Source organism: Pipistrellus hanaki (assembly GCF_964339955.1).
Source record: "Pipistrellus hanaki genome assembly, chromosome: 1".
Lineage (NCBI taxonomy): Eukaryota > Metazoa > Chordata > Mammalia > Chiroptera > Vespertilionidae > Pipistrellus > Pipistrellus hanaki.
The window spans coordinates 86,355,510-86,499,688 of NC_140503.1; the positions used below are offsets into that span (position 1 = coordinate 86,355,510).

At 42.6% G+C, this 144,179-nt stretch overlaps 1 protein-coding gene and 1 long non-coding RNA gene across 9 annotated transcripts; one reads left to right on the forward strand and one right to left on the reverse strand.

Moving 5' to 3' along the window:
* The first annotated feature begins 27,450 nt into the window (after positions 1 to 27,450).
* BEND7 (BEN domain containing 7) lies at positions 27,451 to 109,903 on the forward strand. Of its 8 annotated transcripts, none has more exons than XM_084876193.1 (9): positions 27,452 to 28,052; positions 30,285 to 30,368; positions 53,192 to 53,494; positions 57,391 to 57,513; positions 61,597 to 61,862; positions 71,767 to 71,992; positions 94,574 to 94,693; positions 104,038 to 104,091; positions 105,541 to 105,687. In XM_084876193.1, the coding sequence occupies exons 1-9, from the start codon at positions 27,992 to 27,994 to the stop codon at positions 105,588 to 105,590; spliced, it is 1,287 nt and encodes a 428-aa protein (XP_084732319.1). In that variant the 5' UTR covers positions 27,452 to 27,991; the 3' UTR covers positions 105,591 to 105,687. The 8 variants fall into 8 exon arrangements, with proteins under 8 accessions (XP_084732323.1, XP_084732319.1, XP_084732320.1 ...); XM_084876194.1 differs by having other exon boundaries at positions 104,041 to 104,091; XM_084876195.1 differs by lacking the exon at positions 105,541 to 105,687 and adding an exon at positions 105,696 to 109,903 and having other exon boundaries at positions 27,453 to 28,052.
* A 19,565-nt stretch (positions 109,904 to 129,468) lies between these two features.
* LOC311633174 lies at positions 129,469 to 132,572 on the reverse strand. The gene is made up of 3 exons (XR_014796908.1): positions 132,505 to 132,572; positions 131,238 to 131,331; positions 129,469 to 129,568 (listed from the first exon to the last, which is right to left on the reverse strand). It is a non-coding gene; the product is annotated as an uncharacterized lncRNA (long non-coding RNA).
* Positions 132,573 to 144,179: the final 11,607 nt, after the last annotated feature.

A 144,179-nucleotide genomic window follows, 5' to 3' on the forward strand; every position in this document is an offset into this window, starting at 1 on the left:
GTGAGGAGGACCCCAAGGAGAGGAGGTGATGATCACAGCCAGGGTTCCTGCCCATCAGCTTGGGGTTTGCAGCAGGAGCAGCTGCTCATCCCGGTCAGCCAAGCAGAGCTCCCATGGTGGTAGCACACTGACCATTAGGGGATAGCTCCTATATTGAGTATATTCCCCCCAGTGGTCAATGCATGTCAAAGCAACTAGTTGACTGGTCATTCTGGTAGTTTTGCCATTTGGTCACTGGGCTTTAATTATATAGGATTGGGATTGCAGTGAATCTATAGATCAAATTGGGAAAAACTGGCATCTTGACAATATTGAGTCTTCCTACCCATATACATAGAATCTCTGTCCATTTATTTACAATAGATCAGGAGTAGAAAACCTTTTTTCTGCCAAGGGCCATTTGGATATTTATAACATCATTCACGGGCCATATAAAATTATCAACTTAAAAATTATGCCTGACCAGTGTGGCTCAGTAGTTGAGCATCAGTCCATGACCCAGAAGTCAGCAGTTTAATTATTCAGGGCACATGCCCAGGTTGTGGGCTCAATTTCCAGTAGGGGGTGTGCAGGAAGCAGTCAATCGATGATGTTTCTCTCCCATGGATGCTTCTATTTCTCTCTGTATCTCTTCCTTCCTCTCTCTAAAAATCAATAAAAACAAATTTTTTAAAAATTAGCCTCCTATATTTTGTCAAACATTTATTTAATTCAACCCTAATGCATTGGCAAGGTCAGACCAAATGATTTTTCGGTCCCTACATGGTTCAAAGGCCAGATGTTCCCCACCCCTGATTTAGATCTTTGATGTCTTTCACCAGAATTTGTCATTTTCCTTGTATCAATCTTATACATATTTCCTTACACTTATATTGACTAGTATTTTATTTTTTTGTGTTGTGGATGTAAATGGTACTATGTTATTAATTTCAAATTTTACTGTTTGTTGTTATATAAGAAAGAAATTGATTTTTTATATTAATCTAGTATCCTGCAACTTTGCTATAATCATTTATCAGTTCCAGTTTTTTTGTTGTTGTTATTTCCTTGGGATTTTTTTACATAGGTGTCATCTGGAAGCAAAGACAGTTTTATTTCTTCTTCATCAACCTACATTCCTATTTTTCCTTTTTCTTATCTTATTACATTTGCTAGGACTTTTAGATGATCTTGGATAGGAATGGTGAGAGTGGACATCTTTAACTTATTCTCAATCAAATAGGGAAAAAAATCTAGTTTCTTGCCATTAAGTATGATGTTATATGTAGATTTTTTTTTTTAATATTTCCCCCTTATCCATGGAGGATATGTTCAAGACTCTCCATGATACCTGAAACCGTGTATAGTACCAAACCCTCTATGCTATGTTCTTTCCAATACATACATATCTAAGATAAAGTTTAATTTATAAATTAGGTGTAGTAAAAGATGGACAATAACTAATAAGATAGAATTATAACATACACTTTAATAAAAGTTATTAGGGCCATTATTAGGTAAAATAAAGGTCACTTAAACACAAGCACTACATTACTGCAACAGACAAATAATTGAAACAGCTACTAAGTGACTGACAGTTGGGTATTATAAATAGTACTAGAGGGCCTCACAGGCCCAGCTTCGTCCGGAAGGATATTACGCTCTTCTTATTATAGATAGAGATGCTGGACAAAGGGATGATTCATGTCCTGGATGAGATGGAGTGGGGAGGTGAAGATTTCATCACACACTCAGAATAGCGCCCAATTGAAAACTTACTAATTATTTATTTCTGGAATTTTCCATTTAATACTTCCATACCATGGTTGAACACAGGTAACTGGAACCAAAAAAAGGAACATTGTGGAAAGAAACCACAAATAAGATGAAGGGAACTTCTCTATTCTTTATCAAGTTAAGGAAATTCCCCTCTATTCCTACTTTGTTGAGAGATTTTATCATAAATGAGCACTAAATTTTCTAAAAATCTTTTTCTGCATCTATTCATAGGATCATATGACTTTTCTTCTTTAGCCTACTGAGGTGATGGATTACATTAATTGATTTCAAATGTTGAATCAGCCTTGCATAGTTGCAAATAAATCTTATTTGGTTGTGTTATATAATTTTTATACATTATTGGATTTGATTTGCTAATATTTTGTTGAGGAGAAGTAGATTTTTAAGCAATGCTAAAACAAATATTATTTTACAATAATCTACTTGGATTCATGCAAAAAAATTATTTCTTTTTAAGTGTTCTTTGCATAGGAGAATTATTAAGCAGGCATGTTAACTGGGGCTATATATTTAAAAATATAAAGTAAATAGATTGTGTTTAAATTATATCTATCTGGCGGAGCTTGAAGATGGTGACCGAACAGATGGACTTGTTCTGACCCCGGTCCCAAAACAGATAGAAGCAACATCTGAGTCGCTCAGGGAATGTTGATTAGCAGCTAAGGGGCAGCGGATCACTCTAGGAAGGTAAGGAAGTGTCCGCTGGACAATTTTTCCTGACCAAGCGGCCAGCACTCCCGACTTCTCCCGGAGCTCCGGGCTCGGCGCAAAGGCGGCGCCACCCTACCAGGAAGGGAGCAGCTTCTCTGAGGCCTGGAAAACCCACAGCCGAGGAGTCCATCGAGCACCTGTGGCGCCCCGATCGGAGCAAGCGCGTGGATTCAAGGAAGCTCTTCAACCACCCACAGAAAGGTCAGAGTTTGCGTGGCTAGCCTGCGAGTTCAGGCTACGATAGCCCCATTGCTCCTGCGAGGCCCCGCCCCCAGAGCGGCCCTGAGCGCCACGGCCCGGAGCGCCGCGAGGCCCCGCCCCCAGTGCAGCCCTGAGAGCCACGGCCCCACCTATTGATATATTGTAGCACCAAAGCGCCGTGAGGCCCCGCCCCCAGTGCGGCCGCGGCCCCGCCTATATTGTAGCCCAGGAGAGCTGCGAGGGCCCACCCCCAGAGAGAAAGAAGGCCAGAGCAACCAAAGTCTGGGAGGTCAAACCAGTAACACTGACACCTAAGGGCTGAACTACAAACTGCCTTTTTTTTTTTTCTTTTTTCTTTTTTCTTTTTTCTTTTTCTTTTTCTTTTAATTAATCAAAAATAAATGGACACAAATAACTAAGATATAGCCTACCTAAAATTAAGGACTACCTTACAAAACTGAGGTGCAGTGGAAAGCTGGGAACTGCAAGACTCTCTGATCCAAGAACCAGGCATACCAAATACAATAACAGAGGAAGTGATTGAACTCTACTGGACAATTTTATGCTAATTATACTATTCTTTATTTTATTTTCATTTTTTACATTTTTTATTTAATTTTCATTTTTTACATCTTTTACTTCAGAAACGATTTTTTTTCTTTTTTCCTTACTTGATTTTACCTTTTCAATTATTACATTTCTCAATCTCTATCTTCACTATTACTACTGCTATTTTGCAATTTTTTTTTTCTTTTTCTTTTCCTCCCCAGTACCATTTTACTTCGTCTTTATTTTACATTGGGAGTAACCTTCATTCTATTTTAATCTCTACTATAGTATCATTCAACCCTATCTCAATTCGACCTTTACCCCATCACTCTCTTACTAAACTTTAACCTTTTAGTCTCCAGTTTATCCTATCCCTTTCCGGCTTTAGTTTTTCCTCTATTCTTTCTGTATACCCCCTGCTAAAGCTCTCACTATACTCATAGACCTAAGTTCCAACCCCTGATACAAGTGTATAAATATCACTCTCTGCACTATATTAACTAGTTAAAAAAAAAAAAAAAAAAAAAAACACAAAAAAAAACGGTTCTACTTTCTATCCGTTTCTCATTGTTTGAGTGAAGGTTGATTATTGTGAATATTTGTGCTTTTCAGTGAAATTGTTATGCTTATTCCAGTGTTGTTATTGTTGCTTTGTATTTTTTTTTAAATCCTCTGTTTTTGTTTGTTTCTTTGACTTCTGTATATCATAACCTTACTTAATAATAGTGGATATTGTATTGTAGTTTGTATTAATCTCCAAGTATTGTTACCGGCATTGGCTGGGCTCAGTGGTTGATCTATGGCAATTTTCTCCACATATATATAGTTTGTTTCCCATTTTTTTAGTTTGCTTCTTCTCTCTCTCTCTCTCTCTCTCTCTCTCTCTCTCTCTCTCACTCTCTCTTCTTTTTCTCCCTGTTTTCTAACTTCATTTTGTCATTACTTTATTTCTTCTTTGACTTTTTTTTTTTTTAATTTTTCTTTATTTTATTTTTACCTTCCTTCCTTCCTTCTCTCCTATACCCTAATTTGCCTATCGCTAGGGGTTACCTTTATTAGAGGTTATTAATATTGTAAATACATTCCTGTTAAGTGCCTCTCGTGTTGTACCTGGTAGTGTTGTATTTTGCACCTATAAATTAACGCAAGAGAAAGAACACCACATAACCAGACATCCTGAAAAGAGATACCATGGGAAGACAAAGAAACACCCCACAAATGAAAGAAAAGCAGGCATCACCAGAAAAGGAAGTAAACGAGCCAGAGGCAAGCAGCCTACCAGAGCAAGAGTTCAGAATAATGATTATTGGTTGGCTAAAAAGAATGGAAGAGAAATTTGACAATAACCAAGAAGAAATGAGGAAGAACCATCAGGAATTGAGGAAGAACCAAGAAGAAATGAAAAATGACATCGCTACCATGAAGAACTCAATAGAAAGCATCAAGAGTAGACTAGATGAAGCGGAAGACCGCATCAGTGAGCTAGAAGACAAGATGGAAAAAAATACCCAATTAGAGCAGCTTCTAGAAAAAAAGATTAAAAAGCAGGAGGAGAGCCTACGGGAGCTTTGGGACATTACAAAACAAAATAATATTCGAATAATAGGGGTTCCAGAAGGAAAGGAAACTGAGGTAGACGTGGAAAAAGTATTTCAAGAAATAATGACAGAAAACTTTCCTGAGATAGAGAAGAAAAAACCCACACAAATCCAAGATGCTCGCAGAGTCCCAAGCAAAATGAATCCCAGAAGACAGACGCCAAGGCACATTATAATTAAAGTGGCAAACAACAACGACAAAGTAAGAATCTTAAAAGCAGCCAGAGAGAGACAGAAAGTTACTTACAAAGGAACCCCCATCAGACTAGCAACTGATTTCTCAACAGAAACATATCAGGCCAGAAGGGAATGGGATGAAATATACAAAGTCATGCAAAGGAAGGGTTTGAATCCAAGAATACTGTACCCAGCAAGACTATCAATCAAAATTGAAGGGGAAATCAGGAGCTTCACAGACAAAAAAAGACTGAAGGAATTTATCTCCACCAAACCAGCAATGCAAGAAATGCTAAAGGGTCTACTGTAAAAATAAAGAAATAGGAATTGAAGAAGGAACATGGGTATAGAATAAAAATGCCATCAAATGAGTACCTATCAATAATAACCTTAAATGTAAATGGATTAAATGCTCCAATCAAAAGACATAGGGTGTCAGATTGGATAAGAAAACAAGACCCTTACATCTGTTGCCTACAAGAAACCCACCTCAGAAAAAAAGATGCACACAGACTGAGGGTGAAGGGATGGAAAAAAGTTTTCCAGGCAAATGGAAAGGAAAGAAAAGCTGGGGTAGCAATACTTATATCTGACAAATTAGATCTCAGAGTGAAGGACATAACAAGAGATAATGAAGGCCACTTCATAATACTAAAGGGTACAATCCAACAAGAAGAAATAACCCTGGTAAATATATATGCACCCAATACAGGAGCACCCAAATACATAAAAAAACTGCTGGAGGACATTAAGGGAGAGATTAATAGCAATACAATCATAGTAGGAGATTTTAATACCCCACTGTCACCCTTCGACAAATCATCTAAACAAAAAATCAGCAAAGAAATATCAATCCTAAACGACTCACTAGACCAGATGGAATTAATTGACATCTTTAGAACATTCCACCCCAAAGCCACAGAATATACATTCTTCTCAAGTGCACATGGGACATTCTCAAAGATAGACCACATTTTGGGACATAGGCAAAGTCTCTTCAAATTCAAGAAGATAGAAATCATATCAAGCATCTTCTCAGACCATAGTGGCATAAAACTGGAAATTAATTACAATAAAAATAATCCAAAGAAATCAAATACATGGAGACTAAACAACATGCTATTAAACAAGGACTGGGTTACCAGAGAAATCAAGGAAGAAATTAAAAACATCCTGGCAACAAATGACAATGAAAACACAACAATCCAAAATCTATGGGACACAGCAAAAGCAGTTTTGAGAGGGAAGTTCATATCCTTACAAGCCTATTGCAAAAAACTAGAAAAAATGGTAACAGATGAACTAACTCTACAACTCAAAGAGTTAGAAAAAGAGCAACAAGAAAAGCCCAGTGTAAGCAGAAGGAAGGAAATAACAAAAATCAGAGCACAGATAAATGACATAGAGACCAAAGAAACAATACATAAGATCAACAAAACCAAGAGCTGGTTCTTCGAAAGGATAAACAAGATTGATGGACCTCTAGCCAGGCTAACCAAGAAACAAAGAGAGAGGACCCAAATAAACAAAATCAGAAATGAAAGAGGTGAAATAACAACAGACCCCACCGAAATACAACAGATTGTTACAAAATACTACGAACAACTCTATTCCAACAAACTAAACAACCTGGAGGAAATGGACATATTCCTAGAAAAATACAAACTGCCAAAACTCAATCAGGAAGAATCTAAAAATCTTAATAGACCAGTGACGTGGGAAGAAATTGAAACCGTCATCAAAAAGCTTCCAGCAAACAAAAGCCCAGGGCCAGATGGCTTCACAGGAGAGTTTTACCAAACATTCAAGGAAGAACTAAAACCTATCCTCCTCAGACTATTCCAAAAAATCCAAGAGGAAGGAACACTTCCGAACTCCTTCTATGAAGCCAACATCACCCTAATACCAAAACCAGATAAAGACAACTCAATGAAAGAGAATTACAGGCCAATATCCCTCATGAACATAGATGCCAAAATCCTCAACAAAATTCTAGCAAATCGACTCCAGAAGAACATCACAAAGATCATACACCATGACCAAGTAGGATTTATTCCAGGAATGCAAGGATGGTACAATATCCGCAAATCAATAAACGTGATACATCACATAAACAAATTGAAAGATAGAAATCATATAGTCATATCAATTGACGCAGAAAAAGCATTTGACAAAATCCAACACCCTTTCCTGTTAAAAACTCTTAAAAAGGTGGGAGTACAAGGATCATACCTCAACATAATAAAAGCTATATATGATAAACCCACAGCCAACATTATACTCAATGGGCAAAAACTAAAACCATTCCCTCTAAGAACAGGAACAAGACAGGGATGCCCACTCTCGCCACTCCTGTTTGACATAGTTCTGGAAGTACTAGCCATTGCAATTAGACAAGAGGAGGAAATAAAAGGCATCCAAATTGGAAAAGAAGAAGTAAAGTTATCCTTATTTGCAGATGACATGATATTGTACATAAAAAACCCAAAAGACTCCATTAAAAAACTAATTGACTTAATAAATGAATTTGGCAACGTAGCAGGATATAAAATTAATGCCAAGAAATCCATGGCATTTCTATACACCAACAGTGAAACTACAGAAACAGAGGCTAAAAAAGCAATTCCATTCACCATCGCACCAAAAAAATTAAGATACCTAGGAATAAATTTAACTAAAGAAATAAAGGACCTATTTGCGGAAAACTACACGACACTGAAAAAAGAGATAGAGGAAGATGTAAGGAGATGGAAGAACATACCATGTTCATGGATTGGTAGAATCAACATCATCAAAATGTCCATACTTCCTAAAGCAATCTATAGGTTCAATGCACTCCCCATTAAAATACCAACGACATATTTCACTGACCTAGAAAGAACTCTCCAAAAGTTCATTTGGAACAATAAAAGACCCCGAATAGCCACAGCAATTCTGAGAAAGAAGAGTAAAGTAGGAGGGATCTCAATACCAGACTTCAAACTATACTACAAAGCCACTGTTCTCAAAACAGCCTGGTACTGGCACAAGAACAGACAAATAGATCAATGGAATAGAATTGAGAACCCAGATATCAACCCAAATCACTATGCTCAATTAATATTTGACAAAGGAGGCACGAATATACAATGGAGTCAAGACAGTCTCTTCAATAAATGGTGTTGGGAAAATTGGACAGACACATGCAAAAGAATGAAACTAGATCACCAACTTACACCATTCACAAGGATAAACTCAAAATGGATACAGGACTTAAACATCAGACGGGAAACCATAAAAATACTAGAAGCATCCACAGGTAGCAAAATCTCAGACGTATGCCAAAATAACTTCTTCACTGATACTGCCCCTAGGGCAATGGAAGCTAAAGAGAAAATAAACAAATGGGACTACTTCAAAATAAAAAGCTTTTTTACAGCAAAAGAAACCATCAATAAAACAACAAGAAAGCCCACGGTGTGGGAGATCATATTTGCAAATATTACCACTGATAAAGGTTTAATCTCCAACATTTACAGACAGCTTATACAACTAAATAAAAGGAAGATGAATGATCCAATTAAAAAATGGGCAATCGACCTAAACAGAATATTTTCAAAAGAAGACAGAAGGAAGGCCAAAAGGCACATGAAAACATGCTCAAAGTCACTAATTATCCGAGAGGTGCAAATCAAAACAACAATGCAGTACCATCTCACACCTGTCAGAATGGCCAACATCAACAAATCAACAAACGACAAGTGTTGGCGAGGTTGCGGAGAAAAAGGAACCCTCGTGCACTGCTGGTGGGAATGCAGACTGGTGCAACCACTGTGGAGAACAGTGTGGAGTTTCCTCAAAAAACTGGAAATGGAACTCCCATTTGACCCAGTAATCCCACTTCTAGGAATATATCCCAAGAAACTAGAAACACCAATCAGAAAGGATATATGCACCCCTATGTTCATAGCAGCACAATCTACAATAGCCAGAATTTGGAAACAGCCTAGGTGCCCGTCAGCAGATGATTGGATCCAAAAACTATGGTACATCTACACAATGGAATACTATGCTGCCATAAAGAAGAAGGAATTCTCATCATTTGCAGCAACCTGGATGGAATTGGAGAGCATCATGCTGAGTGAAATAAGCCAATCAACGAAAGAGAAACACCACATGACCTCACACATCGGTGGATGATAAAGATCTTTATAAACTGATGAACCAAGAGACAGATATAGAGAAAGTAAAGCAACAGGCAGACTGTCAAATTACAGTGGGGAGGGTAGGGATATCAGGGGGAGATAATAGATCAACCGAAGGACTTGTATAAATGCATATAAGTACAACCAATGGACATAAAACTATGGGGAGGGAGGGGATGTGTGGGAGGGAGGGAGGGGGGCAATAAAAAAAAATCAAGAAAATATGTAAAAAATAAATAAATTAATTAATTAATTAATTTAAAAAAATAAAAAAATAAAAAAATAAAATTCTTAAGTGGGGAAAAAAATAAATAAATAAAAATAAATTATATCTATCTATCTATCTATCTATCTATATATTTATATTGTATTTCCTCCTCCCCCTCCCCCCCGGCCTATCTTCACCTAGAGCTTGTCTCTCCATGAGCTATAACTGAAATCCCTACTCAGTTCTTTCAGTTTCTAGTTGCCACTTTTCCACCGGGCACTTTGTGGTCTCCCACACTGATGCAAACTTCAGTGGTAAAACCAGAATATGAGCAGGGTTTACACATACTTGGAGACTCACCACCTCCACAGCTCCCTTCCTTCTAGGATCCCTCCTTGCTTCCCAGCTGCTCTTCTAGTTCTGACCTCTGTATTCTTGATACCACCATCCAGTAAAGCTGAAACTTCATCCTGAGCTACCTAGTGGGTTGGTGAGCATCTCTGAGCAAAAACTGCAAACTAAAAAAATCACCATAGTGCAGTTCCAATCTTTTAAGTGTAGATTCATCTCCGATTTCTGCCTGCTTTTTATCTCTGATCAATGTGTTTAAAAAGTCGATCTGCAATATTTTTATACATACTTTACCATTATTTTCTATGGGAGGGTTAGTCCAACTAAGTTATACCACCATTACCAAAAGCCAGATTTCCCAGCATCACTATTTTGCTCCATTCTAAAATCACACTCCGGTATCCACCCATTTTTGTTGGTGGTGGTGTTGGTAGTGGCAGAACAAGAATTTTGTTCAGATGTCCATCCTCCTCCCACATACCTGATTAATAAATCCTGATTAATCTGTGTCAGTGCTGTAACTCATTTCCCTTGCATCAATGATATGCTTAGGAAGGGTCATCAGTCAGGCAACCAGAAACTACTCTTTACATAAAGGGTTTTTAAATAGGAAATTGGTGGCTTATCCAGAGAAAGGGCCTAAGGGAGCAATGGTCAGAAAAATCACCGCTGACCTTCTCAACTGGAAGCGCTCAAGCAGGCTGTTCTCAAGACTCACCTTGAAGTTCCTAGGAGTGTCACATCCACTTATGATTCTGGCTCCAATTAACTAGAGAATAATGATCTCTCCAGCAGACTGGCTCAAGGGTGTCTCCCATCAACACACTCTAGCCTAAAAACACACGACAAAGGGAATTCTGGCAAAAGCTCCGCACTTTTCCTCTTCAAAGCAAAGGAGACCTTAGAAGGGGTAGTGGTGATGCCAACTCAACACTGATAATCTGACACAGGGCATGTGACCCAAATTAGCCAAGGGCACAGGAGGGGAAACAGCCGGAGAGCCTCTGAAGATTTATTTGCTGATAAACTAAATGAAACAAAGACTCACAAGAACAGCCGCTCTTCTTCCACTGGATTTTTCTTCCATGTGACTCTTGGAACTAAATCGTGAATCTTGTGATCGTGAGAGGAGCCCGCTGAGATGGAGGCAAACACAGTCTGAAGCCTGTCCAATCTGAACTTATTATGTGAGAATAATACTTAAGTCATTTTCAATAGGTTTTTTTTTTTCAAGTACAGCATATTATTTAGATCATGAAGGTAAATCTCAGAATAAATCATTTAAAGGAGTGAAAGTATGTTCTATTATGTTTAAAAATTAAAATTAAAATTAAAGGAATGAAAGTAGGACCCTTTAAGAAGAAAGAGTGGGGATAATGAGATGTGGTGTTTATTCGCCTTTCGCTATTTTACATTGTCAAGATATATACACTACTCAAATAAAAAATTAAATTAGAAAAGAGGCAATCTGACAGCTCAGTACCATCCCCACAGCATGCTTTTCTTGATTCACTCTGACTTAGAGTACAAAAAGAAATGGCAGCTAAATGCAGCAATTCTTCCTCACTCTTATTTCAGACCATCATCAATTCTAGCTGCCTCCTGAGGAGTTCCTAAGTAAAGCCCATCCTCTTCCCCTTGATCTACTGCCTGTCATCAAAATAATCATCCCAAAAGGGCAAATACGATTGCATCCTCTTCTGCTTAAAACACTGACTCAACGGTCTCTATAAGACGCAATCCAAATTCCATAGGATGGTATCCAAGGTTCTTTGTGATCTGGCTCCTGATGCTCTTTCATGTATATATTCCAGATGTTCGGAAACTCTTGTTTTTCTCCGTATACCACACTCCTTCGCACACACGGTTTCTTTGGTTTAGAATGTCCTTCCTCACTAATCCCTTTTTAGTTACCTCTTCTGTGAAGATTTCTTACTCCCATAGTCCTTCTACTGTCTTTCCAGATACGTATCGGGTACCTAAAGCCTCCATCAGCACAAATTATATTACATATCAAAAATCACTTACTGGAGTCTGAAAAATATATGAAAACTAAAATATTTTTGGTAACTCATTTGATGGCAAAAACAGAATTGAAGCATTTAGATTTGTAATTTGAATTTATTCTACTTTGTGTGAATGTTCATTAATTTTGTTGCATAAATATTAATGGATTTCATTCAGAATGAAGCCTCAGACCCATAGGTGGTATTATGTAAATGTAGCATATGCACCTGTGGTCCATTCCAAAAATGGCTACTGCAGTGTTTCTCATCCCAGAAATTCTAGAACTTTCACTACTCATCAAGTGAGGTCTATACATCCTTGAAACTGGGAGTGATTTTATAACTTCCCAGATGAACAAAACTATATTTCTTATGCTGTACATTACATTTCCATGACTTTCTTTTGGCATGGTGGGGGGTGGGGGGACAGGGGGAAGAGAAGCACTTTGATGCTTACCCTCACCCCTCTTTAAGTTTTCCAGTGTAGTGCCCTTTAATTTTGGCACATGGTGAGGCCTCATGTAGGTGTTCTGGCCCACATCCCCGCTAAGGTCTCAACCACCAGCCATCAACCGCCAACCAGCATCAACCACCTGATGTGCAGCTAAGTGATGCTTTAGGTGATGCCTGTGCTCAGCATTAAGGAGCCCCAATTGCTGTCTGAGTAGAGCAAAGACAAGCTGGTGCAAGCAAGCTCTGCCCCAAATGCAGATTTATTAGAAAAATTATTGTTTTATTGTCTTAAGGCAATAAGTTTTGGGATCTACTGCCATAGAAACCTAAAATTTCATCATGTAACCTTGCAAAAAATGTGAACTGTCATTAGAATGTAATGCACAGCATAAGAAATATATACACTAATAAAAGTGTAAGATGTAAATTGTCCAATCAAGAAGGAATATGCAAATTAACTCAACAAAGATGGTGGGTTAATTTGCATACATAGGCACTGAGCGGCATGCGAAAGGGGTGGGGGGTGGCAGGATGCTTGTGTTGTTGCCATGGCGATGACCCAGGTGTTCTGCACCACCCTAGGCACTCTGGACCTCTGGGCAGTGTGGGAAGGCAGAAAGGTGGCTCAGACCAGAGTCAAAGGCAGTGTGGCAGCCAGGAGAAGTAAGGTCCATTCTTGCATGAATCTTTGTGCATTAGACCGCTAGTAGTCAATAACATTGTAATAACTATGTATGGTGACAGATGGTTACTAGACTTATCATGGTAATCACTTTGTAAGATATAGAAATGTCTAATCACTTTCTTGTACACCTGATAGTGATTAGACATTTCTATACCTTAGAAATATATTATATGTCAACTATAACTAGTATTATATGTCATCTATAACTCTAAAATAAATTAGTTTGTTTAAAAAAAAAACCTCATAAGGGGGAGGATCCAAGATGGCTGCTCAGGTGGACACCTAACCGCAGCAGCACACAACAATTTCAATGGAATACAACTAAAATGTAGAGTGGACATTGCCCAGAGCTACAGGTAGTCGACTGAAAATTCTACAACAAGAAGGAAAGAGAAAACCAGAAGGAAAATCAGAGGAGCTGAAAAAGACTAAGGTACAGAGACATGCTGCACGCACGCACGAGCGTGGAGAGGACGCAGACGGAGAGGAGGAGAAGGCTGGGTGCCTGCCTGGCGTTCCCTAGCAGGAAGGAAATAAAAGCCCCGGCCTGGGCTGAACCCCAGAACCAGCAGCGCTGAGCCCCAGTTATGGGCCAGACCCTGGAGACCCAGGCTCGGGCAGGGGGAGATGGGGCTGTGAGGCGGAATCCCAGGGGAGCGGCGAAAAGCAGAGCCCCCGGAGTCGAGCACATTGTGCGCAGAGGACAGAATGTTGACTCTGATGCTGGATTGCCCTAGTGGGAAGAAACAAAGCCTCCAGCGGTGCTGAGCCCCAGTCCCGACTGCTCTGAACCCCAGTTCTAGGCCAATCCCTGGGGACCCAGGCTCAAGCAGAGGGAGACAGGGCTGTGAGGTGGAGTCCTGGGGGAGCGGCGAAAAGCGGAGCCCCTGGAGTCGTGCACATTGCGTGCAGAGGACAGTCTGTTGACTCTGATGCTAGACTCCCCTAGCGGGAAGAAGAAAAAAAGCTCCAGATTGGACACCAGCCAGCTGGGCGCCAGCAAGGAGCCAGGCGACAGGGCCCCCGGGGCGGGGGGTGGGGGTGCCCCTGGGCCTTCAACCACTGAGCGCGGCCACGGAGCCTGGGGGCTGCTTCCTGGGCGGTGCCGACCCTGGCAACAGGCTGAAGCAGCACAGGAGCCCGCGGAGAACAAAGGGGTGCCACAGGCCAACCTGCTGAGCTTCCAGGGCAAGGAGGAAGAAACCGAAGAAGTTTCCAAGGTGAAGAAATCAAGTGAGAGCAAAAGATAGTAAAATTACTTAAGAAAGAATACAAAGAAGATCTTGAAAAATCAAGACTAAGTCAGAACTCAACTCAGCAGCCAACATTGCAACATAAATGCGTTTTTTTTTTGTTTTTTTTTTAAAAAAAGGACAGAATGTTGGAACAGCGGCGGCCAGGCCTAGAGTGGCCAGGCACAAGGCAATGGCAGCCGGGCCTCGAGCAGCAACAGCCAGGCCCCAGAGCAGCCGCAGCCAGAACCAGCAACAGCCAGGCCTGGAGCAGCCAGACCTGGGGCAGTGGCAGCCAGGCCTGAGGCAGAGGCGGCCAAGCCCAGGGTGGCCAGTCCAGGAACACCCAGGCCCGGAGTGGCCGGGCCGGGAGAAGCCGGGCCCAGAGCAGCCAGGTCGGGAGCAGCCAGACCCAGAACAGCAGCAGCCAAGCCCGGAGCATCCAGGCCGGGAGCTGCCAGGCTCGGAGAGGCTGGGCCCGGGGCAGCCTGGCCCAGAGCAGCTAGGTTGGGAGCAGCCAGGCACAGAGCAGCAGCAACCATGCTTGGAGCAGCCAGGTCTGGAGCGGCCAGGCCTGGAGCGGCTGGGCCGGGAGCAGCCGGGTCGGGAGCGGCCGGGCCCGGAGCAGCCGGGCCCAGAGCAGCTGTGTCGGGTGCGGCCAGGCCCGGAGTAGCAGCAGCCACACCCGGAGCAGCCAGGTCGGGAGCGGCAGTGGCCAGACCCGGAGCAGCTGGTTGTGGAACGGACCAGAGCACCAGAGGCCAGGCCCGGAGCAACCAGGCCCGGAACAACTCGCTCCTCGCCGCCTCCGCCCCAAGGCTGCCTCTCAGACATGGCTGGAAACTTGTGGGAACTTGAGAGTCTGCTGAATCAATGCAAACAGCTACTGACTCAGTCTATAGACTCCAACAGAGGGAGCAGAAACGAAAAAAGATTTATAATGACCATTTAATAGCTAGTGAAAACCACCATATAATCCAGTGGGAAGACTTCATGAAAGAACAACACAACAAACAGGCTGAAGTGGATGAAGAGCACAGAAAAGCTGTGGAGAGGCTTAAAGAACAATATGCTGAGATGGAGAAGGACCTTGGAAAATTTTCAACCTTTTAAGAACCTGAACCACAACAATGTGAAAGCATTGACTTCCCCCAAAGAACCAACTATTCTCATCAAACCATTTAGCCTCTGCTTCAAGCTTAGCAATATATTTAATGGCACTCCTATAAGGAGAAAGGAACTTCTACTGGAGTACTAATTGTTTAGTGGAAAAGAGTGCTATATCTTTCCTGTTTAAGTGCCTATATATGATTATTTGAGCAAGAGTATGAAGAAAAATTGGATAAATTTACTTTTTTGTTAATCAGAAAAAAAAACAAAACTCATAATTCTTTTTCTTAAAAAACACTAATACATATTGAGTGAAAAAAGTGAAAATCTGAAGTGCTAAATGCAGTTTAATCTAGCTAATTCTCACTTTCTTACCTTCAATTCTGATCATTTTCATAAAAAAAGAAAAATAGGAATCTCACCCTAATTCTTAAGAGATGGAAACAATTGTAGTATCGTGTAACTTCATATGACTAAATCATTATTCTAAAAGACAATGTGGAATATATTTACATTTTATTTGTTATGTAACTATAAAACGTATCAGTTATATTAATAAAAATTGTTAAAAGTACATAAATGGTTTGGATCGATTTCTGGGTTCTCTATTCTATCCCATTGGTCTATAAGTCTGTTCTTGTGCCAATACCAGGCAGTTTTGAGAACAGTGCTTTGTAATACAACTTTATATCTGGTATTGAGATCCCTCCTACTTTGTTCTTCTTTCTCAAGATTGCTGCAGCTATTTGGGGTCTTTTTTTATTCCAGATAAATTTTTGGAGAGTTTGTTCTAGGTCTGTGAAATATGCCGTTGGTATTTTAATGGGGGTTGCATTGAACCTATAGATTGTTTGGGGTAGTATGGGCATTTTATGGGTTTTTTTTTTTAATCTTTATTGTTTAGATTATTATAGTTGTTTCTCTTTCCCCCCCCCCATAGCTCCCCTCCACCTGGTTCCCACCTTACCCCATGCCCTTACCGCGCCCCCCAATGTCCTTATCCATAGGTGTATGATTTTTATCCAGTCTCTTCCTGCAGCCCCCACACCCTTTTCACCCCAAGAATTGTCAGTACACTCCCTTTCTATGTCCCTGATTCTATTATATTCACCAGATTATTCTGTTCCTCAGATTTTTTATTCACTTGATTTTTAGATTCACTTGTTGATAGATATGTATTTGTTGTTCACAATTGTTATTTTTACCTTTTTCTTCTTCTTCCTCTTCTTAAAGAATACCTTTCAGCATTTCATATAATACTGGTTTGGTGGTAATGAACTCCTTTAGCTTCTTATTATCTGTGAAGCTCTTTATCTGCCCTTCAATTCTGAATGATAGCTTTGCTGGGTAATCTTGGTTGTAGGTTCTTGCTATACATCACTTTGAATATTTCTTGCCACTTCCTTCTGGCCTACATAGATTCTGTTGATAAATCAGCTGACAGTCATACGGGTGCTCCCTTGTAGGTAACTGTTTTTCTCTTGCTGCTTGTAAAATTCTCTCTTTGGCTTTTGCTCTTGGCATTTTAATTATGATGTGTCTTGGTGTGGTCCTCTTTGGATTCCTTTTGTTTGGGGTTCTGTGCACTTCCTGGACTTGTAAGTCTATTTCTTTCACCAGATGGGGGAAGTTTTCTATCATTATTTCTTCAAATAGGTTTTCAGTATCTTGCTCTCTCTCTTCTTCTGGCAGCCCCTCCTCCCCCTTCCCCTACATTCAGATGTTGGTATGCTTGAAGTTGTCCCAGAGGCTCCTTACACTATCTTCATATTTTTTATTCTTTTTTTTTTCTTTTTTTCTTTTCCGGTTGGGTATTTTTTGCTTCTTTGTATTTCAAATTTTTGACTTGATTCTTGTGATCCTCTAGTCTGCTGTTGAATCTCTGTATATTATTTTTTATTTCAGTCTATGTGTTTTTAATTTCTAGTTGATCCTTTTTCATATCCTCGAGGGTCTCACTAAATTTATTGGCCTTTTCTAGAAAATTCTTGAAAAACCTTAAAACCATGGTTTTGAAATCTCTACCTGGTAGTTTTCTTTCCTCCTTTTCTTTCTTTTGTGACTATTTTTGCTGCTTCCCTGAGTTGATAGAATGGCTTTGTGTGCTAGGTGTCCCAAAGGGCCCAATGGCTCAGCCTCCCCAGTTACCTGAGGTGGACACTCTTGATGCACACCTTTGTGGGCTGTGTGCACAGTCTTGTTATAGTTAAGTCTTGATTGTTGTTGGTATCACTGGGAGGAATTGACCTCCAGGCCAATTGGCTGTGAGGATCAGCTGTGTCTATGATGGGAGAACTTCTATGCTGGAGACACCCTTATGAGGCAAGACTTGCTTCAATGGGACTTTGGTGCTCACTGAGTCTGTCCCCTGAGTGTATCCCCTATGGATCTGAGGAGTTGTAATCTGGATGGTCCCACTCTGACCACTGGGTACACTGGCTCTTGGATCTCCAAGGAGGTGCTAATTTAGCCTCTGCCTGAGGCTATCCAGCAGGAGCTATGGAAAGATCTGCAGATTCCTCTTCTTTGTTTGGATTTTGGAGGTGCCAGATGAGGCCCAGCTGTGAAGCAATGCAAGCTGCTGCAGGGCCTTGGGCCTTCTTTTGGATATTCTGACTCAGCTGCAGTTTGTTAGGTAAGTTTAGATTTCAAAGGACCAAGCCATTCATATGCAAAAGCTTCTGTGCACAGTTTCAGGGCAGAGCAAACAGCAATGGCTTCCCATCAAGCCCAGCCCTAAGAGGCCCCCGGGTCTCAATGTCCCTTGGTAATCACTGCAAGCACCTCTGAGAGAAAGCCACCCTCGAATACTGCCTGCTGCCAGACAGTCCAGTTTCTCCCCGTATGATTCTGGGTTCCCAGAGTCTTATCCGGAAATGGAGTTCAGAGTAGTTGGGAGCTTGTGTCTCCCTGCGGATTAAAAAAGCCAGCCGCGTACTCAGCTGCCAGCCCACTCCACACACACCTCCGTACCTCTGCACTTGACTTCCTCACCTCCTCAGAGTCTCAGTGTGCTTTTCTCTTCCCTTCTGGTTGTAGAATTTCCACCTAGCCAACTTTCCTGTGGTTCTGGATGATGACTGTTTTGTCTTTTAGTTGTAGTTTTAATGTGGTTGTGTGAGGCAGCAAGTTCAGGTGTTTATCTATGCTGTCATCTTGGTTTCTCTCTAGTATAGAGATTTTAATGATGTTGATTCTACCAATCCATGAACAGGGTATGTTCTTCCATCTGTTTATGTTTTCCTCTATCTCTTTTTTCAGTGTCCTGTAATTTTCTGAGTACAGATATTTTGCCTCCTTAGTTAAGTTTATTCCTAGGTATCTTAATTTTTTTGATGCGCTGGTAAATGGGATTGTTTTTTAAAATCTCTCTTTCTGTAAGTTCACTATTGGTGTATAAAAATGCCATTGATTTCTTGGCACTAATTTTGTATCCTGCTATATTGCCAAATTCATTTATTAAGTCTAATAATTTTTTGATGGAGTCTTTAGAGTTTTCTATGTACAGTATCATGTTATCTGCAAATAATAACAGTTTTATGTCTCCTTTTCCAATTTGTCTACCTTTTATTTTTTCTTCTTGTCTAATTGCTATGGCTAGCATTTCCAGGATCCAGACTGGCGCAGCCACTGTGGAAAACAGTATGGAGTTTCCTCAAAATAGTAATAATGGAACTCCCATTTGACCCAGTGATCCCACTTCTAGGAATATATCCCAAGAAATTAGAAACACCAATCAGAAAGGATATATGTACCCCTATGTTCATAGCAGCACAATTTACAGTAGTTAAGATTTGGAAACAGCCTAAGTGCCCATTAGCAGATGAGTGGTTTTAAAAACGGTGATACAGCTACACAATGGAATACTACACTGTGGTAAAAAAAAAAAAAAAAAAAAAAAAAAAAAAAAAAGAAAAGAAAAGAAAGAAAGAAATTCTTACCATTTGCAGCAGCATGGATGGAACTGAAGAGCATTATGCTAAGTGAAATGAGCCAGTCAAAGAAAGATAAATATCACATGATCTCACTCATTTGTGGAATTTAATGAATAACATAAGCTGATGAACAAAAACAGATCTAGAGACAGTTAAGCATCGATTATACTGTCAAACCTCAGAGGGCAGGTAGGGAGGGTGGGGATAAGGGGGAGAGATCAACCAAAGGACTTGTATGCATGCATATAAGCCTAACCAATGGACACAGACACCAGGGGAGTGAGGGCCTGAGTGAGGAGGGTTGAGGGTAATGGGGAGGATAAGGATACATATATAATATCATAATCAATAAAGAGAGAGAAAAAGCACATAAATGTATCTATATAGATTATTAATTACTAATAATCAAATTTTAAAAAAACAGATAAATCACTACATCACCCAAGTTTCATGGCAGATATCAATTTATTTATTTTTCCTTTGCTGTTTTTTAAACACTGCATTATCCCCATAAGATACAGGGCCCATCGAAGCATTCTTGAGCAAAGGTTCTACTACAAAGGATCCTGCAGATGAGATGAGATGAGATGAGATGAGATGAGATGAGATGAGATGAGATGAGATGAGATGAGATGAGATGAGCAGGGCATGTGCTGCTCAGAGGCAGCAGCCTCCATGGAGGATGATGAGTACCTAGCTGCCTCCTTGCTCACAGCTATTTCCTGTTGCCCCGGAGCTTGGGGATTCCGGTGGAGGCTGGGTCAATGATGAGATTCAGCCTGAGCAAAAGCAAAGCTCTGAGAAGAGCAGAGAAACAAGGAGATGCACTTAGAGCGTGTCAGAAGAATGGGATGGGGCAAGGCTTTGGAGTAAAGCCCCAGGCAGCCACTGATAAGACTGTCCTGCTTATACCCCTCTGAACAAATCCAAAAGTTGTTTCCCACTTCAAATTCTATATTTGAAAGGAATGCTATTCTGCTAAAATGTGATATCACAGTTGTGATGGTTAAATGTTATGTGTCCCTTATTATTTCTTGTTAATCCCTTATTATTTCTTGTTGATCTCTTATTATTTCTAATTGAACCCTTTTCATATCCTCTTAGGTCTCATTTATTTTATTGGCCTTTTCTAGGAAATTCTTGAAAAATCTTGTAAGTGTGGCTTTGAACTCTATATCCAGTAGCTTTTTGTCCTCCGTTTCTTTCGTTTGTGATCTGTTTCCTTGTCTCGGCATTTTTGCAGCTTCCCTGAGTTGGTAGCCTTAAAAGTCTCTGTGCTCAGCTTGGATGGGGCGGAGTTTCAGGGTGGAGCCTACAGCCTTGGCTTCCGTCAGCCCCGCCCTATGAAGCTACTAAGTCTCAGTGTTCCTCAGGGTAACTTCGGTACTCACTACAAGCACCTCTAAGAGAAAGGTGCCCTTGAGTTTCACCCACTACCAAACAGTCTAGGCTCTCCCCCAATGAGCCCAGAACTGGGGTTCAGTTCAGTTGGAAGTGGAGTTGGAGGTGGAGTTCAGAGCAGTCTGGAGCTTTTGTCTCCTTCCCGCCAGGGCAATCAGCAGCACAGCCAACCATCCCTTCTCTGCGCGTAATGTGCGCGCCTCTGGGACTTCCTTTCTTCCTTCCTTCCTTTTCTATAGGTCATTTGATCTTTATCACAAACCTTCTTTGACATTTAAATATATGTTTTTATTGATTTTAGAGAAAGTTAGGAGTATCAATATATATATATATATATTGTATGTCTACTTGACTGGCCCTGGGACACCCAGATTAAATGTTATTTCAGATGCTGTTTACAGATGAAATTAGCAGTTGGATTAGTGGACTTGGCAGATGGCCCTCCCCAGTATGGGTTGGCATCATCCAACCCGCTGTGGGCCAGAATAGAACAAAAAGGTAGGGGAAGGAGAAATTCACTGCCTTTGCTTCTTCCTGCCTGCTTGAGCTGAGACATCAGTCTTCTGCCCTTGGACTAGGACCAACACCATCCTCTTCTTGGTTCTCAGGCCATTTGACTCAGACTGGATAATACTAGCAGCTCTCCTGGGACTCCACTTCACAGACATAGGTTGTGGTACTTCTCAGACTCACATGAGAAAATTCCTCAAATGAATCTCTTTATATATATCTGTCTTTACCTATGTCCATCTCTATATTTACATTTCTCCTATTGGTTCTGTTCTCTGGAAACTTTATCCAAGACTAAAAACAAGTCCATTGAACATCGTAGATGGAAATAAACTTATACTCACCCAACCTGGCAATCTCCTCCTGCACACACCCTCTCCCCAATACCCACATACCTATCTGAATTCCATTTCCCACTTTTCATTTATTATTTAGAAGTGATGACCCATATGAAGACAATAGCTCTTTCTCATTTTAGCAACTAACTAACTGTACAGTCACTGAAGACAGGAGTAGTATCTCAGAGATCTGTATTTCCTATAGGGCCTAAAACCCAGAAGCAAGTGCTCTGCACATAGGTAGGAGTTTCAGCTAACTAATGAATTCAATTTTCAAATTAAATATTAATATTTAAGAACACTAATTAGTATTGCACTATTAAACTCAAAATCAAAGAAAACTGAATGACATAGAGACTGCCCTGCCTTTACAGTTCTCACCCAGAATCCTTTTGAATGAGACTGAAGTACAAGTCAGGGAAGTAGAGAACAGAATGCAGTCTTCAGGTCATCGATTTGGCCCCCTTCACCAGCATTAAATTAGCTGTGATAAAATGAATGGAAGTCCTGTCAGCATGTTACACACATTGGCAAAAAGAACAAATGAAATAACTTTTTATAAAAATACTCACCAGAGAGCATGTTTGTTTGTTTTTTAATTTTTATTTTAGAGATAGAAGGAAAAGAGAGAACACTGATGTGAGAAACATTGATTGGTTGCTTCCCACCTCAACCAGGGATCTACCCCCCAACCTAGGAATCAAACTGCAACCTTTGGTATACGGAGGACCCTCCAACCGAGCCACCTGGCCAGAGACCAATAAATAATTTTGACAAAAGTCTGTCTCTCTTTTCTATAGGTCATTTGATCTTTATCACAAACCTTCTTTGACATGATAAACCAAAGATTGAAAACTGAAGATATGAGATACACACAAACTTAGATTATATAGTCCACATTTAGTCCACATGTTCTAGAATGTGTTCCCTATAGAAATATTTTCTATAAATTTGTCTAATCCTTTTCCAGTAAACTTCCTCTAAATGTTTTATAGTCTTTTCTAAAGAGCTTAATCCAGTTAGACACATCTTAGATAACTGACAGTTTTTCTGAAACTTCTGTTTCAACTTGTCTTATTTAAATTTTGTCTCATTACTCCTGCTCAACCTCTTTTCCTGTCACTCTATTGTAGATAATGTTCACATTCCTTCGTAGGCATAATTTAACCACGCTTCACACATTAACTTGAGCAGACAGTATATGTTATAAATTACAGAAAACAGAGATGTACAAAGACATTTGTGGTGAATAAATTAAAGCATTAATTTCAGACATATCAAACTAACACTTTTTAAAATTGTGGTTCCTATAATTTTCAGGCCTGTTTCTAAAGTTTGTGAAATGGGGGAATTAAATGAAAGATTAGTTTAAAACTACTTTTATTTCATAGGTTGAAGATCAGCCAGTGCCATGAATATTTAAAAGAGGAAACAAATTTAAAAGAGAATTTAACACAGAGGCCTGCCTCAGACTTAAGATGCTGACATTTAGACATACAGGTGGGGGGAAAAAAACTGGCTTTAAAGCTCATCAGGCATAATCACACCAATCTGGAACTTAAAAGAGTATTAAACTGCTGCTCTTGGGAAAGAACTTTATTACCCCCTGAGTAATATGCCAGCGTGGTACCATAAACCTGAACTGACTGACGAAGTGAAGATGTTTATACTGGAAAGGGAAGATTTAAAACAGGAAAACCTAACTCAAATTTAACACAAATCTCTATGTGGAAAGGGAAACATTCCCATCACAGGCTCTCCTGGGATCCTGGGTTTCTGATTTCCACAAGAATACACATGGAATTGGCATCAAAATACACATACATACACACACAAAATGCTCTTTTTTAAAGTAGTAAGACAAGAAGAAGAATCAAATTTATCCTCATTCTCAGTTTTGTTTATTGCCTATCTCCCCCAGCTACCCGCCTAGAATCCAAGTTCCATGAGGACAAAAATGTTTTGTCTTGTTCACTTGTATCCCAGGGCCTAGAACACTGACTCACAGTAGGCAATTAATACACACTGAAGGAATTAACTTACTTGGCACTGACTTATCTATTTAAAGACTCAAACGAAAGGTATCATAAATATTTTATATAAAAAGAGCTAACCCCCCCCCCCTCCAAATTGTTATACTATTGAAGTCTTTACATCTCTAAAGGTAGGTTTTGAGATAGTATTGACCCTTCAAATATAACCCATGGGGCATCTCAAATCTGACCATCTAATTAAAGGTGCTAAAGATGACGCTTCATGAGGGTGGGGGCAGTGACCTGATTTCCTATCGAGATCAGCTGTGACACAGGCCTGTGAGGGGCAACAAATAAGAGACAATTGAAAAAGCTGACTGTGCTAGCCACTTACATCTAAGCACTTAATATGCATTCATTAACACGTTTACTTTTTATAATCATTCTGATGAGGAAAATTAGACTTTTTGGGGGGAGCAAAGGGGGCATAAAGAACATAAGGGAATAAATAACTGTTAGTTGTCAATGTATTACCTCTCAGCTCCAAACCCACCCCTCTTTGCCCTTTGTACTCTGGAGCAGGCGGGATGTTAGGCTCTGTCAGAGAGCACCAGAGGGACACTGCAAGGCTGCATCCCCAGGAAGACCCTCCCTTACAGGTTCTGACCCCCCAAGGTCTTTATTTAATGTGGGAGCCCAGATGCCAGCTTGGGGGAGTCCCAGCTACACCTTTGGCCACCTTCTCCTCACTGGTTACTGCTTCTGCAGAGCAACTCTGGCCCCATTTCTTAAAAGTCTTTTGCTACCAGCAGGTTACATGTCCTTCTAGTAGCCAAAGCTTCTCTGAAAAGGACTGAATCCCAGCCTTGGGATGGGGGTGGACCGTCCTTAGTTCCTTTATTATTCCTTCTCCCTCAGACAAAAGTAGAGACTATACTCTGTACCCCTTAGACACCTTTACGCCTTTAGCACTAACCCCCTTTGTATTAGTTAACAATTCTATTAATCGTCCCTGGATATAGTGCTGGGAGGGTAACTCATTTATATCAGTCCTTGAATTGCCCAAGATTGTGCCAGTAGGAAGCAATCATGCTGGGTTTCAAACCCAGGAAGTCTGATACCAGAGGACACTTTCCAAACTACGATGCTACACTGTCTTAAACATTTGGGATAAAATCCAGGCTAACTTCCCCTATGCCCTGGATACCTCTAATGTCACAGGAAGTATTCACCTACCTAGGAATTTCATTCATTGGCAAAAATGTGAACTTTGATAGCTAGGTAAGATACTCAATTTCATCTTCTCAAGTATGGCATGGAGTAATATCACATGACCCTAAATTTTAATTTTAATATTTCAAATCGCTTTTACATGAAGGATTCCACCGAAAGAACTTTGTAGAATTGATAAGACATGTTATTATTTTTACAGATAAACAGAGACCCACAGATATTAAAATTTTTGACCGAGTAGTTGCACTCATTTCCAAATTCCCAGCCAGAATTTGTCTATAATGTAACTATCTTGCCTTAATCATTTAGTTAATCTGGAGGCAATCTGACTAAGAGACTTAAACATGGATCTCCAAAAACACCCACATCCTAATCCTTAGAGGCTGTGATATAACCTCAAAAGGAAAATGATCATTGTAGAAGTGATTGAATTAAGGATCTTGAGATGGGGAGATTATTCTGGATAATCAAGTGGGCCTTAAATGCCATTGTAAGAGTTCTTACGAGAGAGGCACAGGGAGACTTCACTCGCATAGAGGAGGGGTATTGTGAAGAAAGAGGCAGAGATTGGAGTGATGTGGCCACAAGCCAAGGAATGCCTGCAGCCTCCAGAAGCTAAGTGAAGCAAGGCACAGAAAGAGGCAAGGAACGAATTCTTCTCCAGAGCCTCTGGAGATAGCACAGTTCTGCTACCACCTTGATTTTGGCCCAGTGACAGTGATCTCTGACTTCTAGAACTGTGAGAGAATACATTTCTATTGTTTTAAACCGCCAAGTTTGTGGTAATTTGTTATAGAAGCCTTAGGATACTACTACACTGACAAATTCAAGTTTGCAGGCCCTGGTCAGATAGCTTAGTTAGAGTGTCATCCTGATACATCAAGTTTTTGGGTTCCATCCCCAGTCAGGGCACATATAAGAATCAACCAAGGAATGCATAAGTAAATGGAACCAAAGATCAATGCTTTCTCTCTTTTCTCTCTCTCTCTTCTCTCTTCCACTCTCCCTCCCTCCTTTCTTTCTCTCTTTAAAAAAAAAAATTAGCCAAAACCGGTTTGGCTCAGTGGATAGAGTAGGGGTGTCGAACTCAATCAGAGAAGGGGCCAAAATCTAAAATCCAGCCTAAATCGCGGGCCGAATGGTTTACTGAACAGTCATAAACTGACAATGTCATAAACTGACAGCGGAGTGCAGTGATGACAGCGCAGTGCGGGCCACATTGCAAGGCCTGGCGGGCTGGATTTGGCCCGCGGGCCTTGTGTTTGACACATGTGGGATAGAGCATCGGCCTGCGGCCTGCGGATTGAAAGGTCCCAGGTTCGATTCCAGTCAAGGATGTACCTTGGTTGCGGGCATATCACCGGTAGGTGGTGTGCAGGAGGCAGCTGGTCAATGTTTCTCATTGATGTTTCTAGCTCTCTATCCCTCTCCCTTCCTCTCATAAAAAATCAATATATTTTTAAAACCTCCTGTTTAAGGGTTTGCTTTAAGGAACTGAAAGAACAGCTCTTCCGGCACCTAGCAGCATAGCACCTAAGATCTCAGGATGCAGACCAGGCCCTGCTTCTGCTCCTTGGTTGCCTACCTAGTTCCTTAGTTTTGTTTCCCAGTTTGTGTATGTTTGGCTAGTTGCCTTCAACTTCCCCTTTCTCCCAGTTGTCCTACTCACCAACATGGACCCTGAGTGGCTGTCTCATTTCAGTGAGACTCACAGTAGCATCTACCACATTTATCAATATACCCTTTCCCCTTATTCCTCTTTACTCTTTGGGGGCCACCTGAATTTGCCACAGTGGTGGATGTGTTTGTTGTCCATTTCTTCATTCTCTGTATTTGGGTCTAGACATGATCAGTGTGGCCGGGTACTTTTAATGATCACTTTGTTTTGTTTTTTGAAAATATATTTTATTGATTTTTTTTTTTTTTTTTACAGAGAAGAAGAGAGACTAGAGAGAGTTAGAAACATCAGAGAGAAACATCGATCAGCTGCCTCCTGCACAACCCCTACTGGGGATGTGCCCGCATCCAAGGTACATGCCCTTGACGGGAATCGAACCTGGGACCTTTCAGTCAGCAGGCCGACGTTCTATCTACTGAGCCAAACCGGTTTCGGCTAATGATCACTTTGGCTTGTTGTATCCCGTTCTGCCATTCCCAGGTGGTGTGACATTCTTTCCCATCCCCACCTTAAAGCTATTAGCCCCCCAGAAAAGAATATTATATAAAACTGCCAAAGCATTCTGTTTATGTCAATGAATGTGGCACTATCCCATCAAGTGCCAGCGTCCCATGCACCTGCCTTGCCGGTCTCTTCCCTAAGAGACAGTAGGGCGATCATGTACCCACACACTTTGCACCTGACCCTTCCACCCGCTCCAGGTTCTCTTCTTGAATATAACTCTGGATCTTCCCGCATCCCTCTTTGCATTGGGGTAAAGAATTGAAGCTCACTCCTTCTACACTCTTCTCACCAATCAATTCTAAAATCTCTTCGTTTCCTTGCAGAGCGCAGATGGGTAAGTTTCCGGTACCTGTTTTTCCCTAAAACTTGCCTAAAACCAGCGAGTCTCGCCCTTGGACATCCTGGATCTGCAGGCGGAGGGGCCGGCCAGAAAGGTCCCCGACACCCAGGACTGTTTATAACCAAATCCACCCCCGGGAGCGGCAGCCACAGGCCGGCGAGCCGCAGCGCCGGGGCTCCCCGCGCCCCTCCCCACCCGCGCGGGCTCAGGCCCCGGGTGCCGGCGGAGCCGGGCCGAGGGCGCCGCGGCCTCCGGCTCCGCCGCGGGGCGCGCGCGGCCAGGTGGGCGGGAGGCGGCGGCCGGGCCCGGGGATGGCCGCGGCCGCGCTCCGCCAGCAGGTGGCCCCGGGGTCCCCGCGGCGCCGCCCCCTCCCGGCGCCCCTCCTCCCGCGGGGGCGGTCAGCGCCCCGACCCGGCTCGCACCCGCCGCCGCCGCCGCCTCCGGCCCGCCCGCCGCGTCCCCGGGGCCGCGCTCGCCGCCGCCGCCGCCCCCGCCGCGCCCCGAGCTGCGCCCAGGCCGGCCCGCGGCGACACCCGGGGCGCCCGCCGCCCCCGCCCCGGCGCGCTCCCCGCGGAAAGTTGGGCTCCGGCCGCGTTATCCCGGAGCCGGGAAGGGAGCCGGGAAGGGCGCCGGGGCCGGGGGCGTGCGGCGGGGCCCGGGCGGCGGCCGGGAGGGGCAACTTCTGCCGGGAAAGCGCTTCCCGCCGAGCCCCGCGCGCCGCGGCCCCCGCGCGGCTCCAGGCGGCTCTTCCCCGCGCCGGCCTCCCCCGCGGAGCCGGGGCCGGACCTTGGTCCCGGCGCCCCCGCCGCGGTGACCCGCCGCCGGCCGCCGCGCCATGGAGTTCTCGGAGAGGAAGCGGAGCAGGAAATCCCAGAGCTTCAAACTGCCCAGCCGAGGTGAGCGCCGCGGCCGGACGTGGCGCCGCGTCCGCAGCCCCGCGCGGCCCGCCCCCCCTCTCGCCCGGACCCCCGGCCCCCGCTCCCTCCGCTCCCTCCGCGGCCGGCTCCCGGGGGCGGGCAAAGTTGTCCGGGGGCGGCGGGCGGCGGTGGTTCCAGGTAAACAAGTCGGAGGCCACTGAGGAAATTAGCAAACAATGACACTTGGGGAGCCGGAGCCCTCTTTGGTATTCCGCTCCCGTGGCCGGGCGGGGGCCGGGGGCGAACCGCCTCTCCCCGGGCCGTGCGGACCCCATCCGACTGGGGATCGTGGGCTTGGGGTTTGTTTGGGATTTTCACCCCCGAAGAGAAAGGAAGAGGGTGGAGGTGATTCTTTTTAAGAACGAGAAAGAAGCTCATGTGCCGTACAAACCCTTATAAGAATGGTCCATTTCCGAAGCCGTTTCTAGGGACGTTATTGGAGTTGCAAAGATATCTTAGGATAGATCACCTATCAGTCAGATAAGTATCATTTTTTAAAAAGAAAAAAAAAGAAAAAAAAAAAACCCAGTCAGTTCCTGATGATTTAACAGGTGTGCACCGCAGTGTCTGGGCTGGGGCTGATTGTATCAGGGGAGGGGAAAGTTGAATCCTGTCATCACTGAACAGTGTGTTCTGTTACTTGTTAGAGTCTTTATTTTCCTGTTTCGACCTTTTTTTATAAAAAAAAATGATCAGAACTTAAGAACAGATGTAAAACATGTCTATGGAAATGCATCGTGTCTCTTTAAATGAGAGGCAGGTGCCTTTTTTTTTTTTTTTTTTTTTTAATGGCAATAAAAAGTCCTAATACTGAGTTTAGAACCACTCGGTTTAAATATCTTTGAATCAACTTGAGGCCAAAACCAAACCACAGAACCTGTCCGTTTTTCCTGGGTTGCTCTGTCTAACTTTGGTATCAGAGTAGAGAGCAAGGCAATTGTTTTAACAATCTGGGGGAGTCACGGATAAGCTGGTGAAAATTATAGGGCAATTGCAAGCTAACCTAACTATCATGTAATAAAGGCAATAAAGCTTGCTTTCAGTTGGTCTGAAAATGGTTTTCTTGCAGATTTTGAAGATCTACTTGTATCTGTTTCCCCTGCTTTAGTTTGACACGTCTTAATGAAAGAGGTCTGAAATAGTTTTATGAATTCAAAATATTTGGCTCTGTCCTCTTTCTGTGTACATTTTTCTCCTAGCGGTGCTGATTGCTCAGTCATTTGTACTTTAAAAATCTCCCCATGTATGATTGGCCTATTTGTCTGATTCATTCAGGAATGTAGGCTGCCTACTTATTTATGACCTCAGGGAACTTACTACTTTATCTTAAAAGTGAGAGTACTTCTGTAGACCTTGCCCTGTGAGGTTCAAGGCCATGAAAATAGCTGTTAAGAAGGAACAGCTCTTTGCTTACCTAGTTGATCCTACTTTTTAAGAAATGGATTGTGAAAGAACAGTAGCCTCTATAAAGAAACCTGTAAAAATTGTATTTTAAAGTTGACTGACATAGCAAGTTTTTCTTCCTTTTTTTTTTTTTTTCTTTTTCCCCCTAAATTATGGGTCTGATTCTTTTCTCTGCAGGTGCTTTTTAGAAAATAAACTATTGCATATTAAAGCACAGTAGCTGAATGCAGAAGACTCACTTGTGTGAAAGATGTAAATCTTGCTTTCTTATTCCAATTATACTATATTTGAAATAACGCGTCAGTATTTTCCCAGTGTGATTGCCGCTAAGCTGCTTAAAGGTGGGGATTTTTCTGGGTAAACTGAGAGTGCCATGGAATTAAAGCATATTGCTATTCACATGCTCATGAAAATGGGTTGTGGAGATCAATTTGGAACCCTCCCCTGGCCTATGCGTGGGCATGGTTTTCTTTTCCCTATAAACACCCTTGTCGTTTGAAAGAGAAGAAGTCTCGTAATTGGCATCTGTGGGCCACATTTACTCTGAAAACCGTGTGGTCAAGCGAAGCTGTTTTCTGAAGTCAAAGTAACATTTCAACTTGGTGTACTTCAGAGTAAGCAAAATTTTTAGATTATTACTAGCAACTACAAATTCTGTGATGGACCGAGTTCTGGAAAATTATACTTGTAAAATAAAAGTATAGATTACCCATACTTATATATACAGAATGAGATTCTAGTCTATATTGTTTGTTCATATTGTGTAGGTCATTAGAATTCTAATTTTTGGTTGTTTTCTCATCCCAGATTACCACCATGAGGTGTATAAGATGTCAGAATTCAACAGTGATGTCAATGGGGAGGCCAAAGAGACCCAGCCCATTTTCTTAGGTAGGTTCTTCAGTCAGTGAATTCCGCAGTAAAACAAGGCGGCCATTTCCAATTAGCAGGGGGGAAAGGGGTTGTGCCCGAATGGGAAATGTCTGTCATTGCTTAATGTATGACATTCTTTTCCAGACCTTTTATTTCGCAGATTGCCAATATATCCCTTATTAACATGGGTAAAAGTTGTAATTTCAGACATAAATGTTTATTAGTGTCTGCACACAGTGCTAATTATCACTCACTCGCAGAGCCAGATGCTGACGGTGCAGTTTTGTCGCTCTGTGCTCACCCCATTTACATTGCATATTCGCTGGCACGCTTCGCTGGCAATAGTTTGTGTAATTGGGGTATTACATCTTTGACATCTGGATAACAGAAATTCAATTTCCAGGAAGCCGCTATTTGTTTGGTTTTGCTTCTGCCTTGGGTGGGATAGAGGATTAATATGCTGTCTTATTATTGTGTCCCTTTGCCTTTGTGTCCTGGTTGCTAATCCTGCCATGACAAAATTAAATTAAATCTATAGTCAAAGAGCGCAAGGAAAATAAAAGTGTGATTGGCCGCCTAACCCCCTCTTGATAGTGCGAGTTATCATTGCGCAGCTCCTCATTTTCCTGGCTTTGTGTTCTTTTCATGACAACGTTTGGGGTCAGAGACTGGCCCTGCTTTGCTTTCACTGCCCTCATCCCTGCCTCAGCTCAGGGACAGAGAGCAAAAGCAGCACCTCTGAGACCTTTTGACAAGTGTGGCTGCATGATGAATGAGTAGGTAGCCCAAAATGTTGCCACTCTTTCCATGTGCAGCTTTGGGTACCTGGCTTGTGCAGTTCCTTATCTGCAGAGCTGAAGCCCCAAATTAGGATTTTGCCTCTAGGAGTGAAGGAGCCATAACATCAGAGTGGAGAGTAAATGGTGGCATTTGGCTGTGACCTTGCCCATCCTGGACGCCTCACAGCCGCTGGTAGGGGGAGGACTGGATGCTGCACAGTAAGGAAGCAGAGAATGGGGGAAAGTGTGGGCTAGAGTGATTAAAAGCAAAGGTCAGAACGGGGGAGAGTTGACGGAGTTTAAGGAAGCAGATTGCTGCTCAGAACTCGGGTGAGTAGTACTAGGAATTAAAACAGTGTGAAAGCCAGGTGGCATAGTGGTCTGTCACCAGGATCTCTCTTTTTTGCTTTGAGGAAGAGAAAGGGTGAGTAACAAAGGACGGAGAAATCGAACAGACACTTAATAGAGGTGAAATAGGAGGGACATAGCATTTCTTACACGAGTGGTCATTGAAGGCACATGGATCTTTCCATCGAGGGGGAGAATATTACTGAGGCCAGCATTGCTCTCGGCACCTGTGTACTCTTAAGAGAACTAAAAACCAGAAGGTTAATAGTCAAGTGAAATGCTATGACCCAGAAAGAGAATATTCTGGAATTGTACTCTTGCCAGTTTCTTAAACTTAATAGTATGGAATTCTGTATTTTCATTTCCCTAAACTTGATTGGTTGGAATATTATATCTCGATACCACCCGATTTATCCATTTGAAATAAAGAATTTGCCTATTAATAAAACATTTACATTTATCATGGAAAATGGAGCAGCATGACGGGTTTAGCATGCTCCAGTGAAGCAGGCCCCCCCCCCCCCCCCCCAGTCTGCTGTGTACTTGGAAAATAGTAAGGAAACTTTATAGTAGGTTAATTCTGGGTATGAGAGAGTGGAGGATGAAGAACAAGAAGATACTAGTGCTCAAAATTCAGTAAATGTACACTCTTGAAGGGGGAGTAATTGCTGTTTTCATTTTTCCTACCTTGAGTCTAGGAAGCTGAGAGAACACCAGCGACAGACCAGGGTTGGGATAAACTTTCCAGATTGGGCAGGAAGCCCTCAGACATCAGGAGACGAAAGACAGAACAGCATGAAAATGTGCCTGGGTTACTTTTCAATCTTTCATTCAATCTGGGCAAGAATTGATATGGTTCCTAAAGAACATTTTTATTTTACCTCCAGGTCAGTTTTTTAAGTGGAAAAGCAAACGTAATTTCTAGGGCAGTTGGGAATAGTTGTGGATAGCAAATAAAATTAAGAATTTTGTTGACGTTGCTATAAAATGGACTTTTTTTTAAATATAGTTTGTAATTACTCTTCTGAAAACATAGAGTTAAATCATGTTTGTTTGGTAAGTCACCAGCATCTATCCATAATATTACACGGTATAGAGATCGGTGGGAGGTTTATGACATCCAAGGAAGTTTGTTAGCAAAACACCAGAAGAACTGTTTCACCCTTATTGCAGCCCTAAAACATGACCCTCAGGTTGCTGTTCAGCATTTTCTGTGTTCACACGTGTGTCACCCATGATGCTATCTACACTTAAAAGATTAAAGGTCATGTCTTGTGAAAAGAGAATGCTCCAGAATTTTTCAGAGGTCCCCACAGGAAATCTATTTCTCTGCAATATTTCTAGGCTGTTGACTGGTGTCTGACATGGGAGGACAGCTGAGCAGTGGGAATAGCTGGGCTGTGTGCTTTGGGTATCACACATTTTAGTGTGACAATAGGGCTAGCATGAGTAAGTTACTTTATCCTGAGCGCGTTGACTTTGTCAAGCTGGCTGTGATGGACTATTGTAAAGATTTGAACACTGTTTAGAGAACAACTTAATTCACTTTACTCAATTCAACAGGTGTTTGTAGGGAAAAACTATGAACTGAGCACTTTTCTGAAAAGGAAGTGGGTTTGGGGGTAACCAAGTTAATGGATAGGACAGGGTCCCTGTTCTCAAGGATAAAAATCCAGTTGGGGAGATTAGACAAATTCAGGACACAGTGAAAGAACAAGATTCAGTAGTCATAACACCTACAGTTGTTTGAGCACTTACTGTGTGCACAGCCTTGAGTTGAGTGCTTTATGGGAATAATGTCATTTCCTCTTAGAGCAAATCTGTGAGAGTCATTGTCGTCCGGTTTTGTAGATGAGACTTAGAGATGCTAGGGAGGCACAAGAGGTTTCAAACAGCAAATGCTATAGCCTCGATCCCCTGCAGGTCCGCCTGAGCTACAAGCACCCCACTGTGCTACCTTTCTGTGTGACGGAGAATTAAATGACAGTTGTGAACCATTACGGCAGCGGGCAAAAGCAGAGTTGGAAGGGAAGGACCCAGTTCCGGTTCTGGTGGAGAGTTACTGAGAAGCTAGACCTTGAACTATGGGGAGATTTGGATGATGGGGATTTGGCTGACAAGACTGCAGGTGGGAGGGGTGATGTGAGCCACAGCAGGAGATAAGGGTCATTATACCCAGACTTTCAGTGTGGGCTGCACTTTGCAGTTCAGATCCTGCTTTCATATCTGTCATCTCCTGATTTTTACAGAGCTCTTGCAAAGTAGTTAGGGTGGGTGTTATCAGTCCTGCTACCCAGCAGAGGAAACAAGCTCAGAGTTAAAGTGAGTTGCTCATAAACAGCAGAACCTGGAGCAAACCCAAATCTCCTGTCCAAAGATCTGTTTCCTCCAGCAAGTTGAGCCAGGCAAGTTCAAGGATCATCGAAGAAACCTTAGCTGGTAGCAAGGCACTTTTAAAAGGCAGTTAATGAACTTATTATTCAGAACGATAACAGAAACACTTAATAAAATCTCTTTGTTGACAATGAATGTTGGTTTTTTATTACTGTAGTATATAAATTTGAACCTTATATTTTTCAAGGGTTCAATGTCAGCCATTTATTCACTTAACAAATATTTTTGTTGTTGTTGATCCTCACCCAAGGATATTTTTCCATTGATTTTTAGAAAGAGTGGAAGAGAAGGGGAGAGACAGAGAGATAATATCGATGTGAGAGAGAAACGCACACACACACACACACACACACACACACACACACACACATCCATTGGTTCCCTCCAGGGCCGGGGATCAATTGAACCTGGAATCCTTCCCTTTAGTCAATGGGACAACACTCCACTGATCTGAACTGGCGAGGGCGGCCTGTTCTTTTTAATATTTGGTTCAGCTATACACCTTTCAGAAAATAAAAGTACAGGTGTAGTAGCCATACCCAGCGACCAGGGTTGAGATCTCTGAACTTTTTAAAAAAATACTTTTATTGGTTTCAGAGAGGAAGGGAGATAGAGAAAAATATTAGTGAGGTAGAATCATTGATGGGCCACCTCCTTCACGTGCCCCCCACACTGGGGATCGATGCCCTGACCAGGAATCGAACCATGAACTCTGGTTCATAGGTGGATGCTCAAACACTGTGCCACACCTGGCCAGGCTAGATCTCTGAACTTTTGAGTCTGCTTTCAGTGGCTTTCCTGAGGACAGCTCAAGGGTCCCCAGAGTCTCCTCAAAAATGACACACTTGAAAAATTCCTTCCCACTTTTCCAAGTGAGAGAGTTAGGCCCCAATCACAGTGTGATTCTCCTTCCTGAGAAGTGGATGGGTCCATGATTGATGGGAAGCTCTCCCCTTAGAGACCACATGCCTGGGTACCTTCCTGTTCCTGTTTGGCATCAAAGGGCTTGGGAGCTGGGCCTCCTTCCAAGCTCTAATGTTTCCACTGCTCTGTGGCTGGAGTTCTCAGAGTGGGAAGAAGCCTCAAATAAAATAGAGGTCCAAGCCTTAGCTGGGTTGCTTAGTCAGTTAGAACATCATCCTGTATACCAAAGGATTGCAGGCTCCATCCCCAGTTGGAGTTTCTCTCTCTCTCTCCCTCTCTCTCTCTCTCTCTCTCTCTCTCTCTCTCTCTCTCCAGCAAAAAACATGCTTTGGAGAGGATTAAAAAAAAAAAAAAAAAAAAGGAAGGTCCAGTAGAGAGGAAAAGAAACACACACACACACACACACACACACACACACACACACGTACACACACACACACACACACACCACACCCACAAAAAAGCTCATCATTTGGAAATAAGAGTGTTTCTTCTCTGCTTCTCTCTAAAGCTCCACGCTCAGCACCATGGCCCACTTTGTCCCCATGTCCCTGACCCTTTCGTGTCAGTTCTCACCTTTTTTGGTGGTGGAGTGAAGGAGACAGTACAGTGAGAGTGGCTCTTGAGGTTAGGAATGTGGCCAATAATAGTAGGTGTCATTTATGGAGAGCTAGCTGTGTGTCAGGCACTATGTTCCCAACTTCCTGTGTGTGGTCCCATTAATTGTCCCAAGAAAGTTATTGTCACTTGCCATTTATGGATGAGGAATTTGAGGAGTTCACCCAGTTACTCAGTGACAGAACCAGGATAAAACCAGGGTGTGTCTGTCTCCAGAATCATGCCCTTAACCCCAAGAAATGCTTTGTTTAATGCACTCCCCTGTGGGACCCCCGATGTGTCTAACAGATAAGAGAGGGTGGGGCTGCTTGAAGCAGGTCGGGGAGACCCAGAGCACCTGGTGCCATGTCCCACATTCCCCTGCCTCCCCATCCCTGCGGGCCTCTACAGAACTTCTAGGGTGCCCTCACCACAATTTTAAAACCTCCATCTAGATTGTTTCCAAAGTTTCCTGCAGCGCTAAAAGTATATCTGGTTGTACTACGGATCCAAAACGTGGCTTCAAAACTATTCTAGGGTTAGCATACATTTTCTCCTTTCAAAAAAGGATGTAAGTCTTAATTTTTATGCCATCTGTTAACTTACTAGCTAGTTACCTCGTAAATGAGAAGTCATGATAGCTCTCCATGTTTAGTTTTGCTTTATTACTTTAGTTGTTTAAAAGGCATTTAGAGCTTCAAGAGTGATATTTATATACGATGTTGTTTTAAAGTTTGATTAATCTCATAAAATCGCAGTACTCTTCATTATAAGACAACCTGAAAGTCCATGGGATGTTGTTCAACACACAGACAGGCTGGCTTTGGTCCCTTTTCACTTTGCCTATTTTTAAGAATAGGACCTATTGTTTTGGATTACTACCTGAGAATTTAATGAATTCACTCCTGGATGCAGGAGATCAGAAAACATTTGATTCATAACTTATATTAACCAATGTAGTAAATAAATAAATAAATCTCTCCCCACACCCCCCAGGAAGGAGTGATGAGAGACCAGCTGGGCAAAGGCAAATGTTTTTTAGTAAGGAGGACACACACACACACACACACACACACACACACTGATTGCAAGCAAAGAGAAAGATGAGCCTCTTAAGGAAACTTCAGCACTAATGGCATCTTTGAACATACTAGTAAGTGCACAGATTAACGTGTTTCTGTAGTTACAGATGCAGACTTAGTCATTCTTAGATACTACCTACTGCCCAGAGTTTGGGAGGCATTTGCAGTTAGGCCTGTCTTACTACCACTTAGTTAATATCACAACTACATCATAAGGTCTGAGTTATATCTGTTACACAAATGGGTAGCTGAGCTCAGAGATGGAAGTGATTTGCCCATGGTCACACAGTAATTAGTGGTTGCATCCAGTTCTTCACTCCTCACTATGTCAGAGCTGCCTGCAGTCCTGACCCCTCCCCTTCTAACCAAGCGGACTGATCTTAGTCATAACCCCTCATCCTCTCCTCCACAGAATGGGACTTCAGATGTGAAGGGGAACCATAGATAGAGGGATAAGGGGGGACATGAGACAGCCCCAGGACCCATCTGGGAAGAGAAAAACTGAGGTTTGTTTAACATCTGTTGTATGCTGGGCACTTCCCATTCTGTATCTTATTTACCCTTTGCACCAATTCTGAAAAGATATTGTTATGACCATCTTCAGATGAAATGTCAGTTTGCCTAAGGTCAGATAGCTCGGAGATAAGAGCCTGGATTTGGATTTGGCTTGCCACATTTCTTTATACTTGGCCATACAGCCTTTGAGGAAGTGAAGTCCCACTCATCTCCCTCCTTTGCTGTTAGCTATTGCTAACCTTCTAGCCTTATTTCCCTCCTCCTCCTTACTAAAAAAACATTTGCTTTTGCCCAACTGGTCTCTCATCACTCCTTCCTGAAGCATCTTCCTGTTCTCACCTTGTTCCTCTCACCATCTAAGTTTCTCCATAGCAGTCTCCTCCCATGTCTTACCTCAGTCTGCACTTCATCTTTTCAAACCTGTCTCTCCTATCAGTCTTTAAAGCCCAGTTCAAACATTACCCAGGAGCCTTTTCCAGTTATAAAGCATAGTAGAGAGAAGTAAGGTTTAAAGTCAGAAAACCTTGGTTGGGATCTCAGGTGAACAGGTAATAACACCTTGTATTAAACTCTTGAAGGTTTTATCTTCTGTGATAGTAACATTGGCCCTACCAGGTTTCCTTTACAGCATATAGGAAATCCTATATGGTAAGACACTTTTTCAAAATAGAAAATGCTATCTTCTTGCTATTATCCCCTTCTCTTTCTTCTGAATAGAAAGGTACGTATCAAGAAAAAGTTCAAATCTTCGTTACCTAAATGCATGAATATATTGGACTTTGTTGTACAGCATTCTGAAGATTTGTTTCAAAATATACTGTTATGTTGAGACTTTAATGACATTTAGTGAGCCAAACTAAAATGTGCTGAATTTAACTGGAAGAAGCTTTTTAAAGATACTCAACTAACATAGAAATTTTGGGTTTCTGATGTTGATTTGTGAGATTTAACTTGAAATATTTTTGAAAGTCAGCTACATGTTGAAAAGCAAAACTGAAAAATAGCATATGCTCTGTCAGTTCGGAATTCTCTATAATATTAAGGTGCTTAACATAATATTGGCCTGTTTATAACTTGATTTTGGCATTGTCTAGTTCTCTGGCCCATAGGAGGCAAGCATTTCTTAATTTAAGAAAACAAAGCCATGCATTAGCCAAGACAACTTGGCGGAAGTCACATTTGTGTGGGAACTGTCCCTGCATACAGCTGCTCCGAGGGGGGCCTGCTCCCTAAGGCAGTGTCTTGAGGGAAAGCTGTGGCCTTCTGTCTCTCACAAAGGCTGGTGTGGTTTAGCCCCACCCCAAGATTGATCCGTGTGATATATTGTGATAGTTTGCTTTTCCTCCCCTAATCTTGATCAAAGCATTAAAAAAATCTCCAAGAAGGACAGACTCTAAGGAGATATGTTAACAATTTAGCTTTCCTGGTTCCCATGGGAATATGGATTTTTACTTTTGGAAGAGAATAACATATAAGATAAAATAAAGATGTGGGAGCAGTGTGTTTTGCATCTTAAGGTTAAAAATAGACCTAGGAGTTTACATGGCAAGTCTGTTATTCTTATAAGTCAGCAGATGATTAGAGAGAACATTCCTTGGACAGGTGTGTAGCAGCAGTGGCCGGGGTGGGCTGTGGGTGGGGAGAGGAGTAAGCGGAACCTGCAGCGGTTTATCTGGTTGCCTTTAGCTCCTGGTGCACGTGCATGACTCTGAGGTTGCTCTCCTGCCTGAGCGTCTTGGTCGTCTGTAGCTTTCAGATTAGGACCTGGGCTCGCAGGCATAACCAATAAGACCGAGCTTGCACTGCCACCTGTCTGCTTGGAGCTTTCCTGTGACACGTCCTTTCTGCCTCCTGGGCTTCAGCCGCACTTAACCTCTTTTCTTGCCTGCAGTGGCCCTACTTCCTCTCTCTAGGCCAGTCACTTTCTCACCTCAGTGGCTGCACATGCCACCTCCTCTGTTTGGATACCACTTCCTCCCTCTCCTTGGCCCTCTGTTAATCCCTAAAGTCTCCAAGTTGAGGTAATCTCCAGGTAGTCTTCTCTGATTCCCTCTCCTCTGCCCTTCCACAGCCTCCTGAGCACGTCTCTCACAAAGCTTATTACATACCTCTGCCACTGGGTTGGAAACTCCATAGATCATCTCAGTGTCCACACTGCCCAGCGCCATGTTGGTCACATAACAAACATCCATAGATGCTCAGTGAGTGAGTGAGGAGTCCAACTTCCAATTTAAAATGAAGTGGCCAAGTCATCCATTTTTAAACTTTATCATCCAACGCTTATCTCTAAGCTCCCACCCTGGCTTTCAAGGTGAAAATTTATACATCCTCTTACTAGCTTACTGGACCTCACAAATCAAGGAGTAAAATACGTCAACACTGACAAGGGAATGTTTATTTTTCATCACGTATTTTTTTCTTTTTCATTTGGTTAATGGCAGACCCTTTCTAAACGTGAGCTCTAAAATGGGATGCACCAGTGCTCCCCTGTGTGCCAGCCCCTCCAGGGCCTTGCAGAGTCACTGCGCGAAGCGAAGGTGCCTCTGGGCTGTCGCAGTGCTGTGACCCTGGCATCTGCTCTGCTGGTCTCTCCTAAGGACTCTTCATACCCCTCAGGGCTTAGCTTGAATTCCTGTAGGATAAGACCTTGAGTTTACTGTATTCTTAGTGCACAATACTTGGCACAGAGTAGGCTCTGAATAAGTAATCTTGAATAAATTAATGAGTACCATTTAAAACATGTTAAAATTGCCCTGGCTGGTGTGGCTTGGTTTAACGGTTTATTTCTATGGAAGAAGTTGATGCAACATAATAACCTATGACGTTGCTTGTATGGCTTGGTTGGTTGACTATTGTCTCAAGCACCAAAAGGTTGCCAGTTTGATTCTCCGTCAGGGCACATACTCAGGTTTCGGCTCAATCCCCAGTAGAGAGTGTATAGGAGGCAGTCAATCCATGTTCAGCTCTCACATCAATGTTTCTCTTTCTCTCTCCATCTCCCTTCTTCTATTAAAAAAAAAAAAAAAAAAAAAAAAAAATCAGCCAAAATAATTTTTTAAAACATATTAAAATGTAATTTGCCACCAGTAAGCTGATCTGAGTGGGATGGTCTGTTCAGTTGGGATAGTCCTGTGCAGGACTGTCACACACTGCAGAAGGTCTTAATTCCAGCCTCTGAGTATTGGCAGTACACACACACACACACACACACACACACACACAAATGTTGGGAGCACCCATCTAGTCATTGTGACAATCAAAAACACCCCTACATATGTGAGCTAGAGCGTGGTTCTTAGCAAGCCGAGGTTGTAGAGTCATTTAGCTTTGAATACAAAAAAAACAACAACAAAAAAAAACAATTGCATTGCCATAGACCTGAGACCCTTCACTCATGTGTTGTGTCTCAGATGCCCATATGACTGGGGAACAAAGGAGAGATTGTGATGGATCAGTTGAACCCATCACCATACCCAAAAGAGAGAGATCAAAGGGCACATTCCATTCATGGTCAGGTTATTATGCCTCGTTTCTATACAAGGACAGCTTATTACATGCACATTTTATTATATATTATAAAATCATTAAGAAGTTTAGATAGATTTTATTTCAGATTTCCAGATAATCAGTATCCTTATATATAATAATCCATAAAATTATTTTTTTAGTATTGCCTATTTTTCCAAATGTGTACAAATATACTGTGCTATTTGAATTCCAAGGGTTTTACAATGTTTTTTTTTACTTGGAAATCAAATTTTATATCTGAAAGGTTAATGGAGAAAACTAATTATGTTATCTGGTAACCAAATGTGTGATGAGACATTTGTCTCTGTAATTAACAGCAAGGAACTTTTATAGTTTCATAAAATTGAATGCTACATAGGATATTCTGTGAGCATTTGTTTGGACGAGGTGTCCAAAACAGAGATGTTTATGGGTGATATAAAGTTGAACCGAAATGTAATGCAGGTGTCTGTGCATCTCCCAGCATTTCTCATTGTTGAAATGGAAACCAGAAGATTAATAACTTTGGTTTGTCATGATAAAATAAGTAATGTGTTCTTGGAACAGTGGTACAGCACATAAGTTACTCAGTAATTCCAAGAATTTATTCTGTTCCAGGAATAATATCTTTAACAATTTATTTCTATGGAAGAAGTTGATGCAACATAATAGCCTATGCAGTTGCTTGTATGGCTAATGGAATTATATCTCAAATACGACTTTATACCTACATATAAAATGTAAAGAACCCCTAAAAAAAGCAAGGTCAAGGTACAACATAAAAGTAAAAAGTCAGAAGATGCAAAAGTTAAAGTTCTTCTGTTAACATTAATTCATCCTCATTGCACATATATAATTTTTCAATTACTAGCAAGACTTTAATGGGCACCTTAATAAGTACTGCATGAAATACGGTTCAGAAAAAGTTGCTACAGGAATGTTAGCTTCAGCATTCTGTAAGTCTGCTGCTCCACTGTTTGCTCTGGAAGAGAGAACATGATGCCTGAAGCAGCAGCAGGTGTGTGGCCAGATCTGATGTCTTTCTCTGGTTTATGTTGGTCACTTTGGGCAAGCAACTTAGTCTCCTCATTTGTCAAATGGGTGAAACCACTTTCTATCTAGCCTCTTTGATGAACTAAGAAGACAATGATGAGACATGTACCTTTGGGAAAGCTTTCATGAGAAGACATGATGAATATGGGTACCACGTGGCCTCTGTTAGTCACCACCACACAATCCCATAGAAATGGGAAATTCTTTCAGAGGTGTCACGGGTGTTGGTTTATGTCTTGCGCATCATTGGTTTTTTGCACATAGTTGTTGTTTTTTTTCTTTAGCTTCCCTCAACTGTGGCTTCCTGTCATATCTGATACTAGAATTAACTCATTCTTGTATTAATTTTGTAGTTATTTATTGAGTAGCCATTAGTGGCAGGCTAGGATGATTTAAAGGCTACTAGGTTGTCATAAGAGAAAATTAAGGATTCTCAGGAACATGGAATGGGGGCCTCCCAAGGTCATATCTCATTAATGGATATGACCTTTGAGAACATGACATTTAAGCAGAGTCTTGTAGGATAAGTCTGAGGGGTTGGTGCCAAGGATCCAGGAAGTGGTGTGTGAATCCAGGAAGTAAGACCACTTCTGAGACCTTGCTATATGTAAAGCAGAGCACCCTCTGGCTGTCCATCCTTGTCATTAATTAGATTCTGGTTTAATTGTCATGAAGTGAGGCCTGATTACTGCTATTTTAAAGTTGTCCCCATGAACCATATGTGCCACCAGACCTGAGGGCCACTAATTTAGGATGTGGCCAGAGCCAAGGCTGCAGAAAGTGGTGAGGGAGGCCTGATGTGGAGGGCCACTGGGAAAGTTGGGTGAGGAGCAGGACTCCATCCTGAGTTATTGCATTCTGCTGAGGTGAGTCATGTACTGAGATTTGCATGTTTGAAAGATCACTCTGACTTCAGGGGGAAGCAACACTGCAGGCCTCTGACAGTAGCCCCATTAAGTGATAATGGGAGAGTGGAGAGAAATGGAAGGATTCGAAGTATTTCACAAGCTATAATAAACAGCCCGGTGATTGTCTATGAGAGGGAGAGGAGGAGAGAGGCAAGTCCAATGTTTCTGGCATGGAAAGCAGAGCAGGTGCTATTTATCAAGGATTGTAAATGATTGTTATAAAATAAATTTTGAGCCTTGGCTGGTGTCTCTGTTGGTGGAGTGTCCGTCCTGTCCACCAACAGGTTTGATTCCCAGTCAGAGTACATCCTAGATTATGGGTTCAATCGCTGGAGCACATACAGGAAGCAACCAATCGATGTTTCTCTCTTTCTAAAATCAATACATATATCCTCGCATGAGAATTCTTTTAATAATACATTTTGAACATAATTTTAAGGTTGCTTTTAAATGTCCAAGTGGGCTGTCCAGTAGGCTATTGGATGTACAGGTCTGGAGCCCTGAAGTGGGGTCAGGTCTGGAGTCCACACATGGAGATAGTCACTGGAGCCAGGAGAGAGGACCCAGAAAGTGTGGAGGGCAGAGTCCTGAAAAACTTTGATATTTAAGGCAGTGCTTTTCACAACAGTTGTTGAACAATGTTTGGATTGATCCCAGTGTTTCCATAGTAAAATGATGAATGCAGTAAATATCCTTGTACATATTTCTATAGGATAAATTCCTCCAATAGGATTGCTAAATTTCTCTCCAAAAAAGTTCCCACCAACAACATATGAAAGTGACTATAAGTCTACACTTTCACCATAAATGGGCTTTATGAATCTAGTAGAGGCCCAGTGCACAAAATTCATGCATTGGGGTGCAGGTGTCCCTCAGCCCAGCCTGCACCCTCCCTAATCCAGGACCCCTCGAGGGATGTCCAACTGCCCATTTAGGCCCAATCTCACTAAATGGGCAGTTGGAAATCCCTCTTACAATCCAGGACTGCTGGCTCCCAACTACTCACCTACCTGCTTGCCTTATTGCCCCTAACTGCTTCTGTCTGCCAGCCTGATCGACACTTAACTGCTCCCCTGCCAGCCCGATTGCCCCTAACTGCCCTCCCCTGCAGGCCTGATTGCCTACAACTGCCCTTCCCTGCCAGTCATCCTGCGGTGGCCATCTTGTATCCACATGGGGTGGCCATCTTGTGTGTTGGAGTGATGGTCAATTTGCATATTACCTCTTTATTAGATAGGATGGTCTTTGCCAAATTAATAGACAAAGAATTAATTTTTATTACATTAATAATCAGGGAGGTTAAGAGGTTTAAACTGCTTATCTATACATATAAAGAGGTAATATGCTAATTGTCATTACAGTGTACCCATAATGACCAATTTTCATATTGATGCATGTGAGCAGGGGGGTGGGCAGCTGAAGCCAAGTTCCTGGGGTTCTGAGGAGAGTGCCTGACAGGAGCCTGGACTGCAAAGAAGGAAGAGGAAGCGGCCATGGGGAGCTCTCCCAAACCCCTGCATGGACACCCTACCCCAGCCCCGCACTCCCTGGGGGGACAGACCACCCTCCTACCCCAGCCCCGCACTCCCCGGGGGACCGACCACCACCCTACCCCAGCCCCGCACTCCCTGGGGGACCGACCACCACCCTACCCCAGCCCCGCACTCCCCGGGGAACGGACCACCACCCTACCCCGGCCCCGCACTCCCTGGGGGACGGACACCCTACACCCTACCCCAACCCCTGCACCCCTGGGAGGACGGGGAGGCTGACCAGACGGGGAGAAGACCCAGCCTCAAGGGTAGCTCCAGCCGCATCTCCAACTCCCAATCTCTTCCCCTGCCATCCCCACCAGGGGGGCCCACAACAATAGCACGCCGGTGACCACCTGTCAGCGCCCATGAGGCACCTGGGGCGAGGCATACGTTTCCTCCAGACCCGGGTGGAGGCAGGCCTGAGCGGTCCTCCAGGGTCAGACCCTTCCCCCTGACAGCAGCAGCGCTGAGCTGTCTCCGCAGAGGAAGCGCTCTGAACCTCACTGGGGGCACGGCTAAACCTGCCCTCCTAGCCCACCTGGCTCTGCCCATGCCAGGCCCTCACCCCACTCCAGGAGATTGGAATCCCGACCTGAACAGGTACACCTGCAAAATGGCCACATACAATTTAAAGAATGGCACCAACCAGAAAGGTTTGACAGTTACTCCCTCTTGGGCCTCACCACCCTCCCTCCTAGCGCTTCCCAAACTCCCTGCCACCCCCCCAGTGCCTCCAGGGACGACCACCACCACTACAGGGCTGCGGAACCCTCTGCAAAGCTTCCACAGCTACAGTCCCAGGAAACAATCATGCCCTCCTCCCCTCATCAGCACCTGCTGCCTGCGAGGGTACCAGTGAGCTTAAAAATAACAACCCCTTCCTGTTTAGGCATCACTTATGTGATGAAACATTTCTAGGTTTATTAGCTCAGAACCTCCTCATGACAACCCAGTGAGGCAGGCAGAGAAGAGATTACAATTCCTGTGGTATATGTGTATGTATTCAGAAATGAAGCTCAGAGAGGAAAAGTGTCAAGCCCAGTGGTAACCAAAGGGCAGCACACACTCCAGTAGGTCAATTGGATTTTAAGTGGGGGCAATTCAAGAATGAGTTAACAGTGAATTTTTTTGCATTTTTTATGGTTCTAGGGGGCCTCATCTACAGCATATCCTACATAATAAAAGGCTAATATGCAAATGACCAAATGATGGAATGACCTGTCACTATGATGTGTGCTGACCACCAGGGGGCAGACACTCAACACAGGAGCGGCCCCCTGGTGGTCAGTGTGCTCCCACAGGGGGAGCGCCACTCAGCCAGAAGCCGGGCTCATGGCTGGCAAGCACAGTGGCAGTGATGGGAGCCTCTCCCGCCTCCGTGGCAATGCTAATGATATCCAACTGACGGCTTAGTCAGACATCCGCCAGGGCTCCTGGACTGTTAGAGGGCACAGGCCAGGCTGAGAAGCCCCACCCTCAAGTGCACAAATTCATGCACTGGGCCTCTAGTTTCTCTTATAAATTACATGTTCATGTTCTTTGCCCATTTTTCCATTGTTAGTATTTGTCTTCTTTGATTTATAACACCTCTCTATATCTGGGATTTTAACTTTTTGGCCCTATTATTCCTGAACATTACTTGAAATGGTAGCTTCTGACCTAGTCACTTAATGATGAGTTACATTTGAAAGGAATATTCAGTAGGACAACCATGTTATAGTTATTATAAAATAAAAGTCAGTTGTTCATGTAAGAACATTTGGAGGAGGGATAGTAGATACCCTGAATCAGTTGGGTAGTTCTAGCTGTGTCATACTATTCTCTTATGAAAAATCTTCATTGATATCCTGTTATTTTCAAGATAAAGTAAAATCATCAAAGTCCTTCTGTCTCTGACTTTGCCCATTCAATGCCTTTACTTCAACAAAGCTTATTCACCATCATCCTCTTTGTTTTCCTCTGCCCTCAGTTTAATTCCCTTTTTCCAAAACCACCCATGGAAATGCTGAGCATCTTTTATTGACTAACTCAAATCTTATCAGCTTCCTGAAGCAGGCTTTCATCCTCCCAGTTTAAATGCTCTCTTCCTCTCTGATTTCTGAAACACTCGTAATTTATGCAATGCCCAAGGAATTTATCATACATCCTCTTGGTTTGCCTGTTTCATTATGGGAACAGGCACCTGTGTTCCTAGAACACAGGAAGGACATTTAAAAGCCCTACTTAAAAGCAGCAGCCCTTTGCTGTCTCTGACAGTCCAGCCCACCCTCCCATTGGCCAGTGCATCTTACCTGGCAGGTGTGTAACTGTGGGCCCTGTGTTGTTCATGGGCTATGGGAATCTGCACATCTTGGGGGATAGAGAGCAGGGTATAATATTGACATTAATTTTTAAAGGTAAAACAAAGACATCAAAGAAAATTGTTCTTTATTCCCCTCTCAGGACGTTGCCCCAGACTCTTTCATGGATGTTTATTTTTCTTTAAAGTGTTCTTTGAGGAGCACATTTGAGAAGCAGCTTGACAGCCCATTTCAATCGCTGGTCCTTGATTCACTTCCAGGTATTTATTTCTATGCTCATTTGGCCCTTAATACAGGTCTTAAAGTTTTTTAGCCCCTTTTGCTTTGAAGACCTATTTTCCAGCTAGAATCCATTCCCTCTTGCACCTATCCTGGGCTGCCTTCACCTTCATAGCCTGCTTACAGAGCTCCAGCCTCCCGCCCTGGCAGCAGGCAGCCCATACTGGGTAAGCCTGCCCATGTGTTTGAGGAGAGGCATTGAATTAGAATTATTTGTGCATTCATTTGTCTTCCATGTCGGACTGCAAACCCCTGAAGGGGAGAGCCTGTGTTTCTTTTTCTTTTCTTTTTTGTCATGGTATCTTATATTTAGTAATAGTACAATAAACATTGATTGAATGAATTAAATATTATCTAAATACATTTTTAAGGAATTTGGATGTCCTTTAAATGAAAATGCCATGTATACATTGGCCTACTTAATTATTTCAGTTTAACAGTGCTCTCAAACATGTGGCAATAAATTTGCAGTCTAGATGCTCCTAATCATAGTATTTGATCTAACCAAGTAAATGATTCTTTAGCCACTTTTTTGCCTCTTTCATTCTCAGTGACATTTAGACTGTGTGTGTATCGCACTTGGAATTCTTGAATGTATTGCAAGCACTGATTCAGGAATGTGTGTTCTAGCATGTTCTCTTCAACAGAACGGTGCTCTTCTTCATTTATTGTGATTCTGCTTAATATTGCATTGGAAAAAAAAGGTCTCACCCAGAAACCATTCCCTGTTCTACAAGCTAATGCTTTTCAGACCATTTTTGCTGAGTTAGAATCCCAGTCTTGTCTCTTATAAGCATGGCTGTTGCCCGTGAGGGCGGCCAGGTGGGTCCGTGATAGCATCTGTGTGTCAACATGGGTTTGGAATCAGTGCCAACTCTAGGGCCTCTCATAGCACTGAGTCTTCAAATTTCTTCGCTTGTAGACTCGTCGGCTGAGATTTCTAGGGAAGGCTGTCACACAGGCAAGGACCCTATCTCCTTTCTCCTCCTCCTCCTCTTGCTATCATGCGACAGGTCGTAGTTCGGTTTCTACACCATGGCTCCGTATCAACTTCTAGTATTTGAGAGGAGATATTTGAACCATTTACTACAAGTCCTGATTATCTTAGTATTTCTCACTGATATACCCAACTTCTTATGCTTATTTTAGCATGTCAGTACCTGAGAAATGTAAGGAGTTTTAAAGCTGCTTTTTTTTTTTTTTTTTTTTAAGTGGATTCACAGGTTGTGCAATCATCACCACTATCCGTTTCCAGAACTTTTTCTCATCCCAATCAGAAAAGCATTCTTATTGTCACTCCTGCACATCTTCTCAGGCGCTTCCACACAGTTTCTAGTATTTGTGAACCAGAAGGGTCCAGCTCTTTAAGATCATCTGTTGCCCAGTCTCCTGCCTGGAAGCCACAGTTTCAATCAGTTTTTTCCTTGTTCGTACAGAACAACGTTCTATCCATAATAACCCTTAGTATGCTTGAAGATAACTAAGCCATTCAATAGCTGTTTATTCCTCAATGAAACACCTCATTTCCTTTCATCTTTCCTTGTTCCTATAATCTTTTTGTTGACTTTTTCATTATCTCCTTAAATTTCTCAGCAGCCTCTTTAAAATAATACAGAACCAGACATGATGCTATAATAAAGTTGACCAATACTGAATATAATGGAGGAATTGTCCCTTGGGTTTGTAAGATTCTGTCAGTCCTTCTGTGGAGGTGGGTTACTAAGTATAAGTGCGGCGCCCCTGGGTGAAGGATTGGGTGTCAGGTCAGGAGAGCCCCTGTACTGACTACGGCTTGTCACGGAGATAGGAAGTCGGGGGGGGGTGGGGGGGTTTGACTCTCTTTGCCAGCCTTGAAACAAATGAGGTCACAGCTTTTTAAATATTGAAATGGGGGTATTGAGCTCCTCATGTTGGATTAATAAGAAATCTGTATCTCCATATAAGATGTCTTTTCACCCCCTGAATTGTTAGTGACCCAGAGCCTCTCAGTTCAGAAACTAGCTACTACTGGTAGTAGCAGCAGTAGCAACTACTACTGAGAGTAGTTTTAGAGTGCTACTTCATCGGCAGCTTTAAGTACCACACAACTGTATTTCTAATTGCCTACTCATTACTTAAAGTTTCCTTGTCAAAACTAGGCTCATTCCACCCTGCTCCCCTACAGTCTTCTTTCCTAATTTTTTGACTGGTATTAGTATCCATCAGTCACCTCAGCTAGAAGTGTTGGAGATTAGTAGATTCTTACTCTTCAGCACCCCAACCCCCAGCCCAGATGAAATTTCTTAAGTGTCTCTCTCTCCAGTCCCACCCCCAGCATCCTGGTACAGACCTCACATCACTCATGTAACCTTTAACAACAATGTTCTAACTGGTTTTCTCTCCTACGCCACTTCACCATAGTTTTGCCAGAATTGCTCATCTAAAGGATAGATCTGATTATTTACTATCCATATATTAAAAGAGATCATGAATTTAAAATTACCCGGAGTAATAGCCCAATACCTCCCGTGTAAAATCACTCTTCCTTCGGCTGGCGGGTAAGGCCCTTAATGAGATGGCCCTCCTGTATGTTTCAGCTTCATCACCTGCCACTGCCCTTAAGAATCTTAAACTCCCGCACACAGAGCTGCAGGAGATGGTACAACTCTGTGGCATCGACTTCGACAACTCCGAGCTTGCTCCCGGGGTGGGAAGGACATTTTGGGGAGCAAGCCCCATGGGAGGCGAATAGCTGTCACACAGGGGCTGCCGGAAAGAAGGCTCCTCAGGGCAGGTCTGTCAGCTCTAGCCAGAAAGCAGAGTCCCCTGCAAATAGTCCGCAGTTTGCTCACTGGAGTTCTGGGGGCCGCGGTTAAAAGACGTAGGGATCAGCAGGCTGGGAAAATCAGGCCATTTCTCAGGATTAATATAAATGGATTTAGATAAAAGATGTTGAGAAATTTGGTGCCATTTAATTGTACCAGATGAGCCTTATATCTTAGGGGCTAAGAGGCATTTAATAATTGTTTGTTGAACAATTTATTTCTGCTACTTTTTTACTCCACTCTATGAAGATACTGTTTGTTTATAACCTTAGTATTACATTGAATTCTTCTGTATTTGTTTTAGTTCTGGTCAGCCATTTCTTTTATTACCTTAAGAAAGGTTTACTTCCCTAACCCACTTGGCTCACTTCATTGGCCTGCGGACTGAAGGGTCCCAGGTTCGATTCCAGTCAAGGGCATGTACCTTGGTTGCGAGAACATCCCTGGTGGAGGGTGTGCAAGAGGCAGCTGATGGGTATTTCTCTCTCATCGATGGTTCTAACTCTATACCTTTCCCTTCCTCTCTGAAAAATTCAATAAAAAATATATTTAAAAAAAAAAAGGTTTACTAATGAATACCTACTGTGCATCAACACTAGTTCATTTGTAAGGCAAAGATATGATGGCTGTTCTTCATGAGCCTTCTAAGAAGACTTACGTAGATGGACATATGATCTTTACATTCAACCACTCACTTTTTGTATATTGCCATCTTTTTCTTTTATAATCCCAGACCATGAATAATCAATCATGTTCTGTGTGAATTATCTTTCTCTTCTGGCAAAGTGAAGGGAGATCCTGTCTGATGACTTCTCTGTTACAAAACTCTGTATGTATTTAATGAATTCTTTGTGTGAAGGAAAATGATCTGGTTGAGTCTTGAAATTCAGCTGCAATCTTTTTTAGAACTTGTCCAAAGAGCACAGTTACTAACTCACAACAGGATTTCAGTTAAGGTTGTTAAGGGAGTTACATAGCATAGATCTAGTTTAGTAAGATTTCTTTTTATTTGTTTTTCTAGAAAGATTCCACCTCTTAGAGTTGAGTGTAAGCAAAGACAGAGAGAGGTGTGGAAAGGAATCAGGAAAGTGCATAGATTTCTGTACGGAATCACGCTGCTTTGGATACCCCACGGCCCCTAACAGCATCCTCTCCTGGCACTTATCCCTGGGCGAGAAACTGACTAATTAGAACTGGAAAGACAGCAGAGGGCGGCTAAGGCTTCAAATGTCATTCTCTTACATACCTCGCACCATTTTTTAAAAATCGAAGAACTTGCACTCCCTCGATTGAAAAACAAACACACAACTTGGGCTCCAGTAATACCGAACAGACCTGCCTAGGCCCCACCCAGCATCTGGGGGCCGAACTTCTGCGGGTTCATTTACTAACCTGTGGTCAGGTTATGTGGGTGGACTCGGTTTTCTTCGTCATCCCTGCTTATCATCTTCAGGTCTCCTTTCTGACCCTCTGCTCTTTCGGTCCCAAATACGCAAGGAGACACTGCCAGAGCCCATGTACACCGGCTCCAGGACCTGTCCCCACAGCTGGTATTTTCACAGTTGCTCCCTGCTTCTTTGGCTAACGGTAGGGCAATTCCGTTATCCCAGAGATCATCATACACATCCAGTTGCCCTGAGGGACACCCAGCCTGTCTGCTCTAAGAAGTCCCACCCCCCACCCCAGGAAGCCCTTCTTCCACCTTCCCCACATCTCTTCACTTTTCTCTTTTTTTTCTATTTTCTGCCCTTTATTTTTTTAAATATATTTTATTGATTTTTTTATAGAGAGGAAGAGAGAGGGATAGAAAATTAGAAACATCAATGAGAGAGAATCATTGATCAGCTGCCTCTTGCACACCCCCAACTGGGGATGTGCCCGCAACCAAGGTACATGCCCTTGACCGGAATCGAACCTGGGACCTGTCAGTCTGCAGGTGGATGCTCTATCCATTGAGCCAAACTGGTTTCGGCATATTTTCTGCCTTTAAAAGTCCTCACAGTCAGATAGACTGTGACTCTCTGAGGAGTGCAATCCGTCAGGGGGGCCTTGGCCACTTCTGTCCTTCACAGCACTCTTTCTTCCTCCATGGTGCCCAGGTCCCTATTTGTTGTTTGGTTTTTGTCTTTATTTTGGAAGAAATGTTTTTAAACGTTGCAGAGGGCAGCCCACAGCCAGAATCTCCCTTTTCCACTTTTCCCTTCTTTCCTCCACTCAGCCTGCATCAGGAATCTGGTCTTCCATAAAGTATGCAAAACTCACATTGTATTTTCAGTCTCATGATTTTCAGAGGTATAACTTCTGGAACTAGGAGAGTAAGGTTATGTGCTCAAAAAACAAAGCAGATGTGCTCTTAGAAAGTTCCAGACTCCCCCCCCCCCCCCCCCCCCCCCCCCCCCCCCCGCCTCACAGTGCTTTATCATAGCATCGGTCACCTTTGAAAAGAGAGTGTCCCTTGTGCTGGATGTGCAGGGCTTCGGTGGGGAAGCAGGCTGGCACTGACCCAGCCAGGGAGAGAGTGGCCTCACCATGCAGCTCTTGCCAGGGAACCAGGAGGGCGGAGGCTGGCAATCTCCTGGCAGTGCCAGCGAAGACCAGTGTGCTGCAGCCTTGGTGGGTGCACAACGTCCATGATCTAGAAGATCGAGGACAAGACCCCTGCAGGAAAGGAGCTGCTTCTTGCCCAAACCATGCTGCTAGCCAGCCAGGAAAGTATGTGTTTGGTGCTGGAACTGACCCCATGTTCGCCTGTAGGTTTGTCTGCCAGAATTCCTCCGGGAGCGCCTCCAGACACGCCCTGTTCTAGACATCTTGAAGAGGCTGTAAATTCTGCCGGCTGCGTCATTTCAGTCGTGCTTGGTCATTCTCATAAAGTTTGGAACAGGATTTATTGTCTCTAAACTGTGATCTTTACAGGTGTTTGATATAAAAATGGTTCTGTTACAAACTAAAATACTTATCCTCTCAAGCATGTAGCAGCACATAACAATACTGTAAATTTGGAAATCTGTGTAATGCCTGTATTCACCCATGATAGATATTAAAAGTAGAATTAATATTCATATTGCCATTTTTAAAAAGGAAGGTACTTATTTCCAAACAGAACATAAAAGTTTCCTTAAACCCCTGGGCAGCGCTGGGCCGAGCCCCAGTTCTAGGGGCATCTCCCCTGTGAGTTGGGCCGAGAAAGACAAAGCCTTCCTCCTGTGCCTCGCTGTCTCTCTGCTCCTGCTCTGTCACCTCTGAGGGCGATGTCTCCACCGACTGTGTCCTCCTGGCCCTGCTGCTGTGCCAGCAGCCTCAAAAAGCTCTGCGTCTCAGGCCCTGAGCCAGCGCCACACATTCTCCCTGGTGTCTGCACCCGATGGCCGCTGGTGGGCCGGCTGCCCGCAGGCGTGGCCCCTGCAGGGGGGTGGCTGCAGCAGCTCCCAGGAGGGGATTTCAGGCTGCAGTCCCATCCTCCCTTCTCCCCTCGTCTGCCTCGGCTGCTTCCTTGTGATGCCGTCACCCAGAAAACACTCCCAAGAAGGAATTTTAAGTGTGCCCCAGATGAAATGCACTCAGGAAATCTTTTACCATAAGGAAATTTGTCCAGAAAGAGATGAAGCTGAGATGCATCAGGAATATAATTGGTTTCTTCAGGCCATAGCCAATTTCTTTGCCTTTAATTTTTACGGACTACTTCGTATCTAGAAGCTTGTATCTGGAAGCCGTAATTTTTGCCATTTCCAGAGAAGGGGTGGTGGCATTTTTGATAGTGGACTATTTTTTCTTTTGCTAATTTACAGTGCTCTCTTTTGCCCTGCTCCCATTAGGAGGTGAAAGCATGGAAATTAAAAAACAAATTACAGGAATGAGAAGATTGCTGAATGACAGCACTGGGAGGATCTATCAGCGTGTTGGCAAGGAAGGAGAGAAGTTAAAAGAAGAACCCCAGGATTTGGATTCGGTCTGGCCTCAGCGTTTGAACTCCTCTGCTGAGGCCCCACCGAGCCTCCACCCTTCTTCTCGGGGTGCTTGGAGTGAGTTCCCAGCCCAGAGCGGCCAGTTCTCAGGGCAGCCTGGCCCCCGCTCGAGAACCTTCCAGAGTCAGCCCCACACTGCTGGGAGCTCCAACGGTAGGTATGACTGATAACAGACATTCAGAATGCACTTATGGGGGGCTGTCCGAATGTTGTTTTATTCCTAAATGTTCACTTAAGGTTTTCAGTAGGTTCTTGGAAAGTTTTTAAGCAAAAGAAATGAAATCAGTTTTACTATAGTCTGATATAAACAAGAGATAAGTTCCTATGACCTATTTCTTATCACAAAAGCACCACCAAACTTGCAAGACCCAAAAGACTTCTAATATTAAACATTGAAGTAAATATAAGTTATTCCATACATTTAAGAAAGGTTATTAAAAATAAGTAAGAGCCAAAACCGGTTTGGCTCAGTAGATAGAGTGTCAGCCTGCAGACTGAAGGGTCTCACGTTGGATTCCGGTCAAGGGCACGTACCTTGGTTTTGGGCACATCCCCAGTAGGGGGTGTGCAAGAGGCAGCTGATCAATGGTTCTCTCTCATCAATGTTTCTAACACTCTATCCCTCTCTCTTCCTCTCTGTAAAAAATCAATAAAATATATTATTAAAAAAAAAGAAGAAGAAGAAGAAGAAGAAGGTAAGAGGGTACTTTGCCAACCCCCTGACTACAGATCAGGGTCACCTGTGGCCAGAGCCCTTCTCAGCAGCTCAGGTCACAAAGCAAGGATTAAGGACACCATTAATCCTAGAGCCTCACACAGCCCACTCTCACTCAGACTAGGACAATGTAGACACACCAGTGAACGTCAGGTACTGAACACTTTGAGATGTGGGTGGAAACAAGTCCCTGGAAAAACCCACGCAGATACCAGGAGAACATGCCAACTCCACGCAGATAGTGGCCCAGACCTGGAATCAACTTCTTTCTCACCAACATTATAAGAAAACTAGAGGCCCAGGGCACAAAACGCATGCACTTGGGGGGGTGGTCTATGCTGGCAGCCGGGAGTGGTCTAAGCTGGCTTAGGACTTAGCGCTGCTGTAGAGGTAGGAGAGATTCCCACCACCGCTGCTATGCTAGCCAGCCTTGAGCCAGGCTTTTGGCTGACCAGCGCCCTCCTTATGGGAGCACACTGACCACCAGGGGGCAGCTCCTGCATTGAGCATCTGCCCCCTGGTGGTCAGTGCGCATTATAGTGACCAGTTGTTCCACTGTTCAGTCGATTTGCATATTAGCCTTTTATTATATAAGATAGTCTTTGGTTGATTACCTCCTACCCACCCATGATCAGGGCCAGGGAGGGACCACAGGAGGGATCCAGGGCATGTCTGACCCATCTCACTCAGTCCCAATCGGCTGGACCCCAGCAGCAAGCTAACCTACCAGTCAGAGAGTCTGCCCCCTAGTGATCAATGCACATCATAGTGACTGGTAGACCTGTCCACTGTCTGCCTCCTTGGTCAGTGTACATCATAGTGAGCAGCCTTAGCATATCATTAGCATATTATGCTTTGATTGGTTGAATGGATGACTGGACGACTAGACACTTAGCATATTAGGCTTTTATTATATAGGATGACATTCGTTGAGGATCTGCTGTACATTAAGCCCTCCCTTAATCACCTGCCTTAGCTCTTATTTCAAAAGACAGGGAAGACATAGTGGAAAAGTTGCAGATTATAGGATACCAGTATTGAGAAGCAGGGAAGAATGGGGGTTCTATAGTAAAAGCGGTGATTTCTTAGTAGAGATTTTAGCCCATCATTGTTGATGGATCATTATTGTCACAAAAAACTGAACATTAGGGCAGAAAGAGCTCCCTTTTGTCATTAAAAGAAGCTTCCTGGTCATATGGTGTATTATTCATATATCCTCTTGCTGACATGGTTGCTTTTTTTCATTATCAGAGGAGTCTGATATAGGGAGGACTGATAACCTAAGACCCTAGTACCTTCATTTTAACTTCACAGTCCAGCTACTGAACCAAATCATTCATAGTTCGTAACTTGTTTCATTAGAGTTGAAATCTAGCCCTTTAAAGTAACATTTTCTTAATTTAAAATTTTAATTGTTTACAAAAATCAAATGGGAGTGTTTCAAAGCTTAAGAGAGAAAAATGGGTGATTTTTTTTTTTTTTTTTAGTTATGTTCATTTCTATTCATAGATATTGGGTGTAACTTGTTCTATAAATTATGTATAGATGTGCAGTTCTATAGTTCACACAAAGAAAACAAGAAAAAGTAATGCATTTTTCTTTTCCTTAACAAAGGATTTTTCCTCATCTATTATCCTTCAAGATTAAGAGAACTGTTTTGATTGTTGTTTTTTTAAGCACAGTTTCCAGTAACCAGTTCAGATGCATGAAAAGCCACCCTGAGACAGTGGTGATGAGATAGCAAGGGACCCCACGAGATGTACTGGTGTCTTCTGTTTCCCTCAATATTACATAAGTCAGTATCAGATTCACAGGCTGGCATGCTTCCAGGTTGGAGAGAGGTGACTCTTGAAAGACTCCTCCATAAAAATAAAAAGGCAGTTCTCTTTCAAATTTGAAAATGATTTATAACACACTGAAAAGAGTTGGTTTGTCCTCTAAAAAGGATAAAGACAGTACTTAAAATAGTGACTAGAAATATTCTACAGGCCCTCCTGGTTCTTCAGCCACGAAAGGAACGAAAGAGAAATAAGATGCCCTCAGATGTGGATAGAGTTAGTACACCTCACATTAGTACATTTTGGGCTAACAGAGTTTGGTTTCCAGTACACAACAAGGAAGGTGCATTTTCTTTGGAAAATATGTTAAAAGCTGCAAACATAAATTCCCTCATATTCATTTGAAAATAAAGCTTTTGTGTTTATTTTCATATTATATATAACTGTGACTGGTATGTCATTAAAATTATTTGTAATTTTAAGGTGTTATAACATCTCAGTTTGCTACAACTTTGAATGTGAATAATTGTGCTATTCCAAACATTAAGTTATCTTTAAGTATTTCATAGTTTTGCTGTAGTGAATTTTTCTTTTGTAACCACATGTTATAGAGTTTAGATTATATGTAATGTATAATAAAAGATGTAACTCACCAAAACCTATCTTAGAACTTACTCTTCCAACCATGGAAAAACCCGAAGTGATAGTAGTGTCTTACACAGTCCACTTTGTGGTAGTGGGTTGGATACTGATGCAGCAGGACCACTGAAACAGTGATTTTCCAAACGTTCCATTTTATTCTAAGGAGAATAAAAAATAATTTTTTTTTTTACTTCTAAGGGAAACAGAATAGGGTTGATATTTTAAGGAAATTGTATTAGATTTAAACAGTTAAAATCGTCTAAAATAAGGGAAATCTAAGAAATGGGAATGAAAAAAATATATAGGATCATTACCTTTATTAAGGTGGAGAAAAGCCAGTACAAGTTCACATGTCCTCCCATACTCTGCTCTCCTACTCTTCCCCAACCACACACCACACTCAGAGGGCCTAAAAGTTTTAATGTGTTGACAGTTCTTAATTTTTGAAATAGCATGCTTAACACTAAGACTATTTTATTAATAGTTAGACACTTTAATTCTTAACTGGAACCTGTATAACACATGCAGCTACTGGGTTTTTTGTAAGGTGGTCCTCAGATCTAGATTTTTGTGCAGAATAGCGTGAGCACGTTTCTAGTGAAGTTTTAAGCTATTGTTATCTGAGATGAACTGGTGTGACAAGAGGGAGGCCTGCTGGGACAGCGCATGGTATGCAGATGTTCCTGCGGCTCCACCACCGGTGAAACCGCAGGAACCTTATAACACAGAGGAGCCTGGATAATTAGATAAAGTCAGACCCCCACATTTAAGTTGTGAAAATTATTGGGTACGTGCTCCTTAGGCGCAATCTCATAATTGCACAGGCTTCAAAGTCCTGTCAAGGTACCTTTTTTCTCTCTCTTTATAGTTTTGGTATTGTTTGGAGTATGTCATTCTTTTCTTTCGTGCCTTAGGAGAACTTCCAGTGGTAAATTCATCAGTTGGATCAAACTGCTGCACTTGTAACTGCCAGTCAACATTGCAGGCCATTCTCCAAGAACTCAAGACCATGCGGAAATTAATGCAAATTCAAGCAGGTACAATGATTACACATCAGATCAAGTCCTCTGATTCCTTTTTTTTTTTTTTTTTAATATATTTTATTGATTTTTTACAGAGAGGAAGGGAGAGATAGAGAGCTAGAAACGTCGATGAGAGAAACATCGACCAGCTGCCTCTTGCACACCCCCTACCGGGGATATGCCCGCAATCAAGGTTCATGCCCTTCACCTGAATCAAACCTGGGACCTTTCAGTCGGCAGACCGATGCTCTACTGCTGAGCCAAACCGGTTTCGGCCAAGTCCTCTGATTCTTAATGCATGCCTGACATCTTCAGTTGGGATGTTTTTTATTGTGCTTTTATTGTTGAGTTCTTCCCTCTGCTGTCTTGCTATTATTTTTTAAGTATCCATTTTCTTAGCTTTTCTTCCAACCTATTTTCCTTTTAGAACATCTAACAAAATGTGTATTGCTAAGAATACTAATCCTTTACTTAAGTACATGTGCTCTGCATACCTCAATCCCTGTTCTCTAGCACCTCACGTGTCAGTTCTTTTTTTTTTTTTATTTAGTTCATTATGTTCTGAAACAGTTCTACTTGAAGGGAGCAGAGTTCTTCAGCTCATTGTCCGAATGTGAACGGACAAAGGTTCCAATCAGGAAAGAAAAGGAGCTGCCTTATCTGGCCCCTTGCGGTGCTGTTTGGTGGCTGCCTGCATCTTGACCTCCATTCCTGCACGAGTCCCTTTGGGGCTTGGCATGACAGTGTGGAAGCCACATAGTCCGGTCGGTGTGGAGGAGGCCTTTGGGAAGCATGGACCCTGCTGGTTGGTGGCTTTTCTCCCTAACATTCAGGACATAGGAGCTCAGGCATGGCTTACCTTCTTCATTTACCTGATGCCTTTTTTGTCCTCACTCCTCTGAGGCTGAAGAACTCCTGTGCAACTTCTCTGAGCCTCAGATTTCTCCCCCGTCTCCGGAATACTAACCTCTCACTCTCAGGGCTGTTTTCAAAGGGGAATGAGATAGTAAATGAATTCTGTTAGGCATGGCACAAGTGTAAGCAATTTGTTAGTGTTGTTATAAAGACCACAGAGCATTTTATAGAAGCCTAGATCTTGACGATAGCGGCTCTGTTTTCTAATCTTCACAATTAGGGGGGCAAAACAGAACTTTTTTGTTACAGGTACTAAAAATAATCTATCATTTTATTAACTTTTCCTCTTGTCAGGGAAAACAGTTCCTTGGCCTTGGCCTAAAGCAGGAAACAGTACAGTGATGTGTGACTAGCATTCCCCTCCTTTCATTGTAAAGGTGTTCATGAAGGTCATGGTTCAGAAATTGTACATGGTGCCTTTTAGTGAATTCTAGTAAAACTTTACTTTTTAATGATATGGTTTTGATATTAAAAAGCTTATTACTTAAGACATCTCAGTCACCCAAGATCACATAAAAGTAAGGTGAGTACCCAGCCCAGTGTGGCCCAGTGGTTGAGCATTGGCCCGCACACCTATGGATTGCAGGTTTGATTCCTGTCAAGGGGTTGTATAATACCTCAGTTGCACATTTGATCCCTGGCACTGGTTAGGGCACATGCGGTTAGGGCACATGCGGAGGCAGCCAATGTGTCTCTTTGTCATCGATGTTTCTCGCTCTTCTCCCTCTCTCTCTGGATGCAAGAAACTTTGACTATGTCCAGACTTGCAAAAGGAGAAGAAAACTGATAGTCCCTGTGTTGAAACCAAAAATATGTTCACTTTTAATTTAAAATAGTGAGTCTTCGAGAGGCGTGTGTTCTAGACTATCTTGATAATTGCTTTAATAGTCCACTTGACTTTGGGGAAAATTCAGAGAGAAGAGAGAAAAGTTCTCCACTCTGGCTTGCACATTAGAATTTCTTGAGGAGCTTTAGAAAAATCTCAGTGCATGGGAACCACCCTGAAAATTCTGATTTGATTAGTCTGGGGTAAGGCACTGACATTTTTTTCAAGCTCCAAGGTGATTGTAATGTACAGCCAAGGTAAAAAAAAACAAAAACTGTAAGCTCAAAGAATTACTGCATCGGTGATTAAAAACTTTTCAGTTTATATGCAGTATAAGTAGTTTGCTTCCAACAGTTAAAATTTATTTATAGGCTGGAGATGAAAATATCAAATTTAAAATGTAAATATTGTTTATTTGCAAGCTGATAGGAAATGATCTATATTTACTTGCATTTAAGGATATTCAGTTTTCATTTGACATATTTATAGGTATATTTCTACAAAAAGGCAGGTCACATTTAGTAAGCCATATTAACACATGAAAATTTCATATTTTTCCTTTAACTTTTCCATGAGAGTATTTTTAAATGGTTAAAAGACATTACTTCTCAAAGTGCACCTGAAAAAAAACTATAATTACCATCCTTGTTTCTTTAAGTGTATTTTCAGTATTAGTACTTAGTTCTTGTTCAGTGCTTTTTGTCTTTGGAATGCAAACTATTTCTGGATTTTACTCATTTGCTTGATGAGTGTAGGACTGTATTATTTCTATTTTCAGCCACATAAAACTGAGGTGTGGAGAAGTGGCCAGTCTGAGCCAGCAGTGTAGTGCTGTGGAGATAATTGATGTCTGTGAGGAAGGAGTTACAGGGCCTGACAAGCGACCAGCAGGCTTTGCCCACATGCTTACTAGTACATGCGTACTGGTCGTTCCAGATTATTCATTTGTTCAGACTTTCCCAAGTGATCGTCCTTGTCCAGTCTTTGTCCATTTTAGCGCTAGCAACTGATCAGTTTAACCCCAAATGACAATTAAATATTCCCGAGACTGGTTTCCCAGAAAATATGGATATCTACATTTCAGTTTAAGTTCTGGCGTTCTCATTTATAACAACTAGAGGCCTAGTACACAAAATTTGTGCAGAGGCGGAGGGGCAGTCCCTCAGCCTGGCTGCACCCTCTCTCAATCTGGGACTACTGGCTTCTAACTGCTAGTCTGCCTGCCTGCCTGATAGCCCCTAACCATTCACCTTCCTGCCTCATCGCCCCTAACCACTCACCTGCCTGCCTCATCGCCCCTACTGCTTGCCTGCCTGCCTGATCACCCCTAACCACCTCTGCCTTGGCCCCCACCGCCATGGCTTTGTCCAAAAGGACGTCCGGAATGATGTCCAGAAGGTCATTTGACTATCCGGCCTAATTAGCATATACACTTTTATTATAGACTAGTGGCCCAGGGCACGAAATTTATGCACAGAGGGGGGTTGTCCCTCAGCCCAGCCTGCACCCTCTCTAATCTGGGACCCCTCAGGATCAGGCCTAAACAGGCAGTCAGACATCCCCCTTGCAATCCGGGACCACTGGCTCCTAACTGCTCACCTGCCTACCTGCCTGATCGCCCCTAACCACTCTGCCTGCCAGCCTACTTGCTCCCAACTGCCTGCCCTCACTAGCCTTCTCTCCCCCAACACCCCCCCCCCACCCCTTGCTGGCCTGATTGTCCCTAACTGCCTCCCCCCCCCCCCGCCAGCCTGCTCGCCCCCAATTGTCATTCCCCCCCCCCCCCCGCTGACCTGATCATCTCCAACTGCCCCCCACTGCCAGCCTGCTCACCCCCAACTGGCCCCCCTGCTGGCCTGCTTGCCCCCAACTGCCCCTTCCCCCACCGGCCTGATCATCCCCAAATGCCCTCCCTCCTGGCCTTATCACCCCTAACCTCCTCTGCCTTGGCCCCGCCACCATGGCTTTGTCTGGAAGTACGTACGGAAGGTCTCCCATAAGGTCTCCCAGTCTAATGAGCATATTACCTTTTATTAGTATAGATGCCATGCGAGTGTAAAATCACGCTCAGATGTTTCCTCATAGCTCATCACTGAACCCGGCAGTAGCCATACGATTGATTACTCACCAGCATCTGCAGCAGAGTTCTCTCTTGGGTGTTTTCCTGCCTGTAGAACTGTGAGGTGCTCCAGAGCCTTTATTTGGCAAAGCCAGGTCCTGCGTGCTCTATGTGGTGTGCTCCATCCTTGAGTGAGCCCCATTAAAACCTCAGCCAGTGGACCATGCAGATAGATGGTGATACATTTCCCCAAGTTGGACACAAGTGCCTGTACCATGTTTTTGTTTATTGTTCACAGTTGGAACCCCAAACCGACAACAACCCCCAATTTCCCTTGTATGCTCCCAGCGAACTGCTGTCTCACGCAAGAGAAACAAAAAGAAAAAAATGCCCCCAAAGGCCGCTGAACTTCTTACTGTGAAGCAGAAGCCCAGTGTGGCAGAGACTGCGAAGAAGACAGGGGTGGCCTCAGAGCCGTCGGCCCCCCAGGCAGCTGAGCGCACCTCCTCGGGGGAGAACCACGTCCTAGGGTTTGGCATTGTTCTGGAATCGCCTTCCTCAGATGTAAGTTGATGCTTTCTGGCTGCTGACTCTAATGTGACATAACTGTTAGGAATTTTCTCAAATACTATGCTTCCCCCTTAACTCAGGCTGCCCAGGAAACTGGGAAAAACTTGCAGAATACATGTGGGAAAGAGGGAAGGAAGACGACGAATAATTTCCTTGCCTAGAATTTTCCCTTCGGAAAATTTTATGCCTTATTTAAACTTGTTTTCATTCTGTACCTCTGAAAGAAGGGTGAGGGAGTAATCTACTCACGAATTTCTTTAACATTTTTAATTTTGAAGTGGCCATTTTCAATTTCCTCAGTGTAGAGCTAAAAGAACATAATTAAATCCTTTGTAGATGGGCATAAATGAATCAAACCTTACAGAACAGGTCACACCTTTCTAGAAACACAAACTAATAATAAAAAAGGAGCAGCAGTGCTAATTCTATTTTATAGATGCAAGCAACACTGCTAATTAGGCTGCAGTGCCATGTCATTTACTCTGTGTAATGATAGTTAATGCTCTGCAAAGGTTTTCTATTTTAATATCATAGCCAGAATATTGTTGCAAGTCCAAAATGTTGGATGACATCTGAGATATCTATCTGACTTGCCATTTTATATTCAATGAACATAAACTAATTTTGTTAATAATGTGCTGAATGTGCAATTGCATACTCTCTTTATAATATCTAAGAGCATTGGTATTTCTAACACAACTTACTGGGAGAGTTCTTAAAATAAACAAGAGTGAGTGATCTGTTATTATCAGATTGCATAGAATGAGAATCCTGCTGAGAACTCCCATAGGCATATGTGGGATTGGAGTTTGGATCTACCTTTTAAGTAAGAAATGAATTGCTGTTTTAAAAAAGTGTTCTCTTTCACATTTCACAGGAAGACAGTTTGCTAACATGTATCCGTGTTGGGTCTTAATAAAGGGGGGGCGTGCAACAAAAATCATCTTGTGACTTCTTTAGAGTAGAAAATCATTCGAACTTTTATTCAGTCCTCAGTGTCAAAGGTTTTTTTGTTTTAATTTTTTGTTTATGAACACATGCTATAATTGTTAAGAAATTTTTCTAGACTAAAACTTAATTTTAATATATTTTATTGATTTTTTTTTACAGAGAGGAAGGAGAAAGATAGAGAGCTAGAAACGTCGATGAGAGAGAAACATCGACCAGCTGCCTCTTGCACACCCCCTACTGGGGATGTGCCCACAACCAATGTACATGCCCTTGACCGGAATCGAACCCGGGACCCTTCAGTCCCCAAGCCGACGCTCTATCCATTGAGCCAAACTGGTCCCGGCACCCATGAATCTTTTAAAATTTGGTGGAAGTCCAGAGGAAAAAACCAATTATATAATACTCTTAAAGGAATCTTTCTATAAAACAGATTGGAGAAAATACAATTGGATATATATAAGAGAGTGGGAAATGTGTATTTAAAGATAGACTCTGAAAAGTACACAGCATTGGGAGAAGTAGATCCAGAGTTGTAGGATTGGGCAAGTGGTAGCAGATAATGATGTAAAAGTAGGGCAGGGCCAGATACTGAAGGACATATAATGTCTTGCCATTGCCCGTGGCCTTAATCTTATGGGCACTAGGGAGCTATTGCAGGTTTCAAGTAGAGAAATAATCATGCCTGTGTTTTACAATGGAAAGTGGAACAACCTGTTGTGGATGGAGAGAAGATACTAGACGCAAAGAGACCAGAGGCAGATAATGACAGTCAGCCAGGCAAGAGATTGGGAGGGTCAGTACATAAGCAGTGAGCCTGACGAGAAAACATAAGAGACATTTAGGAGGTACCCGACTAGGAAGTAACCCCCAATTTCTGTCTTGGAAAACTGGGCTGCTTACATGCTTACTAGATGGTCCTGACTTCTTTAATTGAGATAGGAAAAGAAAGCAGCAGCGGCCTTCAGCTCCGGATGGAAAGTAAAAGTTTGGAGGGCAGGAGAAAGATTAGAGCTAGAAGCAATGAAATATGACACATAAAACCTATGCTATGTTACCTTTTTAAGTGTAAAATATTCTGTACATTTTTAAAATTAATAATGTATTTTTTTTATGCTGTGACTTTTAGAGAGACCCAAATATAAATTTGTATCTCTATGCACAAACACAAACCTAAGCACACATGTGGGGCCATAGATGGTTGCAGGTAGAACATTGATAATGATTTCCTGTGTTCAAAGGCAGAAAAAACAGTGAGCTCTAATCACAGCCAACTGCAGTGTCAATGCCTCAGTCTTGGGAACAGGAAATGATGTAGAGTATGTGGGAAAATCCTATTGCTGTGCCTTGCGTATAAAAGGTACTTAGCAAAGGTTACTTAGTCTACATGTGATGAAACACCTGCATTTGCATTAAGCACAATATCTATCTATATAAAAGGCTAATATGCAAAGTGTCCTCTTGGGAGTTTGACTGGGAGCCAAGAGTTTGATCACTTGCTCTGACGTACGCTGACTACCAGGGGTTGACGCTGAATGAAGGAAGGCCCCGGCCGGCCGGCAGCTGGCAGCCAGCAGTCGGGAAAGTAAGGCCCCAGCCAGCAGCTGGAAAGCCCTGGTTAGCCCTGATTGCCAGTCAGACCTAGGGACCCGACCTGTGCACGAATTTCATGCACTGGGCCTTAGTATAAAATAAGCACATGACACTTTGGGTCTAGGACTTGGCTTTAATTTAGAACCTCCCCTCAGTTTAACTCCCATTTTCTCCTCTTTCCTTGTTACTGCCCTCTCCCCAGTCCCCAAGGCACCAGTATAATTTCAACAGTCTTTCCTTCTGGAACTTTCTATATTGGTTTGTAATATTTGTTTACGATCCTTTGCTAAATAATTTCTCACATTTCTTCCTTACTCTGAGGCATGATTATTATAGACAAGGACACCGTGTCATAAAAGACTTAAAGCACAAGTTCACATATCCAGAAGAGTGGAGCTGGTTCTCAAACCCAGGTCTGCAGTGAGCCCTTATCTGAGTGAGGCTCAGGCACCTGCCCTAGCGCATTTCTTATACATACCTAACATTTAGTAGCTGTTCATGGGATGACTGCTACACGAAGGGGAACTGGAAGGTTAGACTACAACTGTGTATTCTCTTTACTTAGGGGTTTCTGGGTAGGAGAATGGTTAAGGGTACAGGCTCTGAGATCAGGCTACCTGGGCTAGAAGCTCAGCTGTGTGACCCTGAGCAAGCACAGCTACCCTCACCTTCCTCAGCTTTCCCTCCATAAAATGGGCATAGTGATAGTGCTGGCCTCACAGAGCTGGCCTGTTGGAAGAATTAAATGAAGTAATCTATGTAAAATTTTTTGAATAGTACCTGGTAAATTTCAAGCTCCCAGTAAATACTGATTATTTTTAAACTTTAGTAGTCCTAGCTAAGTATCTTTAGAGGGATGAGTATAAATATTTGTTAAGTAAATTTATGTTTACATATAAATGAACAAATATACATGAACAAATTGTGTTTTTTTAAATGAGTGGCCAGAAATGTTTCTCTTTGGGGGCAGGATTATGTGACCCAAATTAATTAGCTCATTAAACAAAATTGAAATCTAAATTACACCAACACAAAAGCAGAAACCCCAAACCAAACTTTAGATTTAAGTATAATATTTAATTCTTTTTTGACATATGTAGTACAACCCAATAATCTAGTGGTATTCAGACAAGACAGTTGTGAATTTTTTACAGTTCCTTTTTTGTCTTGCTTAGTTGGATATATTGGTTTGTGTTTTTTAGGGCAGATGTACATGGCTTAGGTTTGTTCCATTGTTGTTGCTTCTTGTTTGGCTTGGTATTTTGGCTTTGGTGAAACACTAGAATCAGTTTTTTTAAAATATTTTTAAATGTTTTTTTAAAACATAAAAAACACTTTTCTATTTTTGTAATAACAATGAATATTTTTCAGTAAATCCTAAATTACACAAAAGTTATCAGAGGATAAATCTAAAGACATTATTAATTTAAGATATTTTTGTTAGTGTTTCTTTTACGTCATTATTAAATAATTTAAAATGCATTGGTGCTTTCAATAGAAGTGACTTCTGAATTTAGAATCCGTTTTCTTCTTCTTAGCACAATAAATAAAGCAATTCACTGGGAACTAGTAAAGTAAATCAACCAGGCAAGCCGTTTTTAAATTTATTCATTGACACATTGAATTAAAGCAATATATGCTTGTTAGTGTAAGTTCCAGCCAAGACTGCCTGGGTTCAAATCCTTATCTCATTACTTATTAGTTGGGTAATTTTTATGTTACCTAATGTCTCCAAACTTTAGTTTTTGCATCTGAAAGTTGGGGATAATAATAGTAGCCACTTTATAGGCTGAGAGTTAAGTTAGGAAACCCATGGAATGTGTGTTACTAGGGCCTAGAATATAGTAAGTAACAAATAGTAAGCCAGTCTAAAACTTGCCTAGCTGGCCTGCCAAGTATGCAAACTCTTATGTCTATTAAAAATCTGGGGCTAGTGCCCACTCTGAATATTTATACATTTATTTTTACTCTTTTAACCTGTGATCACATATAGCTTTTTACATGTCTTACTAAAATTTGGTATTGATAATCCTACCTAATAAAGGGGGAATATGCTAATTGACCATCACACCCTCACAAAGATGGCGGCACCCACAGCCAATAAGGGAATGTGCTAATTGACTGTCACACCTACAAAGATGGTGGTGCCCACAGCCACTAAATGGTGGTGTCCAGTCCCCTCAGCCCTGCTGGGGCGGCAGGCACGCAGCAAACCTGGGCCTGCTCCCAGGCACGTCCAGCCACTCTGTGTGCCTGCCTCCCGAGTCCCCCACCCCCCTCAGCTCCCTAGCCTCCCAGGGCCGGCCTGAGGCACAGGCAAGCCTCTGATGTCGGCTGCCCAGCCACCCAGGGCCACATGAGGCTCAGGTATCCAGGGCCAGCCTAGGCTTGCACTGCTGGCAGTGGCAGCAGCAGAAGTGTGATGGGGGCATTGCCCTCCCCTGATCGCTGGGTTGCCTCCCACCCTTGAGGGCTCCTGGACTGTGAAAGGGAACAGGCCAGGCTGAGGGACCCACCTCCAGTGCATGAATTTTCATGCATTGGGCCTCTAGTACCTTATATAAAAAGCCTGTATCAGAAATGTTCCCTCTGTGATTAACTTGTATCATTTCTTTCAAATTATTTTACATATTTTTCTTTAGATTATACAGGGAAGTCACATGATATTCTCAGAGGGCCTTAAGGAAGAAAAAAATTAATTTATCTGGTCAGAGGATCTCTTATCCACCGTGGGTTTTGACCCAAACTACAGTTGCCAACCCCCCACATAGTAAAACATCCACATGTAACTCTTGACTTCCCCAGAATTTAACTACACAGTTGTTTCTCAGTACCTGAGGGGAACCGGTTCCAGGACCCCCTGTGGATACCAAAACCCACAGATGCTCAAGTCCCCTATGTAAATGGCAGAGAACAATACATGTGATAAGCTCTTCGCATCCTAGATCAAAAACAGTACAGGGATTTATGGGGAGAAAATCCATGTGTAAGTTGACCCGCACAGTTTCAAACCCTGATATTCCAGGGTCAATTTACTTCTAAGCAGAGGGAGACCATAACTGAAATGGAAAGAGAAACAAGATAATTGATGTTCACAAACCTGGGCCCAGGAGCATTTTCAAGAGTCCTTATGACTACATGCCGTTTTCCTCCAGAACTTCACTCAGTGTCAGATGGAATGCCACTGGATAAGGAAAATTCAACATGTGATACGTTACTGTGCTGAGTAGCTGAGGTACATGGGATGCATGAAAATCCAAATTTATAGTGGGAATTCAGACTCTTAGCTCTTAAAATAATGACTGTAAGTGCTATAAATTATGCCCCACACTTTGGATGTCACCATTCAAAGATCTTAAGTACTCAATAGAATATATTGAAACATATTACTTCTGTAATGAATAGAGTCTGAAAATTGGTGTGCTAACTATCTGTCTTCATGGGAGTATCAAATAGTGATTCTGTCCAAGGAAGTCTAGTTTTTAAAAGGATATTCACTTGGAATGCTGGTTTCTGCCATAGCCATGATTAGTAAGCAGAGAGATCTCACTTAAACTAGAGACAATAAACAAAAAAGAGATTCAGAGATACAATTAAAGAGTTTAGCCTGTTTTTAAATATATATACAAAGATGTGGGTCATTAGATAGTAGTAATGTTATATTTATAAAATGGAGAAAATAAAAAGGTTTCATGTGAAAATTTAAGATTATCTTTTCCTCATTATCTCAGAAAGTGAAGCTATTTTTAAGAAATTGGTTTGCATTGTGTTGCATCGTAGATATAATGTTAGTGTTCATTCACCACCAGCTAAGAAATATGCATAAGAGAAAGCACCTGAAAAGCAGGAAGGGGGCAGAGATTTGTGGCTTTTGCTCTGTCTGCTGCTGGAGCTGCCTCAACTAACAAAACTGACTCCCTTATACAGGGTGCATATTGGGGCGAGTTCGTGTTCCTTGATCTGGAAAGAATGCTGCAAAAATACTTTTCTGGCAGTGGAAAGTGGAACAGGAAGCATTAACAACTTCTGTTTGGGGATAGTGTCTCAGAAATCGGAATACTAGTGCCGAATCCGGTTTGGCTCAGTGGATAGAGCGTCGGCCAGTGGACTGAAAGGCCCAGGTTCCATTCCTGTCAAGGGCATGTATTTTGGTTGCGGGCACAACCCCAGTAGGGGGTGTGCAAGAGGCAGCTGATCGATGCTTCTCTCTCATCGGTGTTTCTAACTCTCTATCCCTCTCTCTTCCTCTCTGTAAAAAAATCAATATATATATTTTTTTTTAAAAGAAAGAAAAGAAAAATCTTGTGGGGAAAAAAAAAGAGAAAAAGAAATCAGAATATTATTATGATCTCACAGGGAGTCTCTTGGCTCCACATAAACTTCCTGGTATTTAGATTTAGGACTCACAGCAGATGGCAGAATCAGCAACCGCATCTCTGCCCCCTAAATCCCATATGCAGGGCCTGATGAAATGCTTCCTGTCCCCTCCTATACTCCTTCACTCCTCGCCAGTCAAATGCTGCCTAATGCCTGTACCTCTCTCATACGTAGCATTTACCACTTTCTACTTTGCAGGTTGGTATTTGTGTATGTGACTCATCTGCTGAGTGCGACCTTAAAACTCTCCCTGTGTTAGGAGTGCAAACTCCTTACACACGAAGCGTGCTCAATAAATAGATACTGACTCAGGCAGGTCCGTGTTCTCTGAGTCAGTGCAGGTACTGTTAGGAAAAGACTGGGATACTGAACCACGACTCAGACTTTCAAACCCACTTCTTCATTTGCACAGGGATAAAAAATTGCTAAATACTAGTCACGTTGAATGAATTTCTACATAGCTTTTTGCGTGTCCTAACAAATATCTGTCAGGCCCTCACTGGAGGGTTGGCAGTCCGAATACAGAAGAGTGCACAGTCTGATGAGAAACACAAACTCCCAGCCAGATGGGTGCAGTGTGGAAAGGGCCATAAACATAGCTCGCAGGAAATACTGTAAGTGCGCGGAGAAGGGCGTGGCTGGCTCCGCCTGGTGGCTAGGGAACCAGGCCCTGCAAGGTCCATCGCAGGGGAGGTTCTGGGAGTCCCAGCGGTCAGGTGGCTGAGTGTTCAGAGCTTGTGTGATGGTTTCAGAGTCACGGGAATGAGAGAGGTCGGCATCTTTCCATTCCCTCTTGCAAATGTAAGAGCGTCTGTTTCTCCCTAGACCCTCAAATAGTTGGGAGTAGCTATTTCTACAAAGTAGGCAGGGATTCTTTTTTTCCCCCCATGGCTTTCAGATGATACAGAAGCACTTAGCAAAAACTGCAATCACTTCATTTAAAATTTGCAGCTGTTTATGAACAAAACTTGTTCTGAGATTATGTTCGTAAAATTCTCTCAACCCTAATATTTCTACGTAAATCATTTGACAAATATGCACCACGTGCCTGGGGTGTGCCAGCTTCTGCTCTAGGAGTCTGAGTCCAGCCCCAGCTCCCATCTGCCTCCTCTTCGACCTTTACCAGGAGCAAGGTGCAAAAGTCGGGAAACCGTCTGACAGCACTGTTTTCATAGTGATATTTACCAAGCACTCAGAAACCAAACGTTGAATGGCAGAGTGAAGCTGAGAAATGAGATGTCTTTCTGGACGACGCAGTCGGGAATTCCATTTGGGAGGGGCGGAGCCCAAACTCCTTCCCACATCATCTGAATAATTTAAGGCCTTCTCTGCTCCCTCTTTACTCTGACCATAGTGTGCAGGCCTTTTGAAAAGCAATAGGACAAACAAAAATAACAATTCCAATTTTTCTCTCCAGGAGAAGAAATAATTCCAAATCCTCATGTTTCTAATATGACTTAGAAAAATCTAAAGTAGTGCCAGGTTTGCAAAGTAATAAATATGGTAACTGAGAATAAGCTTTTCTAATACATCTTACTTGAGATTTCCTCTGACCTTTTTTTTTTAAATGAAAGTTTACCAGTTGCATTTCTTCAGATTAAAGTATTATTATTTTCAAGTCATGTTATGACCAACAGATTATGACTAATGAGTTTTTATCCACTGGACAAGAATTTATTGAGTGCTTACTTATGTGCCAAGCCATACGGATACAAAGTCGGAGCTCCAGGCATCAGGAAGGACCACAGTCTAATAAATAATTTTAATACAGTGTAATAAATACAGTTATGAAAGCATGTCAGACAATTAGCGGTGACAAAGAACACACAGCCCCTCAAATAGTTGGGAAGGAAGGAGTTAGGAAAGGTTTTGAAAAAGAATGTTTCCATATTATTGACATCTTAGAATAAAAAAAACTGATAATGCAGAATGTTTCTAGGAGACTTGCAAAAACTGATTATAGTAATAGGGACTTGTGAATCAGTTTTTGTTAAAGCATTCCAATTGTCCTATATAATAAAACCCTAATATGCAAATAAAAAATAAATAAATAAATGATGTGAATGGGTGTGAAGATGAAAGGCGAATTGTAAAGATTCAGGCCGTGGTGGCAGAGAATGTGTTCTTAGACTCCACTGCATATGCTCAGACACTAAGTTGAAAGGCACCATGTAGATTTTCTGGTCCAGTGTCCCAGTCACGAAATCCCTGACAGTGTGACTGATGCATTCGTTTTCCATTGGTGCTCTGGGTACAGCTGTACACTTCTTCCAGAACTAGGGGTCGGGTAGATTTAAACTGCCTGGGGCACCTGTCTATTATTTATGTTTATTTCATATATTAGTTTACATGAGTTTTCATTGGAGAGAAATAACACAGTTCTGTTACTAAAAACTATTGGCCTAGTACAAAGAGCATGGGACATGTGGGAGAGTCTCTTATTGGTGCCCTTAGCAAATAGAATTCAGTTGTTTCATGTAGGAGAAAGTGATCTGTCAGCTGTAAGGCACTAAATATATTTAAATTATTTTTAAGTCATTTGGGCCTGAGTTCCTTCATCTGAAAAATGAGGGTGTTTCACCCAGAAGTCTCAAGTCCCCTGTAGCTCTAGACTTATGTGATTTGTGGTTACCCAGCTTTCCCTTAGCTAAATCTAAAGACAAGAATGCTTTTTCAGTGTATCCCTTCCACCGCTTTTGACAAGACATAACATTGGAATTAAAGCATCTTGTTTCAGTGTATCCCTTCCACCGCTTTTGACAAGACATAACATTGGAATTAAAGCATCTTGTTTTGTGAATTATGACTAGTAATTGTTTTTTGTAAATTGCAAATACACACAAAGCTGAGATGAGACTGTGTGGTTCATAGGCTGTGGACATTGTAATGGCTAGTACGTAATGTTTGTTTGTTGCACATATGCCCAAAGTCACATGCTTCAAATCTTGCTTTTAATAAAATATTTATGTTCTTTTGGTAGCCAGAAGTGCAACTTGCTGAAGGCTTTGATGTGTTTATGCCTAAATCTCAGCTGGACTCTATATTGTCAAACTACACTCGCTCAGGAAGCCTTCTCTTTAGAAAACTGGTGTGTGCGTTTTTTGATGACAAGACTTTGGCTAACTCCTTACCCAATGGGAAGAGGAAAAGAGGACTCAATGACAACCGGAAAGGACTAGACCAAAATATTGTGGGTGCAATAAAAGGTTGGTCTGCATCATTTCATTTTATGGGTTCTTTGTTGAGCTTTGTTTCATTCCATAAAGATGCAGCTGAATGAGTAGAGGTTCATTTAATAGGCCGTTGGCATGGTTTTTGAGTGTGAGCTCCGTAGCTCCCTACTCTAAATACCACAAGAATTTGGTAATGTTCTAGTGATGTTCATCTGTTAAAATAACAATTTAAGAACTAGTGTAATCTGCTGCAGAACTAAAAATTTAAAAAAAGTTGATTCTTAATCGATTTTTAAAATGAAGATATTTTTTCTCTCAGTAATTTCTAACTAAGAACTTCATCAAATTTTACCTTAAATTTTTAATTGTAAATAAGAATAAAGCTATGATGTATTTTTGAAAATAAAGTAAAACTGTTGTCTCTAAAGGTCAGAAGTTGCTTTTAGAAGGTCATTGCTTCCAAAGACATTTTAAATATAAACGAGCCCTCTATGAAACCAAACCCTGTGCATCTCTACACACTCCTGGTCTCCTCTGCTCTCCTGGCTTTGTGACATGGAGTCATGCAGGTACATGCAAAGAAGACCATGAATGTCTTCCCTTCAGCCCCTGTGAACGTGTGTCTGAATTCCACCGCATTACAATAGCCATTCCAGTGCATGTATGAGGATATATAAATATATATAAACGTACTCATTTATATCCAGACCCAGATCCTAGACCTATTTCTTAATTTTAAAATGTTCTTTCTTAGGGCTCTGATAGATGTTATTTTAGGAAATAGAAGTATATGTGTTATTTTTTTTAAAAGGAATGTAAATGAATTCTCAACTATAAATACAACTACCATGAACATGGAATTGTACATCAGGCCTTAATGATGACTGGAATCACTGCCTCAGGTCCTGCATTTTTGGCTTGTGGCCTGGGACGGAATGCAGAGCCCTTTCCTCCCCACCCTGGACCCGTTATTCTGCAAAAGGAGCAAAGTAATTTAATAGTCCTGAAGGGAACTTGGAAACCCACAATGAACCTCACAAAGTAATACGATTTTTAAATGGAGTCAGCAAGTTCCAGACACCTTTTGTTATGGCCGGAAGGACATAAGCCTCATTAACAGAAAATTTTTCATTCTCCAACAGAATTTTTTTCACTTAGAAGCGATAGTTGAGTCGTCTTAAGTAAGAAAAACTATAGAGATATCACAATCGGTGTCATTTCTGAAAAGAATGATTTGGCCTGAAGTGACACTAACAAGATTGCAAGCTTTGGGAATGGTCAGTGGTGAGCAGGACTTGGGGGTGAAGATGTGATGTGGCTATGGGAGACAGGAAAGTCAAGGCTGGTGCTGCTTTTCATTGCTGAAGCTTTGAAACACTGAAATGGAGCCAGGATTTGTTTAATTTTCTTTTTGGGGGGACAGTGTACTAAGATTATAAAACTGTTTGGAAATTGGGGAAACATAAATGACCATGTTCCAATTTAACAATAGAAGAGTTACCCTAATAATAGGTGGTGATGAAATATATCATTACTAATAGACTAATATGGGTTTATACTGCTGTTTTCAAGCTAACTGGACATCACACAGTAGTTTAAAAATGTGTATTATAAACAGAAATAGAGAAGATGCCTTAATTTTCTTCACAGCCCTACTCTTTAGCTAGAAATAAATGTGGCAATGAGGTTTCTGCTCCCTTTGCATAATAAAAGTTATTCAAATCAATGAACTTAAAGTTTCTATACCCTTCTTATGTTATTGAATTAAATTTGCATTAAAAATTATTTTAAAAGAACAAAATAACTATGAAATAGGCAGAAATCTAGCCATAAGCCACCAACAACCTAAGTCAACAAATATATATTCGTTTGTTTTCTTGCAGTGATTATTCATAGACCTTTTTTTTGTTTTTTCCTGATTACAAAAATAATACATTTGTAAAAATTCCAAACCATAAAAAAAGGTATGGAAAGCTGAAAGGCTCCATAATTTCACCCTGCAGAGGTTACTGTGTACTTTTCCTACAATCTTTACTTAAAGTATGGATGCGCTATAGTTTGTCTTTCTTAATAAGAACATTCTCTTTGTACTTACTGGTCAGCTAGCATTCTCACCTGATTGATTCTGATTATTTCTTGTATCTTGAGGACAAGCTTTGTCTTAAATATTTTTTATTACTTGTTGCACTTTACTGAGCTTTGTACAGAGTAGGATTTCTGAAAATACACATCAGGTGAGTGGATAGAAAGGATTTTATTTTTCATCTTGACTTTAGCCTAAATTTATTGACCTATTGGGTCTAGCACTCACCATGAATCCTTTTGTCTTCTCACAACTCATTTGTAATGATCAACATCAAAACATTGTTATGAATTTCTACTGGGTAATAAATTGTCATGAAAGAAAAAAAAATAGAAACCAAAATTGAATATAAATTTTAATACATTTCTCTTAATTCCCTAATACTTTTTTCCTTTGTATATTATACTTTATAAGTTTATTAACCTACATATTGTAATATAAAGTGATTTTGGAAATAGCTATTAATTGAAGATCTTTTAGAATAATTATATTCCATTTTTCTTGCTAATAGTAAAGAGAAAAAGAAAAATTTATTTCCCTAACCCAGGTCTTTTGGACCTGAGCAAACTGGGAAAGTGGTAAAATCATTTCTTTCTACATAATAGTGACAAGGCTACTTGTGTTACTACTGTAGACTTTGAAAAAATTTTGCAAATATTAAATATTCAGTCTTCCTTTCTCTGTCTTTTGAGATAATGCACCAATACTATATTAATGTGAAACATTCTACAACATAGGAATATACAAAGACTGGTAGATTTTATAAAATCTGAGGAATAAAAATAACAGTAGAGCCTGGGTTTTCTTTCAAAGGGATTAGGTTGGCTAAGACAGCAATGGGAAAAGAAGTGAATGGAAACTTCTAAAATGCTTATAAATAGGAACAGAAATGGACTGAAAAAGAAAAGAATTTATTGTGTAATAAATATAGAGCTCTCTGTAGTGATAATTAATATTCCCCATGACAGTATCTTAAAAATAAAATAGAATCCTCTTTGTAGAGATCACACTTGTCACATAGTCTCATCTGTTTTATGGTGGCTTACAGATATTGGTAATTAATTAAAAATTCATTTATAGGTATGACCCAAGGATCCTTAATGAGTAGTACACCTGAACTCTTTGAGTTCAACTGGGAAGAAGCAGCGTATGCTCTTATTAAGTGGAGTCTGAGGTCTTGGTGCTGAGGATAGTTTAGCATCTTTGATTTAATTTGGAGACTGTTTTACAGCCAGACAACAGAGGGGAATTAGTGCCCTGTTATGCTCTACTCACTTCATGCTATACCTGCTGAAGACCATCTGATTCTTGATATCATTTACCAGGAGACCATGAGTTAGAGCCACCTAAATAGTGATGGAATCATTGGATCTCTGAATGCTCTGCAGAAAATATAGTTACCACAAAGCCATTTTTAGAACGTGGGTTATGATTTCTCATAGACATTAGCTGAGAAAGTTTTATTAGTATCAAACTACATTAGATTCTTAAATCCTCTTACATTCCAAGGAAATTACATATGCTTGTCAAGTTAAAGAACTGGTCAGCTGCTCTTTATTTTACTCCAGGCAACACACACCCGCTATACACATGGCTGTTCTCCTGGGGAGTGGTCAGTATGATGGTCTGCCAAGGCACACACCAGGCATCAGAGCAGCCCTGGGAGGGAGCACTCCTTAGATGATGTACTCCAAAACTGACTGTGCTTCTGACAAGATTCAAGGCCCGATGTACAAAACTTGTGCGTGGATAGGGTCCCTAGGCCTGGCTGGCGATCAGGGCCCATCTGGGGCTGCCAGAGGGGCAATCTGGGGACAGCACCAGCCCACTTGCTGGCTAGCCCCGCCCCCCGATCGCCCCGCAGCCATCAGTCGCCTCCCTCTGTGGAGCAGGGCAATCTGGGGGTAGGGGGACCCACTGGCATCCACCTTGGCTGGCCTGAGGCCTGTGGGCTGGGGGCAGCTCCTGCATTGAACATCTTCCCCCTGGTGGTCAGAGTGCTTCATAGCGACTAGTTGTTTAGTTGATTTGCATATTAGGGTTTTATTATATAGGATTATTATTATATAGGATTAAAAAGTACTGGCTACAGTTTACTTCCCCCTCCGTAGGCTCTGCTTAACTGACCACCAAAACTTCTAATTTCATTTCAGCATCTCTCAAGACTTATAGAGCCCCTATTTATCACTTGAGAAAACCTTTCTTTTTTATTTTTACTGCTTATCGTTGTTCATTTCCTTGGATTTAATTTTTTAAAAAAAGTGAGTAGCTTTTTAATATTTTAATCTCACATAGACCTAAATTAATTTGGTTGGGGTATAATTTACATCTCACTTGTTACTTCTTGATAGTAACTTCTAGGTTTTCTCAGAACTCTCTGTGAGAACTAGGCTGAAATATCAGCTTGCATTTGAATATCCTTACAATGTTGATTTTATTTTCACTTACAGGAGAGGAAACTAAGACTATGAGAAATTAAACTTACTTTAATTAACTTAAACAGCTAGTAAGTGGTAGAGCCAGAATTTAACCTCAGGTCTCTCTGACCCTAAAGCCATTGTCATGTGTTTCATTCCTTTTAGAAGTATTTGAAAGGGAAGAAAGGTATCCCAATTTTAAATTTCTATCTTAAAATTTAGCATTTTGAATTCTTTAGAAATTTCACTAGAAGACTGTCATATTACTTACTTAAAACAACCAGTCAGTTGTTGTATATGCAGAGCACACTCAAAGTGATTTGAGGGTAAAGTGTAGCCATGCCTTAACTTAACTTACTCACTAGCTTCCAGAGCAGGTCTTTCCCTGAAGACAATGAGACTCAGGCCCATCATGCAGGGAGGAAAACGGAAGTGTGACCCCTTCCTTCAGGAAGGAGACACTTCTGAGACTCTCCTAGGACACAGAACCACAAAGAAAGAGCTTGGAAGTCACACTGCACCTAAGTAGTCTTTCAAAGGATGTAAATTCTAGTTTAATTGTTTGGCAGTTGGAACCCATTGATGAATGCTTTAATTCAGAAATCGTTTTGGAAGATGAATAATCATTGTCAACTCATCTGCTCAAATTTTCACATATCAGGTCAGCTTCAAACAGGATAGAGCTGCCTAGTATATAACAACAGAATAATATATAACAATGTATATTGACATCAGGCACATAGCTTATCTCTCAGCTCTGTTTATAACTCCTGCCCGATGGTGGTGGTTTTTATCTTCCCGCTTTTCATGTGGCCCAGTGACAGAGAGGTGATGTTGACTCTTGGCCCTTCTATACGAAGAGCATATGTTCAATCCCTTCACAGAAGCTTTCCTATTCTAGTGTGCATCAGCATTACCTGAGGCATTGGTTCAAAATTCAGATTTTTAGGTTGTATCCTTAGAGAGTTATTTCATAGGTAGCCCCAGATATATGACTTGAACATGGGTGTTCAGACCACCCTGGAGAAGCAATGCCACCCCAGCTCCTGATCCCAACAGCCCATCTGGGCCGCATGCGACAGCCCTCCTGTGGAACTCTTCCTTACGCTGTTTTTCAGGGCACCCTATTTTCTGAAGGCCGCCCTACTTCTCTCCTGGATCAAAGGGGAAAATAGCCCTCACCCTTTGAACCTCTGGGGCTTAAAGTGTTGTTTTTTCTGTCATGTCACAAAGGGTCCTGGCCTCAGACTTGCCCGCAGTGCCTCTCCAGGACCTGACTGGGCTGCCTGCCTCACCATGCTGGAAGGAAGGCGTTCCAGACGTCAGCACGACTTGAACGGACAAATCACCAAACAAATGCCATGTAGTTTCTTTATGGCCTTATCATTGCAGCCTTGAAAAAATGTAGTCTCCACTCTAGGCCAGTTCTCCCTGATTACGTATTTGAAACCAAGTTTCTTCAACGAACAGTGTGATACAGAAGATGTGGTTGAGTCATAAAAACACCAAAGTGTTGCAGGACTTTCATTGACCTTGCAAATGTAAAAATCCTCAGCAGGCAGGAAATTTCTGTCACAACACTAATGTGTACTGTCCACTCACTGTGAGGGAGGAACCAGTGGCATAAAGGCAAATAGGACATGGCCCCTGACTTTAAGAAATGTGCATTCTAGACAGTCATCATAACATAGAAGCATACTCCCAGGAAGGAAAATAACATGGCAGGGGCCCAGTATGGAAGGAGAGGAAAGCATAGAGAATGTAAATCTCTCAGGAGAAGACCTCAGGAATGAGTGACATGTAAACTAGATCTTAAAGGGGGAGGAGCAGTGTATCAGATGCAAAGAAAATAGACAAGGCTTAACCATGGAATAAGTTTAATGAAGCTTAAATTAAATAAAACATTGGGTGAAAGCCTTTTGCCCCAGAACTGTTTAAAGTCTGTTCTAGTGATAGAGCTTGAGTCCTCATCAACTGTTTACCTCCAGATATTTAAATTTGTGAATATAAATATCAATGAAATGGATGCAAATACAGTTTATACCCAGTGATTTTTAACCAGAGCTGTGCTGCTTAAAGTTGCTTCTAAAACTTTCCTAAGCCCCATCCCAGACCTAATCAGTCAGACCCATGGAATTAGGGCCACAGCAAGTCAAAAGTTGTCCCTGCTTTGTCACTGGCTTTCCCTAAGCCAAGAAAAGGAATCCCCCCCTCTCCCTCCCCCACCCCCCCGCCGCCCCAAGTTATAGATCTATCTTCTTGGTACATAGGGAATAAATGGAAATGTAGAGAAATATGTTAAGAAAGATGTGTCTTTTCTTGATCTTTCTTTAACCTGACATATTGCAAGGATTTAACTTAATTCCCATTTACTGAATTCTTACAAAACCTGTGTTTTAACATCACTGTCAGAGTTGACAAAAACCACTTTCTGTCAAAAGAGAGATGTTTCTGCCCTGGTGGGTTTGGTCAGTGGTTAGAGTGTCGGCCTCCTCACCGAAGAATCTCAGGTTCAATTCCTGGTCAAGAGTGCATACTTGGGTTGCAGGTTTAATCCCTAGCCCCAGCTTCCCGTTGTTGATATTGTTGGTTTGCAAATTTATTACGATAGTTTTCTGGCACATGCCAGCAAAATGTCCTAAGGAAGGGACACCTTTCTGAATGGCACCATATGGGCTAGCCACATAGAAAGCAGTGTTTTCTGCACAGCCCATCTCCTTCTTCTTTAAATCCCTGAATTGTTTGGCTGATCTGAGATGCTCACCAGCATCTTGAGGTAATGCCACATGTCTCTTATTTTTATTTTATTTATTTATTTATTTATTTATTTATTTATTTTTTTTGCAGGGAAGCAGAACTGTATAGTATGTCTAGAATTGGCCAGATTACATTCTTCATAGCTTTTCTCCTGGACCTATAGTTGGTACCATTAATCTGGCAAATGTTTCCATTCCATGAACAATTATTGACTGTCTCAGACAAGGTATGCTTCAAAAATCTGAGAGACTCAAGAACTGAACTTGGCTTATATTTTTGCCCTAAAGGTGCATATGCAAATGATCAGGGGATGTCTGTAGTCACTGTAGTACTAATGATGAACCCACAAAAAAAAGAAAGAAAAAGGAAGGAAGGAAGGAAGGAAGGAAGGAAGGAAGGAAGGAAGGAAGGAAGGAAAAAAGATATATGTCAGCTTCTGTTAAGGAAATCCCTTAAAAATCCATAGCCCTCCATTTAATATTGAACTGACAGTTGCATCGATTTTGGCTGCCTTTAAGACATCTTTGAATAAGAGCAAGCATGGCTGCATCCGTCAGCTTAAAAACACCTGAAAGAGAGAGGTGCTGCCTCTTAGAATTAGTCGGGTTTTCCCACTGACTGCCCTACAGTCAGGTCTTCTGTTCCATTGACTGCATTTCTAGGTCCTTCCTTGCATCTGGCTCTTGGTTAGATTTTGACACCTCTCCAAGGCCGGCTCCTGGTTTTACTCAGAACCTCAGTTAGCATCCCCTTATCAGCCCTGCCCTTTGGCACACGTAAATCCAGTGTTTGGTTAGTTTAAGTAGATCCTTCCCCACACCTCTTTATCACCACATGCACTATTTTAAATCAGCCTGTTAGGTACAACTAAGTGGGAAATAATCCCAATGAGAAATGTAGACAGAAGCGAGGAGTAAATGAGATGATGACAGTGGGGGCTAAGACATGCAGGGTATTCCGACTTAATCACAGGGCTGGGAGCCTGTCCTGGCCTCTTTCCAAGGAACTGGTGTGGTCCTTCTGACCCACACACAGTGCACCGCCCGGAAGGTGGATGGGGCTCCTGGCACTAACACCTCTTACACCACGTTCTTTTTGACAAAAACATCAACATTCTCCTACTTCGTAACTTGGAAAGCTCAGAATCAGCATCAATGCCTTTTTTTCCTTTACTGTTAATCCTGCTTAATAATGCTGCCCTGTCAGTTCTCTGTGTCCTTCCTTGCTCATTCATTACTCTTCAGCTTCTCTCACACCTCCCTTGTCCCTAAAGTTCTGCAAAACAATTTTTCTTTTTTGAGATCTAATTGACTTATAGCATTACATTAGTTTCAGGTGTATAACATGACTTGGTATTTGTGTATATTGCAAATGATCACCACAGTAGGTCTAATCAACGTCCATGACCATAAAGCACTCTAAATATCCTCCCTGCCTTTCATTTTTTTCCCTTCCAAACCATACTGTGAACTAAGAGCCAAGTAACATTTGTAAAACAAAACTTTGTGACCTTTTTCTACTTAACTCCTCTTTGCCCACTAAGTCAAGCCCAAACTTGGGCCTTTTCCAGACTTCACATAACTGGATTTCTCTCTCCTCGGAATTGCCAGGTGAACCAGCCCAGCGTTGGCACTATTCCTCAAGCATCACATACGCTTTTGAGACTTGGAGTTACACTGTATTCCCAAGGCTACAATGCTAACTTCTCTCTGTAGACAAATCCAACTCATTCTTTATGGTCCAGTCCAAGTCTCATTGCCTCTACCATGAGACTTTCCCCAGTTACCCTAGACTGCACTGATTGTCCCTTTCTCCACATTTATATAGTACCTTACTTGTACATAGTCCAGCAAATAAGTCTTGGTTAAATTGCTTTGCTATTGGTGGCTTATATGGAGGAGGATTATATCATTTGTTTCCCAAACCGGGACACTTTTGAGAGTGAAAATGATGCTGTTAATCACTTCACTAGGAAAATAGGCATTTCCAACTATCCTGAATAAATCACGATATATGGTCATCCTAGTTGTGTTTGGACATCTTGTCTTTCCAACAAGACTGTAAGCTTCTATGGGGCAGAGTCCAAGATCTATATTGCTTATTCCTTGGCACATAAAACAGTGCCACTCACAGAACTAACGATTAAGAAATACAGGAGGCATGCCCAGCCAGTGTTGCTCAGTGGTTGAGCACTGACCTATGAACCAGAGGTCATAGTTGCATTCCCAATCATAGTACTTGCCAGGGTTACAGGCTCAATCCCCAGTAGGAGGTGTGCAGGAGGCAGCCAATAATCAATGATTTGCTCTCATCATTGATGTTTCTCTCTCTCCCTCTCCCTTCCTCTCTCTGAAATCAATAAAAACATTTTAAATAAAAACATGAAGGAGAGATGGGGGAAATCAAGCGATCAATTTACCTTCACTGAAAAAGGTGGTTTCTTAAAAATCAAAAGTCCACTCCACTCCACTGGATATGCAGGACACAAATACCAAGATAGCCACACAACTTCTCCAAACCAAGTTGGAAGGAGGCAGCCAAAATCAAGCAGGCAGAATAGAAGTTTGAAGATTTGAAATCAAGTGATGCACAGCATTTCGGGGTGATATAGATCTCGACAATATCAAGGGGATCCACATACAAACCCAATTTGTATTCAGTGGGGACTCTAAAAGCATTGATTGTTAGTTATAAAAGAGGAACTTACACAATATGCAATTGGAAGTTTATCATGCATTTGTTCAAAAAGTAATCTTCAGAAGGTTAAAGTATAATAATTGCATTGTGAGATTTTTATTTAAACCCAATAATAAAATCATAAGCAGGTTTAATGTGCCATTTCCTGTTTTTTACCATCTCAAGACTTGATACATTGGTGTCCTTATCCATCCTTGTGTTTTTTAAATGTCATCATAGCAACTTTGTGCCTCAAAGAGAGAGTATCAAAAAAATATTTGAGAATTTCTTTATAATCAGCCTAAAATTTTCCTAGAGCTAATCTCAATTAGAAGGGAGTTGTCACCATTAAAAAAGAAACAGAAAACAAAATCCTTCTTGTAAGGCATCAGCCTGTTCCCACCGCTCGGCATCTTCACCCTGATGGTGGCAGGGATGGGATGAGTGTATTGACCCGACAACCGGATTCTCATAGGCAGGACCCCATCTCCACCACTGCTCTCCTGACTCACCGTTCTTATTCTTCCCACCTTGGCCGTCTCTGAATTGGGGTAGTTGTGAGGGACAGGATGGTGCCTGAACTTCCTGACTGTCATAGCTTACTCTGGTACTGTGGCTATTACTTCCAGACTTCTGGCCAGTGGATGAACTCAGTACCTCACGGAATGACTGGTAAAGTTTATATACCAAGAAACTCTAGCTAGAAAAGCTGAGAGGAAAGCCCAGTACTTTCTCGTCCATTTATATAAAGTACCGATAGAAACAGATGTATTCTGATAAGCCGTGCTTTGCAAAGAGGAGCGTTAGTGTACATGTGGTTTTATGCCACTTCCCTAGTAACTATTGGAGTTGATGATTCCCAATCTTTTCAGTTTTATTTCACTTGAACCTCAGTTACTGGTCTGTAAAATAAATGAGTTGTACTGTCCAAGATGCCTTCCAAGTAGAATTTCTATCAATCTCTGAAGCATGTCTCTTTGCCAAAAAAAAAGGGGTAAAGAATAAGGTACCATTACATCAGACCTTGTTGTTGCCCAGATCTTAATATTTAGCAGATATAATTTATGCCCGCGAAATATATGTTGTAACTCATCTGGCCAAAAGAAAGTGCCCATCATGTTCCTAATAGCTGTATTATAAATAAGCTCTCCTGTGGGCTTTCATAAATCGAAGAAAATTAAAATTAACTTTATTTAATTTGAGGAACCACTGAAGGCACTGTTTTAGACAGAGGTGCCATTGTACTAAAAACCGAACAAAGGAAGACAGGGATGTTGTTCTTTCCCTCCAGATGACTCTGGCCTCAAATACTTGAGAATCTCGCTGATTAAACAAGATCATTCAAATCTCAAAGTCCCACTGGTTTGGAGACAGTGAAAGGAGCATTGTAGGATATGGACTTATCCCTGACTCTGCCATTTAAAATCTTGAAACATTACCTTCTCTTGAAAAAAAAAAAAAAAGAAAGAAAGAAAAAAGAAAAGAAAAAGAAAGAAATAAAGGAAATGAAAAGAAATTTAAAAATTTAAAAACACACAGGGTGGCTTGGCTAAATTTTAAAGTCTCTTCCAGTTCGGAGATTCTGTGTTTAATAATTTTTGTCCTGATTCTCAAAAGTAAACCAATAGAATGAAATAAATATGACTAGGAATCAATTGTATGGATCTTTAGGGCCTTTTTCATTACAACAACCAACTGGAAGTGACAGCCCCGTACAAGGATCGGCACTTGTACTCGATGGTCATCATGGTCAGCTTTTACTCAACTTGACCAGCTGACTGCCCTGCAGTCCCTCTGCATACATAATTCAGTAGGGTATTCTAATTTCATCAATAAGTGTACTCTTGTGTGTATTACTGTATTTCCTTTCCTTTTAATTTAAAGATTTCAGTTTAGGTGCATCTGCTAAATCTTATTGTTAAATCAAACCTGAAATGAACTTCAGGGCTCAGTATGTTCAAGACCTATGGCTGTTTACCAAAGAAATTCTTTCTCCCATCCTCTCAAGTCAAGACACAGTAGCGAAAAAGGGTTTCTCGGGTTTATTCTTTCACGAATCACCTCTGTGCCACACCTGTGTGCCAGGCAGGAGCAAGGGAGCGCGAGTCTCTGCCCCTGTTGAGTTTAAGGTTGAGGTGATCAGTAGATGTTATTATTTAAAAACCACTGGTTAACAAACTCAGGGAGACCTTGACTCAGAAGGTCACATTTCAGGTGAGACCTGCAGGATGATGGCCTTGTGTCTTCACCCTTTTTACTCCAGCTCTCTCTTAAAGATAGCTCTTAGTGCTTACCCCAGCAGAGAGTGTATGTAAGACATATACTTGACATCTGGTCAGTGTCGACATTTTCACAGCATTATCCTGCAAGAAATTTCTTGATTTATTCAGACACTGGTTGAAGAATGACACTTGTTCCTGCTAGCAGTCATCTTTAGGTCAGAAGTGGAAATTACATTCCTCTTCATCTTATGTTGGAGACATTTTCCAGGATCCATTTTCTCTCCACCTTACCACTGGGATCTAAGGCAGATGTTACATTTGCTTCATACCTGCCTTCCTTTGTAGATATTGTTTTGGGTAAGAATCAAAATGATCCTGTACCATCTATTCCCTTTCTCCTTGCTCCAGAGTTACCTAAAGTTGATGTGAAACTTTCTCATTTGTATTTTTCTATTTCACTAAATATAAATCACACTTACTATTAGTTTGTGAATTTATGAATCTATATACTAGTACACATCCTCATGCTGTACTTTTGCAACTTGGTGTCCTTTTAATAAAGATTTATTCATACAAATAAAGCAATTTCTTTCTCCAGTCTTCTGTGAAGAGAGTCAGGTTGCCTCTCCTTTTTCACAATTTCCTGTGGCAGCAGTGCAGTCAAACTCGTGTCTGCTGGGCTCAGGTGTTACAGCCTCTGGGGACACACTGGGAGCGGAGCTGAGCCACACGGCACACGCATCTTCAGCCTCAGTAGGCATTGCCAAATGGCTCTCTAAAGTCACCAATATCATTCATCATTTACCAGCAATGTATAAGAAATCCTATTTTTCCTCATTCTTGCCAACATCTGGCATTAACAGACTTTAATTTTTGCCAGTCTAATATCAAATGGCACTTCACTTTTGCTTCCCTGATTATTAATGAAGTTGAGCATTATTTCATATGTATTAGTATTTGGTTAGTTTCCTCTGTGAATTTCCACCCTTTCCCAACTTTTCCATTAGGTTGTTGCTGTCTTATTTATTTATATAAATTATTTTTTCAGTTCTACATGTTGCTAATATCTTTTCTTATTTTTTCAACTTGTGAAAACTTTGCATATGATGTCTGTTTTCCATACCAAAGTTCAGTGTAAAAGTCAGGTTATTTTATGCTTTGCCATATTTATGTGCTTGTTTTAAGAAAGTCTCCCTACCCCAATTATATAATGATGTTCTCTTAAATTTTTCTAACAATTGCAAAGTTGTATCATTTGTTACTTTTGCGTAAACTGTGAGGGGAGGGTTTAATATATGTTTCTCTGTGGGTAGTTGATCATTCTAACACCATCCCTTTTTTTTTTTACATGAATTTTAATTTTACTTCTGTCATATATTGAGCTCCCATTTCACATCTTGACACTTGGTCTGTGACCTAACTCGGCCAATACTACAGTTTTCATGAGACTGGCACTGTAATCATTCCTTGTTTTTTTTTTAATATATTTTATTGATTTTTTACAGAGAGGAAGGGAGAGAGAGAGAGAGATAGAAATGTCAATGAGAGAGAATCATTGACCAGCTGCCTCTTGCACACCCCCCACGGGGGATGTGCCCGCAACCAATGTACATGCCCTTGACCCAAATCGAACCTGGGACCTTTCAGTCCACAGACCGACGCTCTACTGCTGAGCCAAACCGGTTTTGGCTGTAATCATTCTTAATGTCTTATCGTGTCTTCCTTTCTTCTTTCCAGCCTCCAAATGCGTCCTCTGCTCTTGTTGTCTTTTCCCTCGGTACAACCTTAGTAATTACTTCAATGAGGGTCTCTGTGGTATATTCTTTCCATTTTTTCCCTGAAAACTTCTTTATTTCATCCACACTATTGAATGATGTGGAGTTTAGTTAGGTAATTCTAGATGGAGGACTTTTTTCAGAGCAATTTGAAAATATTCCACTGTTTTCTAGATTTCGTTGCTTTTGTGAATCCATTGGTCTGTTATTCTTTGTAGATAATCTGTTTTTTCTTTGTAGTTGCCTTTAAGATTTATCTGCCTTTGGCATTCTCCAGTTTATTTTACCTGTAGATATATCTTCATTTTTATTCATCTGCTTGGTTGTTGTGCTTCTTGAAACCAAGTGTTCCTATTCTGATAATTTTTCATCTATCTCTTCAAATTTTGTCTTTACTCCTTTATTTCACTCCCTTTGAAACATCCATTAGTTAACACATCCATTAGTTAGAGACATTTTTATTCCATCTTTCATGTCTCTTAATTTGATTGTTATATTTCCCATCTCTCCATCTCTTGGTACTACATTCTGGGTAATTCTTCAGATTTCTCTCCCTTTTCTATTCAGTGATATTAACTTATTGACTTTTTAAAGTTCAGTTGCTATATTTTTAATTTCTATAAGTTCTTTTTTAACCCAGCCTCATTGTTTTCTTAATGACCTAAGTTCTTTAATATCTTCCATCATTTTAAACATACTTACTTTGTAATTCCATTGCCTTAAGTTATTGGGGGTTTAATCCTGATTTTCTTGAGTCGACCGACTCTTGCTTATGGCAGATTTTTCTTTATGTATTGCACTATTTTCACATATGAGCTCATCTGCAGCGGGCCTGTGTTTGTTTTGCTTGCCATGAGGAACTGTTGGGGCCCAGTTTGTGGAAGAAGTTCTGCATTTCCTTTTGTCTGGAGCCCAGAGCTATCAGCAGCACTGCTTATGTTCGTTTATGCAGGGTGTATAATTTCAAATTCCAAGCCTATGCGAGGTCCAGGCCAAGCATTAGAATTCTCCAAGGAAACTTCCTCCCTCCAAGGACTAGACAGAGCTCCTTGAAGTGGTGGGTAGATGGTTCCCTTTTCACTGTGGTGCAGCCTTTCCAGGTCTCAGCTCTTGCAGAGGCTTCGGTTCTAACCTCCCCATGCAGGTCCAGGACCTCCTTCTCTCTTCCCTTTCAGGGGCAGGAACCTCAGCTTCCAGCTGTTGAGCCTGCCTCGCTCCGTATCCCTCAGGGCAAGCACACCGTAGAACATCCTCCTTCTCTCCCACTCTTCGTCTAACCTCCCTTCTTCCTTGGGTTTCAGCTCAGCCACCACTTTACTCAGCAGCTTTCCCCACACACCACCCCCACCAGGAGTGGCCCCGTGCCCTGCTCTGTGCGTCCCGTACCCACTTCTGTAAGAGCAGCTTCACTTTGCCCTCCTCTTGACTTCATTTGCCTTCATCCCGCATTTCACTCAAAGTCTTTTGAGGACAAGGGACTGTCTGCTCACTGGTGCCTGGCATAGTCTGCTGGGTGCTGGGTAGATACTTCTCGCATGAATGCATGTTGTTTTTATAATAAAAAAGTAGGGTGCAAGGTGCTGGATGTGAAGCACCCCAGTCTCTGTATGAGGTCAGAAGACATCATCCACTGGCATTGCTCTTAATAAGAACAGCACAAGCAGGTGCGATAAACCCCGCACTGAAGTAACTGCACCTCAACAGATGCTTTGAGGCCTTGTCTCGGGATGTGCCCTGAAGGTCTGTGTGCACAGGGGCCGGCCACAGAAAGGCACAGGGGCCCACTCGGTGCTAGGGGACCGGGCATTGTAGTGGTCACTGACAGGCCATCGATGCTGGAATAAGAATCAAGCTTAAAAAAAATGAATCAGACTATGCTTCATCCCCTGTAAAATGCTCTCAAGAAGCAGGGCGTCACTCAGGTTCTCTTAGGAAACAGGAAGCCTGTGAGGCTGACGTGGAACCCGCAGGCATGGAGGCTACTCACAGGCCTGCCTGTGCTCTGCATCCCTGCCTCTCCCGCCTCGGCCAGTCCCTCCGGCTCCCTACAGCTCTCCGCACATGTGCCTCACCCTCTCCTCTTCAGCTGGCTTCTTCCGCTTTGCTTCTGCCCCCACATAGTCTTGGGTTTGCACAAGGTGTCGGGGCTGCTCACATCCCGCATTTCACTCAAAGTCTTTTGAGGACAAGGGACTGTCTGCTCACCCCGTAGCTCTCCTGCTCATCTCCTCACTGCCTGCTCCTCTGAGGAGGATGCCAGAGGGTCCTCATCCTTGGGGCAGTCTGTGGCCTGGCTGTCCTGAGCTAAGTGCCGGTCTCTGCTGCAGTCAGGCTCTGGCTTGGAGGGCACCGATGTGAAACATTCCTGCCCAGATGGCAGCAGGACCAGGGGTGGGCAGTTTCCCAGAGGCACCCTTGGGCGTGGGCAGCCCCACACCATTCAGCAACCTCTGATTCTCACCGAGCAACCTTCTTCCTTCCAGCACCTCGATTCCAAAAAGTGGGAGAGCTGGATGATGATATCCAATGTTCCAGATGCTAGAAAGATAATCAGCCCCATTCCACATCAGTTAAATGCCATCCTAGTTTATTTGTCAATCTCTTGCAGGTTCAGTTGTGAGCTGGTTTCTAGGCTTGAGCCCCTGCTGCTCTGATTTCTGAACCCGCACAGCTGAGAGCCGGTCCCTAGGTCAGTAACAACTGCACCAAGATATGGAGCACATTAAGGCCTTCCACTGGAGCCAGACTTATTCTGGCTCTTTCCTTTCTCTCCTAGTGCCTGGAGTGCCAGGTTCATTATAATTTTAATAAATTATGAGAATGGGTGGCAAGCCTATAATTTATAGGATTCAGCTCTAACTATGAAATAGGGGAAATGAAGCACCATGATATCATCAAAGAAAATATATACTCTATTGGAACCATATAAAATTGGGACCAGAGTCGTCATCTCAAGCTGGTAATGCCTACACAGCATCCCTCTGGCTTCCCTGCCACAGGCCCCGCCCCGCTCCTCGCCTGCCACGCTCTGTCTCAGGCAGTCGAAAGTCACACCAGTGTTCGCAGCTTTCTTCCACGTGCAAGTATTACCTTAGCTATTGATTTGCTTATATTTAGAATTCAACCATTTTTCTTTTGCTGAATCTGTGTGCTCATTTGCAACGTAAAATGAATGTTTCACTTATATGGAAAATAACCCCTATTAGCTGTGCCCTCTTAGGCCAGTTATGTAACCTGCTCTACCTTGATTTTTTTTTTTTTTTTTATCAGTCCTACAGGATCACAAAACCTTCTCCATCGGGTTCCCGTGAGGATTAAATGAGATAGAAAGTGCTTGGCTTAGGGACCTTTCAAATCACAGCTTTCAGAGTGAAAGGAAAGAGGAAGGTGTGGGAGGGTGCTATTTTCCATGCCCTCCGTGTGAGGAGGTGGAAACCAAGCGCCTGCAGGGAGCCTGGTCCCCTCCTCCGTGTGTGGGCTGGTCCCGGGGTTCCCTCTCCTTCGCTCACCCAGCCACAGGACTCCACTGCAGACAGGTCTTCCTCACTCGTCCCTAGTGCCCCTCAAGCTCTGGGAGTTAGCTGATGTAGTGACGGCCCAGCTGTCAGTTCTGCCTGAACAGCCTGACTTTCACTTGTCCATTTGACCAGAAGTTAAAACTGAGTCATCAGATCGGAAGTTGGGCACTCGCTCTGGCCAGAGTTTTTGCCTTATTAGAGGATTTCACAATGAAATTAAAGCTCTGCTGTGTACTCCTGCCCCTTTAAATGTCTGTATGATCCGATGACTCCCTTTAAAAACCCATCCCATATTCTGCTTTTCCCAGCACAGAGAGCCAGACAAATCTGATAGAGTCCTCAAGGAGCTGTGTGCACACACAGCTGCTGGGGGAACCGGCCAGGCTGCTCTGTTCTCAGCGTGTTGCATTCAGACACACCACCCTCTGCTGTGTTCATTGATGATTATGATATATGCCACATTCCTGGGGATGGGAGGATCTGCTCAGCCACCACTAGCCTGTTCATTATTTATATGCAGTTAAAGAGCATGGCTCAATTGAATGCAAACAGCTGAGAAAAGTCATTATTCATGTACAGATCAAATTGAACATTTGTCATTTCTCCAGTGATTTAACACATTCTTTGTGCCTTGGGACCTCAAATTATATTAAGCAGAGTAGATGCTTTAACTCTTTTTAAATTGTTGGCCTTCATCCATTTGTTCAGATTACTTGGGCTTGTTTGAAATTAGCCCTTGCTTCCCCTTAATATGTAAAATAGGAAAGGAAGAAAATTTCTTTTTAGGACCTATTGCATTCTAAGGATGAATGCAGATTGTTCTGCTATGATTCTGAACGAGCCGCAATTAACATAGTAGGAACCCCAGTACATTAATGCAGTACCTCTTTTCACATCATTACTCCTAATGGAACTGTTACCAGGATAATAGCTTGACCTTTAGCTATAGAATCAGATAGCAAAAATATATTCTGCTTACTCGATACTGCTATTCACGTGGCATATTGAGCGTTTTCAGGTCAATACAATCACAATATTTTGGCCTAAGGCCTCATCTGCACTTGCAACAGAATAGGATTTCTTCTTCAGCAGATGGATTCCAGGTAAAAGTCGCTTTTAAGTATGAATGTGACCCCAGAAATAAAAGGTCAGCAGCAGGCGCAGTGGAACTATTTGTTGTGCAGGTGTTTTCCAAGAAGCCGTATGCTGTGCCTTCAGTGATCTCAGACACAGACGCTGGAGGCAGAGGCTTCCTGGTTTCTTTTTATTGAAGCTGAAAGGGTTTTAACTGAAGAGAAAAAAAGCAGAAATGGTTGCCTTTCTAGGAGTGACCGAATACCTGAGCGCACGATTGGATTCAAAAGATCTATCAGAAGCTCCTCCCCATGTGGGAGCAGCATTTAGGCTCCCGCTGGCTCTCCTAACCCGGTTGTTGGCACACGCAGTGGCTGGGCGTCATTTTGATGTGGGCATAACCCACATCTACTAATGGGTGCTAATTTGGACCCCTGCATCTCACAACCTAAGGGAAGAGGGCTTGCTATGGAAATTAACTAAATAAATAATATTGCAAGGGGGGAGATGTTTATCTGCTAAGACAGTGTATTCACTTCTTTCGGTGGTACACACCTTCAAGTAAACGAATAGGGTGCTAAATACAAATCAAATGTTTATTGTGTTCTTGGTACAAAGTACTGTTGTAGGTGCTGTGGGGGTCTAAGATCAAAGAAGACCCTGAGGTGCCTATAACCCGGTGTGGGAGATTCTAAAGCAAACCTCATCCCCGAGGCATTGTTCCTTCTGTGTATCTCCCATCCCACATCTCATATACTGGGCAGCCTGGGTGGTGTTTCCCCTGATCTTTAATTCTGCTTCCTAACCATCACTCCTCCTCTGCTCAGTGTGTTGGGCTGGGTCCTCTCCTCTAAGGTTTCCACCACAGCTGCATCTCTGCCTCGCACTCCCCCGTCGCCCTGCCATCAAGGAAAACTTCCCCATTCACGTGAAAGGTCCATCTGATGGAGCAGCAGTGTGCCCCCAGCCAGCAGTAGGCCGACCTCACCCCCAGTGACGCTCACCTCGACTGCATTCACCTGACTGCCCTCAGCCCCGCCCGTGAGCACACCTCAGCATTCCCACCCGGGGCTGCTCGCTGCCACACACACTCAGCACCGCACTCCCAACTGCCCTTACTCCAGGGCACCGCCTTGCCAACCCTGCTGGTATTTCCATTCCATGGTCTCTAGATTCTTCGAAGCCTGCGAGCCTTTTCCTGCTTTACTTCGTTCCAGGTTTGTGTGGGAAGGGGGAGTGAGGAAAGCTGAGGTCGTTCATTCCAGGTGGCAGTGCATCTCCAGGTGCTTTGTATCCCTGCGCTTCTGCCAAGACTATCCCGCTAGACTCCAACCCAGGAGCAGCCCTACCATCCGGTGGCTCCGCTCCCGAAGAGGAGCTGCAGAGTGCCCTGGGGGAAACCGCCTGCCCCCACAGGCTGTTGCCAACTCCACAGGCCTGCTTGGTGTCCTCACATCCTCAGTCTGCTGCTTTCCGACTCCTGTTCTGCCCCAGACTTTCCCCACACTCTCCATTCCCCGCACCGGACATGCAAGGTCTTGGGAGTGATGGCTCCAGCTGGTAACCACTTCTCAGCCTGCCCGTCTTCCCTTCCTCTGGGGCCAGAGGAAGAAGCCCCTCCTGCTCGAGGGTGACCCTCCGTTTCTAGCCTGACCCTCCCCTTTGATGGTCCCCTTTTTCCTGGGTCCTGTCTTCCCGCACAACATGGCTGTTTCCGTCAGCCTGATGGCATGCTCAGATTTCCCGGCCCTCAGCCCTCCTCCCCTGGCAGCCCTTCTTCTCTCCCTCCACTGAACCCCATTTTTTGAGTGTGTCCTCTGTGGCCACCCCACCATTCCTTGATGACCCTCAGTGGACACTTTCCAAGCCTCCCTCCCTGGCCCTCCCTCTGCACTTAAACTGTGGGTCCTCCTCTGTCAGCACCACTCGCTGGCTTTACAGGATCCCCTCTGTGTCTCCAGACTCTGGCCCGTCCTGAGGTCCTCCATGGACGCCTGTGCCTTAATCTCCATTCAACCTCTGGTGTTCTCGCTGCTCTGTGCTTGGCCCAGCGCTCTGTTCACTCCATGGGCTCTCCCTGTTAAGGTTTTTTCTCTCATTTCAACTCCCATGTGTATGTTTGTGCCTGTCAAACTGGTACCAGCCTGGACCCTTCCCTGAACTGTAGGCTTCTGTATAGGGACGGGGACCCAAACTGAACATGTCCCAAACCAAGCCTAATACACCTGCCTCTGCCCTCACAAACCTCCCTTTCTTTTATAGTTGCCAGGTCATGTGATTGAGCAGAAATGCCTGTTCCATGTACAGTTCCGGTCACCTGTCCATCTTCACTCACGCGGCCCTAACTGACATGGCAGTAGCTTCCTCAAAGAGATCCATCCTCCTCTCCCTCCCAGATCCATCCTCCCGCTGCCACCCAGGTCCTCCCGCACGACTGGGTTCTTTACATTTGTGTGTGGATGTTTTCCTTCTTTCAGATTATTTCCTTATAAATTTCTAGGAGTAAGATTTCCAATGCAAAAGTCTAACAATTTTATGCCTCTCATTATATATTACTATCTTATTTCCAAAAAGGCTTTGCCAGCTTATGCCAACAGTGATGTTTGACTATGCCAGGCCAGCACAATTTTATCAATATTAAGTATTAGCTTTGTAACATTGTTCTTCTCATTTAGTAGGTATAAAATGTGTTTTTGCAATTTGGGAGCTTACATATTTGTTGAACATTTTTCCTAATGCTAAATACACTGTTGGTTAACTATAGAGACTTTTGAAGTTGCTCTTCTGTTTGAGTGAGCACTTTGTATGGTGGTAGATATTGAACCTTTTCAGTTACGTTTAGCGCAGTTAGCTTTTCTCATTCTAATGTGGTGTTTATTTTCTACTCAATAGAAATTTTATAGTTTTACAGAGTAATTGAATCTATCAACATTTTCCTTTTCATTTCTTTTTAAAAGAAGCCTTTAAAACATTAGAATTACCAACATTTTAAATATGTTTTTATTGATTTCAGAGAGGAAGGGAGAGGGAGAGAGATAGAAACATCAATAATGATGTTTTTGCTCGATTCGGGATTGAGCCCACAACCCAGGCACATGCCTTGACCAGGAATCGAATGGTGACCTCCTAGTTCATAGGTCAACCATGAGCCATGCCAGCCGGGCCACATCTTATAGATACCAAGCGGGCAGTGTACTGTGAGTACATACTTGGTCTTGACCTACAGAGAGGAGAGCACATTGGGAAGCGCTCAGGAATGGCATGCGGAGCAGCAGCGTCCACGCCGGCTCCTGTCTGTGCAGTCACACGCTGGGCGGCTTTAGTAAGATCATGGCTGGCCTCTCTGTCATCCTCCATAGTTTATTTTGTGCTTAATAGATAGCTCTTTCCCAGAAGCCAGTAGAATGTTGCAAGAGTTGACTCGATATACAATTGGAACTTTCATTGAGATACAACTGCATTCTGCCCAGCGGGTGTTGCTCAGTAGGTTGAGCATCTGTCCTTGCGCCAGGAGGTCACAGGCTCTCCCATCGGTGTTTCTATCTCTGCCTCTCCCTCGTCTCTCTGAAATCAATAAAAATTTATCTTAAAAAAAGATACAATTACATTCTACTTATTCTGAGAACTGGTTGAGTTAGTAGAAGTAACCATGAGAAGTAACCATGAATTTTTTGTATAATTTTGCCTAAGGTTTTGAATTAATTAAAAAGTGAAATGTTTTAATACAGTTGTTGAATTTTGTCATGGGGCCAGAGGACCCATAGGAAGCGTTTTCTCTGCTCATAAGACATATACAGGGACATGGAGCACTTTCCATAAGGCACTTTAGAAAAGGCAATTCCCATAAAAAATACTCACTGTGCAGAGCTGGTTTCATTTTGAAGCCCAGTACATTTTATAGTCAGGGCCCTGCCAAGCTCCACCCCCACCACAGGGGTGTAATATGGATAATGAGGCTATCTAGTGCAGAACCCTTGTCTTTAGCAATATATATATGTATTGTATGTTTTTTCTTCTTTTGATATATTTCTATTTCGGATCTGCCTGTTTTACTTATTGAAGCATTTAACAATATTTCACGTTTTCTTTCAGTCTTCACAGAAAAGTACTGTACTGCTAATCATGTGGATAAACTTCCTGGCCCGAGAGACTGGGTACAGATTCTACAGGATCAAATTAAACTGGCCAGAAGAAGGTTAAAAAGAGGCTCAGGTATGGACGCGCTGCGAGAAAACAGTTACAGAAGCCCTGCATTGAGTTCTCAGGCATTGCAAAGTGCAAGCTTTGCTCTCGGGTGCTCGGCTGTCCCTTGGCTTTTGAAGGAGATGTGCTACATAACATGGCGTGGTTTTGTTTTTTAAAGTCTTATTCAAATGAGTTTTGAAACTCACCTGAAGATTAAATAGTGAAAATATATCAGGCCATTCACTCTGAACAGTACAAAGGGAAAAGACTGCTAACCTCATCTGTGGGCTTACATTCTTACAGAGGAAAGGGAGTCTCTGTTGTGATTTGCTTTCCTTGCCTATTGATTTTTGTTTGTTTGAATCTGCCTAACTTTATAAAATGTGCTATTTATTTAAGGTAAAAACATACACTCACACACACACACACGCGCGCACACACACACACACACACACACACACACACACACACTAATCATTCCACCTGAAACACCACATGAAATAGAGATTTTAAGTCAAATATTTATTTTAAAACATTTTTTCATCTGGGCTTGGTGATTCTGGAATTTCTTCCAGGAAAAGTGAACACAAATTGAATTATGACTATTCAGTCATTTGAAGTCTCAACCTCCCAAGTGACAGAGGGCCAGTTTAGCAGTGAGGCGTTCCGTTGATGTCAGTTTTCCGCTATCACATAAAAATAATCACCTCCAGGTGGTCGCAAACCTCTATTTTTCTCTCTGTTTTTAAAATCCTGATCAAACTTAAGTGTCTGCCCTGCTCAGAACCACCTGTGCTCTGCGGCTCAAGTGCAGAGGTGCTGACATGTTACAGGCTTGGGTGGCATGGGATCCATGAGCAAGCAGTACAGTGCATGAGGCCATGTCGCTCACCAGCCCTAAAGTCTGGGGGCTCGCAGTGAGCGGTAGTCACCTTGACCGGCGGTGGAGGAGCACAGCTCTCGGCCTCAGGAGAGTTCCTGGCACGGGCTGGGAAGACCCTGGCAGTATCACTGAGACACATGGGCCTCAGGGACTAAGTGATTTTCAGTATGAAAAACCTTACAGCTCTTTTCTCTGAAAGTCACTACTAGGACTCTAAAATGTTCAGCTATGGGGTCACCTATGTAAGCTCCGCCTGAGCATCCCCTGACCTCCCTGTGATAGAGTCATATAAGCAATTTACAAAGCGTGAGTCCCAAGGTCATGTCTGAAAAAGAAGATATTTAGCTTTGGATGATTTTTTTAAGATAAAAAATCATTTTCTTTTACATTTAATTGATGCTCTTTTTATAAAGAGCAATAGACTAATTTTTTTACCCCTCTGTGCCATTGAGTAACAGCTACCACTGGCACAGTCCCAGGAGAAGGATGCATTCACGGTTTTCTTTCAGCACCAGCTACCAAATCCTGGCCCCGCTGCCTGGGGAGGGCCTGTGAAAGTGCTATGACTACTAATATTTTTAATTGGAAAAAATATGTATTATCATATCAGGTAATAAGTCATAATGGGATCAGAACATTTGGTTTCAAGTGTTACGGATGCTCTTTACCTGCTCTGGGCACATCACCCCATCTTTCTAACCCCCAGTGTCCCTCTCATGAAGTGGACATAAAAACAAAGCCTGCCTCAGAGTTGAGAGGCTCAGACACATGGTGTACACGAATGTCTTTACAAATGAAGCTAGTGTAGCTTCTTTGAGATTACGTCATACACGGCAGTGCCTGGCCGGTGGAGGTTGCTCAGTCATAGCCCATGGTCCTCGCATCCCCGTGGGGACCGGCAGTCTGCATGCCTGGGCAGCTGTGCTGTCCCACTGCTGTCCCAGCATGACTATTAATAAGGCCCCTTTCACTCTCCAAGGTTTCAGACTTGGATAAATGATCTGGTCATCCTCCCCGGTCCCTCAGTGTTCCCTGCCTCCTCTCCTTCATTACTACGCATCACAGAGCATGATAGAGTGGAGAGAACTGGTCTGAAGTCGTAGCCCTGAGCTGCCATTTACAAATTCCTGGAACTTTTGGACAAATTTTTCAACCCCTGGCAGCCCTGCATTCTTCATTTATATAACACGGCTAACAGCTACCTCAGGGATGTTTTCAGAGATAGAATTAGACAATGTAAGTATTGCCAGAAACAGAGAACTGACACGTAATGATACTCAAAAAATGTTCATGACCTTATCTTCCTTCCCGTTGCCAACCAAAGGCAAAACAACTCCTTTATCCTTGCCACTTCTTAAAGCCACTACCTTCTCTTTCTCCCATTATTTTTGGTCAAAATTCTTCCAAATAGATTTGCATCCCTGAGTGGGCTCCCCCATCCCAGTTCACTTTAGAATCCATTGTCCCTTGCCCTCTGACCTCATTTCTATGTGAGCTCTTGTTGCATTCACATCCCAGTGACCAGATTTCACTTTATTTATGTTAACACTCCGACTTAACCTCCATCTTGATTTTTACTCTGTGGAACCTCATCCTTCTTGAAGCTCTCTCCCCTTGGATTCTATGACTTCATTCTCTTTGTTTCTCCTCCACATTTTCTGGCAGTGCCTTCAGTCTCCTTCACTGCCTCTCCTTCACTCATCTCCTAAAGCCAGCATTCCCAAGTTTCTGTCCTTCTTACTTTTCTCACTCTAAATCCTCACTCTTCACTTGAACTGTTCCGGCATTAGTGGCTCTCAGGTGTGCAGCCCCAGACATGGCCATGGCCTGAGACCCTAGACTTCATTCTCTGCCTCAGCTAATGAGATCTGGTCTTACCTGCCCCAACTAAATGCTTCTTCTAGTTTCCTATCCCCCGGAGTAAAATCCCCTTCTACATACCACCCTCTGTCCTCAGTGAAGCAGATAAGGCTCTTCATAGTCACCAGCCTCATCTTCAGACACTCCCTGTTCTGAAATATGATAGGTTTTCCAACACACGCTTTTTTTTTTTTTAACGTATTTTATTGATTTTTTACCGAGAGGAAGGGAGAGAGATAGAGAGAAACATCGTTGAGAGAGAAACATCGATCAGCTGTCTCCTGCACACACCCCACTGGGGATGTGCCCACAACCAAAGTACCGTATTTTCCGACGTATAAGACGACCCCCTAATTTTACAGTTAAAACATAGGTTTAGGCCTATATTCGCTGTATAAGACTATCCCCCACTTCAAAAAAAAAGACTTACTTTGCCATCAAGATCTGCAGGTAATTTTTGTGCAATTTTGGTCTTTTGCCCCCGATTTTCGGTTGACTTTTTTTCATTTCAAAAGTCGCCTTATACGCCGGAAAATGCGTACATGCCCTTGACCGGAATTGAACCTGGGACCCTTCAGTCCGCAAGCTGATGCTCTATCTACCGATCCAAACGGCTAGGGCCCAGCTCATGCCTCCCCTCTGCCTGTCCTAGCAGCAGCTCTCCCTCCTGCGGCCCTCTCGGGCAGTGCAGCACCTCAGTTTTCTGCCACCGGGGGAGGCGCCCACCTGCTTGTTGCAGGGACATGAGAGCCGCAGGAGCACAGATGGCTTCTGAGTCATGTGTCTGTCCCGGACGTGGTGTGGCCCAGCATGGAACCAACAAATGAACCAGCGAATCAATCAGTGGGAAAGAAAAAAAATAGTCCACGGCGAAGTCTTACTGTTTAGCTCATCTAGTTCCTGTGAGATCCTGGAGAACGTTCTTTCATCAGTTCCTTCCTCAAGGTTCAAATACTTACCCCGAAGCCCACGGGGCAGCACCATCCCTGAGCTCTGTTCTCTGGAACAAGATCCTTAGGGCCCCTCAGGAGATGCCTGTGGCCGCTCACATGGTGTCCCAGGGTGCCCTTTCTTCCTCCTCCTCAAGCTCTTTCTCATATTTCCTTCTCTGCGCCCCCAGCTTCATAGTTCCCTCCTAATTTCCTCTCTCCTCCCTTCCTCCACCAAGGTTGAGTCTTGTGTCATGCTGCCTGACCTCACCAGGGGAGGCTAACTGAGTTTTCACTCCTGTCAGCTGGGTCTCTTATGCCTTCTTAGCTAGAGGCCTCCAGCCTCAGCCTTGGCCACCTCACAAAGCCCCTTGTATTACTTTATTTTATTTTTTTAATATATGTATTGATCTCAGAGAGAGGAAGGGTGAGGGGGTGATAGAAACATTAATGAGAGAGAAACTTCAATCGGCTGACTCCCTCATGCTCCCCACTGGGGACTGAGCCTGCAACCCAGGCTTGTGCCCCATTCGGGAATTGAACTGTGACCTTCTGCTTCATAGGTCGGTGCTCAACCACTGAGCTACACCAGCCAGGCTCTTTGTATTCCTTTAGCCCCTTTAGATTTCAGGCTCCAGGAAAGGATTGGGGTGGGGGGGAAAAATAAGTTTTACAGTAAATGACAACTGTTATCAAAGACAATTGCCCAATCATTTTACACAGTAAGCAGTGCTTAAGCACTAATACTATATTGAGTGCTGTGTCTCTTCTGTTTTATATCCTAAATCAGATTTCAAGTATGTAGCCTGAGCGGTGTGGTTGCTAGGATTAAGTTGGTCTTGTGTTGCCTAAATTCTGCCTTGGCGATCTTGACTGCTGGGTATGTAAGAACTTCCATTTGTTTACTGATTTGCAGGCGATGATTATTGATCCCCCTAAAAGGGACACTAACTTTAATTTTGAGGTTTGAGAGAGATCTAAAGTTGTCATAGTGAAGAGACCTAAATTTAATACTCGGCCCAAAGGAAAGGCAAAGGGCCAAAGTAGCAAGAACCAGCTCCCCTTCGGTTCTCCACCCTCCCCCCCCCTCCCACCTGTGCCACCGCCTCCCAGCCTGAGGTGGGCTGGCACATCCCTCCACTCAGGGTCCGCGGAAGCGTGCCGGTCCCTTCCTGTCTCACCTGGGCTGGCGGGGAAATGGGAAGTGGGGAAAGGCTTGGAGCTCCTTGGGGGCTTGCGGGGAAAGAACTCTAAGTCCAGAATGCTGATGTTACTAACCTGGTGCTGCAGAGAAACCCAGAGAGAGGAAGGTGGTGGGCTGTGTGGACAAAACATGTGTCCATGCTGGAGGTGATTACAAGTCCCGGAAGGACTTGAAACACTGAAGACAAATGGTGGGGAGACTTGAGTGTCTGCTGAGTGCATTGGAGAGGCCTCTTCTCAGAGACACAGAAACAGCCTTCCTGGCAGTGGGCCATGTGACTGAAATAGGGAGACCTTTTAAATTCTGTTTCCCCATACTATATATTTTATACATAAACACACCTTTTTTCCTATTTCAGATGCTAAGACAAATTATTATGAGTTCTGGTCTCCATTCCCTTCCTCCCTCCCCCAACAAACACGCATGTACACGGTAGGGACTTTCCCCCCCTTCCTGTTTCTCTGTCCCACACACTGACCAGTGATCACACTGCTCAACCAACTCCGTGTTTGTATTAGTGAGTCACATGACAGGCTCATTTCACACGCCCATGCCCGCTTCTACAGAATGGGTCCCAGACCGTAGACTGTCCCCAGCCCTTTTCTTCCGGGGAGCCTTGCACGTGCCCAGAACATTGTGTGGCCTGCTCCATAGTTCTCGTCACACTTGATTTTGAACATCTTCACTTTGACCGGTGGGTTTGGCATCCAAAAGTGGAAGGTGCCACCTGGCTGGGTGGCTCAGTTGGTTGGAGCATCGTCCTGTTCACCTAAAGATTGCCAGTTTGATTCCTAGTCAGGGCACATACCCAGATTTCTAGTTCAGTCCCCGGTTGGGTTATGTGGGAGGCAACCAACTGATGTTTGCCTCTCTTTTTCTCTCTCCCTTACTCTCTCTGTAAAATCAATTAAAAAAAAAAAAAAAGCATATACTCAGGTGAGGATTTTTTAAAAAAAATGTGGAAGGCATCTACAGAATACAACCCTAACAAACAGACCAGACCTCCCCATCAGCAGTGACCTGCCAAATAAGTTTGTCTCCCCATTTTTTCACATCCTGTGATACTTCTTTCTCCTCGAGCAACACAAAAGTGGGACCCCAGCAAATGGGAACTAGAGCCATGGTCAAGGGCATGTACCTGGGTTGCAGGTTCAATCCCCAGTCGTGGTCAGGGAGCATGAGAGAGGCAACCAGTGTCTCTCCCACATTGGTTTCTCTCTCTCTCCCCCTTCTTTCTCCCTTCCTTCCACTCCCTCTAAAAATCAATGGAAAATTATTCTCTGGTGGGGCTTAACAACAACAAAAAAAGAGGAAGAAGGCTCGACTGCCTCTTGAAAAAGTGCCCCATGCAGATCTGAAAGGTTGTTATATGAATCCAAATAGAAATTCATTTGGGGCTCTCATTACATGTAATAATTTTTTTCTATCACTGGAATGATTCCTTTCGTGGTGTGGATTTTTGTCATTTTCATTAGATCATTTCCTCAGAGCTGAAATTGCAATTTTGTGTGTGTGTTAGATCTAAGAGTAAAACTGTCACTGCTATTGAATTTTTATTGGACTTTCTCAATCTTTTCCAAATTTTACAATTTGACTGTCACCAGGAAAGAAAGATGGTGAGGTCATTGTTGTTGACAGATGCTATAATTAAATTTGAGTAGCACAGTCATGTTCTTCCTCCATGACCCTTGCCCTGTTCATGCAGCTGGCATATACCAACTTGTACATGTTTTTGTTTACATGTATTCTGTTCTTACTAAAGCACACAATTGCATAGGCCTGCTTTTTAAAGTGAGGATAACTTAATTACAAAGGGAAGATCAACTTATACCTAAAACCTATTTTTGTTATAACTAAATGAAAAGAAATTGTACATGGAAAGAAGAGAAAATTACTCAAGTATAAAATGAACTGAAACTTGAAGATTTAAAAATTAACTCATAGTCATATATGCGATATATGTTTGGATGATTAATAGCAAAGAGATTAAGAGTTCAAGTATAAACCTGAGTCAAATCCTTGGCAGTGTCACTTACTAGCTAATGTCACCTTAGGCACATTTTTTTTTTTAATTGATTTTTTTACAGAGAGGAAGAGAGAGGGATAGAGAGCTGGAAACATTCATGAGAGAGAATCATCAATTAGCTGCCTCTTGCATACCCCCTACTGGGGATGTACCCACAACCAAGGTACATGCCCTTGACCGGAATCAAACCTGGGACCTTTCAATCCACAGGCCAACACTCTGTCCACTGATCCAAACCAGTTTCGGCAGGCACATTTCTTAACCTCTCTGTCTCAGTGTTATTTGTTAAAATGGACATAATAACAGACCTGCCTTGTGGAGTTTTCTAAGGGTTAATGACTCAATGAAAGTCAAGTGCTCATTAAATGATGATGGCTAGCATTGCTATTATTATTGCTGGAGAATCATTTAAATCCTAGACAATGAGTCCAGCCAGTGTTGCTCAATGGTTGAGCGTTGACCTATGAACCAGGAGGTCATAGTTCAATTCCTGGTCAGGGCATGTAGAAGCCAGCTAATCAATGACTCTCATCACTAATGTTTCTCTCTCTCTCCCTCTCCCTCTTCCTTTCTGAAATCTATAAAAATATACTTTAAAAAAATTTTAGTCCTAGTCAATGAAAATATTATCATGTAGTTCATCTACCTATCAAATCCAATCAAACTAATTAGAAGAAAACAATATCTTCCAAATATAAAAATAACATGTTTGTTATTTATTTTTTAAATGTACAGAATAATTGTAAAAACCCAAAGAACAAAATTTTAAATACCTATAAGCTTTTCATTCAGAGAAACACTACTAATAGTTTAGTTTATTCTGTATTTTATCTGTAAGTCTATATACAAAATTTTTTTCTTACCATTTGTCTTATTGCTTGACTTGAATGTTTTATTGTTAAATATTCATCTGCAATATAATTTTTAGGGGTTTCTACTCCTTTTTAAAAAAATATATTTTATTGATTTTTTTACAGAGAGGAAGGGAGAGAGATAGCTAGAAACATCAGTGAGAGAGAAACATCGACCAGCTGCCTCTTGCACACCCCCTACTGGGGATGTGCCCACAACCAAGGTACATGCCCTTGACCAGAATCGAACCCGGGGCCTTTCAGTCCGTAGACCGACTCTCTACCACTGAGCCAAACCGGTTTCGGCTCTACTCTTTTTTTAACCAAAATTGGTCTTGATTAGTCTTTCTCTTCTCAGTGTTTTCTCTTTGTGGTGGATTGGGCTGGTCTGCAGACTGTGGGTTACTGAGTCAGTGTGTCTCAGTCTGAGGACAAGATGTGAGAGAGTGGCCGAAACCTGTTTGGCTCAGTGGTAGAGCATTGGTCTGCAGACTGAAATGTCCCAGGTTCGATTCCGATCAGGGCATGTACCTGAGTTGCGGGCACATCCCCAGTAGGGGGTGTGCAAGAGGCAGCTGGTCGATGTTTCTCATCGACGTTTCTATCTCTCTATATCTCTCCCTTCCTCTCTGTAGAAAATCAATAAAATATGTTTAAAAAAAAAAAAAAAAGATGTGAGAGAGTGGACTAGAGTGGAAATCTTTGAACCCTGGTTGTGTTTAAAGCAACAGCAACAAAACACAAGAAACATAGGACTAGCTTGCTTCCCAGCTGAGCATTACCAAGTGTTACAAATGCAGCCCTCATTTGACGAGTCTCATGTGCACACATGCAGGGAACTCCCCCCGGGGCCACTGGCCCTGGGACAAGGAGCACTGCTGCAACTAGGCAGATAGCCATGATGGCATGTGCTGACCTGTCCTGTGGCATGCTGGGGAGACAGACAAGCCCTCCAGTTCTCGGGAGACATATGGGCACCTGTGTTTAGGTGTAGTGGGAGGTTTTCTGTGACTGAAGATCTACCTTTGAAAAATTTGTAAGGAGATTGAAATATATCAGAGATAAGAAAAGATTTGCATTTTAAAACAGAAGTGATGGTTCTTTTAAAGAAGTGCTTATTCCTTCTGATTTTCTTTATGAGACTGAATTGATGCCAACTTAGATTGCCAGCTCTAAGATCTGAATTTCCAGTAATCTCCAAAGAAAGAGTCATTCTCAAGATTTCCTAAGCCCACCCCACAGGATGGTTCTGGAAATGACAAACGAACATCTACCACAAGAATTCACTAACCTCATGCATCATATTTCAACAATTCACCCCCAAATCTGGGTGGATATTTAAGCCAATGTAAATAAGAGAAAAGCACTGAAATCACCATTGATTAAGAATAAGGTCCATAAGCTAAAATATATATTTGATACAGGAAATTGATTTTATTTCATCTTTAAAATATCTTATTTAAATATTTGTACTAAAATCCGTAATGTGAACTGGCTGGAGCTGAAAAGGAAAAGGGAAGGTGAAAACTCCTATGCACACTAGCAGTGGAGATTTTAAATTGTGAAATGGATGTGCTCCCTGAAACTAATGAGATTTGTGTTTTATGTTTGTAACCAGCAGAGGTAGCTGATGGTGATGAAAGACTGGACAGCATCTCTCTACCACCAACAGGTAAAACACATTTACATTTTCATCACCCGCTGGAAAATACAGCACAGGAAAATATTTGCATTGAAAATGTTTTTAACATTAGAGATGCAGGTGCCTGAGCAGAATGCTTCGGTAACAGACCCAGACTGCAATCAGAGGTGCTCAATGCCCTGTGTTCAGACATGTTTGTCACAGTGAATACGAAAAGCTCCAATTTTCCCAGTTTTATATTCTTAAAAACCTCAGAACAGCAAGTCCTAAGAAATTAGTGTCACAAGATTTTGCCTCCCAAAACCTTTGGACATTAAAAAAATACTTTAACATGATATGACATTTCTTTCTAGAACAGGGATCACCAGTTTTAGGATGAAATTCATGTCCATTCTGTCCTCTCCCACCTGCTCCAAAGGGCTTTGAGCGGCGGGCAGTGACAGCTCTTCACACAGCGGGCGCCTCGTGAATGTCGTGTTTTAACTGAGTGACTGAACACGCCGGTGCATCTGGCATGGGTGTCACGTTCCCAATGTTATAACCAGACCGCCCCGATGCAACAGTTCACTGAAACGCCTGCTGCAGTATAGACATGATTCTGGCCACATTATTTAACTCTCAAGTGATATCCTTCTGACCCTGGTCTCCTGCCTCTGCATCAGTTCATACCTGAGAGCTAGAGGGACAGGTGTCTAACCCACAGGCCGTGTGGCCGACGATGTATTCCTCAGTTGGCCTCATGACTCTATTGCCTGCCCTCAAAAGAATGCATGAAGATTTTCTGCCCCCAAAACCTAGCTGCCCCAAAAAACCCTAAGTGGAAAAGCTCACCGCCGTGTTTTCTCCCCTAGATGTGGCTGGTAAGCTTTAAATGGAAATCAGCAGCTAGTCTGTGTAAGCACTCCGCCAGGTCATGTGTTCATTGGTAGCACTTAACCCTGGGGTGACGTCCAAGAGTTCACGGGTGAGGGACAGACGTATGTCAGAGAACATCGGAGTAGCGAGAAAGCTCAACCATGTAAACAACAGTCCTTTCTGCCACTGAGTAGCTAAGCAACAAGTCAATGGGCAAATGACAAAGGACCTGCTTATATCAAGCTTTACCATATAATCATTACATAAAGGGATTTCTCTTCTTGTTTAGCCATGTTTCCACATTTATGAATTAAGAGAATGGAAATGCATGATCTCTACTGTTCCTTCCCATCTGTCCTCCAATATCAGAACAACTCACAATAGCCGTGTGGGTATCACCCCTGGCCCATTCCCAGTAGCCGCACTAATAATAATGAGACTGTGTATTCGGGGAGGCCCCTTGGAGGAATGCCGTGCTGCCCTGGTTGTGCTGTCCAGGCTCCTCCACTCCAGCCCATTGCCATAGGGCATTCGCACTGCCTGTCCTCACTGGCATCGGACACAGTGGGCTTTTAAAAATTGCTATTCTTGAAAACCATTCACTTTGTATTTCCATACCTGAAGATGGAGGCAGAGAGCAGTTTCAGATGAGAAAATTGAACACGGGATGGTAACACCCCTCACGGAACTGAAAAGAATTTCAAGGACCCTGAGAGTGAAGGAACGTTAGAGATCATCTAGTCCCTGCCTCCTTTTTATCCCATCCTTTTATTTTACAGGTAAAACAGCCTGAGGCCCAGAAACACTAAATGGCTTTCTCAAGGTCTCACAGCTGTTGATGGCCTCTCCAGTCATTACACCGCATAGCCTCCTCACACCCAAGACAAAGCCAGCTTTCCTCGGCATGTTTCTTAAAGATCCCGAGTCCATGGATGTGCTAATCCCTTCAGGATTCCCTCTCTCTGTCCCATAGTCTCCACAATTAAAATGCCCATCGTCAGTCCCCCAAAGTCCACTGCAGATTCAAACTCATGGAATTCTTTCTGGAATATTGCCCAGCGCTGTGAGGTTATAAGGAAGACAGGAGTAGAATGGCCCTATAGGTCTTTTCACTAGACTCTTGACAGACATTTAACAAACTACTAAACAGCATGATAAAAAAAGAAATACTGTTTATCATTTAGAAAAGAGAGAAAAGAATTCCCAGATTGGTGCCCAAAATTTGTAGTAATGAAATTAAATAATTTTGATTAGAATAGCCTGTCTCTTGATTGCCACCAAAGTAAAATCCCAGTCTGGTGGCTTCTCTGAATACAAGGCCATTACTAACCTCTCCCTCCCTGCGTGCTCCCCCAGGAGACCCCACCTCACTTGTGCAGGCGCTTCTGCCTGGGGTTTGAGGCTCACTGGCCAGACTTCCTTTAGCTTGTTTATCTGAGCTGTTAAAGATTTAACAATGCTTTTATTAACTTTGGGTCTTTTCCTCTTCCCAATTCATGTATATTGAGGAGGGTAGAGGGGAGTGTAAATGTATGAATCAGAATCTAGCAGATCAGGGTTACAGTCTGGCAGCCAAATGGCATTTGTTTCAATCCATTTCATTTAAGCAAACTTGTGTGTCTAGACTTAACAAAAATGGATAGAGATTTTATAGTGGAGAAACATTTCCTTAATGTCTTTTCCCTCAGCCCTGTCAGTGAGCATGTTGGAGCAGCTTCCAAGAATCAGCTCTGTGTTAGGTTGTGGGGAACAGACACCGCCCTCAGGGCCCCGCCCACTGCGATGGGCAGAGGCCAACCACCTGCAGCCCGGTGTGGAGTGCGCGGGGTGGAGAGTGCGGCTGATGATGGCAAAAACCTTCCAGGACTTGGGGGCAATTTGTGGTGGGAAAAAAGAGCGCAGAGGAAGTAAATTCGTAGCAGTGCTTCCTAAAATGTGATAGGAGGCTTCTGAATTCGAAATAGAGTAGTGCAGAGCACAGCTGGGCCTACCAGTCTTTGTCATCAATTGTCATTCCTTTACATATGTTTTAAACATTAACAAAGAAAAGTGTAAGGGAGAAAATGTATATTAATTTTACCACCCAGAGACAATAATTATTAGGTATTTTCCCACCAGACTTTTCTCTATATTTGATTTGGCCAATGGAGATCAAATATACAAATTTTATTTCCTGAGTTGGATTTTTTTAACCTAATAAGCACTTTTAATTATAATTGAAAAATTACAGTTTTTCATACATGTTACGTATTTGAATAGCTGAATGATCATCTATTTTACAGGTAAATTATATTTTATTTGGCTCTTTTCTGTTACTGGACAACATATGGACATTCTCTAATAGTGACACACATTCAAGGGCTTCCTTGCAAAAATAATCATTAGAAATTTCTAATGGCTAAAATTGTTTATTTAGCATAACTACAGTCTTGGAACACAGACACCTTACCAACACCATTCTTCACGTATACAAACTACCTCCAGCCATGTCATAGGGAAGTGTACAACTGCTTTCAGAGGAGTGCTCCCTTCACTCTCTTTCTCTGTTGTAGGTAACATATTTGACACCAGGAGAGGAAACAAGGAAGACACAGAGCCAGATTTCACTGCCTAGACTTCCATTTAGTGACAATGCTCATTAGCATATGCACCTCTTCCCTTTGAATTTCCTCAGAGATCCACATTAGCATTTCAGAGTACTGCAGAGTGTGAGTGTTCTGTGAAGTTTACCTGTCCTGTTTGAGTAGTTTTGATGTACTATCTTTGTCAACTGTGATAAGCAAGCCTCCAATTTGGTATAAGATTTTAAAAAATCATTCCTGGAGTTGATTTATCACCCTTGAAGTCCAACATCTGATCCAGTTCATTGTCCATTAAAAATAAGCAGCTCTCTCTTCCCTGTTTTTGTCCATAACCTCAATGTGAACATTTGGAGTTTCAAAGAATACAGTATTTATTTTAGCTTAAATTGCTTAGATGCATTATAAAGGAGAATGGCACTTTCCAGTTCTGAAAAGGGAGCAATTGTTAAAATTAACTAGACCTTCATCAGCTTAAAGGATGAAAAAGAAGTTTTGGGAAACAGGATAGCCCTGCTCTGTTAGATGAAATCATTTGTGACGTCAGTTCCCCCAAAATAACCATTTGTAACTGAACTAGAGGCCCGATGCACGGAATTCGTGCAATGGCTCAGTCCTCGCAGCCCTGGCTGCCTGGGCCCTCACAGTCCCAGCTTCATCCGGAAGGTTGTTCTGCTGCTTGGTCTAATCAGCATGTTAGCTCTTTATTATATAGGATAAGGGCAAGTGATACGTGAATTCCTATGAAAGAAAAACCTTTTAGGAGGTGGTATCCACACAGTGACAAAGTTTCTCACATTGAAAGGTGAGAAACTCAAAGCAAGCAGTTATCTATTTGATACCTACCAGCTGTTTTGACAGATGGTTTTGGCTGAGTGAGTGGTTCAGTGTTTTGGCAACCTGCCACACACGTATTTTATTAATGTTACGTATTTTATTTGGTTCCTAGTACACTTACACTCCACTTTATAAAAATCCAACAAATGAAAATCTGGATTCATTTTAGAGATATCATGCCATGTGCATATTTGTTTTACAGAAATATTTACGTCTGGATTCCTTTCTCTCATAAGACGGTGAATTTAAAATACCATTTTATGTAGAAACACTGCATTTACACCTCCTTTATTTCATAAAGCAAATTACCTTGGAACTTTGGCACTTGACCCAAAGGCCAGAACTTGAAAGAAATGTGAACTAGAAACACCAAACCCCAGAGCGGGGGAAATTATCGTGCTACTGTTTAATGCATTTCCCTAGCACTTATTTTATTGAGTCAGAGAGTGTTAGAGCTCAGAGTTCTTGTAGATGCCCCTTACTAGTAGGACTATGGGAGGCAGCTGGGGAGTGAGGTCATGGTTGCCCAGGGCCAGGTAACCCATCAGTCGCCTGGCCAGGCCCAGCACCTAAATGCCTTACTCCCCTCTCCAAGGTACTTGTGCCACATCACACTGAACAGCTAAGCCTGAGCGAGGAGGGCGCTCTGGGAGGAATCTGTTTTCCACTGAATACCAGCTCATTAACCAGCAGTGGCAGGAAGCTGGTGCTAGGTGTGGCTTGTGGCATCCATCCAACTGCTAGACAGCTCATCTCATGTATGTGTGTCTTTTGTTCGTCGTCTTTTCGGAGGTTCAGAGTGGTTGTTTCCATCACACCCTTAGTTAGCCTTTTACATGTGAGGCGAGCTGGTAATCACTCCCCTGAAACCAGCCCCTCTGATCACCGAGGCTGTTGAGATACTGTGAACAGAGCTTTTGTTTTTCTGCAACATATGTTTTCAAACTGGCCTGCTGCCTCTCAGAAGAAAGTATTTCTCAAGGGAATTGCAAGATTAATTAGTGCCCTTTCAGCTCTATTACAACACGATGATGGTGTTGCTAACAGAGGTAGAAACGTTCACCTTCCCGCTGTGGCATCTGCTGAGTGCACACCCCGAGCGTCCAGAGCCCGTCCTTCCAAGACCGGGCGAAGCGTGGAGTGGAGTGTTCACCCCTTGAGGAGGGTGGGGACTGTTCAACTCACGAGTATGTGCAATGGATCCCCAAATTGGAAATACATATCATACAACTGCAAGAGTGAGATCGTATTTTGTAAATTAAAATTGTATTTGTGTTTACTTACTGTGACTACTGTTCAGACGTTATTCAGAAATCCTTTCTATAGGCTTTCTTAGCAAAAACAAATTATTCCATGTCTATGAATAATGTCTCAATCTTCTGTATATATGTTTTATTAATATGTAAATACTTAGATTTTTTAAAATTACTATGTTCTTTAAAAAAGTTCAACACAAGGCTAGTGGTGAGAATGGTGTATGACACTGTGCTGTGATATCAATCCCCAAGACGCCCCTTATGCCCATTCTGGAAGACTACAATAAATTACTTTAATTGAAAGCGCCTGTTTCATGCCTGTGTGCCATTCCTCCCATGGTTATGAAGAGGAGCCGATGCTAGTCATTAATTAAAAGGTATTTATTAATATTCTGGTGATCTTACCCAAGAAGTTTTATCTCCTTCTGAAGGAAATAAATTTTTAAGAATAAACTAAATTGCTACCAGAACGATCATCTTCAAACATGGCGAGCCACGGGCTCTGCCCGGCAGCCAGATCAATTCCTGCAGCAAGTCCCGCAGCAACACTCAAGCATTAAGCACTGATATGCTCGAAGCCTCATTTTACATGACTTAGGTAGCTTTATAATCTTCACTTTAAAGGTAAGCCCTGCTTCTATGGAAACAACACATCAGAAGGACAAGTCAATCTTCTCTCATACAAAGTGGCTGTTAAAACATAAATGGTTTAATGCCCAGCCGGCGCGGCTCAGTGGTTGAACATCGACCTATGAACCGGGAGGTCACGGTTCGATTCCCAGTCAGGGCACATGCCCGGATTCCCGGCTCAATCCCCAGTGTGGGGTGCATAGGAGGCATTCTCTCCCATCATTGATGTTTTTATCTCCCTTTCCCTCACCCTTCCTCTCTGAAATCAATTAAAAATATATATATTTAAAAACAAACAGGCTTTAGTTTTCTTCTCTGAACACAGGAGGGCGCTACTCCTCCCTGGTACCTGCCTCTCCTCCATCCCTTAGGCTTTCCCAGCTCCCCGCCCAGAGCACTCCCAGGTGTGGGCTGCGGGGAGGAACAGCTACCTAAGCGAGCAGCTGGGTTGCAGAAGAGGGTTGCAGTGTGCCTTGCTTGCAAAAATAGAAAATCTAAATAAACTATAGCCAGTCTTTCCCGCCCCTGCACCTGTGGAGGCTGGGAGCCTGGCACCAGCCCGCCACTCCTGCCACAATGTCCCCCGGGCTTCATGTGGCCCCGTGTGCCCGGAAATTGTCTGTAAGGGGCCCACTTCACAGTATGTGACCCAAGGTCCCTGGCTCCCACACGCTGGTGTTCTCTAGTTGCCTGGCTGACAGCCCCGGAGGCTCTGTGATCAGTGTGAGGAGGTGCTGGCGCTGACACACAGGTCTCTGCCGGGGAGCCACGGGGTGTTACTTGGCTAAGACCAGGAACACTGGGCGGAGCAATTTGGAGAGTGGCACACAAGTTCAGATTCGGATGTTATTCCGTTCACTCAGTCAGCAAGCGTTTGAACACTCGGGGCACGCATGGCACTGGTTAGGGGCTGGAACAGCAGGCACGGAGCTCATTCTGACGATCACTCTTGAACGACTATGACCCCGGGAAACACCGTCGTGTAAGGCGCCTTATGTTCCTGAACTAGAGAAGGGAACTTAAACGTGGAAGCTTTGTCCCAAACTAGAGGCGATCACGATTGGAAGCACTTTTCATTCCATATAGTTCAAGTCTCCACTAAATGTCATCATCTCCAAGGGATTTGTGACTATCAGCTCACAAACAACCGCCAGTCTCCACCATCTGGTCACAGTGACCCTCGACACTCTCTGAAATTGTCTTGCTATTTATGTGGTTGTTAGCATCCATTTTTCCTCTGGAATCTAAGCCTCGGGGTGTCAGGGCTCTTATCTGTAAGGCCATTAAGATTTCAGGCCCTGCCGAAACTGGTTTGGTTCAGTGGATAGAGCGTTGGCCTGCAGACTGAAAGGTCCCGGGTTCAATTCCGGTCAAGGGCATGTACCTTGGTTGCAGGCGCATTCCCAGTGGGGGGGGTGCAGGAGCAGCTGATCGATGTCTCTCTCTCATCGATGTTTCTAGCTCTCTATCCCTCTGTCTTCCACTCTGTAAAAACTCAATAAAATATATATAATAATAAATAAATAAATAAATAAATAAATAAATAATAAAAAAAGATGTCAGGCCCTGGTGAAAGCACATTTCAGGACGCCCCTCTCCCTCTGCCCCAGCAAGCATGGCCTGGGACAGGGGGAGCGTTAGTGACTACACAACTCTTTTTTCCTGCCTGGAGTCTTGGGTCACGCGCACTTCCACAGTCCCTACATCACCACTCTTCATAAATGGTGCGAAATTATGTCAGTGCGCGTGGCTGGGTGGCTCCAAGAGAATTGATAACTAATGATTTAAAGCAACCCTTTGAATTGACACCAATCAATGCCTCTGCATTTCATAACCGCAGAAGCATGAAACTGATCATGCCGCCTAAAATATATATATACTGTATATTACATACATATGTATATTTGTTTATTGATGCCCATTTTGTTATCAGTGAAATTAAAAAAGAATGTAAAAGAGTTAACGAAAAGGCCAAAGAGTGACCTAGGAATGAGCCCGGTGGGGAAACCCAGTGTGATGTACTTTGCTCCTACTGATACCCCAGACGCATGGATACTCCAGGGCCTTTTAAATTGGTGCAGGGGCAGCCTTTTTTTTTTTTTTTTTTTAATCTGTTAATGCTGAGAAATTGGATGATATTTTTAACCTAAATTTTGAAGCCAAGTGACTTTAGATGATTCCTTTAAAATACTTTCCAAAATTGAAGCTCATGTGAGTGTGTTAAATGGGGGAGCTGGTCAGAAACCAGCCCTCTCGACTTCCAGGTGCGCCTTCTCTCCACCACGCTGCCCAAACAGATTGAAAATGTGAAGGGCCCTCAATGTGAATATGGAGAGAAAAATCAATTTTACAAAGGAAATCGAGTGACTTAAATTGGTTCAATGAAGTGGGAGACCAATTGCACACCTGGTAGAAAAACTACTTTCTGCTGTACTTTAGCAATGGAGAGAGAACGGGAATCGCTGCCTATCACTGAGTTTAGCATCCTCCAAAAGTGATGTATTTCTAGCCAATGGATAGGGAACGTCAGAAGTGACTCGATTAACAGCCCCACGCTAACCCCACCCCCACCTTCTGATGAGCACAGTGACATTGTCCTCAGGAGGAATGTTTCACTGGGTAAAGCCATGCCACCTTCCTCCACTCCCCCCTGTCTCTGACGCTCCTGTGACATGACCTACAGCTGTGGGTAGCCCTTAAAATTGTGCTTGTTGCCCTAGCCCAGTGGTCGGCAAACTCATTAGTCAACAGAGCCAAATATCAACAGGACAATGATTGAAATTTATTTTGAGAGCCACATTTTTTAAACTTAAATTTCTTCTAATGCCACTTCTTCAAAATGGACTGGCCCAGGCCGTGGTATTTTGTGGAGTGCCACACTCAAGGGACCAAAGAGCCTCACGTGGCTTGTGAGCCTCAGTTTGCCTACCACGGCTCTAGCCTGTGTGGCTTAACGGTTAGAGCATCCGCCAGCACACCAAAGGGTCCCGGGTTTCATTCCTGGTTAAGGGCTCATCATACCTGAGCTGCAGGTTCACTCCCTGGCCCCCGTCAGGGTGTGTGGGAGAGGCAACCAATCAATGTCTCTTACATCAATTTTCTCTCTCTGCACTCTCTCACTGTCTCTAAAAATCAATGGAAAAGGTGTCCTCGGGAGAGGATTAACACAAAAAACGAAGATTGTGTTTGTTTCCATGGTTTAAGTCCAGTGTGTTTGTCCGATCCACCTCCGTTGGGCGTTCCTGGGAGCTGTCTTCCCCTTGCTTTGTCCCAGTGGGACTGGCTCACCAGGTAGGGTGGAGTGCGTGTGTTTTAAATGTCAGATTGTCTCCTGGACACTGGCTGTTGACCATACTAAAGGCAGAAGCCGAGATGCACCTTGATTATGCCTAGGCTTGCATCATAACACACAGCTTTAGAAAATGAACAAACTCTCAAAGACCAAGAAATTACTTTTAATTGGAAAATACCCAATAACTTAGGAGGTGAGAAGGAGGAGGTGGTGGAAGTTGATGAAATTAGTCTGAATTCATTTAAAAAACTGAATGCAGGAGAAAAGCCAGAATATAGAAACAACTTTTACAGTCCAAACACAGAGTCCCTGGCCGGTGTGGCTCAGTTGGTTGGAGCGTCCTCCAGTGTACCAGAAGGTCAAGGTTTGACTACTGGTCAGGGCATATACCAGGTTGTGGGTTTGATTCCCTGTCAGAGTGCATACAAGAGACAACTGATCAATAGATGTATCTCTCTTACCAAACTTTCTCTCTCCCTCTCTCTCTCTCTCTCTCTCTCTCTCTCTCTCTCTCTCTCTGTTCCTATCTAAAATCAATTTTTTAAAAAACACTAAACACACACACACACACACACACACACACACACACACACACACCAATTTAAAAGTGGGTAAGCCCTAGCCGGTATGACTTGGTTGGAATGTCCTATACAACGAAAGTCACAGTTTCAATTCCAAGTCAGGGCACATTCCCTGGTTGCGGGTTTGATCCCTGGGTGCTCAGGGTTCGTACCACAGGCAACCAATCAATGTTTCTCTCTCCTCCTTTGCTCTACTGGTTTGTCTAAAATCAGAGGATTTTTGTTTGTTTGTTCTAAGTAAGATGTGCCCAGCTGGTGTGGCTCAGTGACTGAGTGTAGATCTGTGAACCAGGAGGTCATGGTTCGATTTCCGGTCAGGGCACAGGCCCGGATTGTGAGCTCCATCCTCAGTGTGGGGCATGCAGAAAGCAGCCGATCAGCGAGACTCTCCCATCATTGGTGTTTCTATCTCTCCCTCTCCTCTCCTCTCTGAAATCAATAAAAAGTGTGTTTAAAAAAAAAAAAGCTGCTTTTAAAAAATAAATAAAATTGGGCAAAAGATTGGAACAGCTTTTTCTTCAAAAATATAAAAATGTTCAATAGGCTGAAAAGCATATGAAAAGATAGCATCATAAGTCATTAGGGAAATGCAACTCAAAATCATAATGAGATATCACTTTAACCTACAAAGATGCAATAGTCACAATGCCAGACAATAAGAAGCATTGGTGACAATGTGGAGAAATTGGACCCTCAATATTGCTTTTCCCTTTGGAAAAGATTGGCAGTTCCAGAGTTACCATCTGACCTAGCAATTACACTCCTAGGTATATACCCAAGAGAAGTGAAAACATCTGCACACAAAGAGTTGCACACAAATGTTCAGAGCAGCATTATTCATAATAGCCAAAAAGTAGAAATAACTTGAATACCCATCACTGATGAATGAATAAGCAAATGTGGCATTTCCACACAATGGAACACTATTCAGCAATAAAAATGAAGTACTGATACATGCTAACATGGATGAACCTTGAAAACCTTATGCTAAGTAAAAGAAAGTAGATGCAAAAGTCACATATTCTATTATTGTGTTTCTGTGAAATGTCTGAAATAGGCAAATACATGGAGACAGTAGGTAATTAGTAGTTGCCTAGGGCCAAGAGGGGAAGCAGTAATGAGGAGTGATGGCTAATGGATGCAGGGTTTTTCATTGAAATGATGACAATGTTCTAAAGTTAGATAGTGGTGATGGCTGCACAACTCTGTGAATATATAAAAACTTTAAAGTGATTACTAAATAGCCCTAGCTTGTTTGGCTCAGTGGATAGAGAATTGGCCTGCAAACTGAAGGGTCCTGGATTTGATTTCAGTCAAGGGCACATGCCCAGGTTACAGGCTTAATCCCCTGTGGGGGTCATACAGGAGGTAGCCGATGGATGATTCTCTCTCATCATTGATGTTTCTGTCTGTCCCTCTCCCTTTCTGAAATAAAAAAAACTATATTTTAAAAATAAATAATAAAGTTTTTATTAAATAATAATAATAGCATTAGACCCTTCTACCTTACTCTATATGTGTTAATCAATTCCAGATGTTTAAAGGATTTAAGTAAAACAAGTCATAAAAATACTAGAAATTTAAATTAATATTTATAATAAGCCTGAGGAGATAAAGGATTTCCCAAAAATATTGCCATAGGAAGCAATTATCAAGTAGAAATTAATTCATTTTATTAAATATTTTATTTAATATGAAACATTAAAACTTTTAAATCATACTTCAAAATTTTTACAAAATTAAAAGCAAAAGGAAAAATAAGAAAAGTATTTGTAGAAAAATGGATTTTAAGAAAACATATACTTAATACAAAGTACCTATCCAACTTATAAAACAAATGACCAATAAACATTAAAATACTGAAATTAAATCCAAAATATAAAATATTTGGGTTATTTAATTAGAAAAAATGGGGAAAGAAAAGTATCAGCAGTGTTTCTTCTGATGAACAGTATTGATAGGCATGTTAATGGTATAATATTTCTGAGGGCAGTTTAGCAATACAAATAAAAGTTAACACCTTTGACCCAGCAATTCTATTTGAAGGAATTTATCTTAAAGAAATCTCAAAGATTAAACCAAAGGGTGTTCATCACAACATAGTTTAAATGGTTAAAAAAATTAATGCGTATATACGATAATATTTAAAATTATACTACATCCTTAAAGTGGAATACTATGTAGCCATTTTAAGTAGAGTACATTGAGACCCACAGTCAATTAATTGGAAAAAGCAAGTCACAACAATATGGACTGCAGGATTTTTTTTTCTAATATACATACTCCTAGAAAAGACTCTAAGAGAACACAAACCAAAATGTTTGATGATGGCTACCTCTCAATGGTGAGATTATGGTTACTTTAAAAAAAAATTTTCCTATTTACTTAAATTACTTTTACTGTGATGAACATGTACTGCTTTTGCAATGAAGAAGTTAGTTTTTAATTTTTTAATAATGTAGAAGAATATTTAATGTCATGAAGAAATGTTCATGATATATTTTTTGCAAAATACTAATATGTTCAACCTGATTGGATTTTTTAAATTTCAGAAACACATTTTTATAAAGTTGGATTTAATTGTAATTGTAACTACAAACACTGACAAATTGCAGTCCGAAAAATATATACCAAGAGCCACCAACAGTTCTAAAGAGGTATAGATGATGTATTAAACATCAGCCTGACCAATTTTGTAAAAGAAATATTTGTATGCATGCACAGAGAAAAAGAATATAAAGCTGTTAACAATAGTTATCTCTGACTTTAAAAGATTATTGATGTATGTTTTTTTTAAAATGAACATATGTCATTTCCAAAATAAATAAAGGTAAAGGAAGAAAAAAGGTTTAGTGGTCTACATATTTGCATATATGTAATGCTCCCCTCTTACGTACTCTTAGGAATATCTGACATATCAATGTAAACTCTTATGATACAGGCTTCTGAAATGTCACATTAAGTGCTAGTGAAAACATCATCTTGTTATTCCAGTAACAAATACATCCTCATTACTCCAGTAATGTACCTCCTCGTTGCTCCAATAACATGTAACCCCTTGTTGCTTCACTAATATAATATATACCTTGAACCTATTTACAGGACTCTGGAGGTTAATGCTTTACTTTGAAGGGCAAAACAACCATTCTGAAGCTTGACAGAAAAAGTAGAAAAGGGCTATCTTCTCTGTAGAAAGGAAACTGGGTGCTTCAAAAAAAATTTTAGTTGCAAGACCCAGAAGAAATCCATCTGAGGTATAAGTGCACTTGACACATCAGCTCAAAACAATTCCGTCAGGGCCAAGTGATCTGGAGAGAATGACGGCCCAGGACACATAAAACACCGGGTGGGTTGCTCTAACAAATGAGTGAGGAACCTAAGCAGTCAGGGCGATGGTCTGTCCTCCCGTAGGCTTCTGCACTGGTGCCGTTCTGCACTGACCTCGCAGGTAATGTACTTTGGGAAATTGACCTGTGGCTATCAAGCTCACATGCTGTGACAACTCTGAGAAAACTTGCTAACACGTGGGGGACACATGCATGCCAGACACAGTGCTGACACCTTAACATACAGTTCAACTCATATAATCTTCAAAATATCCTAAGAAGTACATACTATTATCCTCATTAACAGAGGAGAAAAAGAGGCAACTTGTTCCGGCTCACATCATTAAGGAGCAGATTTTAGACAAGATTAGAACTCAGGATGTGTGACCCCTGCTCCCACTTTCCGTGGAGAGAAGTGGTCACAAGAACCCCAATGAGTTTTTGGGGTTACAAGGCTCTTTCTACTTAGTATGCACAGAAGCATTCAACCAGGAATCATAGCACATACTTAGTGAGTGCCTCTAATGAGACAGGAACTGTCCTTGGAATTGTACAGATAGTAATTCAGTGGAACCCCATTATAATCCTGAAAGCACTATGATCAGCCCCACTTACAGATGCAGAGACCAGGTTATAGAGAGCTTACCTTACTTGCCCAAAGTCACACAGCTAATAAGTGCAGAGCCAGGACCCAAACCCAGACACCCCAACCTAGAAGCCGTGCTTCTAATCCCTGTGCCATAGAAGGTCCTTCCGTGCGAATGTGTTGGACACTGTTCTATGTCAGGCCTTGTGTTTACTTGAACCATTTCATTTGAAATATCTCTAGCCAACCACTGCCAGAAAGAGGCTGGGAAGTAGCTGTTATCTTCTATCTGACACTGGTTTTTATTAAAGCATTTCCAAGAGAACATACAGAGTGGATAAAAGATGGCGTTTTGCCATCTGAATGACCAGAGTTTAGATGCTGTCTCTGCCATTTGCTCAGCTCTGGAATCTTTTTATTTCTGATTTCCTCTCACTTTCCATTGTCCACCAGTTCACCAAAAGAATTAGAGGTGATTTAAATGGAAGTCAGGCCATTCCCAGAATAATGAAAACCACTGGGCTCACTGAGAGCCCCCACCTCAGTGTGGAGGTATTCGCTGCAGGTGGTTGGGCTGGAGAAGCTGGAAGGAGGTGATGCCCAAAACAGGGACCCTCAGAGTGTGGGCCTCAGGTTGGCAGCATTAGCACCACGTGGGAACTTGTTACCGATGCCAAATCTCCAGCCCTGCCCTGGACCTGCTGGCCCAGAAGCTCTGGGGTGGGGCCTGGGTCTTTTAAGCTCAGCAGGTTGTCCTGATGCCAATGGAGGTTGGAACTTACAGCCCTTGAACACCTGGGTGATACACGGGACCCCAACCTCAGAGCCCGGAGGTTACTTGTGGCGGATAAGGACAATGTGTGAATTCACTCCTGTTATGCAAAGTGCTGAGGTCCCAGAAAACCTCATTATGTTGTTTGTGGATTCCAAAGAAATAACCTGTAAGACTGGCTATGAAAGACATGGGTTTATTAGGACTTACGTGCACACCAGTGGTGGCCTATGAGTGAGGTTTACCACCGCACCAGCTGCCACCAGTGAAGTTGTTAAGACTCATCTGACCTGCAGAACGGTTGCACTAAGGGTGGTCAATGGGTGCTTTTGTTTTGCAGCCCCCCAGACTTTCCCACCACAAGGTTCTATAGAGTCCAGAAAACAGAGGAAAACAGGGCATGCAGGGAGAGGGAAACGTGCAGGAGATGGAAATGCTAGCTGTCTGCAATCCAGGCTCATTTAGAAGCAGCTTCTCTCTGGCCTGGATTGTAAACAGCCAGGTTCCCAAGGTCTCACAGTCCACTTTAAGATGGCCTTCACTGTCTCCCATGTTCCCACTGACCTTACAACTCCATTCATGAATCAGAGCAGATCCAAAGCTTTGCCTGTGATAGCATCACTTGCCCTTATGTTCTGAGGAGCGAGGACTGGGTGGCGTAACAGAAGAACTGGAAATGCCAGGACCGCAGTGGCCCGAGGAAGAAGGGCGAGTGCGGGAACATGGACAGTTGGTGTTGGCTGTGGGGAAAAGCTGAGGCCCAGCCCCCTTTTTACTGGCTGCTGGGCTGCGGCCCTAGAGGGCAGAGAGGAGTTAGAGGCAGAAACGGAGGCCAGAATATTCTCCCCCATAAGCCCCATAATCAGCCTGTCACTGCCTTCCCCAGATCCTTCTCAGAGGCCGTGTTCTTCCAGGCCTGCCTTTGTACGGTTCCTAGAAGATCACATAACCCACTCAGTGCTTGATCAGCACTCCACCCTCCAGAAGGACCCTGAGGGCCAGGACCATTGTGGCCCAGGAGGTCAGGCAGCACCAGCTGAGGTAGAAATCAAAACCACAAGATCCAAAACATATTAAATATTTACTGGGCACCTACTACACGGAAGGCCTTGTACCAGAACTAAACGAACCTACATATGGCCACTGCTTTCAAGAGGTCGGTGACGAGACAAGACAAAACCCACCACAATGACAGCAGCAATACAAGCTCCAGGAACTCTGTAAAGAGGCCACAAGGCGCCACACGGTATCTGGCCAAAAGATGAACAGACCATAACAAAACTCGGAGTTCAGAGATGGACACACATTGGAAGATTTTGTGGAGGAGGAGAGACCCACACTGAGTCTTGGAGGATGGAGAGGACTTGAATAGATTGAGAAGAGGGTGGGAGTTACTCCTGGAAGTGGCCAGTACCAGGAGAAGGCTGGGTGTGAGAAAGGGCAACACATGCCGATCTCAGGAGTCTGCTATCTCCAAGGGTGGGACGTTTGGCCGGGGTCGTAGGCATGGGAAGAGATGAGGCTTGGAGCCCAGTGCAACCTTTCAGTGCACAGGATGACACCCAGCCAACTGAGCCACACTGCCCAGGGTGTATTATGTCCTTAAAAAGTATACCTTAATTAAAAATATTTTAATATACATAAAAATTATTGAACTATAAAAAATACTTTATTGCTGAAAAGAAAAAACCACTATCACCTGAAACGCCAGTGAGCTGTAACTTTTTTGCTGGTGGAGGGTCTTACCTTTAATTGTAAAAACAGAATATATGTGAAGCACAATAAGACAAGGTATGCTTGTATTTCTTATTGCAGATCACAATATCGCAAGACAAAAGAGTTTGTAATCTCAGAGGTCTTAGACAGTCTGATTGGACATTTCACATGTGTCTTTCCCGTAGGAATTCTTGAGTTGTGACTCTCCAAGTGGCCTGTGTTGTATGCTGTGTTTTCCAAACTCATTTCAAGCAGAACCCCTTCTTTAAGGCTGCACGCCTGGAAAATAAAGCCCCACCATGTCGTCTACACATTTTCCACTGGAAAAATACTATTCTCAAGATGAGCTTTCACAAGCAAGTCAGGTACGATTTATTGTACTCTGTCTGTTAACAAATTCTGAAGATGCAAAGCTGATAGCATATGTATAAATAATTTGACTCAACATTGTAAACATTAATTCAGTGCTTAAAAAAAAAAAAAACCAAAAAAAAAAAACCTTGTTTCTCGGAATTGTTATACTACTTCTCTCCTTCTGGATTTTTTATTGGTTTACTGATGCCGATAGAAATGGGTTCTAAAACTGATTAGCCCTGAGAAAGACTTTGTCATCAAATAAATCTAAAGTTAGGTGTGCTTTCAATTTTGTTTAAAGGTGAGATATTTTTTCCAACTATGCCTTATTTCCCAAAGAAAGCGTGGTGTCTTTTGTTTTCTAAAACATGCCTGCTTCTGTGATTTCAAAGGCCTGCAGAACCAATTCTGTTTGTAACTGACCAATTTCAGCTCCCGAGAAAGACCCAGGGAGGAAGTGGTATGTGAATAAGATCTGAATAGAGCATATTATTAGATCTCAACAAGAATCAATAGAATCTAATGTCGTTTTCCTTGCATTGCATCAATAAAGCAACATTGTTAGGAGGCATTATAATCTTGTCTTCTCTTGGTTTGAAACCTTGTTTTTTTTTGTTGTGGTGATGGTATTGATTTACTTGCTTCGGGGTTGTCTGTCCAAAGACCTAATTTGTTTGGTTTTTTCAATGCATCGTCACTATAACCAGAACTGAAGGCTCCAAACACTTAGGGAGATAAATATGTGTTATTTTTGTGACCTCTGTTTTATCAATAAAATTTAACCTGGAAGGATTACATGGCCTCAGTCATCTGATCAGCCACAATTGGAAGGTTGATACACAGTTCTGTCTTGAGCATTAGAGAGGAATCTGACTCAACCCTTATCTCCATGCTCGTGAACTTGAGGCCAGTTGGGTAAAGAGTTGTTATGGGCTGAATTGTCTGCCCTGCCCTACTTGCCCCAAAATTCACGTTGATGCCCTAACTCCCAGTACCTCAGGATTTGGAGGTATGGTCTTTAAAAAGGTAATGAAGTTAAATGAGCTCAATGGGGTGGGCCCTAATCTAATTACTGTACTTATAAGACAGGGGCTTTGGGCACAGACATGTCCAGGAGGAGGTGTGGAGAGCAGAGTCAGTATAACTAACTCCAGCTTGTGTTTGAACCTTGCGGTCTGTACACATAGACGTCTGGGCCAGCAGCCAAGTCCTGGGCTGCCAGCAAAAGGGAGCCAACGACAGGTCCAAGGGATAACGATGACCAAGTATCTTTGCACACATTGCCAAATATTTTGATTTGGACTTCAAGGGCTAATCTCAGAGACTGCAAGGTAATCTAACAAGTGCAGATGAGGGATAAAGATAAAAGTGAAACGAAGAACAGTGACACTTGCTATTTAGCCTCCTGTGGATGAGCCATGCTGACAGCTCATAAGCCTGGCTCGGAGGCCATTGGTTATTCTGGGGCCATGCCGTCCAGAGCTGGTTCAGCAGCCTTCCTTGCAAAATGTGGACCCCTGGACACTGAGGCTCCTGTGACGCCGAGTGCCCAGGAACCACCGCTCTGCCTGGACCGAGGACATTTGAGGCCCTTGGACTTTTGGTTCGTTAACCCCCAATAGTTGTGTTTAAGTGTTCTGTGTTTGTAATTTGGATGAAACCTGCAAGTAATAAAGCAAGTTGACAGCTCAGTCACTGTGTTGGCTAACTATTGTTATTTGGTGTCAGGAACCTAGAGGACCTCCTAGGGTCCCGGCCTCCATCAGGCACCCCTGATATTACCTGGGGGGTCAGGACATAGCTTGACTCATAGGAAAGACTATACTCACTGCAAGAGTGCTCATGACAGGAAGTTGGTGTGAAAGCACAGGAGAAGATGGCCATTTACAAGCCAAAGAGAGAAACCTGGACAGATCCTTCCTCCATAGCCCTCAGGAGGAACCAACCCTACTCACACCTGGATCTTGGATTTTCAGCCGCTGGAATTGTAAGAAAATACATTTCTGTTGTTGGATCTGCCCAGTCTGTAGGGCTTTGTTTTGGTGGCTGAGCAGATGAATGCAGGGGGCTCCACGCCACTTTATCAACGGTGAGTTGGGGACCCAGTCCAGACACGGTGCTTGTGAAGGTCCCTGTGCTGGAGCCAGAAACGCCAAAGGCAGGGTTTGGTGCTCATAAGCCTCAGGTGCATCTGGGCCGGTTTGGAGGAACCGGGCATCTGAAGTTCAGTTTCTCCTCTGTAGGGGCTGTCTCCCCTGCAAATCTTAATGAGAGATTTGGAATTTGAGCCTCTGGTCAGCTGGTCCAGGCGTGGGTTGACACCCTACTTTTCTCCGCCCAGTTCTCGCTGGGGAAAGTTTCTCCTGGGAAATGTTTTCTCAGGTCCTGATTCCCAGAGGTTGCCCCACCCAGGGCCTCTGCTCGACACCCAGCAGCTTTGTGGAAAAGGCCCCTGTTCTTGTTAAGCTCAATGCCATGCTGCTGTCTGTCCACGAAGCAGTCCTGCCTCTTTCTGGGGGCCCTGGCTCCAGTCTTTTTCTGAGGGAGGAACAGAGAGGAATAAAGCACTGTGCTACATGCTACAGGCCTCACTAAACTTCACAGCCTCCCTGAGGGAAGATAGCATCGCCTCCATGTGCTACATGGAGAAACTGAGGCGTGTGCACAGCTCATAAGGGGGGAGGGGGAATAGAATCCATTATAGTCATCCTCCTTACCCACACTTTCACTTTCTGTGGTTCAGTTACCTGCAGTCAACTGAGATCTGAAAATATTAAATGGAAATTTCCAGAAATAAAAAACCCATAATTTTTTAAAAATATATATTTTTTATTGATTTTTTTACAGAGAGGAAGAGAGAGGGATAGTTAGAAACATCGATGAGAGAGAATCATCTATCATCTATCAGCTGCCTCTTGCACACCTCTTGCAAAATTTTAAATTGTACGGCATGTTGAGTGGTGGAATGAAACCTTGTGCTGTCCTGTCTGTCCCTCCCACGCTGTGAATCATCCCGTGTCCATGCTGTGGACACTCTCCCCTGGTGAGACACTTAGTAGTCACTCGGCTATCAGATCAGTTATAAGAGAGAGCTCATTCATATGACTTTTATTACAGTTATACAGACTTGTATTAAGAAAAAGACCATTTTTACTAGTATATAGTGCAATCCATTTGCTGCTCTTTCAGAAAAAAGTCCAGAAGATTTCAAAGTTGAACAGCCTTCCCAGCTCATCACAATAGCTCTGGCCCTTCCTTCCCAATTATATTGAGAGAAATAGGCCAGAGAGGACAGCAGGCCTCAGAGGCAGGGGGTGTAGTAAGACAGCATGAGCCTGGCCCTGACACTGACTAAGGTGACCTTGGGCAAGTCCATGAACTGCCCTGGCCCTGGCCCCCATAGGGTTTAGAGCTCAGTAAACCCAACTTACTCTTTCTTTCTTTCTTTTTTTTAATGTTTACTTTGGTTATTTTAGAAAGAGAAGACGGGAGAGAGATAGAAACGTCAATAGCAAGAAACATCAATTGCCCCCTACTTGCAATCAAGCCTGCAACCGGGGCATGTGCCCTGACTGGGAATCGAACTGATGGCCTTGTGGTGCATGGGACAGCAGTCAACTACCTAAGCCACACTGGCCAGGTGACCCCACACTTCTTGAGGCAGTCACTTTCAACAGGGCTCCTCCTGTCCCACAGATAACCTGATGGCCTGAAAGGAGGGCGTCCCTTCTCAGCCCCCACTATCTGCCCTGTTCATCCTCCAGGCTGTCCTGTTAAATGGATAAGCCACAGAGAGAAGGAAGAGACCCCATGACAAACAGCCAGCTCCTAGAGAGAACCTTACCACCCCACACTCAGGGTGGGCGAGGTGAGTGCTGGAGTTTGCCAGGAAGCCCTGCAGGCGGGTCCACAGGCTGCACCTGGCCTCCACACGGCCCACTTCTCTTTCCTGCACAACAAGTACTTGTGGTTTCTGCCAGCCTTGTGCCCTTCCTAGAGTGCCCTTCCTCTTCCTCCTTCCTGCCCTGCCCCTCCCCTGGATCCCCGCCTATGCCTCCCCTGATAGCCCCGTTTTCATGCCCCCATCCTGCAATCCACCCTCAAGATTTATATAGCATTTACAGTGGACAAAGCTCGTTCGTTGAATCCTCACAATATTGCTGATATATTGGCTACTGGAAAAGTCACCAGTGCTGGGAGCTGAGTGTACCTTTTGCAGTGTCTTCCCAGTGCCACTGTCATCAGCATGGCCCCTGCAAAGGGGCATAACTAGGGAATATCACATGCTTTACATACATACAGAACCTCCTGTGAGGCTCACCACCCTTGTGAGGCAGTGGTAACTTCCTTTTTATAAACGTGGAAAGCAAGGCTCACTTGGATGCTGGGTACAGACTGGATGCCCTGGTGTGTCAACCAGTCTTAAAAAGGAACAAGCACAGGTGGTCACATGTTGGCAGGCTCAGCCCTGGACCTGTTTGATGCCACAGCCCCTCTCACCCACCACGCCTCCTGCTGTGACCCCCACCCCTTGCCCCAGGTGGTCTGGGCTCTAGGATGCTCCAGCATTAGGGAAGGTGGCACCTGGAATTTTTTGGTGCCCGGTGATGGGGACAGACCAGGAGAACCAGCTCTCCACCCAGGGGCCGCAGAAGGCTTGCTCTGCCCCTAGAGAGCAGACCAGAGTCAGCTGCCAGGCATCTGATTCTGCCCCAAGGAAGTGTGCGGGGCATCAGGTTGGGTTGGCCTGGCCCAGTGGCTTGGGTCTGGAGACAGTTGAGGACTCTGACGAGTCAGTGCTGCCTCAGATGCCAGAGGGCCCCATGAAGCCTCCTTTTGCGTTCGCTCCCTCGCTTGACAGCGGCCCAGAGCACAGCATCCAGAGCTTCTGGGGCCCACTGCTGCTCTCAGGCTGCTGGGGAGCGGCGCATTCAGAAACCCCTGACAGGGCCTCTCTGTGCTCCAGGCTTTTAATCTCCTTAATTGAAATTGATTGGTCTCTTGAGAGGCAGCTCTGCATTGGCCATCAGCATGTGATCAACTTCTGCTTCTTTCTTTTAAAGACCAATTGCCACACCAGGGCATCTAATCTTCTCCCTGAATCCCGGGCCCCTGCCTGACCAGGAGCAAAATCAAAAACAGGCACACTTACAAAAACAACCTAGGAAATAAACACACTGATAAAAATGAGAGGATATTCTAGTCCCTTTGTGGCTTGGCATTATACAAAAGGCCGGTCAAAACCCCATTACCAAGGAAAGATGTAATCAGATGGGGAAGGAGCCCTGGGAAAGGGAGGGGAGTGTGTGCCTTCTGAGGCTCACAGATAAATAGCCCGGGCTGCAGCATATCTAAGAACCAGCTGCAAAAGATAAAAAGGGAAGAAAAGTGAAAGTCCTTCTTAAGTTAAAAGCAAGCCAAACATTGAGAGAATTGTTTGAGCATCCTGATTTGTGTTCATCCACACAGCACAGCAGTCACCCCTAGGTGGCTGAAGCTGGTTTGCAAACCAGTTTGGCAGGTCATATCTCTAGGGTGCTTCTGATAGGGCACCTTACTTAACCTGACTAATCGCAGATCCTGGAAATATCCCTCTGGGGACTCTCCTGTATGTGGGTCATCTCACCAGCTGGGCACTGGGCTTATAAGCACCTCCTGGCTTCCAAGCCTGGACTCTGTCCCTGCACTGGCTGTGCGGGGTGGCGCCAAGACACCGAAGCACCTTAGAGGTAAGCAAGCACAGCACTGACAAGTCAAGTAATCGTTCTGACTGACAGACTCCTTCTAAGGACATCTTGCTGCCTGGCCTACTAAAAGTCAAGTGGAAGGGAATGCATTTGGCATAAGGATTACTTTAAAGTAAAGGCAACAGAGATCAATAAGATGCAAGAAGAGTTTTCTTCCCTCCCCTTTTCGACCTAAAAGTAGGACATGAATTTCCCTTGTGAAAGTCTCCTCTCCTGTACAAGGAAGAGGAAAGAGACTCACCACCAAGATGAGAGTAGTCGCTGAGATGAGTTTGCATAAACAGACCTTACTAAATTAACTTTTATATTCCATTAGTTCCCCATATATATTCTAATTACTTATCCACAATGTATCATCCTTGAAACCCAAACCCCCTTTCCTTTGTTAAACATCCTATGTAATAAAAGGCTAATATGCAAATTTATCGAACAGCAGAACGACCAGTTGCTATGATGTGCACTGACCACCAAGGAGCAGATGCTCAATGCAGGAGCTGCCCCCTGGTGGTCAGTGCACTCCCTCAGGGGAGCACTGCTCAGCCAGAAGCCAAGTGCAGCAACCATGGCAGGAGCCTCTCCCACCTTCTGGGCAGCGCTAAGGATTTCCAACTGATGGCTTAGGCCCGCTCCCTACAGGGACATCCCCCGAGGGCTCCCAGACTGCAAGAGGGCACAGGCCGGGCTGAGGGCCGCCCCCCGCCGCCCCCCATGCACGAATTTTGTAGTATATAAACCCCCAAGTTAAAAGTGGCTCTTAGTCTCCACTTTCCCTAGCAGTAGAATCTGATGTAACAGTGAAGAAGAGGGTGAGCTCCATAAAAATAAAGGCCATCTCTGTCTCAGTCATAAGGTTGTCTAACACGTAATAGGCTCTCAACAAATCGATGGATGGATAGCTGTTGGATAAAATAGGAGTGAAGCAACTGCATGGTGTAAAAGGTACAATTTTAGCTTAGTGAGCACAGACTCCTATAAAATATCACCAAGACACCCTGCTGATAAGACAAAGCTCTTGGCGATGAGAGGTCACTACTTGGCAATCCAAGGGGAGCAGATAAAGTCAGGATATTCATCTGGTTTAAGGTTAAGTGTTTCAGTGTGAGGTGGATTAGGATTTGGTAAGTCTCGTGATACAATCTGTCAAAATTTGGGGTACAGCAAGTTGAGGTAACAGCCATCTAATGCTATCTATTGTATTTACAAGTATTTGTGTGACAATTAAACCACGATGGCAAAGACAGTGGAACAAATCACATAGTGAAGACTGTAGAGTAGTAGTCATGTAAATGCAGACTAAGAAAGCTATGTGCACACATTGTTCCAGTCCTCAGGCTAATGAGACATTAAATGATGTCTCCTTCCACACTATGACATGCACAGGTAAGGAAACCATGTTTGTCCACAGGAGGACGGGAAAGCTAAGTGGGCTCTAGGATAGGTGTGGTGGCTAATCTCTGCTTATTCAGGGCTGATGCATGCTGAGCCATGCAAGGGAGAGGTAATTCGGATGTGCCTGAGCCTTTGATTTTCTCTGACAATAGCCCGAGAGACAGGATTAGCTACATAACTTGCAGAGCCCAGGGCAAAATGAAAATGCAGGACCCCTTGTTCAAGCACTAAGAATCTCAGAGTTTGGCAACACTTCAAAAAGCTAAACATAGAATTACCATGTGACCCAGAAATACAACTCTTAGGGATATGCCCAAAAGAATTGAAAACAGGGACTTGAATAGATATTTGCATACCCATGCTTATTGCAACATTATTCACAATGGCCAAAAGGTGGAAACAGCTTAAGTTTCCTTCAATGGAAGAATGGGTAAACAAAATGTGGTCTATATATACAATGGATTATTACTGATCCATAAAAAGGAATGAAGTTCTGTCACGTGATACAACATGGATGAACTTTGAAAGCATTATGCTAAGAGAAGTAAACCTAACACAAAAGGACAAATTATGATTTCACTTATATTAAATATCTAGAATAGGCAAATGCATGCACAGAAAGTACATTAGAGGTTACCAGGGGCTGAAGGAAGAAGGGAAGAGAGGAATATTACTTAATGGGTTTAGAGTTTATATTTGGGGTGAAGATAAAGTTTTGAAAATAGTGATGATGGTTGTACAATATTGTAAACGGAACTAATGACACTAAATTGTACATTTTTAAATGGCAAACTTTATACTGTGTGTTTCATTTTTAATTATGGTAAAATACTGTCATATATTTTTACCACAATAGAAAAATTATTAAGAAAAATTCAGAATTTCAAGAGTGTTGCAGCAGAGCAGTGACCAAGTACAGGCCCTTCTGAGCACAGGGTTCTGTGTGGTGCCAGCTCTGATGAGAGGACAGAAACCCTCAAGTTTCGATGGCATGCCACATTCTGGAAACCAAGAGTACTACTGGGTCACTGAAGACCTACTGAAAATGCCCAGGATCCAGGATCTACTCGGTGCTCAACAAGAATGGTAGACACCAGAAGTCCTCAGAACTCCTGCTGCCACTAGAGCCCTCCCTGGTCTTCTAAAGGTCAAGTCTAGAATCCAGGTCCAAAGCTCAGGAGACTTCCCAATGTCAGCCCTGGAGGTTTCATTGTGAGTGGGATATGTTTCCTCCTACCCCTTCCCTTGGTGATGTAACTTTAACCCTCTGGCACTGTTTACAGGGCGGAAGGGTGCAGCGGAGCTGGAACCTACACTTGGCTGATAATTAGGAGAGCAGTCTCTACCTGCTTTCCTCACCTGGTATTCATTGTGCGCACTACTCCTCTCCCCCTATGCCTTCTGTTTTGTTTTTTTCCCTGACTGAGCCACCACCACTCTCTAGCATGCTGGGTAAGTGATAGGTAAGTCATGGAGTCCTGCAGGAGGGCACTGGAGGTGAGGGATGTGAAGGTGACAGATACAACTTTGGAGCCCAACCAGTAGCCAAGAAGAATGCCTGGTCTTGTGGTCCAATGCAAGCAGAGTCTACAAACAACATATATAGGGTACCAATGAGAAATGGAAAGGTAACAGAAAGGTGAGCCCTAAGAAACCTAATGAAGTCAGATTGCTTGACACCATTGTCACCCACGCCTTAGGTTATCAACCCTTCATCTGGGGTTTCGTTGCAGAACGAATGCCTTACTTGTGAGAAAAAACAAACACAGGTGGCACAGGAGAGCTTGCTGAACCCTGAGGCCACCTCCTGTTATTCCTGCTCATGGGTGGCCTTAAGCTCTTCTGCCTCTGGAGAGCCATTCAACAGGAGGGTGGGAACTGGGCTCGCTGGCAGAGGATACAGCCCAAACAAGACATCTCTCATTAAAGTCATACATAGTCATCTAGTCCCAACCCTGCCTACAGTTACTGGTAGGATTCCTGAGCCACCCCAAATCCTCTGTCATCATTTTAGGGTCATCTCAGGAAAACATCTCATGGGTACTGGTGAGCCTCTCACAGCGTGTGGCACACACTACTTTCTCCAACTGGAACTCTGGTTCTCCACAAGAATATGTACCGCTCCAACCTCTAAAGACCTGGAGGCCCCAGGAAGGTCCCTCACGCCAGTCCTGTCATCTATTCACGCATGTGCAGCCAAGCAGAGAGTGCTCTGCAGAGCCATGGACATCGACACAGCCCACCCACTTATATGTTATCACTAACGAAGAGAGAAGTGTGAATTACCCCTCAACCCTTGCCAATGTTGGGACATTGAGTAGGTCGCCAAGCACTCCTGAATTCTTTAAGGAATGTCTGGGAGGACAATGGCTGGCCTTGCTATGTTAGAAATTGCACTTCAGGGCCCTCTAGGTACACCTAGATGAGGCCTGAATTCTGGAGATTTAAGTTTGGTCTGTCATGGCTGACATATTAGAAGGATAGGGCCTGGGAGTATCACAGCAGAAAAATACCAGTACATTTTTAGGCCTCCTCTTCCAGCATAACTTCAGAGGAAGGAGCCTGTTTGGGAAGATGAGCATAAAACTTTACCATGTCCAACTACCTTTGTTAGAGGGTTTTAGAGTCAAACCATTCTTTCAATTAGATACTGAACAGACCTGCTTTTTCTAAATATGTTTTAAATCAAAAGACACTATCTTTGGAAAATATGCTGAAATAGCTCCCCCCATGGAGAGGGTCCTCACCACCATCCCCTGCTTTCAAATCCCCACCATTCTCAAGAACCTTTCTGTGCAAAAATGTACCCTTAATAACGAAAGCTAACATTTACTGAACATGGTCCTTGTGTCAGGCATGGCCTCATGATCTCACTTGTTTGTCACAACAACTCTATAAGAGAAGAATTGTTATTCGCTCTGCTTTACAAATGAGGGGCATGTACAGGGAAATTAAATGACTCCCCCAACATCATGGAGCTCCCAACTGCTCTGAACTCCAGTTCCAGGTGAGACTCTGGGGGCCCAGATTCATATGGGAAGAAACTGGACTGCCTGGAATTGGGTGGAACTCGAGGGTGGCTTTCTCTCAGAGGTGCTTGCAGCAATTACCAAGAGACACTGAGACCCAGGGGCCTCTTAAGGCAGGCCTGACAGAAAGCTATTGCTGTTTGCTCCACCCTGAGACTCCACCCCATCCAAGCTGTACGCAGAGGCTTTGCATATGAATGGCCTTGTTCTTTGAAATCTAAACTTACCTCACAAACTGTAGCTGGGTCAGAGAGACCCAGAACATCCAAAAGAAGGATGCAGCAGCTTGCATTGCTTCACAGCTGGGCCTCATCTGGGCACCTCCAAAACACAAACAAAGAAGAGAAATCTGCAGATCTCCCTGTAGCTCCTGCTATGTTGCCTTAGGCACAGGTTAAATTAGCACCTCATTGGAGATCCAAAGGAGCACCCATAAGATTGTTAGCTGATTTCTCAACAGAAACTATGCAGGCCAGAAGGAATGGCAAGAAATACTCACAGTGATGTATAGCAAGGACCTACAATCAAGATTACTCTACCCAGCAAAGCTATCATTCAGAATTGAAGGTCAGATAAAGAGCTTCATAAGATAAGAAAAAGCTAAAGGAGTTAATCACCACCAAACCAGTATTATATGAAATGCTGAAAGGTATTCTTTAAGAAGAGGAAGAAGAAAAAAAAGATAAAGATAAAAATTATGAACAGCAAATACATATCTATCAACAAGTGAATCTAAAAATCAAGTGAATAAAAAAATCTGATGAACAGCCGAAACAAGTTTGGCTCAGTGGATAGAGCCTCAGCCTGCGGACTGAAAGGTCCCAGGTTCAATTCTGGTCAAGGGCATGTACCTTGGTTGTGAGCACATCCCCAGTAAAGGGTGATCAATGATTCTCTCTCATCAATGTTTCCAGGTCTCTATCCCTCTCTTTTCCTCTCTGTAAAAAATCAATAATATATATTTTTTAAAAATCTAATGAACAGAATAAACTGGTGAATTAATAGAATCAGGGGCATAGAAAGGGAGTGAACTGACAATTCTTGGGGGAAAGGTGTATGGGAGGTACAGGAAGAGACTATACAAAAATCGTACACTTATGGATGAGGACTGTGGTGGGGGAGTTATGGGAATAAGGGCAGAGGGTGGGGTGGGAATCGGGTGGAGGGGAGCTATGGGGGGGGGTGGAGAGGAACAATTGTAATAATCTGAACAATAAATATTTATTTAAAAAATAAAAATAGGTAGAGGAGGAAAGGGGGAGAGATCAACCAAAGAAATTATATGCATGCATATAAGCCTAGCCAGTGGTCATGGACAACAGAGGGGTGGGGGAATACATGGGGAGGGGTTTGGGATGGGAATGGGGGGATGAAGACAATTATGTGATACCATAATCAATAAAGAAATTTTTAAAAAATAAAAAATAAATATTTCTATTTGAAACACCTGAATTCTGTTGTTGTTTGTTTTTTGTTTTTTTACCAAATACTTACCGAAGAACCTTTATCAATTTATTTTCCTTGGGGCATTTGTGTCAGTACCCATGTTTGGGTCCCTGTCTTTTGTTCTTATTTTGTTGAGTTCTTCAATCATATCTTCTTGTTCTTAAGTTTTTGCTTGTAGCTCTTTCTTCCCACCAGCCTCTCAACATTTGCAAAATTTTGCTGCTTGCTACTAATTGGGCTCCTCTGTTTTTAGACCACTGTTACAAAAACTGCATGACAGCCTTAAAGCACTGAGCAGGCCCCATCCCTTCCTCTGAGGACACCTCTGGGTACCAATAGGTCATTAACAAACAAACAACAAAAAATCGCCACAGCAGGACTCTGCCCCTGCAGCTGGGAGCTATGCATACCTAATGAAGTGGAAAACTGGTAGTAAAATGGACTGACCAGTCTCAATGTGTTTCTAATAACTTCTATATCTCCCAGTCTTCATTTCCCTACACATCTTCTTTCCTTTCTAAATGATTTCTCCAAACCCTCTGGCCCGCTAACACTTTCAGATCTGTATTCTCTCTTCCTTTCCTCCCCATCACTGTGTTTTGCAGAGGATTCCCCCGTTTCTCAGTCACACTGTACACATTTTAAATACCAGTCGCCTCAGTCTCTAATTGTGAACACAAAGATGTCACAGGTATTCAGCAACCTGGGAGATTAAGAGCAGATTTTATCTTATAATACTGTAAATACCACAAGCTGTAGGTATTAGATCTCTGTTTCCAGATCTCTTCTTGGAAGAATTTATTACCCGCCCAAAGTCAGAGATTGTAGGAGGCAGTCAGACTCTGAACCCAGATCTTTCTGATGCCAAAGCTCCTGCTGGTTCAACCATTCAGAGGCAGAAGCTCTAACAGTGACAAGGGGAGTCCAGGGGCAGAAATGAGTGCAGTAAAAATGAACAAAGCACTGGATTTTAAATTTTTGCAAAAGTTTATCGTTATTCCATCAACATGAGGTCCTCTTGGTGAAAATTTCATTTCAGATGTTTCTCAGCAACTCCAGAAGCATTATCAGAAAGAAGTCAAATTCAGAAGTATCTTCCAGAATCCATTTCTCCCGAATTATATATATACATGGAACACAGTTATGTGAACAAGGAGAGGGGTGTGGCAGGATCTATAAGGAAAAGAAGTGAGAGGAGATTGGAAGTAGGGAGGAGATTAGCTTCACATTTATACACCCATTTTACTTATTACAATAGCGTGTATTTTTTTATAATTTGAAAAGCATCAAATAAAAAAATTAAAAACTTGTGGCAAAGATAATCCTATATGTTCACCAAATCCCATTTTCTTCTTTCTGAATACACAAGAAGCCTAATTTTCCAGACTCCCTTGCACTTAGGTTGGGCTTATGTAACTGGGTACTGACCAAAGAGATTTGGACAAAAGTAATTACACCCCTTCCAAACATGGCCATAGAATTCCTAAGTCATCATCCACACTCTCTCTTCCTCTTGTATGGCAAATTTTTGAGGCCACATGACTAAGATGAAATCATAGCAAGATGGATGGAGCTTCAACCCCTGAATCAATTATTGGAGGAAAGCCACCAAGGTCAATACAAGAGTATTGACTGGCCCATGGCAGATAATGACCATTGTATTAAGCCACTGAGAATATGGGGTTTCTGTGTCATGCACTATGACCCTACCTATCCTGACTAATAAGCTACTCATACATGCCAGGGATTTTCAACTTCCCATAGGAGTTCTAAGAGAGGTTCTTGGATATTCACACATGTAAATGCTAACAGATTTTAAGTTTGTATGAAGACATATTGATGTAGGCAATGGCAGTAGAGATAGAGATGTAAAGAGTTGAGATTTGACAAAGTGAATGTGAAAGGTGAAGGAAAGAGAGAATCAAGGAATAGCTGAAGGGAGAGCCAGCTTCATGGATCTGTGACCAGTGCAAAGCTGTCCTCACCCTAAGTTGGCAGTGACCTCAGTGGGGGGCTCTCAGGCTCCCTGAGTCCAGTACTGAGCACACCCCAGCACAGAGACTGCTGGCCCTTGGGATAGCCTGTCCTCTGTGGGTTGGGGCGATAGACCTGTGGGAGGGGGCATTGCCTTCCCTGATCCTGGCTGGGGCTCCACATCATCATTCTCCCCTGGGTCTGGCAAACTGTGTAGCTGATCCTGCTTGAGTTTGCTAGCTTGAGCAATGAGGTGCTTTGCTAGTGCCATTTCCCAAAGATGAAGAGAAGTAGGCTGCATACACAATTCATTATGGGACATGTTCAACCTCATCAAGTCTGTGAAACATATCTAATTGACAAGACCAAATAGGCAATTGTATACAGTTCTATACAGCTCAAACAGGGCATAGAGCTGTAGGTACAAAGCTGGAATTCATCAGCTTGTACCTAGTGTTTAAAGCCATGAGGATGATGGTACAGCTGCTGTTAAGAACAGTATGATGGTTCTTCAAATATTAAACATAGAATTACCATTACACTTCTGGGTATATACCCAGAAGAAGTGAAAGCAGAAACCTGAACCGATATTTGTACTTTCATGTGCAGAGTAACATTATTGACAGTAGCTGAAACATGGAAACAACCTAAATGTCTATTGACAGATGAATGGATAAACAACACATCCTATATACATACAATGGAATATTATTCAGCTTTAAAAGGCAAAGAAGTTCTGGCACATGCTACAACATGGAAGAACCTTGAGGATATTATGCTATGTGAAGTAAGCCAGTCACAGAAGGACAAGTATCCTATGATTCCACTAATATGAGGAACTTAGAATAGTCAAATTCATAGAATGGTGATTGCTAGAAGCTGAGAGGAGAGGATGATGGAGAGTTATTGCTTTACAGGTATACAGTTCGGGAAATTGAAAAAATTCTGAAGATGGACAGTGGGTATGGTTGCACAACAATGTGAGTATACTTAAGGCCCTGAACTCTACACCTAAATGCTTAAAATTGTAAAAATTTATACTTTAAAATATTAGATGACAACTTTTATGTTATATATATTTTATGACAAAACAGTTGTGATGGTTGTACATTGTAAATATAATTTTAAAAATATACATTTTAAAAAGTAATTAAGTGCCCTGGTGGTTGTTCAATGGTTAGAGCATCAGCCTATGAATCACAGGGTTGAGGGTTTGACTCCCAGTCAAGGGCATGTACCTGGGTTGCAGGTTCAATCCCTGGCCTAGGTTGGGGCAAATGCAGGAGACAACCAATTGATGTGTCTCTCTCATCAATATTTCTCCCTCTCTCTCTTTTCCTCCCTCCCTCCACTCTCTCTCTAAAACTCAGTGGAAAAAATATCATCAGGTGAGGGTTAACAACAACAAAAGTAATTAAGTAACAACTTTTATGTTACATATATTTTAAGATATATTGCCCCTTCTCCACACTCTGGAAGCATCTGGCCTGACCTCTTATCACACTGATCCCCTGAGGGCTGGAACCAGGTCATATTAAGTTTGACAACCATGGCATGGAATTTTGCATTTTCATCCTTATCTCTAATTATGGAATGAAAAGTATCCTATATGATAACCTACTAGGTGTGGAGATAATGTTCTGGAGAGCATACTAAAATTTTTATTCAATACATTGAATAAAAACAGGATGTACCAAGGACATCTGCACATACTAATAAGTGATACCTAGAGATATAATAGTAGTAACTTCTAAGAACCTATGGAACTTGCATATATGTCTCCAGCATCTCTCTCCAACATCTCTCCTAACACCAAGATCTTTATCCCTAGACATATCCAGGAGGTGTTTCTCTAAAAACACCAGCCTACAGTCCCTAAGATTCTCTATGCTGAATCTTAAAGTTGTTTCTTGTTCATTTATCACCCTTACATGACTTTGTTCTATGAACTTGATAACTGCTAATCAAGTTACAGGCAGGTGCAACAGGCTCAGTTACCTGAGCTCCAAGCCAGGGGCTGCAGATGTCCTTCAGGTGGTGAGTAACAGAGGCAGGCACAAGGGCCCTGCTGGCAGGGCCTGTCACCCAGTGGCCATGATAGAGGCAGTGGATTTTCTGACGATCCCAGAGGTTCCCTTTTTACTGTGGTGAGACACAGTAAAAAGGGAACCAAAGATGAGTGGGACTAGGTGAGACCAGAGCTATTATAATACTTAGCACTCTGCCAAATCATTTCTTCCCAAGAACTAGCTGATCGGCCTTTCATTCCTTGCACTTTGCTTACAGGCTAAGGTAAATAAAAAAAAAAAAAAGTGGTAAATCTACCTGCTCTTTTTCCTTCTTATTATCATGCCTTATATACAGTGCATAACTAAACAACAAACCAAAGAGACCTTTGTCAGAAAGGAGGAAAGTAAAAGAAGCCTGATAATCTGTCCTTGCCACTTAATAAAACACCACTCAAAATCACTTTATTTTTTCTAACTACAGAATAAATGTGTATTTATTGGAAATAATTTGGAAAGTAGAGAAAGACACAAAGAAAAAGATATAAATAATCTGTAACACTACCATCTTGAGATAAATATTATCCCTACTCCAGCACACTCTATACTCTTACTCTGCCTTATTTTTGTTTCTAGTTCTGCATTATTATTATTATTATCATCATCATCATTACTTATTGTGTGTTCACCTCAGTAAAACATAATGTCCATGAAGGCAAAATTTATTTCCCTGAGCACTGGGAACAGTGCTCAATATATATTTGTTAAAAGAGTAAATAAATATTTTAGTGTATCATCTTCACTCATTTTTTAAATCCTCACCAAGGATGTTTTTATTGATTTTTAAAGAGAGAGGAAGGGAGGAGAGAGAAAGAAAGAGAGAGAAAGAAATGAGAAATTTCAATCAATTGCCTCCCATACTCACCCCAACTGGGGGATCAAATCCACACCCAAGGCATGTGCCCTGACTGAGAATCGAACCCACAACTTTCAGTGCAAGGGATGAAGCTAAGCTCCAACCAGCTGAGCCTTCTGGCCAGGGTTTCCAGTCTTTAATTATTAATATATTATATATATATATATATATATATATATATATATATATATATATATATATATATATATATATAAAGTTTCTAAAGCATTATATTTATTATTTTTTTAAAAACATTCCACTACCAAGGGCCCCAAGGAGAATATCTGAAACACTCATGATTTAAAATGATCTCCACTCGATTCAACTACAGATTCATTTTTCTCTCCATAATTTCCAAAGCAGCAGCTGTGGGGATGGATGGGAATACTGATATTCCAGCTAGGACTAGAAGCTTTAAAAGGCATGCTTGGCCTGCCTACGTGTTTTTCCCTCTAGTGTCATGCAGCTGCTGGTGTGTGCATAGAACAGCGTACACGGTGATTGAATTTCCCAGAGGGAGGGTTCAGCAAACGGGACACAGTGCAAAGTCAATGGTGTGAGGGCACCAAAAAGCGAATGCAAAACTAAGCTACCAGAATGGGTAGTTAATTGACTCTCCAGCTCACTTCATTCCTCACCCTCAGATCTGCCTTGCCTTAAAAATTTTGAGAGCACCTGAAGTGACCTATTTCAACACACTTTCACTTTACATCAACATATTTACATCTTTATCTACTCTGTCATATTTCTTCTCTTCTCAGAAACAAATCTCCCTTCATTTCAGGGTTCCCTCTGCCTTGTGCTTATGCTCTTTGTAGTGTTCCCTCCCACCCTCACTAGGATTCTACTCCATCAGTTATCTCCTCTCTGCTTATATCTCAGTCTTTCCCCATGGACTAATTCCTCCCCCTCTCTTTATGACTGTCTTCAATCCTAAAAAATCCTCCTTCCCACTCATGCAATCATCTTGTCTCTTCCTTTCTCTTCATATCAATCTGATTAAAAGAGAAGTTTATACCTGCTGTCTCCATTTCCTTCCCACCTGCTCTTTCCTTAACCTCCAATAGTCTAGTTTCCACCTCAACCCCAATGGCCTTCTGGCTGATATATTTGAAAGCCTTGCCTCCTCCTTCCCTCCACCTCTTTGTAGAATCTTATAGTTTCAACAAACATTGTCAACTGCACAACTACTGTCAAGCAGTCTCCTTGAAATTGCTTCCTCATGTCCCTATCCACCTCTCTAATACATCCTACACACTAATGACAAATTAATCTTTCTAAGGTATAATTGTGTTAATGTAAGATTTATTAAAGTTCTTCCTACAGCTAAACCATTAAATTAGAACCAAAGAATTAAACACACTGGGTCAGGACTTTAGCAAGACATGTCCTATGTCTTTCATCCTTGGAGAGAAGGTTGAGAAATATGGGATGAAACATAACACAGAATTTTTTCAGTGGAAGACTTTTCATAGATGCAAACAAAGCTGATCCAGAGTGGCCACTCAACAGCTCTGCCCACCATCAACTGTGATAAAGTGCACATGACCATTGCCATTGTCAATAGTTTCTAGTGCACTTGAATACAGTGAGTGCTAAGGAATGTCCTGCGTACTTACTGCAATTTGCTGCTTCACCTATTCTGTTCCTTCTAAACTTGCTTTAGAGCAGTGATGGCCAAGGGGAGATATTGTGGAGCCATACTTCTGATTTGTCATGAATTTAGACCTGAACCAAGACTGGGATAAACTACTAGTCTGTAATATTTGAGAAAGTCTCCAGGCCTCCTCATCAGCTCTTAGTCTCTTAAATCACTCCTTTCCTGTCTTAGATCTCAGCATGAGAGCTAAAAAGTCCCCTTCAAGACCTCTCTCTTCTCCAAGTGCTTCAGAGAATCCTCACATTTCACGCTGGGCTTAGAAGAAGATTTAAATGTCTTTCATGTGCTGCCCTGACACGCGTTTTTGTTGTTGTTGTTGTTGTTTTTAAGTAAAAATAAACAACTCCATTAAAAAAAGGCACATGTGATTGCTGTCTAGTAAACATATTAGACATGTTGCCTTTACAGAAATTCCTCATCAAAACTTCCCTTTGTTTGGTTTGCATTGTGAACTGCAACAAGTATATAAAACTAAGGATTGAAAAATATTAATTGCTTCAGTGATGCATTGGCCATATTTCCTATAGTCTTCTTTTCTTTTGTTTTTCCAGATTTTCTCCCCATTTCTGTTTCTAAAGGTTTTCTTTTCTTTTTTTCTAAACATATTTTATTGATTTACTTTACAAAGAGGAAAAGAGAGTGATAGAGAGTTAGAAACATTGATCAGCTGCCTCCTGCACACCCCCCACCAATGATGTGTCTGCAACCAAGATACATGCCCTTGACTGGAATCAAACCTGGGACCTTTTACTCTCAGGCCAATGCTTTATCCACTGAGCCAAACCAGTCAGGGCTCTAAAGGTTTTCTTTTAAAATTTGGCAAGATTTAGCCTTAGTTGGGTGGCTCAGTTAGTTGGAGCATCGTTCCATATAACAAAAGGCTGTGGGTTAGATTCCCAGTCAGGGCACATGTCTACCATAGGTTACTGGTTCCATCCCTAGTAGGGGAGCATACCAGAGGCAATGTATCAATGTTTCTCTCTCACATGGATGTGTTTTATTTCTCTCTCCCCCCCTCTTCCTCACTCTCTAAAAATTAATAAAAACATATCCTCTGGTGAGGATTTAAAAATTGCCAAGAAGATGCCAAAGCCGGTTTGGCTCAGTGGTAGAGCATTGGTCTGCGGACTGAAAGGTCCTGGGTTCGATTCCGGTCAAGGGCATGTACATTGGTGGCGGGCACATCCCCAGAAGGGGGTGTGCAAGAGGCAGCTGATCGATGGCTCTCTCTCATCGACGTTTCTAACTCTCTATCTCTCTCCCTTCCTCTCTGTAAAAAAATCAATAAAATATTTTTTTTTTAAATTGCCAAGAAGAAAACGAAGGTGACATCAAAGGAATGGTGGCATGGCACAGCCGCTTGGCCTTTCCCCCTGAAATTTCAACAAGCTAACCAGCTATACTTCTACAAAGAAATCCCAGCTCAACACAAGCCCATGCCTGAGAGACCAGCATATTGAAACATCTAAAGTTGGGCAACCAGGAATAAACAAGGAGATGAGAAAGGAGGAAAGTGCAGACAGCCTGCAGACACAGCACTGCAGCCTGTCTGGGAGCAGAGAGGAGGCCAGCGATAGCAGGAACAGAGAGCTGCGGGGGGTGCAGTCCAGCAGAGCGAGCAGCCAGGGAGTAAACAGTGTCTGAGTTAGCACATACGATGTACTTCTCCACTGTTGAGCAGGGCGGTGGTGTTTCAGACCAAGAAACTGAATGAGCCCTAGCCAGTTTTTCTCAGTGGTCAGAACATCAGCCTGCAAACTGAAGGGTCAGTGATTTGATCCAATCAAGGGCATATAACTCAGTTGAAGGCTTGATCCCTGGCCTCAGCCATAGCATATGTGAGAGGCAATCAGTTGATGTCTCTCTTGCATGGATGTTTCTCTCTGTGTGTCTCACTTGCTCCCTTCCATTCAGTCTTTAAAAATTAATGGAAAAAATATCCTCTGGTTAGGGTTAACAAAATTTTTTAAAAAGTAAGAAATGGAACCACACAGCCCTGCCACCACTTGAACTCTCAAAACTCTCTTTCGATTATCCTTGGAGTCAGGTCCAAGAGCATATTATCTGGAAACCTAGAGCTATTGCAGTAGAACTGCTGTTTCCCTGTGACTAATCCCAAAGAGGTCGAGGATCGCTATGATGGTGAGGGCAAAACATCCTCCTCTCCCCTCCCCAATAAGCATAATGTCTGTACTGTCTTTTGGAAGCCCTGGAGGTCAAGACTGGGAGATCATAGAAGTAAAAAAAATACTGCGATTCAGTGACATCTGCTGGAAAAAAGTAGAAAGACCTCTTCAGAGAAAGCTGTTTATTGTCATTAACATAGACAGAGATAAATGCATAGGCAAGGAGTATAGCAAATACCATGAATAACCACAGTAACGAGGATGAACAGAAAGAAAATGAAAAATCCCCAGAAATATGTGATATAAATGTCAGAGATTTTAGGATTGCAGTTCTGAAAATATTCAATAAGATGTGAGAAAATATAGACAGGCAATTCAATGCACTCAGAAAACAAATCAATGAACAAAATGAGTACTTTCCCAATGCTATTAAAACTTTCAAAAAGAGCCAATCAGAAATCCTGGAAGTGAAGCATGCAATTAAAGAGATTAAAAGTAACCCTAACTGGCTTGGCTCAGTGGATAGAGCATCAGCCTGCAACTGAAGGGTCCCAGGTTTGATTCCGGTCAAGGGCATGTACCTTGGTTGCAGGTACATACTCAGGAGGGGGTGTTTAGGAGGCAGCTGATGAATGTTTTTCTCTTATCAATGTTTCTAACACTCTATCCCTCTCTCTTCTTCTCTGTAAAAAATCAATTTAAAAATTTTTTTAAAGAGAGAGAGTAAGAGTGAACTGCTGAGCATAGAAAACATAATCAACTTGATGGAGGAAAGAATTAATGATATCGAAGACAGTAATCTAGAAATGACAAAGAGGGAAGAAAGATGAGAGAGACCTGACCATAAAGAAAAATGAAAAAGCTCTATGAGAACTATCTGACTCCATCAGAAAAAAACAATAGTAGAATTACAGGCATTCCAGAGGAGCAAGAGAGGGAGCAGATAATGTGAAATCTATGCAAACAAATAGTGATGAGAACTTCCCAAACCTATGGAAATAATTAGACCCTCGAATCCAAGAAGCAAACAGAACACTTAGTTACCTCAATCCAAAGAGGCCCTTTCCAAGGCACTTGCTATTAAAACTATCAAAAATTAATGACAAAGGAAAAATTCTCAAAGCAACCAAGGAAAAGAAGGAAGTGACCTACAAGAAAAAACCCATCAGAATTTCATCCGACTTCTCAGCAGAAACTCTACAAGCAAGAAGAGAGTGAAACCAAATATTCAAACATTTTAAAAAAGAGAAAATTACCAATCACAAATAATATATCCAGCAAAAGTATCCTTTAAATATGAAAGAGAAATAAAGATATTGCCAGATATACAAAAACTGAGGAATTTTATCACCAGAAAAACCTCCATTATAGGAAAAACTCAAGGGAGTTATTCTACCTGAAACAAAGAACATAACATCTTATAACACTGTGAGTAAGATCACCAAAAAACTTACAGCATATACAGGGATAATTTGTAAAAACAAAAATATAAAAGGAGAGATGGTAAAGGTCTGACCTAGCAAAGGAGGATAAAGATCAGATGCACTCAAAAGAAAAAAACAGACAACAGTTATATATGTAAGTTTACTTTTTATAAACTTAATGGTAACCACAAAAATCTCCAGCCAGGATACTTAGCTTTAAAAAAGGAAACAGGAAAGAACTATGGAATACCACCCAAAACAACAACAACAACAACAACTACCCAGAAACACAAAGAAAAAGAACCAATGCAGGCACAGAGCTAACAGAAAACAAAAGATAAAATGGCTATATGAAATCCTCATACATCAACAATTACCGTAAATGTAAATGGTCAGAATTCATAAAGAAGGAGGCACAGAGTAGCAGAGTGGATCAAAAAGCAAACCCACCCATGCTGCCCATAAGAAATTCATCTAAGCTGCAAAGACAAGGGTAGATTCAAAGTAAAAGGATGGAAAATGATTCTTCAAGCAAATAACATCCAGAGAAAAGCAGGTGTAGCTATACTTCTATCTGACAAAATAGATTTCAAAACAACAAGAGACAAAAACAACAACAGCCAATCCTATATAATAAAGAGTAATATGCAAATTGACCACACCTCCACTACACACAAAATCCATGCCATCAGCCAATCAGGAGTGAATATGCAAATAAACCCAACCAAGATGGCTGCTGGCCAAAAGAGAAGGAAGTAGGCTTGGGTTTCCCCTGCAATGGAGGAAGCCAAGCTTTCTGCCTGCCCTTGCTGGCCTTGGCCATGGTTGGAGCTGGGCCATGGGAACCGGGCAATCGGAGCAAGCTGGGGTCCCCTGTGGGTGATTGGAGCCAACTGTGGGTCCCTTCCCAGAGCCCAAGCCATGGCCAGAGGCTTGTGGCCTGGGTTGTGGGTGGAGCCAAGCTGGAGGTCCATGCCCAGGGCTGGAGACTTAAGGCCTTGGCAGGGGCGGAGCTGGAGATCGGAGGAGATAGGTGTGAAATACAGAGAAAACACCTTTTCTGACCGCTCATTGGCTAAGACCCTGTATGCCACTGATAATATTCTTAGTAACTTGGATATAAGAATCCAAAAAGGTGATCTAGGGCTTTTCCACCACACTCCTGGGTGGAAAAAACGAAGGTCCGCTGCTGGAGGGCTAAGAAATGTCATAACCTGCCCTAGCTGGTTTAGCTCAGTGGATAATGCCTACGTTTGCCAACCGCAGGGTCCAGGTTCAATTCTGATCATGTACCTAAGTTGCAGGCTCCTCCCTGGCTGGGGCCCAGCTCAGGGCTCATGCAGAAGGCAACCAAAGTATTCCTCTCACTTTGATGTTTCTCTCTGACTTTCCCTTTATCTTCCACATTCTCTAAAAGTCAATGGAAACATATACTCAGGTGAAGATAAAAGGAAAGGAAGGAAGGAAGGAAGGAAGGAAGGAAGGAAGGAAGGAAGGAAGGAAGGAAGGAAGGAGGGAAGGAGGAAGGAAGGTCATATCTTATGAAAGACACATCTTGAAAATGCCTAAAGAAAGTTGCAATTTTTTCTAAGTGAAGGGACTGGAGTCCGTGTTGAT

Coding starts and splice junctions, on each gene's coding strand:
- BEND7 (XM_084876191.1), top strand. CDS start 27,992: ATGGAGTTCTCGGAGAGGAAGCGGAGCAGGAAATCCCAGAGCTTCAAA. Junction 28,053..30,284: donor CTTCAAACTGCCCAGCCGAG/GTGAGCGCCGCG, acceptor TTCTCATCCCAG/ATTACCACCATGAGGTGTAT. Junction 53,495..57,390: donor CACTGCTGGGAGCTCCAACG/GTAGGTATGACT, acceptor TTCGTGCCTTAG/GAGAACTTCCAGTGGTAAAT.